Raw genomic sequence first — 132756 nt, 5'->3', positions numbered from 1 at the left:
CTATTGTCCTGAGACCCAGGGGTTTGGGTCTGTGATCACTTTGTAAACAATTGGTTAGGATATTATTCTCAAGCCTCCTCAGAAAGGGGGGTGTAAGGGCTTGGGGTGATATTTTGGGGGAATAGGAACTCCAAGTGGTCCTGATTCTTTGTTAAATCACTTGGTAGTGGCAGCGTACCATCCAAGGGCAAATAATTTGTGCCTTGGGGGAGTTTTAACCTAAGCTGATAGAAATAAGCTTAGGAGGTCTTTCATGGGGGGTCCCCACATCTGTACCCTAGAGTTCAGAGCAGAGCGGGAACCCTGACAAGGTCTTTGCAAGGGGACTCAGGAGAAGGCCAGATAGACATTTGCTGTTGGGGAAGGAAGGAAATAAGAGGAAGTGGGGAACTGTAATGTACCCCTGCCAGCAGCCAGCACCATGAAAAATCAGGAAACATCTTGATGATCAAGTTATCATCACAGGGTAATCAGCACAAAGCAGGTCATATTCTACGTAAGGTGGCACCACTTATTTCACTAATGTTTCAACCTGCCCTTGGGTATGGTGCCCCCTGGTGATCCAGTACTCCCCATGTCTGAAGGTTCTGGCCCTGGTCTAGAAAGGATATCCAGTATTTTGTTAAATGTATATGACTTTGTGTCAGACAAGGAAATCAGATCATATTCCACTTCTTGAATTATCTTCATCATCAGTCATGTGTATCTTTGTTTGAAGAGGGAAATATTACCCATTGTGTTCACTAAGTCACTATAATATGTTCATGTTAAAACAATTTTATTTTCCAAGTGGAATACCCTGCCAGAAATACATCACAAGATTTAATCTAATTAACCTTTTCCTCTTTTCATTTATTAATGTCAAAAATTGAGCATTTCAAAATTTAAAATCGTAGTAATCATGAAAATGGTGTTTGGCTGCTGTATTAATTACAACCAGCTGGTTTTCCAGTCTCATGTGATCTGCTCCTGTGTTGAGAGGGGAGGCTCTGATCCATGCAACAATGTCGAGTGGTTTTTTTGTTCAGTTGGTCACAAAAATCTCAGGGAACCTTAAGAGCCCTAGCCTGGGCTACACCTAGCAATGGTCAGTCACTGTCTGGATAGGTTTCAGTAGGGCCTCCATCACTGGTAGCTGAGCACCTGCCAAAATTATATAGCATACGTATACAGAGAGCAACTGGGCTTTGTTTACTTGGTGTTGGGGTTTTGGGGGGTTTTATGTGTGTGTTTGTTAGTTTTCTCATTTTCGGGGTTTTATTTTTAATGTGGTATTACTGCCAGAATAGTGGGTCAAAGCAATGGCATTTGTATTTACTTCTGAAAATTCTGGGGTTAGTAGTCATCCGAATCTCTTGTAGGAGTGAGTTCCAGATTTCAATCCTCAATCACCAGGAAAATAGCACTCATGTGCCAGAGTTTAATATTTGAGGATAGCTATTCCATGGGTCTGGTGGAATGTAGCTGTTGCAGGAAGCCAGGATTGTGCAGAACGCAACAGTCCCTCAGGTCACTTGGGACAATCCCATGGAGGGTTTTGAAGAGGAGGACTGAAATCTTGAATTTGACCTGGTAATCCAGTGCAAAATGTAGAGCTATGGGGCATCAGCTATGTTGCTGAACTTATGGGTTGCTGTTCTGAACCAACTATATCAGGTTGCCTAAGTACAAAGAAATACAATAATTAACCTGGGGGTGGGGGGCATTCATATGTGGATCATTATGGGGAAGTCTAGAACCAGGTAAGAAGGATGGCTTAGTGGATAAAGCATTGGATTTAGCACTTAGGAGATCTGGGTTCATTTCCTAGTTTAGGCACAGACTTTGTCTGACCTTGAGAAAATCATGTATGTTTTCCTCTACCTGAGTTCCCCATCTATAAAATGGAGATAGTACTTCCCTAACACACCAGTCTGCCGTAAAGGTAAAATCTATTAATGAATGTGACATGTTCAGATACTATGGCAGTGAGGACATATAAGTACCTGTATAAATAGAAATGCAAGAGTTTTCTTGCTAGCTGCAGATAGACAACAGAGTCCATTGACATAGTTGTATTTGCAGTGTAGGCGATGCCAAGTCCTATTCTTGTGCGCAAGTAAAGAAACTATTTGATTTAGATAATAAAGTAGCATAGTCATAGCTCATAATAGATTGCTGTCTTCCTAACATTTGGCTTGGGCCATCCCATTCCAAGCAATTAGAATCTTGGTGCAATAGAAGGACAGAAGATTTCCCAGTTGATACTGCATGAAAGCAGTTACACAGTTCTGTTTTGAGTACTTCAAGGGAGCGGCATGTTTACAGATCTTGCTCAAACTGGGTGCACAGATTACTACAGCCTACAGGCAGGTTTAAACTGCAAAACTGGCACTTGCCCAACAAAAAGTCAGTCTAGGTCCTTTTATTTAAATAGACGTTGTCTAATTAAAAATGTTGTGCAAACTTTTGTTACGAGTAATCCTTAAGATTACCAGAATTGAAAGATTAAGGGGGGCACGAACTCAAATTTTTCCTAGTTTGTTTTTTTTTAGTCCACAATGGTAGCCAATGTAAATGGCACAGTTAACATTCAGCTTAGGAAATTCTTTGCAACCCATTAGGTATTTTAATGCTACAGAACAGTGACCAGTTGATACTGGATAAATGTAGTTATACAGATCTCTCTTGAGTTCTTAAACTAAGGGAACAAAACATTTCTGAATTCTGCTGAAACTGAGTATGTACATTAATGTGACATATGAGCAGGCTGGAATTGCAAACTGGCATTTGCACAGCTAGTCAGCCTCCCTTTAACCATGTTGAGGGATCCCTATGGTTTAACGACATTCCCTGTAATGGCTGTATTTGTAGCATAGGTGGAGCTTTAGAACTAAACTCACAAATAGATTTGCAAAAAGACAATTTACAGCCATGTATATATTCCAGGGAAAAGGGTGGATATACAACACATCTAAAGGAATACCCCCTTGCCTTCTTGTTAATGAAATGCAACCAACTCTGGGATGTAATTTTGGCAATTGACCATGTGCAGTACACCATCACTACACAATTCTTTAGGACAGGAGTTGAAGAGCCAATATCTGTTTATAACCACAGGTGGAATCTTAGGCAGTGAGAATATAATTAAGCAAACTGGAATTCAGCCAGGCTGCATCCATTCCCCTTAGGGCTGAAGATCTTTAATAACTACAAGGGGTCAGGACCCCAGTTTTCTGTCTTATGTAAAGTGGATGTCTCCAACGTCACATTGCCCCTTGATACCTTGGGTAATGCTGAGTGATTGGTTTAGTAATGACTGATTGGGAAGAATGCCACCAGCTAAATCACCTCCACAATGTTCTGCAGCAGGTCTCATTCAAGCACAGATCAAGTCTGGTTCTGCTTAACTTGAAATCGATGCAACAAGTTGTACACACAAACAAAAAAGCTTTAGTTGAGATTTTTTTCTACCTGAATTTGTATTGCAAATAAATGTGCACAGGTGAGTCATCTGTCAACAACCAATTCTGTGTGTTTGTGTGTTATCTGCTCCTGCTAAACTATCTGTTCCATCTTATATTTAGCTGTGACATTCTAAGTTTCCCAGACTCGAAGAAGAGCTCTGTGTAAGCTCGAAAGCTTGTCTCTCTCACCAACAGAGGTTGGTTCAATAAAAGATATTACCTAACCTATCTTGTCTCTGCTCTTAAGGTCTTAAAAATTGTAGACGTTTCTACAAGCATCTCTTCCCGCCACTTTAATGCAATGTCTGTTCAGTGAACATCTGTATGGTGCAACTTGAAACGATAAGAACACCCAGGATCGCCCTTAGGGTAGTTTCCCCAGCAGATCTTAGAATGGGGAAGAGTTTTCCTGTGTTTTAGCTCTTATTTCAATCACTACTAGATCGCCCCTCGTAGTGGTTGACATATTTGTCTAATGCCCTGAGTGTACTGTATCTGAGAGCTGTCCTGAGAAGCTGCACCCATACATATAATGTAAAGATAATTTCATTTATACTTGTTGCCACTCTAGTATATTTGCAAAGAAGAAATCACCATAAGGCACAGAAAATATACAATAGGAAAGGGATTATACAGTTGCCACTTTACTGTTTCCTACCTAAAGGATGTTCGTGCTGTTGGCAAGTTTTGAAGTTTCATGAAGAACATAAAGTTGCATGTAAATTATAAAACCCCATTTCGAGAGGCCTGAGCCTGACCTCAATCCCAGGCATATTGGATTCTATGGAAACAACTTTCTACTTCAGACTTATCTTTCTTTCTCTCAGTTGGAGATCTGAAAGTATCTGTCTACCTAGGCATTTATATGGCTCCCTACCAGAATCCCATCTGAGCACCATATTCAGCAAAGATATCTGTGCTTTTAAATGGTCACCCCAATAGGTCCAGTTAAAATGATTGACACAATGAGATCGTACAAATAAGTGCATGTATCGTTACCACCCTTGCCACGTGCTTAGGCAACTTAAGTCAAGGGGAAATTTCCCACATTGGAGCCAAAAAGTCCAAGCTTGGGAAGCTCTGTTTCATAATGGTTGTTACCCTTTGATTGGCAGGCTACACACAAGGTGATGCACAACATTTTAATACCAGGATAAGTACATCCCTCTTAAAACCCAGCTTCCTGTGTTGAAACCATTGTGAAAAATGGCTGAAAGTCCTTGGGACTTGAGCCATGTGCCCCTGCAGAAGCCCATATCTTTGTCGACCTCATCCCCCAGTTAGCAGAATCCAAAATTTCTTTTATGATTACAGAGTGACTGAAAAGGGAATGACAAAAGGATGTTACCTGCTATTGGGGCTTTATTTTAAGTAGGATGTTTGCTCAGAAAATAGTGACTCTGCTACTAATATATCTTTTGCCTTCCTGACTCACTCCTTGCCAACTCTCCTCTCCAGCTGCCTGGAGCCTTCCCCCTCCTGATCTGTGAATCTCCAGGGCAGGAGAGAGGCGAGAGCAGCAGATTCATCACACTACTCTGCTGGCCAATTAATGTTCAGCTGATTTATCACAAACACATTCTTGACTTGTGCTGCAGCTCCACACAAACCCAAAGGCTGAACTGTCAAGTGCTCCCCCTGTTTCTGCTCAGCCGTCACTCTGGCAAACTTGCTTTAAGGTTGATTGGAGTTTTCCAGAGTAAGGCATGAGTAAAAGCCGGGGGGGGGGTCTGACTCCCCACTGCCTTTCACTTTGTGTAGTGACTTACACCTCTAAATGTTGACCTGGTGACCAGATAGCAAGTGTGAAAACAAAAGTCAGTGTGTGTAAACGCTTTTTTTCGGTACTTTCTCGGCACTTTTGCCAACAAAATACTTCCAGCCCTGCGAGCGGCATTAGCTTTGTCAGCAGGAGAGTGCTCCTGTCGACAAAGCTACATTCACACTGCCACTTGCGTTGGCAAAACTTTTGTCTTTCGCTGGGGGAGGGGGGCTTTTTTAAGTGCCTGTGAAAGACAAAAGTTTTGTCAACAACTTTGCAGTGTAGACCAGCCCTATGTGGAGACTGAGCCCTGGTCTGCACCACGGGGTTAGGTCGAGCTTAGCCGTGTTGGGTCGATTTTAAAATGAATGCGTCTACACAACCAACCCTGTTCCGTCTACCTAAAGGGCTCTTAAAATCAACTTCAATTCTCCTCCCCAGCAAGGGGAGTAGCGCTAAAATTGACCTTGCTGGGTCGAATTTGGGGTAGTGCAGACACAATTCAACGGTATTGGCTTCCAGGAGCTGTCCCAGAGTGCTCCAATGTGAGCGCTCTGGACAGCACTTTCAACTCCAATGCACTAGCCAGGTACACAGTAAAAGCCCTGGGAAATTTTGAATTTCATTTCCTCTTTGGTCAGCGTGGTGAACTCAGCAGCACAGGTGACCATGCAGTCCCCCCAGAATTGCAAACGAACTCCAGCATGGACTGAAAGGGAGACACTGGATCTGATTGCTGTAGGGGAGAAGAATCTGTGCGGGTCGAACTCTGATCAAAATGAAGAAATGCTAATATGTATGCCAAAATCACACAGGGCATGGTGGAGAGAGTCACACAGGGACACACAGCAGTGCCACATGAAAGTTAAGGAGCTCAGGCAAGCCTACCAAAAGACAAAGGAGGCAAACAATTGCTCTGGGTCAGAGCCCCATACATGCTGCTTCTGTGATCATCTGCATGCCATTCTAGGGGCGGACCCTATCACTACCCCACCACTGTCCGTGGACACCTGCAAGGGGGGAATCTCATGCAACAGGGAGGAGGATTTTGTGGATGAGGAAGAGGAGGAGGAGAATGCATAGCAGGCAAGGGGTGAATCCGCTCTCCCCAGCAGTCAGGACCTTTTCATCGCCCTGGAGCCAATACCCTCCCAAGGTGGGATCCCCGACCCTGAAGATGGAGAAGGCACCTCTGGTGAGTGCACATTTGTAACTACAGTACAGGGTTTAAAAGCCATAGTGTTTAATGTTTGATTTGCCCTGAAGACTTGGGATGCATTCACGGCCAGTACAGCTACTGGAAAAGTCTGTTAACGTGTCTGGGGATGGAGTGGGAATCCTCCAGAGACATCTCCATGAAGCTCTCCTGGAGGTACTCTGAAAGCCTTTGCAGAAGGTTTCTGGGGAGGGCTGCCTTATTTCGTCCTCCGCGGTAGGACACTTTACCACACCAAGCCAGTAGCAAGTAGTCTGGAATCACTGCAGCACAAAGCATGGCAGCGAATGGTCCTGGGTTTTGTTTGCATTCAAGCAACATTTGGTCTTCATCTTTCTGTGTTAGCCTCAGGAGAGTGATATCATTCATGGTCACCTGGTTGAAATAGGGGAATTTTTGTACAGGAATAGTAAAAGGACCCCGTTCATGCTGGGTTGTTTGTGCTTGGCTAAAAGGGATCATCCTGGAGAATAGCCACGCAGCGGGGGGAGGGGTGAAGGGATCATCCCAGAGAATAGCCATGCAGTGGGGTGGGGGGAGGTGTGTGCTGCACATCCACCCAAAAAACACAGCCCCTCCTTTTAAATGTGAAACCCAACTGGCATTGCGTGCTGTGGGAAAGGATGGCGCTGCAGTTTGAAACCATTCCCACATGTTATGAAAGAGGAAGAAGCCACCCCCACATACCAAAAGGCTTACCATGCCTGCCTGGAAACTGAATTCTGTTGCCCAGCCATGTGTGATGTGTCACCATACTGGCAGGCGCTCAATATAAAAGGCAAAATGCGACCTTGTACCTAAAGCACATGTGCTGTCTGCTGTGAATTGCTTGATTCACTTGATTGAAAGAGTCTCCTTTTTGTTCTCAGAAATGTATCCTCTTAAATTTTACTCTCCCTTTTTATCTCCCCCCAGGTGCAAATGTTTCTTTGCTCCCCCTATCATCTCCATCCCTGAGGTTATCGCAGATTAGAAGGCAAAAAAAACACGCTCACGATGACATGTTTTCCGACCTCATGCAGTCCTCCCACACTGATAGCTTAATGCAAGGAGACATTTAGTGGCAGAGGCCAGGAAAGCATTAAGTGAGCGCGAAGAGCAGAGGAAGGAGGCGATGCTGAGGCTAATGGGGGAGCAAACGGACATGATGAAGCATCTGTTGTAGCTGCAGGAAAGCCAACAAGACCACAGACCCCCCGCTGAATCCATTGTATAACCGCCTGCCCTCCTCCCCAAGTTCCATATCCTCCTCACCCAGACGCCCAAGAACGCGGGGTGGGAGGCTCCGGGCATCTAGCCACTCTACTCCAGAGGATGGCCCAAGCAACAGAAGGCTGTCATTCAAACAGTTCTAATTTGTAATGTGGCTACAATAAGCAATGTGGCCTTATCCTTCCCTCCTCTCGCACCCCACCCCACCCGGACTACCTTGTCAGTTATCTCACTTTTTTTTTTAATTAATAAAGAAAGAATGCATGGTTTCAAAACAATAGTTACTTTATTTCCTTTGCCAGCTGTGATCGAAGGGGGGAGGGTGGTTGGATTACAGGGAATTAAAATCAACAAAGGGGGCAGGTTTGCATCAAGGAGAAACACACACAGCTGTCACACCGTAGCCTGGCCAGTCATGAAACTGGTTTTCAAAGTCCCTCTGATGCACAGCATGCTTACCTGTGCTCTTCTAATTGCCCTGGTGTCTGGCTGCTCAAAATCGGCCTCCAGGGGATTTGCCTCAACCTCCCACCCTGCCATAAATGTCTTCCCCCTTACTCTCACAGATATTATGGAGCACACAGCAAGCAGTAATAACGATGGGAATGTTGGTTGCGCTGAGGCCTAACCTAGTCAGCAGACAGCGCCAGTGAGCTTTTAAATGTCCAAAGGCACATTCTGCCACCATTCTGCACTTGCTCAGCCTATAGTTGAACTGTTCCTTACTACTGTCCAGGCTGCCTGTGTATGGCTTCATGAGTCATGGGAACAAGGGGTAGGCTGGGTCCCCAAGGATAACTATTGGCATTTCAACATCCCAGACCAGAAAATTACCGTTGGGGAAGTAAGTCCCTTCTTGCAACTGCTCAAACAGCCCTGAGTTCCTAAAGATGCGAGCGTCATGCACCTTTCCCGGCCATCCCACGTTGATGTCGGTGAACGTCCCTTGTGATCCACCAATGCTTGCAGCACCATTGAGAAGTACCCCTTGCGGATTATATTCTGGTTGGCAAGATGGTCCGGTGCCAAGATAGGGATATGTGTTCTGTCTATTGCCCCACTACAGTTAGGGAACCCCATTGCAGCAAAGCCATCCAGTATGACCTGCACATTTCCCAGAGTCACTACCCTTGATAGCAGAACATCAGTGATTGTACTGGCTACTTGGATCGCAGCAGTCCTCACAGTAGACTTGCCCACTCCAAATTGATCCCCGACTGACTGGTAGCAGTCAGGCGGTGCAAGTTTTCACAGGGCTATTGCCACTTGCTTCTCAACTGCCAGGGCAGCTCTCATCTTGGTATTCCAGTGCTCCAGGGCAGGGGAAAGCAACAAAGTCCAAGGAAAGTGGCCTTATGTATGTGAAAGTTTCGCAGCCACTGTGTATCATCCCATACTTGCAGCACTATGTGGTCCCACCAATCTGTGCTTGTTTGCCGGACCCAGAATCGGCATTCCACTGTATCAATCAGCCCTGCTGCCACCATGATGTCCCAATTGCCACAGCCCGTGCTTTCAGGAATGTCTGTGTCCATGACCTCATCACAATCGTCCTCGTGCTGGCGTCTCTTAGCCAGGTTCTGCACATACTGCAGTATAATGCGCAAAGTGTTTACAATGCTCACAACAGCAGTGGTGAGCTGAATGGGCTCCATGCTTGCTGTGCTATGGCATCTGCACGGGTAACCAAGGGAAAAAGGTGAAAATGATTGCCTGCAGTTGCTTTCATGGAGGGAGGGAAGGGAGACTGATGACATGTACCCAAAACCACCTGCGACAATGTTTTTGCCCCATCAGGCACTGGGAGCTTAAACCAGAATTCCAATGGGCAGAAGAGACTGTGGGATAGTTACTCACAGTGCGCCGCTCCATAAGTCGATGCTAGCCACAGTATTGAGGGGACACACTGCCGACTTAATGCGCTTAGTGGGGACATATGCAATCAACTGTATAAAATCGATTTCTAAAAATTGACTTCTATAAAATCGACATAATTTCATAGTGTAGACATATCCTTAGGTTGGCTTAATAATGCTGCAGGGGTATGGATTTTTCACACCCCTGAGTGACACAATTAAATCGACCCAATTTTCTAGTGTGGACCAGACATAAGTGCCCATGAAAGGGAATTGCACTGATATAATTAGATCAGTTTCTGAGGTCTGGCCTACACAAGGAATTTACACCAGTATAGCTAGTCTGTCAGAGATGTAAAATATCCACACCCCTCAAAGGTGTGGCTATACTGACCTAACCCCCAGTGTAGAGAGCGCTAAGTCAAAGGAAGATTCTTCCATCAACCTAGCTCAGGGAGGTGGATTTACTATAGCGATGGGAGAAGCCCTCCTGTCGGCATAGGTCGTGTCTATACTGAAGCGCTATAGCGGCGCCGCTGCAGTGTTTAAAGTGTAGACATACCCTAAACCAATTTAGTTAAATTGGTACCATTTTCTCATGTAGCCAGGACTATACCAATGCAATGCACCCTTCTAATAAGGGTGTGGCTACACTTCCATTTTATAGCGCTCTAACTTGCTGGCTCAGGGGCGTGAAAAATCACCCCCCTGAGCGCAGCAAGTCAGAGCGCTATAAAGCGTTAGTGTAAACAGGTTCTGAGCGCTGGGAGCTGTGCGCTCACGTGCGACCACATTCACACTTCAAAGCGCTGCCGTGGGAGCGCCCCCGGGAGAGTGCTTTGAAGTTTCCAGTGTAGCCATGCCACAAGCAAGGCCTCAGTGTTGTGGTGGCTTTGTTTATCTTCCTATTCCTGTTGGCTTGCTTTAGCTGTTTGTTTACCTACGAATAATTTGTTTAATTGAATGTTTTTAACATTCACTGTCATTCTAAAGGGCTACTAATTACTGATTCATTCAGTGGGATACAATAGCAGGAGGTGTAAAGCACGGAACAATTGTGAATGTATTGGACAGTCCACGCAGGAGAATCAATATAATTGAAAGCTAGTGTAAGGATAAAACAACCTGCTATTTTACTTTTTGCAAAATTCAGCATTAAGAGAATTAAGAGATTCAGAAATTGTTGTAGTTTTCTCAGCTTGTAGAGTAGTCATTCTAAGACCCTAAATTGCTGCTATCATGTTGACAGTGTGATTAGCACTGTATGAGACTCAAGTCCCTGTTGCAACTTAGAGTCTGAATATATAGAGAAGGATCAGGCTCAGATGCATTGGAGAACCTGGAGCAGGTCTAGATGGCCCTGCAGGTGGTGCTAACTTGTGGCCCAATTCTCTAACCTTTACTCGCATTGAGTAGCACTTACTCATGTGAGCAGTTAATGGAATTCCTTGTGAGAGTAACGGTGCTCAGTGCAAGAGCTGGAGAATTAGATACCATATGATGCCTACACTGGTTTCAGAGTAGCAACCGTGTTAGTCTGTATTCGCAAAAAGAAAAGAAGTACTTGTGGCACCTTAGAGACTAACCAATTTATTTGAGCATAAGTTTTCGTGAGCTACAGCTCACTTCATTGGATGCATCCCGAAAGCTTATGCTCAAATAAATTGGTTAGTCTCTAAGATGCCTACACTGTCATTGCTGTGGAAATTTCCTACCATAGCATGATGCTGGAAGCACGAGTGTAGTCGGCTTAGACTTTTTTTGCCATCACGCTGTCTAGAGCTGCTCTGAGCAGGTGTATGGGACATGCTGGTAAAAATGCCTTGAACCCTGAGTACAACGGTGCTCTCTGCATCACTGCCACCCAGGGAAGTTGGCTTGATTACTGAGGAGGGCAGTGAAGTACATGCACCCTATTGTCTGGGAAGCTATTCTTGTGTTACCCGACTACACAAAGTGTACCCACAAAATATGGTGGATAAATACTCATTATAAGAAGTTACTGTTTCTAATAAAAAAAAATGTCTCTTTTTAAGGCTTTTTACATGGATGCCAACCTTTCAATGAACTTGAAACCAGTCCTAACATATCATGAAAAGCAAAGGAATGTAAATGTCCTGCAATACATGGGCATTCAAAGTGCTAACTGTTCTCTCTGACACAGTGTGTTGGAACTCTAGCCTATGAGGCATATAGTTAAATGAGCACCATTGTCTGAGTCTTTTAAGAAACCTGGGCTGTTTCTTAGAACTTGATCAATAGCTGAGATACAGTGGTGAAGTATTTCAGCCCTTCCCCTTTTAATCTTTTTTTTCTTTTCTTTTTTCCCCCTGTTTCCAAGACTAGCTCCTGTGGCTTTACAGTCCCGAAGAAATGGTTCCAGTCTTTTTCCAGATGCCTCTTTAGAAATTTGCACACTTGAACCATTGTGCAGAGCAGTTCCTATTTTAACCTGCTAAAAGTTTGACAGCACTTGAAATACTCTCTCTGAAGTCTCTTTATTTTTCCCCACTGTGATTTTGTTTTTTCTTGCAAAGATTTCTTCGTTACATCAGGTTAACTCCAGCCTCTGAGACCTTTTGTTAGACAAAAGAAGAGAAAGCATTTAGAGGGGCCCTTTATATACTTCTGAATTCCAATTATCTCCTCCGTGAGAAACAACATGCTATCTTGGGGTTGCTCAAATAAATCACTTGGGAAAACACCTTTCCTCCTTTGCTGCTGGTTTGGAGCTGTACAAGTTGAAAATATTTGGTCTGATTCTGCTCCTACTACAGTCTAAGTCTAAATTTTCATTGACTTCAGTGAGATCATTCCAATTCTCTCTGTGAATATTGATTCTAGGAAAAATGTCAGTTTTCTTTCTAAATTAGTTTGCCACACATCTAAGATGACTACATCAGAAGCTTCAGGAATCTCATAGTTCTAGAATTTGAGGTAAAGTGGCAAAATTCCCATGATTTAATTATCGTCTACTTTTCTGGGGAATAGGAAGCCATCAAATTGGCTTCAATGGAATTATTTGCCCGAGTAGGTGTTCACCATTGTGAGTAAGAGTTGTACAATCTACCACATAGCTTCTGTAAAAACAAATTTTACAAAGCCTAAAATCAATAGAAATGTCTCCATTGTCTTTTTATTTCACTGGAGACTGTTGTTTGTGAAACAAATAAACATTTGCCTACAGTCTTTCCTGGTCAAGCACAGCATCTTTCTAAATGAAACTGACTTCACTGAGTCTTATTGTCCAAGAAACTCAAAGAGCAAATAAAAAAGCCCAGTGTTGATTGTAATCTGGGTTTTAAATTATTCTGTTCTAAAAAGCCAAAGGTGCAATTAGTAACATAGACTAAGAAATGTGTTTACAACATATGAATTTAACATTGTCCCTTTTATTCACAAATCAAGTGCGGCATGGTGGGAGCCTATTTATGCTGTGCCATCATTGGGCCTCACCTCTGAACTGCAGAGAGACCATACCTAGAACAGTTCATTCCCTCTACCCATGGACTCCTTTTTGCTGCAGCTGCCAAGAAGGGTTCCAGCTAGTGCCATCCATGACGAAGGTTTTGTGATGTGACCCCAGCCTGTTGGGAACTGCTCTGACACCATCGATTTATTTCACATCCAGCAGTCCATTGAACAGCTTCTAGATGGTAAGAGTATGTGATAGCTGGTGATACGATCTGCATTACTGACTTAGATGTGATAGGGCTTGATCCCTCATCTAGCCATTTTTTACTACCCTTAAGCCACAGAGTCTAGAAAACTGCCTTAAATGGGTAGCTAGTGATTCCCCTTATGTAGGGAAATCTCAAGTTGATGTAGAGATATTTATTCTTTGTTTGTACAGCACCTGGTACAATGGAGTTCTGGTCCATGATTGTGACTCCTAGGTGCTACAGTAATAAATACTACTAATTAATAATAATAAATATGCTGGCTCTATGCCACTCCCGTTCAGCCCTCTGACGTACGAGTGTGCCAAGGATGATCAAGGGCTTGTGGAATGGTCCCTGAGGCAGTGTTACAGCAAGTTTAGGATAGAACAGCCTTGAAGTTTCTTTAATTAATGCTGGAAGCCAAACTAGTCCCCAGCTTCCCCAGGATCAGAGCTTCTCAAAGATGGCTTTAAGTCACTTTTTCCCTGTCCCCCCTGAAATTTTGTATCAAATATAGTTTGACCAAACCTGAAGATCTGGTCCAAAAACTCCAAGTCCTACTACTAACCAATCCTCTAAGCCAGCCAAGACCACCTTTCATAGCATTTAGTTTTCTGTTGTTTATAATGATTGGCTATATAGACGCATTGGGATTTCTGCTCTTGACAATTGGATACCCCAGACTTTTGCAAAGATGAATTTTGCAAATCTTCTGTGTAACTTGGATGACCATCTTATTTTGCTCTTCCATGGGTATGTTTTTCTTTGTCTATCTTGGAGAGTTTTAACAGACTTTTGCAAAGGGTGGAGGAGAGAAGGCATTGTCCAGAAAAGAGAAGGGAATGAAGCACAAAGAGGTGGGAATCTCCAAAACTAACAATTGAGACCAATTTCCCTGAAGATCCAGCTCCAGGTATCTAAATTACAGCAGCGTCTAGTTACATCCTCAAATGGTAATACAATCATATCGAGCACATCACTGGAAAATCCTAATCTTCACTGTAGCCGCAACGTGGCTATCTCTAGAGAGTTTTCTACAAGCTTGCATTCCAAAAGGAAGGCAATATTAGAGAGGTGTTCCAGGGGACAGGCTATGGAATGCCATCTTAGGAACTACAGATTTTTTATAAAAGTATTGAGCAACCTTTGGTTCAGAAGTCTGAATTTTGATTTTAGGAGTACTGCACAAGAAAAGTTCCTTCTTCTGTTTTATAGGTATGTCAATTAGAGTTTTCTGTTTATTTTACTATGTAATAATTCATCTGTGTAATAACTACCCAAGGATCTCTGTGATAGTTACACAGGAATTGTGTATGCATGGGGCATGACTTTATACAATCAAAGGTCTCTGTTCTAATCTTAGATGATATACATCACAAGATACCCCTTTCAGATAAACCACTGTTGTCCTGTTTGCACACATGCAGTAGAAGACTGTCCAAATTGCATAGTGGTCCCATATACCTGAAATGTAGAATCTGGTCCCTAATCTTTGTGCCTAACACTTTACCAGATGTTGGTTATTTGCCATAGGAGTGATGTGCATACCAATACCAGTGATGTGCATACCAGTACTGCATGAGTGCTTTGACTGCAGACACTATACTGGACAAACTATGGGTCAACCCACTCTATTGCTTACTCACATTTGTGTTATTTATGAAGGCATCCCTAGATACCCAGAGCTTGGAAGAGAAGGGCTGGGGCAGGCATGCTGATATATCCCAATTCCAAGGGCTGTAATTATGTATGTACATTTTTACTTTGTTAATATGTTCTTCATTAATAACAGTGGGCTCAATCTAATTCCCACTGAAATCAATAGAAAGACCCCCCCATAGGATTTCAATGAAATGGGCTCAATTTGTATATTTTCAAAAATTGTTTCATTTCAGCTTGGTCAGGATAATGATCACCTGACCAGGAAAGTAGCCAAGAGCAACACCCATTCCTATATAAGGAATAGTTTTATTTACAGGGCTGGCTCTAGGCACCAGCAAACCAAGCACGTGGTTGGGGCGGCACATTTCAAGGGGCGGCATTCTGGCCTCCCCTCCCCCCCCCCTTTGTTGTTGTTGTTTGTTGTTGCTTGGGCAGTTGTGCTCTCGGAGCTTGGGGCGGCAAATGTTTTGCTTGGGGCAGCAAAAAACCTAGAGCCGGCCCTGTTTGTTTGAGACAGAAGGGTTTGCAAAGGAATAAGAACAGCGTATGGCAATGAAGAAGTGTGTTTATGCTAATATAATAACATATCATACAGAATATTCTCTACTAAACTTCTTGAGGGAAATGGGAGAAAAGAGCAGCAGTTAAGTCTGGGCTGGTAAAATGCCCAGAGGCACCAAGGTACGGTAGGTCCTATTCCCTCCCTCATCTTCACTGTCTAATTATGCCATGCTTCTAAGCAGGTCGGGTGGTCAAATCAGAAGGATAGAATTCAATTTTTTTACAGCTAGTTCACATGTGGACCTTGTCCATGCATTGCAGAGGAACTAGGTGAGCTACACAAGCTTTTAAAAATGGCTGTTGCTAGTAGGTCTCTAGCACAGCTTTCCCACAGCAGTGTGGGCAAGGATCTTCTTTTCGTATGGGAACCATACTGTTGTGAAGCTAATCTAACGGCTTACTATGTGGTCTAGTCGATAGTGTGGTGTAGCTAGCATCATGGACACAAATACCCTCTCTGGGAAACTGTGCTCGAACTAGACCAGCTGCAACTGGATAGCTGTACCTGGCGTGGCTGTGCTGTGGACAAAGAGGGGACTAAGGGAAACTGGTGATTGTGGTGTTCATTTCAAGGTAGTTCTCCATTCACTTATTGTGCTTAGTTTTCTTCTTACATATGGGATTTGGTTTAAATTTTAATTTGCCATTTGTCTTTTTGGCTTTTTTGAGAAGGCCAGATGTATTTGGTTTGTTGGCTTGTCTTTTTTCTTTTGGGGGGGAAAAGGAAATATTATTGTCTGGAATGATTTGTCCCCACCACCACCATGCTGTTTTCTTCTGGGCTTTTGAGTTGGGGTTTTTGGAGGGTGCTCTTTTAAATCTTTGTTATGTTGGTGTCTATGCATACTGAGGTTGCTTTTTAGCACAAATTTCCACAAGAATGTTGCACCACACAGTGGCTGTTTTTATAATTCTGAGATTTCCCTATTGTCCCCAGAGCCCTTGGTACAACACACGGAAGTTCACATCACCTCCCTATTCCCACTTTTTTGCACGCATGCATGCTAGTCTCTGCCTTAAGAGAGGTGACAGTCTGGAAAAGTGGGAGTGAGGCACTTAAGGACAGACCTGCTGTGGCAGGACTGTGTGGTTAAGCTTGCAGAGTCCATGCTTGAACTAGTCTGATTCATGCAAATACATTTCTCTCTTTCTTACATTCAACAGCATTAAATTTAAACAAACAGACCCCAACTGGAAAAAAACAACTCAGAAATGGGTATTGTATATGCAGGTTTTAATCCTCTTGAATAGTAAATTGTCTGCTGCAATTTGTGTCTTCCTCAGAGCAAAAGAAAACTTGTGTGTGTGTGTGGTGTGGAAAAAATGTAGCTATTTTCTTATATGGTAAATTACAAAGAATTCTGCCTACATTTGTAGTAATGTGTCTGTAAAATGTAGATGATTTGCCAAAAAATTGCAACCTAAAATCTTCAATATGTGCACTGTGGACTACAGTACATAACAAACCTGGTAAAGTCAGCTGGCAGTTTCTCCCAGGTCTGTGAAAAGTCCCTCCTGCAGCAGTATCTGGCAGGGCTGTAATATGATGATGATCCTCTGAATGTTCCAGTTGGAAGTAGAAAATGATGATAGTCAGGGATTTCTTAGATGCAATTTTGTTTAGTTACAAAGAATGTACAAAATCTTGTGTCTCTGAACACAGAAGGAATCAATTTCTTTTGTTCATAACACCCAGAGCACTCTTTTCAGCCTACAGTCCTAACACAAAACCTCTTTTTTTTTTTTTTTGAGGTCAGCCACTGTACTTCCAGCTGCTCCTTTTGGCTCTTTCTCTCTCTCCCAGACTTCTTTCTTGTCCCTTCTGAGTTTCTTTGTGTTATGCCTTCCTGCACACCGCCCCCACCCATAACAGTACTCAGCAAAAGCTCTTGTATGGGTTCACACACATCTTTTTTCTTAGGTGGGGCGTGGGGCATATGCTTACCGTTATGATAGTCAAAGAGTGAGTTCACACCTATCCACCTCAATCCTTAACAAGGTTTCACGCATCTCGTAACACTAAATTAAATGAAGGAGACACTGTGCATTCTCTTGGCTGGAGGCAAGGTACCAGTCTGAAATTGCTTCAGCGAAGGGAGAATTGGAAATAAAAAGCAAAAATATTGAAGATATTAGCACTTTCACATGTTGCCAACTCTTATAATTTTATCATGAGTCTTGCAGTAGTTAGTGCTTTTCTTAAAGCCCTAGCTGCTAGAATCAAGAAGCTCAGGCTTTGTCTACACTACCAAGTTTTGTCGACTACACTTAGATTGACAGCCAAAAGTTGACTTAATAAAAATTGGAAAAGCTTATTCACACTAGCCCCCTCTGGTGACAGATCATGTCCACATTGGGGGCACCGTCATTGACAGTGTGAGCAATGCACTGTAGGTATGTATCTCACAGTGCAGGGCAACACCTTTTGTCCCTCGGAGTTGTGGGAAGGCGGGGCCGATCGCGGTGCATCTTGGGACTGTGCTAAATGTCCCATCACGCATTTCTTTGTGTCCCAGCCCTCCACTGGCTTCTGGCTTTCTTTTGCACCATTTTTTCAATGGCCATTCTTTGCTGTGCACCCCGGCATCTATAGTGAGAAGGGATGGATCCTGCACTTCTGTCCTATGCTCTGTTAAATGTCATGAGGACATCGTGCATGACAGTGCAGGTAATCGTGAAATTACTGACAGAGGAAGACTCGCAGGCACCCGACATTCTGCATGATATGGATAGCAGCAACTTTAAATTGCTTTTGGCATTCACAGAGCAGCTGCATAGGGTAAACCGTCACTTTTGGGCTAGGGAAACCAGCACTGAATGGTGGGATCGCATTGTCATGCAGGTGTGGGATGAAGAGCAGTGGCTACAGAACTTTCGGATGCGTAAAGCCACCTTCCTGGAATTGTATGCTGAGCTGGCCCCAGACTTGTGGCACAAGGACACCAGAATGAGAGCTGCCATCTCAGTAGAGAAACATGTGGCCTTGCAACCATCTCAATAGAGCATGAGCTGGCCCAGACTGTGGACCTTCAGGAAGCAGTTCAAATCTTTGCATGGAAGAGGGCATGGAAAGCACCACTTTGATTATTCAAACAGATAAAAATGCCAGTGTTTACTATGCAGACAAGAAAAGTTACATTTGCTGTTCAGGCGTTTGAAAGTTAAGTGTTACTTAAAATTTTTGAACAAGGCATTTTAAGTTGTTAGTTCTCCTTTATTGGGGTAGGTAGCAGAGCAGTACCATGAGAGGAGGAGAACAGGAAGAAGGCAGAATTGAAACCTTTCAAAGTTTTGGCCCAAGCGAGGGAGCATGGGGGCGTCATTTGAGCTCCCCGCCTGAGGTGTCAAAATGTTGTGGGCCGGCTCTGAAGAACATTTCTTCTTTGCTGCATCTTGGCCTCTTTTTCTTATCTGGCAGAGATGGTCGCCAGGGGTGCATGGGGTTTTCCTGATGGCCACATCTGGTGAAGCACAGGGGACAATGCACAGATGTGGGATTGTTAAATTCAAGCACATCACTGAAACATTTCACTTACATGCACCTTTTGCAACATACCAATCACTTTCTCACAGACCCTTGCTGTTTTGGGCAGGGGTGAGTGGGGTGGGATGCTGCACCTGGACTGAAGAACATACAGTTTTTGCAGGGGTTGCGATGCAGCTTTACAGGTAAATAATTCTAAAATTATCCCACACTATTCCACAGGCAGATATCATTCTACCAGACATCTCACTGCTGAGGGTAAGCAGGGAAACCAGGGTATATCTACTGCATGCTTATGGCTTCCGCCCTGCTCTATATGCAGCTTACCTATGTGCTGCTTTGGTTCCTGCCCAAGTGATTGCTGAATGGTGCGGGACAGTGTCCTACAATGGGGGAAGGAACAAAGCTGAAATACCACAGAACCATGCGGCAGAGAATTACTGAGTACCTCCAGGAAACTTTCTTGGAGATCTCTCTGGAGGATTCCCATGAGATCTCGGCATGCATCAACACCCTGTTCTGCCGTACTACACGGGGACATGTCCAGCCCACAGAAACACAGCCAGCCTCCCACATTTCTATGCCCTGAACCCACCTCTGCCCTACAAAAGCCACAGCCACTTACCAGCAGGGGCAGCAGGTTTGTGTAATTTTTGGTGGTGCCCAGAACAGGTCGAAGTCCTGCCCCCGCCCCCACACCTGCCTAAGGCTCTGGAAGGGAGTTTGGCTGCGGGAGGGGTAAAGGCTCTGGGAGGGAATTTGGGTGCTGGGTGCAGGCTCTGGGCTGGGGCAGGGAGTTGGGGTGCAGGAGGGGGTGTGGGCTCTGGGAGGGAGTTTGGATGCAGGAGGGGGTTTGGAGTGCAGGCTCTGGGAGGGAGTTTGAGTGCATGAGAGGTGCAAGCTCTGGGAGGGAGTTTGGGTGTGTGAGGAGTGAGGGCTCTGGGATGGAGTTTGGGTATGGGGTGCAGGCTCTGGGCTGGGGCAGGAGATTGGGATGCGGGAGGGGGTGAGGGGTGTGGCACTTACCTCAGGCGGCTCCTGAAAGCAGCCCCCGCACACCTCTCTGGCAGTGGCCCCTAGGCTGGGTGACAAAACTTGGTAGTGTGGACAAAGCCTGAATGAGAATTTCAGCTGAAAAAAGTTTATAGTCCTGATGGCTGCAGAGAAAAGCTTGAAAATTTCACTCAAATGCATCCTAACGGCTTAGAAATTAGAATGCAAATAAAAATAACATTTTTAAAAATCTCATGGTTTTTAAGCCAATTTCATAATTGTCAGGACCCTGACTCATAACTCTTGAATGCTTTATGTTGGCAGTACTGCATCCCAATTACTTTTGAACCAAGGTCAATATGGAGAAAAGTCTGAAATGGAGAAGTGATTAACAGAGAGCAGAGTTAGGAAGAATGCCTCTGTCCCTCCCTCCCCTCCAAAACACAGATTGGAGCGCAACAGGGACACTGTGATGCACTGTTGAATAGGTGGAGAACCAAGGCAGAACAAAAAGAAAAGGAGTACTTGTGGCACCTTAGAGACTAACCAATTTATTTGAGCATAAGCTTTTGTGAACTACAGCTCACTTCATCGGATGCATGCCGTCATGAAAGCTTACGCTCAAATAAATTTTTTAGTCTCTAAGGTGCCACAAGTACTCCTTTTGTTTTTGCAGATACAGACTAACATGGCTGCTACTCTGAAAAAAGGCAGAACAATAGATCGAGCAAAGCTGCCTGTGATAGTTTGCTTCTGCTCCACCCACACCAGCTGGTATGGAAAGAGACTTTATTTTTTTGAGTAGCATGTCCCCTGGAGACAGCCACCTTTCTAAATGAAGGCTGCATGCTTCCCTTTCTGTCCTCCTGTAACAAACCCAAGGTTTTTTATATACACAGACACCATGTTCAGCAGCAGGGTGGGAACCCAGGATCTTCAGCACCAAAAGCAGAAGCCTCTATTACTTCAGCTAAACAAATAACTTTGTTAGTAAGGCTATGATATAATCACAAGTATTTTTAGCAAAAGTCATGGACAGGTCACAGGCAAGAAACAAAAAATCATGGCCCAAGAACTGTCCATGACTTATACCATAAATAGCCCTGATTGAATCTTGGAGGGGGGGGGAGGAAGCCCTGGGGGGGCCGCTGCCACTCTGGCCGCCACTGGGCGGGGGGAACTGCTCCGGCCACCCTGGGACTGCTGCCAGGAGCCACTAAGCTGCAGCTGCTCCTGCCGCCCCTAGGACCATTGCTTAGGCGGTTTCTGGGGCCAGCCGCACTGGCTGCTGCTTGGGTGGTCCCTGGGGCCAGCTGCCCAGGGCCACCAAAGCAGCAGCCAGTGTGGCTAGCCCCAGGCCACTCCAGGTGTGGCTGGCTGGGAGGCCGCCTGAGTGGCTGGCTGCAGAATGCCTCCAGTACCAGCCGGTGTGGCTGTCCCCAGGGCCGCCTGAGCTTAGGTGGCTCTGGGGTCAGCCACAGCGGCTACTGCAGAAGTCATGAAGGTTGCAGGAAGTCACGGAATCCATGACTTCCGCGACCTCTGTGACAAACACAGAGTCCTAGTTATGAGTATGTAGGAGACTTGTATCCTTGGTGCTAGCCACTAAAGGGAAACGTTCCCTCAGGTCTTACTCTGGCCTGTGTATTGGTCTCTACTGTCACCACTCCCAGCTGTATCCGAGCAGTATCACTGTTTTAAAGAATTTTTTTAAAAGGCAAAAGTATATAAACAAACCACAAAATTCCCATGTAATATATCTATAAATGCATTTTATTTATTGGTTCTCCACTTGCATTTTTCTTAGGAAGGAAGTGAGGCTCCCACTGCATATGACTAAGCATAAAATTAAAATGTAACATCAAGCTGGAAGAAGAAATGATACAAGGCACTGGTGGGTGGGTGGCTGGTAGAAAGAGAATAAGGAGCAATGGCAGGATTCCAAATCCTATATTTGCTTAGGACAGCAATGCAACTATGATCCCTTTTTCTCTCCCTTGCCCACCATGGAGAGAAGAGATAGCCAAGGCATACAGTCCAGCCAGAGTCCTGTACATCTGAAATGGCACTTTGATGTACAGATCAGATAACTGCAGTTGACATCCAAATTGTGAAAAAATGAAGGCCAGTTGTAAATCTAAAAAGCAGTAAGCATAATTGTTAACGAGTAGGGCTCCATGTCTGTCGTGAATATTGTGGAAGTCATGGATTCTGTTACTTTCCGTGACTTCCAAGACTTATGTAAGGGGCCAGGGTGGCTGACCCCAGAGCCACCTGAGCAGCTGGCTCTGGGACAGCCACACCAGCAGCTGCTCTGGTAGCCCCCAGCAGTAGTCCTGGGGCAGCCGGAGCCGCCGCAGTCCATGGCCCCAGGCAGCAGTCATTGTGTGGCCATCCGCAGTCCGTGGCCCAGAGCACTGGTCCCTGGGCAACTGGCTGGAGTAGCTGTGGTCCGCAGCCCCCAGCAGCTGGTGCCACTGGCCCTGGGCATCCCCACTCAGTCTCTCCCTAGCAGCAGCCTCCAGGATGCTGCCCCCCAGCACCCTCTCCCAAGATTTAATCACAGGTATTTTTAGTATAAATCATGAACAGATCACGATCTGTGAATTTTTGTTTATTGCCCATGACCTGTCCATGACTTTTACTAAAAATACCTGTGACTAAATTGTAGCCTTTTTAATGAGGTATTTGGATGTAAGAAAAGTAGAGTACTTCATTGGTAATTTGCTGGTTACTAATATGCTGCTGTGCAGAGATCTTCATGCTCTAGGGGGGTGAGATTATTAAATCTTCATTCTCTCTGTATATATTCCCAGCCACATACTGCAAAACATATCAAAACTGAACTGGAGAATAAAATGAGTTTGACTGCCACCCTAGTATATTTCACTATTGTCAAATGAAGTGTTCTTTCAAATTATTCTTCTGATTTCTGAATGCTATGTATTTATTTCTGAGGAGCTATATTCTCAGGGAAGGAGCAGGGCAAAAGTTTCAGGAACTGTGGGGCTGTGTACAATAGTTCCCAGAGGATCCCTGGGTTCTGTGGGTCTTACACTCCCAACCCTTTTCCTCAACAGGGGAGCATGTGAAGGAAAAGCTCATGGAATTTACTGAGCTCTCTGTCTACCTCCTGTGGGTTTGACTGTGGGAATGTACCATGTGGCCATTCCATCACAGAATGAGTTTGACCCTTCCCTCCCACTCTAGTGTCTGATGTAGTTTTTGAATGTAGCGCAAAGGCAGTAATATGGCAGTATAGGAAATGCCAGACTATGGTTCTGATCAGTCTTGAAATTAGATCCATGTGTGCATCTGGGCCCACTGAAGTCAGTGGGCTCTGGATGGTTGTGTTGGTCTGCCTGCTTGAAGAATCAGGGTCTGCTTATATCTAATTGAAATGGAGGAATTAGATTTCAAATTCTAGAAATAAGAATGATTCCAGGTTTCCCCCCACTCCCGCATGGAATATTGTATTGAAATGTGAGAGAAGAAATCCAAGTGGTTAGTCTCCTAAAATGTCAAATGATAGAGCCCTGTGTTAATAATGTCGCTCATATCCACTGGTGTTAGCAGCATTGGTCCCTTGGAATACAGATAGGCTTCTGGAATCTTTTTGTCAATTAAACCCGCTTTAAATAGGGTTAGAAGACACAGGGCCTTGAACCAAAGTCCATGAAAATCAGTGGAAAGACTTTCATTGTCTTCATTGGGCTTTGAATCAAGCCCACAATGTTTAAAAACACTGATGACTTGTCCATAGGAGGGCTCCCAACATTTCCAATACCAGTGGAGCTGACCCATTGTTAGCAACCGTGGAAACTTTTTGCAAATTTTCTTCAGTTTTTAGACAATATTCTGAATGTACAGAAAGTAACAGAAAACATGGCATTCAAAACAGAGAGAGAATCTGGGTAGTGATACTATCAAACTACAAAAGAGAGAGATTTTTATAATACTCTCTCTGCTGTTGATGCTTGACTAGATGACCAATTGTTTTCTTATTCATGGACTACTCAAAATAACTTACAAAAACACCAATACAATAAAGGAGGCAATAGAACATGAATTCAAGAGCAGAATGAGCATTCTGAGGGGGATTCTGTGCTTAGCCAAAACGTTCACATTTTGGATGATAAAGCACAGTACTATTCTATTCTCGCTCCCTATTTGTCTCTCCATTTGTTTTTCTTTGCTTTGTTTTTCACTTCTGGGAATCCTGCAGGGAGTAAAAAAATGAGCTTTTGTTTTAAAAAAGGGTCAAACCAACAGCAGCCAATTGATCATAATTAAGGCTAAAATAATACACTTTTATTGGACTGTTTATCTTGAATCGAAAGACCTATGTGATATGCCTGCTGCACCTTCAATCTGCTTGCAGGTCCAGTTTCTTATCACTCTCTATCATTTTGTAAGTCCCAAGCTTATTGGGGCGATGCTTAGTGCCCAAAGCACCTCCGTTGTTACTGTTCTGTGTTCACTTTTTTTTGTCATGTATCAGGGGGTAGCCATGTTAGTCTGTATCTACAAAAACAACAAGGAGTCTGGTGGCACCTTAAAGACTAACAGATTTATTTGGGCATAAGCTTTTGTGGGTAAAAAAACACTTTCAGCCTGTAATTTTCACTCCATGCATCTGAAGAAGTGGTTTTTTACCCACAAAAGCTTATGCCCAAATAAATCTGTTAGTCTTTAAGGTGCCACTGGATTCCTTGTTGTTTTTTGTGTCATACATCCCTTTTATACCAGTGTTACTAATGAGACATATCACTGTCCCCAAGACAGTCTCTTCATCTGTCAGTAATTGCTTTATAATGTAAAATGACCCCAATGTATATAGCAGTAATTCTAGTCAGCACTTTGTGTTTTATATTTAAATTATGCTGGACTTTAATCTTTCTTTGAATGGGCCTCATTCAAAGCTCACCAAAGTCAATGGCAATCCTTTTACTGATTTCAGTGGCCTTTGGATCAGGCTCTATAGACATATTTTGTATGATGTTGATTGTTTCTGTGGGTTACTTCTATCCTTTTGGAATTTAATTTTCATATGCTGGATAGGGATCTCATGAATCTCAATAGCAAACAGCAGAGAACTATGTGCTCTTGTCAATGGAGACTAGACAGTTGAATGAAGAGGTGACAGAATAGAACTAGGTGGATATTACAAATTTATTTCTATAAATGTTTTGTAGAATTTGCTTTTACTGTTTGTGTCCATTTTGTGATAATTTTCCAGTGTATTCTAGCGCATAAGTTTTTCAGTAGAATGTTCAGAGACAGTGTCTTTTAAGATAACAATGGAGAATATCTGCAGAAAAGCTATTCTGTCTTGTACCAAGGTCACTTTATCTCAGGATTTGATGAGCCACAAAGGTGCCTTAGTCCCATTTCTGTTCCTTCCAGACTTGTGCAGAACACAGCTCAGCCAGTCCAGAGGCCAGTGTCTGGTGTTAAATGGAATATTTCAACCTATAGGATTAAGTGGTAAAGGAATGATTGTAACAAGCTGTTGTGTAGTCTGCTTCCACTTCATCAGGTGTCTGTGGAGTCCATTTTATGCCCTTCCATGTGGAAACTACAAACTTTATTTTAGTTGAATTAGTCCTCAAATACTTTATTCATAGGGAAATGATCTCTGCATCTTTTGATTGACAGGAGCTATACAACCTTTCTGGATTATGCAACCATAAAGCTACCGAAACCGAGCAGTTACTTCCTCCTCATAACTTTTTACTTGATGTCTTTTTTGATATTACATAGGCACCTCCGATTGCCCAGTCAGGCTCATTGGAAAAGGGGTTCTGTCCTTTACATACATAAAAAGAAAAGGAGTACTTGTGGCACCTTAGAGACTAACCAATTTATTTGAGCATAAGCTTTCGTGAGCTAAGTTTATGCTCAAATAAATTGGTTAGTCTCTAAGGTGCCACAAGTACTCCTTTTCTTTTTGCGAATACAGACTAACACGGCTGTTACTCTGAAATTTTACATACATAAGTAATAGTACACAAACATTTTGCTTACATAGGGCTGTATGTGCAGAGGGGTGTGTGCACAGACTACATGCTGAATACTTGGCTCTTGAAATTGTTGCTGTAACCAAGCCTAATGGATCTTTGGCTGAGAACTCTGTGATTAGAGCCAAGGTGAAGGCTCCATTTGGAAGAAAATTTTCATCCCCTCTGGCCACACCTCTGCAGGGGTGAAATAGGAGGTTAGATTTTTAGAACAGGATTGCTCTACAAGAAAAGCTAGAGTGTGTGACCCTCTCAATCTACCTTTTCCAAAGATCAAGGTCAGGAGTATTCTCAATTGCCTCCTTGCAGAGATGGAGGGTAGAAAACATACTTACAGCTGCTCTAAAACTTAGGTTTTGGTTTAGGACAAAAAAAGGGGCCTGGTCCTGGGTTAGTCTCATGTTCCTCTCTCCTGTAATAGGCTATAGTAACTTGCCTTGGGTTCATAGACAAGTGGGTGCTGAAAAACATTGGGTTCAGTATATGATATGGAGATATTAGATAAATAAGCACTCCGCTGTGCAAACAGTTCTGCACTTCTTCAACAGGGGACTGACTTTCTCCCCGTTTGAGGGAGTGAGCAAGAGAATCAGCATATATTGATTTAAGTCAGTAAGTAGGAATTTTATTTAAATCAGTTTTAATCTTGTTTTACATTTGTACTGGTTAGTCATTTTCTTTAAAATGGTTGATTGCTGGTTAGCAACTAAAGCTAGCCTGTACACTAAATGTGGTACTTCTTTTGGCTAACAAAGAGGATACACTGTATATTTATTTAAGGAATTATATAACTTAACAAATGTAAGGATCTGAGTTAATGTAAGTGACCTTAGAAAATGGTGACTGATGCACTTCTTGTTTATTAAGTGATTATTTACTTGTGATTAATGTCAAGCTTTATGTGGATGGAAGTTAAAAGGCACAACTGTATTTTTTTTTTATTAAATAGAGCTACCTTCCATGGGCTGGATACCTTAAAAAACAAAAAGTTAACCACGCCATTGTTTTGCATTTAAAAGTGATTTAATAAACAAAGGCCTGCTCTTAGGCTATGTGCCAGACTCAAACATGGCCGCCACCAGACGCCAAAACGGCCGCCGACTAGTCAGCCAGTGACCTACATGGCCCTAAAGAACGATGCCCGAAGCAGACATGGCGGCGCCCACTGCTCTTCCCCTCCGCGTTGCCTTTCATTTCTATGCCCTCTCGATGGTCTTTACGCCCACGGGTCGTCACGTGATGTCCCTAACGTGACCAATCGAGGACCGACGTCTCTGTGGGGTCGCTCCAGTGCCCCGCCCAGCCTCGTTGTTGTCGAAGGCGCCATTGAGAGAAGCTGGGGTCGCCGCTGTCGTGGTCCCAAGGAGGCCTCCACCGATCCCGACACAGGGCACCGCCGCCGTTGCCATGGATTACGGGGAAGGTGAGGGCGCCCCCCCCCCCCCGGAGCGAGGGGAGAGTCCGGCCGCCGCCTCCTCCTCAGGACCCGCCTCTATCTCAAAATGGCAGCGTCCGCTTTGTGTCGTGCAGCGGCGACGGGCGCCCCCGGCTCCGCCTCTGTGCCCGGGAAGCCGGGAGCGGGCCCTGAGGACCTGCAGCCTCTGTGCAGGGGGCGGCACGCGGCCGGAGGGGAGTGAGGGGCCCTGGGGGCGAGCTTGTGACAGGAGCAGTAGCTGCCTCAGGGCAGCCCAGCCTCAGGGCATTCCCACTGGCCCGCCCGCCCCAGCTCCCAGCTGCGGCTCGCCAGGCATTCCCTTGCAGTTATGGTGTGAATTGACACAGCGGGCCAGTTTCAGGTGTGAGCAGCAAAGCCAGTCCAAAGCGATCTGGCTGAGAAGTCACTGGTGATAATAACAAGGTTATTCGCTTTAATGAGTATAAGGCGGTCTAGCTGTACACATGATCGGGATCCAGATTAATTGTAATCAGCCAGGAAAAGGTGTTGAGTGTCTGCGTGGACATATCAATGCAAACCTCTGCTCGTTCAAAAAAAAAAAAAAGGGGGGGGGGTGGGGATAAAATGTTGAGATACTCAAAGAATAGGATGGGAATTAATGAAAGAAAAAAATAGAATGACATTACTTGGCATACTGTGCTCAATTCTTGTTACTCTGCATCACAAAGGATATAGTAGAAATAGAGCAGGGTTTGTTGTCATCCCATTTTTACGGGCATGGAAAAAACTTCCATATGAGTAAAGATTGGGATTGTTTAGTTTAGAGATGACTTGAGTAAGAGGGGACTTGAAAGGGATCTGAAATAATAAATGGTTCAGAGAAGGCACCTTGTTCTTGTATTATGAAAAAGGGTTTTAAAAATGGGGCCACAGATTTAAGTGATAAAAGTAATAAGTGTTAACAGGATGCACAATTAAGGCTACGTTTTAGTCACAAGTATTTTTAGTACAAGTCATGGACAGGTCATGGGCAGTAAACAAAAATTCACAGCCTGTGACCTGTTCATGACCTGTTCATGACTTGTACTATAAACACTCCCGACTAACTCTTAGGTGCTTCTAGTGCGCTCCAGGGTGCTGTGGCTGCTCCAGGAATGGTGGGGGTGGCCTGGGGGCTGCCTTGCCTGCTCTGGGGAAAGGGTGGGGGGCGCGCTTGCTCCGCAGAAAGGGGGCGTCGGCCTGGGGGGGCGCTGTGCCTGCTCTGGGGAAAGGTGGGGCAGCCTGAGGCCTCATGGCTGCTAGGGGGCGGGGCGGCCTGGGGACACTGTTGTTGCTCTGGGCCGCTGTGGCATCCCCTGGGGAAAGCTGCTTGGGGTTGCAGGAGCAGCAGCCCATGTGTCTGGTCCCTGGGCTGCCCCAGCTGCTCGAGCAGCTCTGGGATCAGCTGCACGGCAGTTGCAGAAGTCATGGAGGTCCCGGGAAGTCATGGAATCCCTGACCTCTGTGACAGACTCGCAGCTTTATGCATAATTAATGTGTGGAATTCATTTCTACAAGAAGTACAAGGACAAGAGATAAGGATTCAAAAAAGGATTAGACATCAATAGTCTCATTAACTATATCCACCCTTACATTAGAATGGCTTTTTAAAAAAAAAAATATAGGTTTCCTAAATCCTTATGCTTCAGTACATAAACAATCCACTAAAAGATTGGGATTCAGTGTGGCAGTTCCTATGGTATGGTCTTTCAGCCTTTGGCTGTACGTACGTATGTATTCCCAATAAATCCAGAGTTTGATTATCTTTTATAGAAGCCAGAATAACCAGTTTAAAATCTTTCATCTTGATATTAAGTTAAAATGCCCATCTTTAGTAATTTTCATTTTTTTAGTAGAAAGTGCATTGTCAGTGGAAGAAAAATGCAATTTTTAAATGGGCATTTAAAATATTTATTAAAACATTCAGTAAAATCATTAACCAAGTGGGATGGCTCTAAAACCTCTCTGATGAAAAGTGCTATAAAAGATCTGGATGGTATTTATTTATTTATTTTTTAATTATTTTTATAGTGAATCCAAAATCAGTTTTCTCTCTGAATGAGGGATAGTGGCAAGTTGTATATATCATATCATTAGAATTAACTTTAACATGCTTCTAAAATGGTTTTGCTTTGTATTAGTTAAAATAAAACAGAACACTTTAAAAAAGTACTAGAAGAAATCAGTTGTGATGCTACAGACTTGTGTATAGGATCAGATTTTAATCCTTGCTAGGTATGCTGTAGAAGGGGATGCGTGACCCATGGTTGCATCCAGATTGGGTCAATTCTACCCTACAGAGCAGTGTGGATTGAAAGTTAAATTGCAAATGTCCAGTAGATGGCAATAGAGGACACAAACGGCATATAGTACAGTATATGGACTTTTTCCTTTTTCTCAACAATTAAAACTGGTTTGAGCTTTTGGCAAGTTTCTTTCTGATGGAATATTTTTAGCCAGTTCTAAGCACTTTTTAAAGGGTGACTGACTGCTGTAACTCTTCAAGGATCTATAGCCTGGTCTGAAATTATGAAGAGACAGTAAAAAAAAACTTGTAGCGGTTTGTGGAATAAATTAAAACGATAGTAAATTAATGTAAATACATAGACTGCTGTAATCTGCAATTTAATTTTAGTCTGGAAAGAAAATGGAACTAGATGCATACATGTTCTAGAACATACCTGAATGTTACCTGTTACACATATTAAATATGCTCATGTCTGCATTCAGTTCCTGAATGTTTTATGTGCACATAAACCCTGATTCCACAAATTCATCCATATGGATGGATGAGGCATTGACTTGAGTGGGGCTCTGTAGTCACAGAGGTGTGACTTTCTGGATTTAATTGAGGGACAGTGGTCTTAAAAGGGACAAAGTCAACTTTAACACACAATTTTTGCCAGAAAACATTGGACTGACTGTTGCACAACCAAGACTTAAGATTACTATAGGCAATTCTGGTTGTAAAATGGCATCAAATTTTTTGCCATCTGAAATGGACAGAAGTTGGTCCAGTAAAGATATTGCCTCATCCACCTTACCTCTCTAATATTCTGGGACCAGTACAGCTACAACAACACTGCATACAGGAATTGTCAGTCAAGTGGAGTCCCTTAGCTCAGATTTTTAAACTTTAAAAAAAAAAAGGATAGTTTCTTTAAGGATGGCATTGAAATTGTTCACAAAAAGATTCTTCTTTTCCATTAGTTGTTTCAAATTAGTAGCAAGAACTTTCTTTTTCTGTCCCTGCTTCTTTTGGCTTTATTCTTCACAGTTATCTGTGCATGAAAATGATGCTCGTCCTTTTGGTTCTAAATATATTTATAGTACTCCCTAATTTTATGTTGAATGCCTTGAAAGGGCAGGCCTCCATTAGGGATGACGTCAGTTAGGCATTCGCGAACTCTTGAGCTTTTTATTAGCTCAGCAGATTTGTAGGTGTTTTTGTGTATGTGTTTAAAAAAAAAACCAAACCAGAAAATAATGCAATAGCAATTTCAAGCTAAAACTTATTTTTAGGTATTTTTTTTCAGGTGTTATGTCTAAAAGGCTAACTTTTCTAAGGAGCTTTAAAATAAATTAATAATCTGAATGAGCTGATGTTATTCTGTTTTCAGTGGTATTCTGGAATATTGCTTTATTGTAGGGTGTTCATTTACTTTTAAAAAAAGTTTACATATAACTTGTGCTGTCCTAGGAGCAGCTGAGGTGATAATTGATTTTTGCCTCAGCTTGACCCTCTCTCCTTTGTCCCCTAACACACACATGCATCAGTGTTCCCTCTAATTATTCCCACGCATTTGCAGAATGGATTTTATGTGCACCAATATGGAGGTGATGTGTGACACATCACTTCCATATTGGTGCACATAACAAAATTCATGTGGTGGGGTGGGGTTGAGTAGTTCAGAGTGTGAGAGGGGGCTCAGGGCTGGGGCAGAGGGCGGGGGGGTAGGGGCTCTGGGGTGGGGACAGGGATGAGGGGCTCAGGCCTGGGGCAGAGGGTTGAGGTGCAGGGTTGGGTGAGGACTCCAGCTGGGGGTGTGGGCTCTGGGGTGGGCTGGGGATGAGGGGTTTGGGGTGCAGTGGGGTTCTCCAGGGGGACTGTGGAGAGAGGACCCCCCTCCAGTTCTCTCTTCCCACAGCAGCACCTGGGCTGGCGGGGAGAGGCACCTCTCCCCCAGCCGCGGCAGATGGGCCGTGGGAGGGGCGGCTGGGTTGGGGCTGGGGGAGGGGCGCCTGGCCGCAGGAGGTTTGTGGCTGGGTCGGGGCCCGGGGAGAGGAACTGCGGCAGGTTTGGGGAGGGGCATCTCTCTCCGCCACAGCCCTGAGCGCCTGCACGGTGCTTAGAGGGAACTTAGCTATGCATTTGCCCCTGTTGTGGTAGGGCTGGGAACAGCCAAAGTGGTACTTACCTGGTCTTGACTCTCCCGAAATCCCCCTCCCACCCAAACTAGGAATGAAAAAGTGTAAACATGAAAAGGTTCAATAAAATTTCATTTTAATAGCTAAATTACTTCTTGATTTTAAATAAAGTAGGCAAAATGATTTGTGTGTAAATAAAGAACAGCAAAGGTAGCAAGAATTAATTTTGGTGTGCAAACGATATGATATGGAGGTCACTGTAACAATCAACATAGAACTAGATGTCGTTTAAAAATCACTCGTATGACAACAGGTTCTTAGTCCCAGAGCTGGATAAATTTGTGGTCCACAGAGTTAACATCTTTTTGATTTTTGTAAAATGTTTTCCTTTGAAAAATTCTAAGTGGAGGGTGGACCAACCTTTAATGGGGTTGTCATTGCCATATTCCAGGTATTTTCTACAGCCAGCAATAATTCCATTTTACCCAGAGTGAACCTAGCTGACTGTCATGCAAGCACTAGCCTTTGACAGGCAAGGACACTACACAATACAGTGTTGATCAAAAAGCTGAAGAGCTGCGTGTCATCTGCATGCTCTACCAAATCTTCTATGGATATCATCGCACAGATTTACTTTACCTGTTTCTCAAAATAAACGAGAACTTCTATTAAATGTTTTTCTTGTTCTTTTAAGAAATGGACCGTGACTATGGACATGGAGCTTATGGTGGCCCAAGATCCATGGACTCTTATCTAAATCAATCTTATGGGATGGAGAGTCATGGAGGAGGAGGTGGTGGAGGAGGAGGAGGAGGTGGTAACAGGTAAAATAATCATTCAGTTGTCTCAAGAACTTTAAAAAATCCAGTTAAAATTTTAAAGTATATCTTTTTCCAACTTAAGTGTTCCTTAGGCATGTTGTGTGATATATATATATATATAGCGTTCCATTCTCTATAAGTCTTCATGTTCAATAAAGACTGGAAAACGTATGCTATGACATCTTGACAGTCCAAATCAATACTTCTGTGGATAATTCTTGCAATCATAATGACATACTTATTTTTTTAACTAAAACTTACAATGCTCTTTTTTTATTTAGTGACTTTCAGCAGTCTGTACCTGATTAGTAAATTTAGACTGGTTTAATGTCTCTTAATTTAGCAGTCTATAGCTAAAATGTTTTAATTGGTTCAGTGCTTTAGATTGAGTCTAAGAATGGAATCAGCATTCCATTTCCAAGGAACATTTAGGATCTATGTTTACCCCTTCAATTCTAATGTAAACTGTGAGAATGTTCACTGGTATTATGACTTAAAGTCATGTCCAGATTATTTTATTGGCAGGTACTAATTACACCAAAATTGCGTATTCTGGGCTATTTTGTAAAATGGATTGATCTAAAAGTAAAATTTCTGGTGCAGTGTTGCATATTTAATACTCAAGTGTTCCTGATACTCTTTCAGACTAAATTTACACATACAGTATATACCAACTGGTTTATTTCAGGTTTTAAAATCCTGGGCAGAGTAGTTTGCTTCTAAGAGCAGTGTTTCAACTGGAACAAAATAAAACTACAAGAAAATGTAAATAACTTGTTGGTGTCCTCATTTGCACAGTTGAATCCTCGACTGGAGGTAGCAGGACTACTGTATGGTAACTGTATGTAGGCATGGCAGTGCCATTGGGAAAGGACAGGTGGGAGGATAGAGAAAATGCCATTAGGCAAGTAGGGAGAATAGAGAAAATATACTTTGCAGTTTTGTTAGACTACTAGTTGATGAATATTAGGATTTGCAAATGATAAATCTTATGATCAATTAAAATCTGTGCACAGATCCAGGAATAAGATGTACCTACCATTTAGTAATCTGTATATGATTGAGGTTGACAGGAGACTTGAACACATTAAAATGTCTATTGCCATAAAACCTTGCAATTGTGCATGGACTGTTTCTGTAAATAGTGTCATTTTTGTGTGTAGTTTTGGATCTTCTGAGACTAATGTATTTAAAATGAAGGCATTCATGTTACCATAGACATGGGAAGCAATTGAGTTCATTTTATTAGTTTGTATTTCTGTTAGTAAAGGGCTTCCCTTTCCCAGTTTCTGTGGAATTGCCCTATTTTAATTCTCTGGGGAGACTAATGAGCTCCCTTTCCCAATGTGGTTAGAGATGATAATGATTCCTTGCCCCGCCTCCTCCCTAACCCCAAAAAACTAAAAACAAAACAAACCCCAGTGAATAACTAAAGAGTTCTGCTACTTATCACTCTACCTTGAGATTCCCATGGACCATCTCCATGTGTAATGTGTACATATTTGTACAGATTTTCCAAATGCTGAAGTTGCTAGACTTAATGGTCTACAAGTAAAAGATGAAGGGGTATTGGTGATCATGATCTCTGTGACTGGAAAATTTTAAATTTTACAAGAAGAATGTCCAAAAATACAAGTGAACTATAGATCACTAATTTTCTATTTTTTAAAGTAAAACTATGGGGGTGTAAAAATCACCTCTGTTGTATTATAAATACTAAATATATTTTAGCTTAATTTTCAATTGGGAAAATAGGCCATTTTAAATGCTGTTTAATTGTTAAAATGTTAGGCATGACTTTGAAAAAGAAACAGTTTGACTACCCTGTGAGCTTCTGCAGGTGATTATTTTCCTGAGACTAGGGCTGGGCTCAAATAATGTTTAGTAAATACTGCTGAGAAATTAAATTGAACAAAGTTCAGACATACTGAACTTTAGAATTGTTTGTACAGAAAATGGCTCAGATAGTGTTCTATCTGGTCACAGCTTGAATTGCCCAGCCCTAATCAAGATAAAAACAGTAACACAACCGTACAAACCAGTATAGTATAAATTGATTTTAGTTGATAAATGTCAACTGATAACTTGTCTTTTGAAATGTATAACACTAGTAAGCTTACTTTTTTTTTTTTCCCTCACTGTGCAACTTTTCCAGGTTTGGACCTTATGAGTCTTATGACTCCGGGTCTTCTCTGGGTGGGCGAGATCTGTACAGATCTGGCTATGGTTATAATGAACCCGAACAAAGCCGCTTCGGAGGTAGTTATGGTGGTCGATTTGACAGCTCCTACCGGAATAGCCTTGACTCTTTCGGAGGTAGAAACCAGGGCGGGTCTAGCTGGGAAGCACCTTACTCACGTTCAAAATTGAGGCCTGGGTTTATGGAGGACAGAGGAAGAGAGAGTTACTCTTCCTACAGCAGTTTTTCTTCACCCCATATGAAGCCTGCACCTGTAGGCTCTCGGGGGAGAGGAACGCCTGCTTATCCTGAAAGTGGATTTGGAAGCAGAAGCTATGATGCTTTTGGAGGACCATCAACAGGCAGAGGCCGAGGCCGAGGAGTAAGTACAGAATCTTTTCAGATTCTTTTCACTAGTCACTCTTTTAAACCCTTTCAAGACCACAGCTTTAAAACTAATACACTGTTCATCGCAGTGTACTTCTGACCAAGCAAACTGTCATAGTTGATCAGCCTGGTAATCCCTTTGAAGTTGATTTATGAAGAAGTACGGAGACCCTCTGTTTTGGAAGTAAAGAGCAATATAAGATTAGTTGATAAGGTTTTGTTAAATCTCTCCTTTTGTTTGAAAGGTGAAGATAAAAGTACTAGGTTTGGTCTAAAAGGGGTTAAAAGGAGTTGCCTTTTTCCTTGTAAACACTAGCATATTTGCTGGTGGGAAAGTTCTTGGATAATTATAAAAGGTTAACTTGAACCTTTTTGAAGTTTTGAGTAGGTTAAAGGTGCAATGTATATGTAAAAATAAAATGTTAGGCTGTGTATGCCATAAAACTGTTTTTTTTTTTTTGTCTTCATATGGGCAGGTGAAATTTTAGCTAATTCTTTATTAAACACATGCTTGACCAAACAGGAGGTCTCATTTTTAACTTAGTTCTTACTCTAACTTGTATCTGGGGAAAGGGGCGGAAATGTCAAAGGTAGGTGGCAAGCAGTTATAGTGGTTTTCCTTAAATTTAAAGTATTGTTTAAAAGGATGTCATCAACTTGAAATCTAGTCATCTTAAAAGGAATTAAAATGAGTTTCATATACGACATCTACTTATCCACTACCTCTGCCAATTTTGTTGTACTTACACATTTCCCATGTTATGTAAAAGAGCCAGGCAAATAGGAAATAGGGAAACTGACTGCACAAAGTACAAAAGCTGAAAGATTGGAGAAACAACTCTAGATTTTTCAGTTTGTTAAATCTGAGATGTTATAACAGTAGGGAAAAATATCCAGACAGAATTGATATTTAAGTTGATGGTGTCTCTTTAATTTAATTTTATAATTCCATCTTTGATTTTTTTTCGTGCAAATAGTTCACTTACTGAACATTTTTTGCCTATACCTTAGAGGTATCTTACTATCTTATAAAATTTGTAAACATACCATGTTTCTTTATGAAGCAGTTTTGTTATAGTAAACTATATAGCTTGTTTGTAGCTTAAAATGTAGATGAGAATAATTTGTATTGGGTCTTCTAAATGCCTGTGTGTTTTTTGTTTTTTGTTTTTGTTAAAAAGGATTACTTACCCAATATTCTTAAGTAATATAGCTGCCACAATCAATTTAGCACAGAAAACTTACACATAGCTGCTAACTAACAGGTAGCTTAATTGAAAGAGAGTCTAATTTTTATATCCCTCTGTTTGTCAAACTGAAAGTGGTGGGGTTTTAAATTCAGATGCCCTCCTTTTAGAATTGTTTCCGAGCTAAAAGTTCTGTCTAAAAATATAGTAGAGTACTTTTATCTAAAATTTTTCTTAAAAATTAATGTTATCAGTTTTACCCTTCATAAAGGAATTATTTGAGGACAATATAAAAGCTAAACAACTTTCCATATGTAAAATGCATTGCACCTTTAATAGACGATGGAAATATTTGCTTTTAAAAATGTGGATCACCTGGAAAGACTGTTTATTCAAGTGTGTACTTCACATCAAATTTAAATACATGCAGTATGAACACATGTGCTAGATACCTTTGTAGTAGTACCTTGATAATTAAATAGATAAATTGGAATTACTTGAGAATTTGTGCATGGACTTTTATGTTTTTAAAACTGTAAATATACCTATTTAAAATACGTACTATACTCCAGCCGTGTGTGTTTAAAATATATTCACTGTTTATGAGTATATTTTTTTTCATATAGTACGTTATACTAAATGATTGTAAGGTACTCTTAATTTGAGTAGTAAAACATTAGTTTTGTTTTCGTGACATTACAGGTATTTCTGCTTATCTGATTCATCCGTCCAGTCAGGTGGGCTTTCCTGTCTACCCTCTGTTAATCAAGTAAATGAGCAAATAGGAGATCAGTTTTGTGCTGTTACGCCTTGGTTCCTCCTCTTCAGATTACTCCATTGCCTCCAAAGAATTGACTGTCACAGATACAACTCCCCAGATGTCTGTACATTATACAGTCTCTTTCAAAGACAAGACAGAAAGGAATTAACGGACTTGTCATCTAGCCCAATTCCTTGTCCCTGTTGCTGACTTGTTCTGCTTTGCATGGATGTTTTTGCCCCTAAAAGCAATTTTTTAAAGAAGTCCTAAATTCACTGGGTTCACTGTCTTAAATCCTCTTGACAGGATAAAGTTACTAGAGTATGTTGGGTGTTCTCCAGTAGTCAGTGGTCCACACCGGACAACTTCTATGCTTTAAGGTTGCCATCAAAATAGAAAAATCTTGATGGTCATCTCTATTTCCTTGTCCTAAACCCACAAAGAAAACTTATTTTCTGACTGTCAGATGAGTTCTAAAGAACTTGGATGGCTTTCTCGCCAGAAAAAAGAACAGACATATCAACTAGAGAATCTAAAGAGAAGGAGCTGAAGTGTACTGAGCTATGAATTCTGATAGGCATACTCATAGCCTGGACTAATGGTTCTGAATAAGCAGAAACCCAGTTCATAGGTGCACATTTAATCTATTAGTGAAGCATCAACAAAGTCATTAAGCACCCAATTTTGATGTGTTTTATTTTAGCAGTGTTTTGTTCCAGAATGCAGATTTTTATCTGCTTAAATGTATTTATAAATATTTACATGTAGCAATTGTGTTGTTTCTGTTGATTTCATATACTAATACTTTTTCTTGATTTCACAAATTTCCAGCATATGGGAGACTTTGGAGGGATGCATAGACCTGGAATTGTTGTTGACTATCATAACAAACCCAGTTCTGCAGCAGTTGCTGCAAGAGGAATAAAGAGAAAAATTATACAGCAGCCATATAACAAACCTGGTGGGACATTTATCAAGAAACCCAAACTGACAAAACCTATTATGATGAACCAGAATAAACTACCTAGTAAGTAATTAAATGAAAAATAATACAAATGGCATTGTTTAATTTCCTTTTTTTAGACACAGGCGTTTGTGATGTTTTGCAATTCTTCATTCTTCAGCACTGAAGTACTCTACTAGGGCTTGGTGTTGGCACAAGTCAAAACTTTATTAACTAGGGGCTTTAAAAACTATAGATCAGATAGTCACCTTGGTGTGTAGATATTATGGGCATGTTAGAAATGCATAAGGGTAGAAGGTAAGTCCCTTCAGGTGTATCTTTTTTTTCTCCAACAAATTGTTTATTTAAATAAACTTTCTTGCTCTTTTATTGTGAAGATAGCTTATCAAATGAGAACAAGTGTCGTGATGGTGTGTTAAATAAGTATGGCAGAAGACTGTCTCTAAGCAAACAGTATCACAGCAAATTTGTGATTAAATAATTCCCCTTCATTATTTAAAGTAATTTCAGATCTTAGGGTGCAAATGCAAATATTAAACCTGGAAGTCTGACATTCAGCTTGAACGTGGGCACTCTTTTTAAGTATTGAACCTTACTTCAGGTTTCTTTTCCATGCTTGGCTCTGAGGCTGTAAGAATGGGATTGTGCATACCTTTATCCTTGCTGTGTTAAAATGTATTCCCAGTATACCAATCCTCTGTGGAAAAACTGCAGTGTGACGCATGAGTGCCTGCGCAGATGCTGAGTTCAGTAAAGATGCATGATAAGTGCTTGCTGTTCCATAGTATTTTGTATTGTAGCTGTTGAGACTTGCCAAGTCCTAAAAAGTGCATTGTTGTATAAGCCAGAGGAATGGAAACTTGACTCCTGTCATGAATTTTTCTACTGTGTTTTAGTTCTTGTCAGTTGCCATAACTGGGTGTCCTCTTTTTTTTGTTTTTTTTAATGTACTTGACAAGGATGAAAGCAGTTTCCTTCTGCTTTTCTGTAAACCAAGTCCCACTGGTTCTTTACTACAGTGCTCCATCAGAGTGGTTCTCAAACTTTTGTACTGGGGACTCCTTTCATACAGCAAGCCTCTGAGTGCAACTCTCCTTATAAATTAAAAACACTTCTAAATATATTTAATACCATTATAAATGCTGGAGGTAAAGCAGGGTTTGGGGTGGAGGCTGACAGCTCATGACCCCCCACGTAATAACCTTGCAACCCCCTGATGGGTCACGACCCCCAGTTTGAGAACCCCTGCTCTATCCCTACCTCGTTAGCAACTCCTGAGTATCCCTTTTGTTCACACCACAAGAAACTTATCTATAGTACAACTGAAAGAGTGGCAGAGGTGATGGGTGGGGAGGAAGAGGGAAGGGGAAACCGAGGGAGTGAGGAAGTAATGAAAGTCATTAAAAGGTAAATGGGAAGGGAAGATGTTTGTGGCTTATAAAAGAAGAAATTCATTAATGAAGGAAAAGGAGACGAGTGAAGGAAAAAAAAGAGTGGCAAAAAGCAGAAATTGGAAAGAAGAAAGGAGAGACCCAAGCAAGAAAAGACAACATGTATAGCAGCTGGTTTAGTGAAACTTATTTTTATACTTGTTCATTTTTAGCAGTTCATTTCTCCAGAAATTTTGAAGTTACTGGAACAAGGTAATGACAGAAAGTTGTTAATGGAACTTGACTTAATTGTTTGTTTTTGCAGTACATGAATTTAAGGATCAAAAATCTTAAGTTGTATGTCTAGCAGTCACTTTTCTTACACCAGAACTTTAAGTCCTAATTGCATACCTGTTGTTGTATCCTTGCTAATTTCGTGTTGTTGATGGATCTGCAATGTTTTCTGTAAATCCTGTTTTCAAACTACACCTGCAAAATAAGTTTAAAAATTGTCTTATAAACTTGTGAAGTAAAGTTAATATGCAGATTTTGGAGAAACTTCCACATGCAAGCCATTGTCTAATATATCGACCTTGTAATAATACTGTGAATTGCACAGCTCTGGATGGACAACTGGGAATTACAGATATTTGTCCCCTTGCCTTTCGCTTCAGGAGTGCTGTTAAACTTTTCATGGACTAATTGCAGTGGGTGCTGAGGAAATATTCCTATACACATTACATAGGAAACAGTGTTGCTTGACTTGTCCAGAGTTGGTGTGACAGAACAGGTCTGTAAAATACACATCCAGATACTTCCAAGCTGTGCAGTACATCTTAAAGATCTCCTAATTTGTCTTTGGAGCTGCGTAGCCCAGTTGTGCTAAGCTGGTGTTTGTGGAGGTGACTCGATTCTAGAAATTTCTATTCATCTCATTCCTGGGTAAGTGGCACTGTAAGAATGATAAAGCGTTCTTTTTTTTAAAACATACAAAAATAAGTAAGTCTAGTGTTTTGAGAGATACTATATTGACTGAACTAGAAAAGTGAAGTGCACTATTTCAAGAACAGGTACAACAGCAGCATTGAAAGCTTATACGTGCATGCACAAACACTGGCCCTGCCATGGTATTTTGACCTTGAAGGACTTTTATCTCGAGGTTGGATAGTCATTCGTTCTCTCTGATCATTCAGTTTGTGATCTCCTTTTGGGATCACTAAAAAGTAACAATTGTAATGTGAAGACTTAATCATCTGGAACTAGAGATCCCCAAACTTACTTTACATAGGCCACATCCATCAAGTAACTGGATAGGTTAGTAGTGACAGTCAAGCCATTGACCCTAAGTTATGACCTGTTCATTAACACTATTCTAAGATATCCATTTCCCTTAATTACTGTTCTTTTATGCCATATTCAGATACTTAGGTATACTTGCCATATTCAAAATGTTGCTATTCCTTTTGTAGGGAAAAGTGTTTTCTTGTCACAAATCCCTGTGGGTCTTTCTCCAGCTGACTGTTTCCAGGGCACATTTTAAGAGAGATCTTTACTTTCCCTGTATTAGTCATAGCCTCAAAATTCAATCTTTCATATTTAATTTAAGTGTCTTTAGTGTAATTTATCCAGTTGGGGGTGCGGGTAGGGGAACCTTTCTCATGAGTACAATGGAAAAGTCTTAGTTGCTGCAAATTGAAACTTATTGCATCAAGCACCAGATACTGTATTTGGTTAATCTCATTTATAAATGTCAGAACATATTTTAAATTTTAAAATTGCCCCCATTGTAGCTTGCTACCTCTTTACTTCCAGGTGTTCAAATAGGTTACTGAGCCCACATTTCCTTGTGTCTGCTTTTATGTTTTCCATTTATTCAGGTTAAAGATGTGATCCCTGTGATCATATCTGCATAATAAATCTTCTGTCAGTGGTGCTGGCAACAGGATTGCAAAGATAAAGTTGAGCAGCCCTAACCATTTTTACTCTGCTGCTGGCATCATTACAGAAATTCGAGAGAGCAGAGATTCTATTAATTTGAAAGAGATTGAAATGAGAGGCAGTCAGGAGATGGAGTTAAGAAACAACACTGTCATACAAAAATAGGTCTGGAGTATATCTGCCTCAGTCTTTTCCTCCACAGCCCTGGACAGTTACTCTTCTTCCCACACCCCTTATAAAGAGGCAGATTTTTTTTATTAAAGCTAATGTTAAAATTATCTAATACACAAGTTAAGGAAAGAGTTTCTATACATCTGGGTATAATGCTTAAATTATCCGAAAGTACAAAGTTTGGTTTAAAAGCCATAAAATACATATAGTACATAATCTGAAGTATCCCAAATTAAGGTTAATATATTTAATGGTACAGTTAAAATACTGGTATCCAAATATTTGGGTACATCACTCATAAAAAGTTATACTAAGAGTAGCTTGTGGGAAGCAAATGTAGCAATGAGTGTAGATTGTCCCTCAATGATTTAGGATAGGTTGTCCCTCAGTAAGTACAGTCCATCAGAGAAGTATTTCAGTTATCTTTCCTGACTTCACTTCTCAGCAGCACTCCAGCTCATCTCTCTTATTTAGAACATCTCACCAGATATAGGCAACATCAGATGTCCCTTGACCACCCGATGGTGTCTGACACCATAAGTTGCCACATCATCCAAGCATAGCGCTGATCGATTCCATGTTGTCGCAACACTTGCTCATTACTGGGGTCCCATGCGTCCAGACTTCCAGTGATCAGAGTGTGTGTTTGAACTTCATACCCCTAGCTCTCAAGGCATCAGCCTGAGGGGCCTATTTTTCCACTTTTGAGCTCATGCGTCGCAGAAGGCCGGGGTCCTGTTCTTAAAGGGAACTGTGATGTCCACCATGACAGTCGTCTTAGGTTCCTCTTTAGTGTTGATGATGATGTTCGGTCGCAGTTGACTGTTCATTCCAGGGATAGTGGAGTTCACGCCAACTTTCCCCATGGGTGGCAGGATGACTTTGACTAGGCGATCTTGGATGACATTGTGGCACAGCTGATAGGCTCTGGAATGGGGCTAGCAGCTACAGAAGTCGTGGGATAGTCTCTCATTGGCATAGCTGCACTTTTTGCATTGCTTGTTTTGATTCCTGTGGCGGACAGCTCTGTTCAGCGGGACACAGTCGAGCCAGGCCCTGTGAATGAATCTCCAGTCAGCAAGTGGGGTGAAACTGCCCCTAGGGAGGGAGTGGTTGCTGGTGTCCCACTTGCACGTCACCTCAAAGGCCTTCCGTCTCAGGTTTTTCCACATACTGGCAATGGTTGGCATCCTTCAGGGTCGTCTCCAGCATAGTTCTCGCTCTCCCAACTCCTGATGTTCCTCACACCATGTTCAGTGGTAGCTGACTCTCTTCTCCAGCTTTTGCATAACATTGTGGGCACAAGTCCAAAGTGAAGCAAAGTTTCCCCCATCTCATCCAAATTTGCCTTCCAGGGAGCTGGGTGGCGACATATTGGTTGGAGGGGGTCCTGGCGATTCGTTTACTGATGGCATCATGCATAGCACTCTCCACAATGTTCCTTGTACGTCTGTGCATGTTAGAAGGTGGAATGCATGAGTGATCATTGCAACATGACACAGATCACCCATTCAAGGGATGTTGGCGCCGCCCTGCTTGTGCAGGATGTGCATCAGTTCATTACTGGTCGTCTCAGGAAGAAACATCCACTTCTTCATTCACTGCCTTATGGTGTTGTTCACCTTGTTGAGAGGTACCTTCGCCTTGGCAGATCCCCTCAGGACAAAGCCATGTCCAGAACATGTTGTTTTCCCCCTGATCTTTGTAGACTAATAGTATATTGAAATGGCTTAATGCACTTCCTAAAGTACTGGAGGACAGTGCTTCTCAGAATGGAGTTTGAGGGCTTGTCTACATTGTGTGGCAATGTGTGCTCTGGGAGTATGAATTCTGAAGCGCACTAGTGTGCTGCACACTAACTGCCCAACGTGGAGCCTATTGGTGCTCATTGGTGCTTTGTGCACAGACTTTCAATATGCACCAGTGTTAGCCGACGGCCAAGGATGTTTGGTGAGGTGCCAGCTATGCCCGTTTATACCATCCGTGACTTTAACCGCTAGGACGCACTGTCCCTTCGCGGCGGGCAGCCCGGGCTAGGCTGACGGATGCCCCAAGGTCCTAACCACCCGTGACTTTAACTGCTAGAGCTCAGAGCTCCTTCGCAGCGGGCAGTCAATACTGACTGACAGGTGCCCCAATGGCAGCACTAAGAGCCTCTCCACACCCGTGACTTTAACTGCTAGAGCTCAGAGCTCCTTCGCAGCGGGCAGCCAGGATTGACTGACAGGTGCCCCAAGAGTTTGCCCCGTGGAGGCGGCACAACTCAACGCTAGGCTCTTAGTACTCTCACCTAATGGCCAGGCTTTAGAGCCAAAACGGCTGAGGTTCTTTAATTGTGTTGGCTGCTTTACAGTAAACCAGAGAAAACAAGTCAGGCTTATGCATAAATGGTTACCAAAATTTATTAAGCTAGATTCTAATCATGTGGTTACAAAATTGCTAGTGCCTACTTATTTAAATGTAGAGATGTTACACACACAAACAAGTTACAAAACTGAAGCCACAATCCCAAAGAAAGAAAACAAAGTATAGAGCTCTATTTCAAAATATGTGTACACTAAAGATAGGAGATCAGGTGTGGGTGCTTCTTACCCTCCTTGCATCTCTCGATTCCAGCGGTGCCAAGCCAGGATCGGTCACTCAATTCCGCGGAAAGACGAATAAGGGACAAGGCGTAGGGACCCTCTTAGCTGCAGAAGCCTTGGGAGGCTGTCACTTATCTGACCAGCAGATAGATAGTGAAAAGCACTCAAAAATCATGGTGCTGTAGGTCCCCTACTTATACCTCTGTACTCCTTTATTCTCTTTCTCCTTTCTTATGCCAAATTGAGGCTGGTCTGTCGGGGTGACGCCAGCTTTCGCAAGAGTAGTTTACACTTGCAAAGGAGAGAAACAATAAGTGTCGACTACTGGACATTTCTTTTATCAGGGTAAATATTTTCCCAACTAGGATGTTGGTGTGTGTGCATCACGCTATTTAGTTGGGGCTAAGAGCCATGTCTGTCACAGGGCCTCTGCCTGCTGTGAGCTTAATCCTTGTATCTGTTCCCAGAGGCACATTGTAGCAGCACACCTGTGCTTTCACAGCTTCAAAGGCTGTGCTGGAATATATGTTAAGTGCCCTGTTCCTGCTTCCTCCTGTGTTTCCAGCAATGCTGGTCTGAGGGGGGGGGGGGGGGGGGCTGGCTGTCTGGCTACAACCAGCAGGGTCTATATGGGCCAGTTAGTGCGTATCATATTGGTGTGCTTTAGAATTCACACTCCCATAGCACACACTGCTGCATGCTGTAGACAGGCCCTTAGTCTGCCTGCCCTAAGGTTATGGGGAGGGTGGGAAGTACCACTTAATTTTCTGTGTGGCAAAATACAAATCATTGGGACATAATCTGGAGGGTGCTCTAAGCAGGAATTGTGAAGTTTTGAAATTAAAAGGTGTGTAACAATGTAATTGAAAATAAATTACACAGTATGGACGTTTACTTCAAAATGGTACTTTGCAATTTTCATGACTTTCTTTCCAGTATTGTGGAAACTGTCTGTTTGGGGTAAAGATAGAAAAATATTGATGCCTATAAGATGCTGTGTAATGGACTTTCCATTAAACTATAACACTTTTTGTTTGTGTGGTTACTCTGCTTACAGGACCAACTGAAATCTGCAGAACAGTTTCTGAGACTTTCACTCAGTAATTGCAAAATACTGCAAGTCATTAACTTTAAATAGTAAATTGTGAAGAATGGACTGCTAGTTAACCTATTTTGCAGGTGTGCTTTTCTAATGCGGTCTGTATGAAACATTGCAAATCTATGGATCCATCAATAATGCCACTTTAGCAAATGCATATGAAAATTTATGCAGCTTTTAAAATGAATGCAATGTCATGCAGGAAAGTGGGAGACACAAGTCCATATCTGGACTGAGGCTTTCATTCCCCTGGTCTGGTAGAGGCTGGGCATTTTCAAGGTATCTACTGATCTTGAGGGTAAGCTGCTCAGGCCATTTCACTCCACAAAACTCCATACCAGATGATTTATGCAGCAGTTAAACAAGGAATCCTTTGCCCATTTTCTGGGTTGAAGGTAAGGCGCCGCATTGAAAATTTTAACTCTGGAAGGCTTTATTGGGAAATGTAAAAAAAGAACGATATGGGGGGAGGATACTCTCTTTCCCGCAGGAGCAGAGTAGTATTCAGGCCCTACATGAAGGGTGAAGAGCCTATTCCACAAAATAAAATACAAAAAGTCTTTGGAGGCCAATAGGGAAGCACAGCTCTTCTAAAGTAATTATGAATGTTTTGAACACTTAATAATACTTCTGGGCCCAGCAACCTTTTTGAAATTCTCTTCACTGGGATGAGTTTGTCATGGGAGTGTGTACACATTTTCTGCTATTGTTTGGCTGGACACACATTTCAGGGGAAATGACCTTTCTTTAAAGTTGACCTGCAAAAAGAAAAAACAAATTATACCACCTTACTTCTTGTGAACGGTGGCCTGAATGACTTTTTTTTTACATGTTCATAGAATTCTAGAGCAGAAATATAGAACTATTGTGATTGATAAGACTGAAAACTGAGCAGTTTAGAAAGGAAGGGATTTTTAGTCAGACATTTTAAAACTTAGTTTCTTGTCAACATATTCTTATTCAAATGCCTGAGAAACACTTGACAGAATTTCTTTAAGATTCTACTATCCCTGCTAAGAAAATTGGTCCTCCACTACTCTAGCCCTCTAGCAAAAACCAGGAAGATCTATTATTTATCTTTAAGCTATAAGCCAAAAGTGTGTGGGAGGATTTCAAATTTGACATTCAGTGCCTATACATCATAAATAATCAAAAAGAAGCATTAACAATTGTCTTTTTTCCTTGTAGATTATCTTTGTATTCGTTTCCATTGTATAAGCTATCTTCACAACAAAAAGGGTGGCTAGAGACTGATTTCTTTTTAATAAATTATGTTTTATGCAACAGCAAATATTGCAGTGAAACACTAAAATTGTGGGGTGTTTGAATAATTGCGATTTTTCCAGTGTCCCTCCTGGTCACTTACTTGGAAATGCCTTAGTAATGTGGTTGGGTTGGCTTTAACTCTGAATTTCCTCACTTTTGAGATTTTTAGTCAGGGCCTTAACCACTAAACTTGCATTGAAATATTAATGTTTACTGATTTTTTTAAATTAAAAATACCCAAAACTTTTAGATGCCATTGAAACACTATGACTTGAATTTATTTTACATTTTGGGACTAGAAAAGATGGTTGTGAAAGAGGTAGGGGAAGTCAAGCATTACACTTTCTACACTCTGGATTTTGGAGATATAAAGTGTTTAACCCAATTCACTATGTGTTAAGGTACCAAACCAGAGGTCAAAAGTGAAGAGGAGGAAAAACGTCGAATTGAGGCAAGAAGAGAGAAACAGAGGCGTAGAAGGGAGAAAAACAGTGAAAAATATGGTGATGGATACAGGTTTGTGCTGTTGTTTTTTTCTACTTAACATCTGTCATCATTCCCTAGCACCTTTTGCTGGTCCCAGTACTCTCTATAGAGGAATACATGAAAGGGTGCTAGGTATACAACAGTGTTTTTTTTTAAAAAAAAACAAACGGTTTTGTCTTGGAGGAGAGGAGATTGCTCAACCAGAGAACTTGAAACATTTTGAGATATAGTAGCATTAATATTTCTGAAAATATATTTGTGCACACCACTACGCTCATGAGATGTTCAAATAATTATCTTTTATAGTGGTACCATCTTCCAGTACTACGCCATGTGTTTATAGTACAATTAGATGAATCTACATGCTGAAAGGGTATTCCTGCTATCCTTCCTAAGCTCCTGAGGATAGGAATTGATCTTATTCTGTGTTTCATGTGTCTCCATTTTAAGTATTACAAAAGTGCCAAATTATGTGGGAGACCTGATTTTCACACAAAAAGGCAATACTTTTGTAAATAAGAGGAGTATTCAGTTTCAAGTATATTCCACTAAACTGTGCCCCAGGAAAATGGATTCATTAAGATTATACCGTGATCTCAGACTCTCCAGAGTGCAAGGGGAATTTTGATGTAAGACTTCAACTTTGTAGTAAAAATAAATTGAGATCTCCCTGATGTGATCTCGTCCTGAAGTGGGGTTTTTTTTGGTAGTTTTGTGATTATATAGGATTACGTATTATATGGGTGGAGGGAAAGAAGCACTCTTGAGCTACATCTGTTCCTCAAACAGTCTCCATTTTTTTTTGGCCCTCTTTCCTGTTCCTGCTGTTAGTACCTTTCCCCACCAATATGAGATTGACACACTTGACAGTTTCACTATTGCTAAACACTGACAGTGTTTTTGAATATCAGCAATAAAATTAACCAAGCTGTTTCATTCTACAGTTTACAAAATGTTAAGTGACAGTTCAGTACATGCCTATTTGAAAATTCAGTAGCTGGGTTTGTATTCGGCTCACTTTTGGCCCTTACCTTCAGAACCATAGCACTGCAAATTTAGCTTTCTTTTATGTAAATGTCATTAATAAAAATTATAGAAAAAGTTGGCTTAATGTTCTACACTTACTAGGGAAAGCTTTCCTACTTGCCACAGATGACTGGATTTAACATGTCCCCACATAAGCCATGTAGGTAATTTTTGAAAAACAGTGACTTAAAAAAACAAACAGAAACTTATTGAACAGTAACACCTTTAACATACGTGTTTCTCCTGCTAGAATGGCATTCACTTGCTCATTTTGTAAATTTCGAACCTTTGAAGAGAAAGACATTGAAGCTCATTTGGAAAGTGCTGCTCACCAGGAAACATTGGATCATATTCAGAAGCAAACCAAATTTGACAAAGTAGTGATGGAATTTCTGCACGTAAGTCATAATGTTCATAGAATCATAGAAATGTAGGGCTGGAAGGAACCCCAAGAGATCATCTAGTACAGCCTCAAGTGCTGAGGCATGACCAGGTAAACCCAGACCATCACTGACAGATGTTAGTCCAACCTGTTCTTGAAAGCCTCCAGTGAGTCTTCTACAACCTAAGGCTATTCCAGAATTTAACTACCCTTACAGTTAGAACATTTTTGTTAACATCTGACCTAAATTTCTCTGCTTGCTCTAGAGTAAGCCCATTATTTCTTGTCCTCTCTTCAGTGGACATGGAGAACAATTAAGTATGGTCCTCTTTATAGGTGCACTGATGGTGGTGTGTAGAGTTCAGTCATGGCATGCAAAGCTAGCACCAGTATAAATACAGTGTATACAGTGAGTCATGGCTTAAGTAGAATAGATTGTGCCCTGTACCCTGAACCCCTAGGGTATATACCCTACATGGCTCTCTACATGCTGAAACTGTGCCTCCCATGTCTACGCTGCAATTTTTAGTAGTGTAGTGCCCAGCTGTCTCCCCACTGCCAAAGCCTTTTCCCATGGTGGAGGAGAGGAGGCAGTGGGGAAAGGCTTGGGCAGGGGAAGGAGCAGAGAAAGGCTCTGATGGTGTGGGGGAAGGGAGCAGGGGAGGAAGTGGGGAAAGTCTCTGGTGGTGGAGGGGGAGGGAGCAGGAGAGATAGTTGGGAAAAGGCTCTGGCGGCTGGAGGGGAGGGAGGGAAAGGCTGGTGGTGGGAGGGGAAGGGAGCGGGGTGGTAGTGGGGAAAGGCTCTGGCGGTGGCAGGTGTCGGGAAAAAGGGAGGTAGTGAGGAAAGGAGGAGGCAGCGGGGAAAGGCTTTGGTGGTGGGTCGGGGAGGGCTGCTGGAGCCTTTCATTGCTGTGTATATCTGTAAACCTGCCTTTCACTGCGGCATGTAGCTACATGTGTAGTGCCTGTACTTTACATGTTGTTGTAAGTGTTGACATAAGCTGTAACAGCCCTTAACATATTTGAAGTCTGTTTTCAGATCCCCCATATTTTTCTTTTTTCAAGACTAAATATGCCCAGTTTTTTTAACCTTTCTCCATAGGTCAGGCTTTCTAAACCTTTTACTGCATTTCCCTAATTTGCTTATGAGAATGTCAAGTGGGACTGTTTCAAAAGCCTTACTAAAATCAGATATATCTCATCTAGTGCTCCCCTCTACCCACTAGGACAGTAACCCTGACAAAGAAGGAAATTGTTGGCTTGGCTGGATTTGTCCTTGACAAATCCATATTGGTTATTCTATATAACCCTATTGTTCTCTAGGTTTTACATATTAATTGTTCAATAACTTGTTCCAGTATCTTTCCAGGTATCAAAGTTAGGCTGACTGGTCTATAATTCGTTGGGTCATCTGTTCCCCATTTTGAAGATAGGTACTATATTTGTCCTTCTCCAGTGCTGTGGGACCTCACCTGTCTTCCATGATTTCTTGCAGATAATTGTTAATGGTTCTGAGATTGCTTCAGCTAGTTCCTTAAAGACCTGTGGATGAATTTTGTCAGGCCTTGCTAACTTGAATACATCTAAATTATCTTGATTTGTAGAAAGAAAAGGAGTACTTGTGGCACCTGAGAGACTAACCAATTTATTTGAGCATAAGCTTTCGTGAGCTACAGCACTCCTTACAATGTTTGTGTGTGTGTGTGTGTGTTTGCGGGGTGGGCGGGGGGAAGAAAACTTGGATCTGTGCTGGAAATGGCCCAACTTGATCATCATACACATTGTAAGGAGAGTGATCACTTTAGATAAGCTATTACCAGCAGGAGAGTGGGGTGGGAGGAGGTATTTTTTCATGCTTCGTGTGTATAAAAAGATCTTCTACACTTTCCACAGTATGCATCCGATGAAGTGAGCTGTAGCTCATGAAAGCTTATGCTCAAATAAATTGGTTAGTCTCTCAGGTGCCACAAGTACTCCTTTTCTTTTTGCGAATACAGACTAATACGGCTGTTACTCTGAAACCTTGATTTGTAGGTCACTTGCATATTGGAGTTTAAATTGTACCATTTATCGTCTTCAAAACATGTACTTAATTTTTCATTAGATCATTTCACTTAGGAAAAGGGTTGTTCACAGTAAACACTACTGAACAGAAAGGCAAGTTCAGAATTTTTGAAAAGTAGCATTGCTTCATAGCTAGGTAACAAAATACGCCATTATTGAAGTTAATAGCTTTGAATGTCTTTGTTAGTCATTATGCCAGAAAATTCCCTTGGAACTAATAATAGTTGATACAAACAAATCTAATAATCAAGAATAGAAAGAGCTGGGTAACTTTCAAAATTTAGTATGTTTCTGATTTGGGGTGCTGTATGGGTGGAGAAATACGTCAGTCATTTAAAATTGATATTCTGTTTCCTGCATTCAAGGAGTGTATGGTGAATAAATTCAAGAAGACAGCTATGCGCAAGCAGCAGACCAACAACCAAACTGAAAATGTCCAAGTTGTTGAAAAAGATGTAATGGAAGGCAAGTAACAGACTCCATGTGAAAGTGCATGTTTTGGGAATATCCATGTCTTTTTTTTTTTTTTTTTTCTTTTCTTTTCATTTCATTTGAACATGCTGATCTGATGTTTGGATTAAAATCAGTTCCAGTGCACTTTATAATATCTGTTGGACTCTTAAGACTCTCTTTAAAAGCTATTTACTCCAAAGGCAAGTCTCCTCCTTTTAGTTCTACAGTTCTGGTCTCCAGTGCATCTGTAGTGTTAGTGGTCTCAAAACTTTCCAAGAATAGGTATTACTACTAAGATTTTGAGTCAGATTACATATCACTTTTTCCACACCCTTCCTATTTTGGGATGAGATTCTGTTCTGGGCCTTTAAGAAGTGCAGCACTAAACTCGCAACTTGGGGAGGTGGTGGGGCTAAAATGACTTTTAAGCCACTGTTGTAGCCATTCTGGGGCTGTCCTGGGGCTGGAGAAGCCCTTGGTGTAACTTAGCCCTAGAGACTTTTCTGAATGGCAGTGTCCTCCCTGCCTTATGAGCTGCAGTACTGTGTAAGCAGCCCTGCCCCAACACCCCTCTCTGTCCAGGTGGAGCTTCTATGCTGGGTCTTACAAGGGGTTTTCAGGAGGCAGCATTGTGGCTGTTTTCCAGAGTGTGTGCACTAAGAAGAATCCTCCCTCCTGCTACTCTGACCCTTTTATAGAGCATATAGTGGCCAGGAACTTATCCTTGATCTTTGTACGGTGTTAATTAGCATAGCACTTATTAGATAAGAGATCCACACGCTTCATGTGTAAGTAAGCCCTTAGACCTTTGGTCCAGTGGATGTCATATCTGCTAAATGCGGTGTAAAATACAGTGTACTATAAAACATGTTAAATAGTTTAAATTAAACTATTTACAGCAGTTCTAAAAAGTCATCCCCTTAAATTCTTGTGTGTGTGTGTGTGTGTATAGGAAAATCTTTTCATGTTAGCTTGTTAACAAAAAACCTTGAATGCAAATATTGTAAGTTTTTAAGTAGAATTTGAGTCCTGCAACTTTTCCTGTCTGGGGGAAAAAAAATTCATATGTCCTTAAGTAGGGCAGAGTGGCAATTCATACAGCTACTACAATAGGATCAGTCCTATAGAAAATACTTGGGTTTTTTGGGGGGGGTTTATTTATTCATTTATTTATTTATTTTACTTTAAAAATATCTAAGTACCCTAAATAAAATTAGGTTCTTCTGTGAGTGCTGGTCCGTATGTGTATTCCACACATGGGTACCAATGCATGCCGTGTGCCCGAGTCTGGAAATTCTTAGTAAGCAGTGTCTGGTGGCCTTCACTTGTGCAGTCGCTGTCCTTGTGCTGCAGACCGAGGGCATAAGAGGCAGTGCAGGCTGACACCTCTCCCATTCTTTCTTACTACTACATGGCCTTACTCAGAATCCTCTGGGTCCACAGTTTTCCCCAGCTTCTTTCTCATCAACCTGTAAATATATATTGTAAATAGTTTTAATATTTAGCATAGTTAAAGTTTTGCGATAATATAGCTAGTTCGGCTTAGTTTTTCCCATTGTAGGGAGTCCCTCCCTGTGGATTGGGACTAGGCCTGGTGTCCTAGGGTTCAAGAACTGCATATCTTGGCCTCTCTCTTTCTCCATGAGCAGTTAGCATCTGTGCTGCCACTGCTGTCTGGGTAAGATGCATATCTCAGCAAAGTGCAGTATTTACAGTTTGTTTCCCCCATGAATATGTGAAGTTCATGATGTTCAGCTTGGGAAGCACCTTATGGAGAAAGCCATGAGATCTCGCTTGGATTCAGGCAAGGGAGACTCCCCTGTACAGTGACCTTAACTGACGAGCAGTTACCCTCTAAGGATGAGCTTGAGAGTGGAGCCTAGAGCTGCTAAGCCCAAGGAATTGTCACCATGGGCTTTGCACGGGAGGGGTGCACTCATTGATACAAGGACAGATCCCCATCCAGGTCTACTCCTAAAAGAAGAGACCCCTCCCTGACTCTGCCAAGGTCAGGTGAGCCTTCGCTCGCAATTCTGAAGGGCTCAGGACCACATAAGACCCCCGGGCAGGTGGTTAAAATGCATAAGAAAAAGGATCTGTCAGGACTGTCTTCGGTTCCGATTTCTAAACATAAAGACTGTCATCCACCAGCTCCATTTAAGAGTTCTAGACCTGAGTCTTTGGTGTTTTTTGTTTTTTTTAAATGAATCATATCTTTGATATTAAAGTGGGTTTGATTTATTTCCCAGGAGCATCTTTGACTTCTTTCAGTTAAGCAACTGTGTCTGTCTTTGACCAATTTAATTAGCGTGAACTGAGCTTTGTAAATGTTTGCTTGTGTATGATTGGTATAGACCAGTGGTCTCCTCTTTTTTTGATCGTGCACCCCATCAGTAAAAAAATTTTGAGCACGGACCCCCAATATATGTATAAATTATAAATTATATACATGTATTACTGTACTAATATATTATGTAAATTATAAAACACACAAAAAATAGAAATTAAAAAACAATGAGATAAAGATGAAATAAACAATATTTTAAATTTTTTTTATTTTATTAACGGTACAAAAAACCTTTTTGCTCTCCCTAAAAATAATTATTATTAATATTTTTAGTGAGAGCAATGTGATTGAATATGCTTTATTATTTTTGAAAATCTTGGTTTAACACTTTGTGATACAGCGGGTGTTCAGAGTGGGGTGCGGGGTCTGGGAGGGAGTTAGGGTGTGGGAGGGCGCTCAGGGTGGGACTGTGGGAGGAGGCTCAGGACAGGGGCAGGCAGGAGGTGCAGCGCACTTACCTGGGGCAGATCCTATTTGGTGCAGGGGTGTGCAGGTGGCTCTGTGCAGCACAGCACCACCCCCATGGCCACGATTCTGGGAGCTGCCCCCCCCCAGCAGGCAGGGCCACCCGGAACGCGGGGGCTTCAGGGCCCTGGGCTAAGGGGGCCCTGGCCTGCAGCTCTAAAGCCCCTTTCGGAATGCGGCCCTGCGAACACGGGCCGGAGGACTCAGGAGGAGCAGGGGCAGCTGCGCAGCCAGCGGCTGGAGAGAAGTGGCGCTTTCCCGTTCAAAGCACCGCTTCTCTCAGGCCGACTTTGAAGGGGAAAGTGCTGCTTTTTTCTGGCCGCTGGCTGCATGGCTGCCCCTGCTCCTCCACGGGCCGGAGGACTCAGGGCCACCCCTGCCCCCCTTTTTTTTCCCTCCGGCGGCTCTCCTCCTGTTGCACCCCCCAATCGATTGTCTTGTGCACCCCACTTTGGAGACCACTGATATAGACAATAGAGCCTCATAATTGTGGTAATGTCTTGTTTTCTTTGCTAGGCGTTACTGCTGATGACCACATGATGAAAGTTGAGACTGTTCACTGCAGTGCTTGCAGTGTGTATGTTCCTGCACTACACAGTTCTGTTCAACAGCACTTAAAATCTCCTGATCACACAAAGGGAAAGCAAGTAAGATTTAGTATTTTATAAATGTTCGTAATTACTTGTTCTGTGAACTGCTGAAGGTACAGTCTAATCTGAACAGAAAATAGAATGCAGGTTTCCTTTTTAACTTTAGAATCTTCTGTTTTGATACTGGGCATCTAATGAGGAGCAATAAATTCAGCCGTCTTATCAAATAGACAGCTTACATTGTGATCTGTTGCTATGGGGTTTTATAGTTTTCTTGTGATTCAGTGTAAGATTTAGGTTTATGTTACTAAATGGAACAATCATTTTAAGTTGCGATTTGATGAGAGATTTATATTCTGACTAATGAGTATACACTCTGATATGCTAGTTTTCTAGTGAAAGTAATGGTTTCTGAAGGTTCAACTTTCCAGTAACAGTGTATACATTAATAATGTGCTTTATGGCTGCCAATAAGGATCAAAAGAAAATCAGTGGTGACATACTTCTCTGTTAAATTCCTCGCTCTATTAGAAATTGAAACTAGTAAGAAAACTTACTGCATTAAATATTAAGTAGTACTAAATACTGTTCTTGGTTGAATGCATGAGATAAATGAAAGGAATTGTTGGAACAATAGTTATTTAAGTCTATAAATAGGAGTTTAGAGCATTGATTTAGGTACTTATTTATAGTGATATTGCAATAGTTCATTGTCCTTTCCTGTCTGTATCAGACTTTAATGTATACCTAGTGCAAGGCCTAAATTCATATATTTTGGGTGGTGCTGCTGCCATCATTTCCTCTGCTGGTTTCATGTACACATACGCATGCCACCTCACTGATGTTTAAAGCCAAGGTGTGTGTTCTGATTGTTAAGCACTTTTTTAATCAGAAGGAAAAGTCTTATATAGAAAGAATTAGAACAGTTGAGAAGTAGTAGTGATATACAGAAACAAAATTTCCATTGCAATTTAAAATGCTGCATTTTTAATTTAGCTAATCTACTAAAGTGATTGGTTGAAAGAGGAACATGACTTGAAAAACGGTGGTAGCTGGTGAGTGTGGCTTGGAGAATAATATAAATCTGCAGTAGTTTGGACATTCCTTGTCCATTATACAGTTACTGAGATTTTGTATATTTTCAATAATTATAGAAAATGATATGCAGGGCAATCTGCTCTGATAAGATGGTAAGTCAGAGAACTTTTTTGCATTAGCGGCCAGTGTAAGTTTAAATGTACATTAAATACATTCAGAGAAACCAGTTACATGGTTGCAGTTTGTAATGTAGATGAGGGCTTAACTGTATCCCTAGACAAGGCTAAAGCCAGGGGCCAGTCCACTCGCCCAAATACAGATACAGCTGTGTTGTACCCAGTTCCTCTTATTTCATTTATTATGTAGGTTGGACCTTTTATGCCAAGAGTTAGTATTTCCTGCTTTGACAAGTAAATGTGTAACAGCTCTAATGTAGCAGCCTTAACCAATAGAGCATGAATTAAATTTGTATCACACAACTATTTAAATAGATCAGGTTTGTAATAGTTACAATTAAATCCATTTCATAGGCCTACAGAGAACAAATAAAAAGGGAGAGTGTACTGACTGCTACCAGCATCCTGAATAACCCAATAGTGAAGGCACGATATGAGCTGTATGTCAAGGTAAGATATGAAAGGAAAAAATGATACTGTCATCTCTGATCTTGTTTATGGTGTCACCCTGTTCCTTCTACATTCCCCATTGATGCTAATCTCAGTGCATGTTTGTCTCCTCTGCCTTCTTACAGACCACCCCAATGCATGGAATACCCTTCCATCTTTATTCACTGAGCCACCTCTCTACCCTCTTTTAAGTACCTTACAAAAATTTTGTGATGCTAATAAGTCAGCTATTAACATGTTGGTTTTTTTTTTTTTTAAATCCTTTTGTATTCCCATTTTGGGGTGTCCTAGTTTGTCCAGTCTTGTGTGTCCTTTTTACTTTTTAAGCAGAGACTCATGTTGAGTTTGTAAATTAGGTGCATTGTTGATGCTTTATTAGTAAATAACAGTATGTATGACACTGACTCTTGCAGAGGTTGCAAATCCTGTGACTTTGTATTAAAGCTGCGGTAATCTTTTTGCTGAAATATCCTCCTTCATCAGTAACATAAATGCAAAGATTCCATTACACATCTCATAACTGTCATACTAAATTGCTAGTATGTCCACAGACCACTTGATTATTCCACTTCTGTTTGCTGCAGAAGAAAATGACTAGTCTGATATCGTTTATTTCAGTGTCCAAATAAATCAGCATTGCCAATAGCAGTCTATGCTACCATAAACTTAGAATTAAAGAACCTTTGCAACCCTTGAGCAGGACATCTGTTGGGATGCCTGTGAATGCAGTTTCATGTATAATGCACAATTTTCTGGATCAACTAAATAACCATGCTTTGATATTTAAACTGTAGTGAGAGTAACTATAAGTAGGTGTCAAAATAGCCATAATTTTGTCCATACATAGGGTGTCAAAATAATACAGATTTTTCAATCTATACTGACAAGAGTAAAGTCTTCAGGAAAAATTACAAGATTGCAATCAATGTGCCAAATAACCAGGATTTAAAATCTCAAATTGTTCTCATCCTGTAAGATTTAGCATAGATGCATCAGTTGAAGCCATGAGCTCTAGCCTCTTGAGTCTTTAATTAAATTCTACAAATATACAGAATTTGGACTTATAGTTCAATATCCTTAGCAAAACATTTCTAGCTTGCAAGCTAAGGTAGTTGGGGGTGAGGAGGAGAGAAGAGAATAGAGGTAAATTTGTTTAGGTGACTTTAAAAGTGCATTTCTATACTTGGAATTTCCTGGTTTTCTTGCATTTAGTTCTTAAAGCTGATAGTTTAAAATGTCTTTCCCTGAAGTTGCAGATGTAAGATTGAACATATACAACAATTTAAAGAAGGTTTGGAATTTTGAGTTATATACACTTCACACTTATTGATTTGTTAAATATTCATTTCGCTACTACCAAAGGCAAGTTGTGATTGTACCTGGACATAATAGCAACCTACAATTGACCTGCAAAGTGTCAAAAATAAACAAACTATAGTTTGAGAATTCATATACACGGATCCCACCATAGGTGTGTGCACATAAACCTGAAATCTTTTAGCCATAAGTGTCCCTTTGGGCTGCACAGGCAACTGGTGTACGTTTGCACCTCTCACAGCAAGGGTATAAAAGGCAGAGAAGCACCATCTGCCACTCAGTTCCTTCTTACTGCCTGTGGTTGTGAGTTGGGTGGCCAACTTGAGTCCTTCTCAGGCTCATGTTGGCCATCCCTGAGCTACATGCCATTGTAGGCAATTTCATCATACCATCCCTTTCATAAACTTATCAAGCTCAGTCTTGAAGCAAGTTAGGTTTTTTGCCCCTACTGCTCCTGTGGAAGGCTGTTCCAGAACTTCACTTCACTTTGATGGTTAGAAACTTCCATCTAATTTCAAGCCTAAACTTGTTCACGGCCAGTTTATATCCATTTGTTCTTGTTTCAGAGTAACAGCCGTGTTAGTCTGTATTCGCAAAAAGAAAAGGAGTACTTGTACTTGTACTCTAAGGCTTGGGCCATTTCCTGCACAAATCCAGGTTCTCTCACCCCCTCGCTATCTTAAAACAAAAAAACTTCAAATCCAGATTCCAGCGAGAAACTGCTGAATTGGAATTCATTTGCAAATTGGATACTATTAATTTAGGCTTAAATAGAGACTGGGAGTGGCTAAGTCATTATGCAAGGTAGCCTATTTCCTCTTGTTTTTTCCTACCCCCCCCCCCAGATGTTCTGGTTTAACTTGGATTTAAACTTGGAGAGTGGTCAGTTTGAGCTATTACCAGCAGAGGAGTGAGTTTGTGTGTGTATGGGGGTGGGGGGGATGTGAGAGAACCTGGATTTGTGCTGGAAATGGCCCACCTTGATTATCATACACATTGTAGGGAGAATGGTCACTTTGGATGAGCTATTACCAGCAGGATAGTGAGTTTGTGTGTGTGGTCTTTGGGAGGGGGGTGAGGGGGTGAGAGAACCTGGATTTGTGCAGGAAATGGCCCACCTTGATTATCATGCACATTGTGTAGAGAGTTGTCACTTTGGATGGGCTATCACCAGCAGGAGAGTGAATTTGTGTGGGGGGGTGGAGGGTGAGAAAACCTGGATTTGTGCTGGAAATGGCCCAACCTGATGATCACTTTAGATAAGCTATTACCAGCAGGACAGTGGGGTGGGAGGAGGTATTGTTTCATATTCTCTGTGTGTATATAAAGTCTGCTGCAGTTTCCACAGTATGCATCCGATGAAGTGAGCTGTAGCTCACGAAAGCTCATGCTCAAATAAATTGGTTAGTCTCTAAGGTGCCACAAGTACTCCTTTTCTATTTGTTCTTGTGACCTTCAACTTAAATAATGCTTCTCCTTCCTGGTATTTATCCCTCTGATTTATTCATAGAGAGCAATCATATCTCCCCCACAGTCTTATTTTTGGTTAAACCTAACCTAATTTCTGTGGTAGGATTCTGCAAAGATTCAGCTACTAGTTGGTACTGTATTAGTACTGTATTGGTACCAGTTGGTACTGTATTAGTACTGTATTGGTACCAGTTGGTACTGTATTAGTACTGTATTGGTACCAGTTGGTACTGTATTAGTAGGCTGTGTGTGTGTGTGTATCTTTGTCTCCTCATTGATGCCTAAACATGATCAAGACCAAAATAAATAAAATTTTATAATACGTTACTTTGGGTTTGTAATTAATTATGTTATGGAATACTTACTGTCTTTTAAATACTCAGGGCTTTTAGTTAGCTCTGTTAGGGTCCATCTGGCCGCAGATCAGCATATAATCCATATGTTGATGGTCATTAGATTTTCCTATCACCCTATGTTATGTAGGTTTTTAAAAGGCTTAATTCACATATTTCCACCAATATTAAGGAACCATTTGCTACCTGGGACTTGCGCGTGGTCCTTAAGTCTGACGGACCCTCCATTTGAACTTGTCATGTTTTTTGTATCACCTCTCTGTTTAAAGTGATGTTTTTGGTAGCCATCACCTCAGCACACAAGATGAGCGAAATTCAAATTTTGATGTCTGGCCCTCCATATGCTGTTTCATAAGGACAAAGTTACACTCGGGCTTCATCCAGGATTTTTACCAAAAGTAGTTTTGGACTTCATGTAAATCAGTTTCTTCCCTTACTGGTATTTTTTCTTAAGTCTCATGGCTCTCTTCTGTGGAGACTAAACTCCACACACGTAGATGTTCTTAGGGATATGCCCTTTTATCTTTTCACAACGAAGCCTTTTTGTAAATCATCTAGACTTTTTTTTGTAGCTTTGGTAGTAAAGCTGAGGGGTAGGCTGTATCCTCTCAGACTCTGTAAATAGGTTACAGACTGTATTAAAATTTCCTGTTCTTTTGAATAAACTACCTGTTCCCCCTCAAGTTAGGATACACTCTTCTAGGATCCAGTTGATATCTGTGGCTTCTTTCAGAGGGCTTCCTATTTCTGAAATTTGTAGAGCAGCTACTTGGAGTTCTGTTCATATGTTTACCAATCACTGCTTCATTGTGATAGGTTCTAGATCAGATGCCAAGTTAGGTAATGCTGTTCTACAGTCGCCATTTAGATAGGACTCTATCACCCACCTCTTTGAAGGATAATTGCTAGTTCTATAGTTGGATCCATGTGGATAAAGAGAGGTTACTTATGTTACAGTAACTGGAGTTCTTCAAGATGTTTTTGTCCACATGGATCCCAGGATGCACCCGCCTTCCCCACTGATACAGAGTTCTTGGATTTCTGAATTTTTGGATTTCTGAATTATTGAAAGAACTGACTGGAAGTTTGAGCTGCTCTATACCTTTCCTGTAAGAAACATCCGTAAAGGTACACAGGGTGAATTCATAACCCCAGTGGACACTTGCATGCCTTAGGTGCATGTGTCTGCATTGGGATCCATGTGGACAAAAGCATCTTGAACTCCAGTTACCGTAAGGTCAGTAACCTCTGGTTTCAGGCTGTGTGTGTGTATCTCAAAAGAGGGCATAAATCCAGATTTAAGTGTTGCTTTTTTAACCTAAGAAATATTGAGGTTATCAAGTTCCAGTCATGTCTGGTGTTGTAGTCCTCCTAAGTCGACCTTGAATAACACCGTGGTGCTTGAAAAAATCTTAAAAAATAAACTCCAAAACTTACATGACTTTCTTTGCACATCATAAGCAAAAAAGGCAGAAGCCCAATATTTTTTCCTTTTCAGATCACCTTTAAGTAATACTCTTGGAAAACTAGCTGTGCTTTAATTAGCAGCCTGTGCAAAACAGCTGTCTACATTTCATGTAATTCCATTGTTTTTACTTACTATTAATACACAGTTCTTAAAGGTGTACAGCAAAACAAAAATGTTCTGTATTGAATGTCCCTACTAAACAGGGAGAGCATTCATGAGAAAATTAAGTTTTGACTAATCTATTTAAAATAAACTTCTGTCTGAAATCTGCTTGCTACTTCCTGGTTCAGTAAGGATAACCAAGAATATGAATTTCAGATCAGACAATTTCAGTGACCATTAAAAGATTTATAATTCTGGGTCTAACTTGTTTTAATTTTGCCTTACAGTTCACCTTTAAAATAGAATTGTCTTCTTGAGGATGAATAGACTGACTTAGGGCATGGCTACACTTGCAAATGTAGAGTCCTTTGAGTTAAACCAGCCTTCGTAGAGCGCAGTAGGGAAAGCGCTGCAGTCTGTCCACACTGACTGCTGCAAGTGCACTGGCATGTCCACATTTGCAGCACTTGCAGCAGCATTTGGAGCAGTGCATTGTGGGCAGCTATCCCACAGAACACCTCTTCCCATTCTGGTGCTGTGGCTTGTGGGAAGGGGGCAGGGAGTGCGGGGCATTCTGGGTCCTGTCTCCACGCCCCATGATGCATCGGTTCGCATCCCAGCAGTCCCTCTGCTTCCATCCACAATTGGCGCTATCTTTCGACATTTTTTGTACTGCGCACTCTCTCTCCCCTTTCGGTCTGTGGGAGTGGAGCCCGAACTGCTGAGGAATATGCTGATGAGTCTAGCCAGCACATCACATTTGGCAGTCGAGTTACTCCTTAAGATCCAAAGCGACAGTGAGGACTCCAATAATATCGACACGAGTAACACATAAGATATGAGATTGCTTGTGGCATTCACGGACATGCTCACCACCATGGAACGCTGCTTCTGGGCTCGGGAAACAAGCACTGAGTGCTGGGATCACATCGTCATACAAGTCTGGGATGACTAGCAGTGGCTGCAGAACTTTTGGATGCGAAAAGCCACTTTCATGGGACTGTGTGAGGAGCTCACCCTCACCCTGCGGCGCAAGAACACGAGATTGAGAGTTGCCCTCATGGTGGAGAAGATGGTGGCTATTGCAATCTGGAAGCTGGCAACTCCAGACAGCTACCGATCGGTCGCTAACCAGTTTGGAGTGGGGAAATTGACTGTTGGAATCGTGTTGATGCAAGTTTGTAGGGCCATTAATCGCATCCTGCTCAGAAGAACTGTGACTCCGGGTAATGTGCATGATGTTATGGCTGGCTTTGCACAAATAGGTTTTCCTAACTGCAGAGGGGCGATAGATGGCACGCATATTCCAATTCTGACATCAGTCCACCTAGCCTCTGAGTACGTTAATTGCAAGGGGTATTTCTCTATGGTTCTCCAGGTGCTTGTGGATCACCGTGGGCGTTTCATTGACATTAACGCAGGCTGGCCCGGAAAGGTGCATGATGCACACATCTTTCGGAACACTGGCCTGTTCAGGAAGCTGCAAGCTGGGACTTTTTTCCCAGACCAGAAGATCACCGTAGGGGAAGTGGAAATGCCCATTCTGATCCTTGGAGACCCCACTTACCCTTTAATGCCATGGCTCATGAAACCATATACGGGGAGCCTTGACAGCAGCAAGGAGTGATTCAACAACAGGCTGAGCTGGTGCAGAATGATTGTGGAGTGTGCTTTTAGCTGTTTAAAGGGCCGCTGGCGCTCTCTGTATGGGAAGCTGGACCTGGTCGATGACTGCATCCCCACAGTTATATCCGTTTGCTGTACCCGCCATAACTTTTGTGAAGGGAAGGGTGAAAGCTTCACTCAGGCATGGAACTCGGAGGTTCAACACCTGGAGGCTGAATTTGAAGAGCCAGAGAGCAGGGCTATTAGAGGGGCCCAGCGTGGGGTTGCAAGGATTAGGGATGCGTTGAGGGAGCAATTTGAGGCTGAAAGCCACCAGTAGTGTCTGGTGCCCTGCACGGGAGTGAAGTGCAGTGGTTCCAATGTTAGTAGGAATTTGTGTTCGCTACGTATGATACACTGACTTGCAGTACCTGTTGCTTTCCTGGACTAAGGTATCTTTTACTTTATGCAATAATAAATAATGTTTTCAAAGCAAAAAAAATCTATTTAATGAAAAGAAAATGCATTTATTGAAAAGAAATACAACTGCTTGGGAAACACAAGGGCAAGGAGGTGGGGTGGGGAACGGTACAATCACAGGTTTTAGTATGTTCTGTTATCATACTCAAGCCTTCCTGTTCGGAGTGCTGTGCAATGAGTGCTGCACTTCAGGATGGCTACACTGCATGGTGATGGGGGTTGAGTGCAGTGGGTAAGGGTCATAGTTTTCAGGGCTGGGTGGTGAAGCTACAGGTGTTGGAGGCAGCTGGTTGCAGTAAGAACCCGGATGTTGGAGAAAGTGGGTTGGAGGTGACATGGGGCACAAGGGAAAGAGTTTTGGGATGAGGGCTGCCGGGGGGGTGGGGGAAAGAGGGTGGTAGTACTCTGCCTGCATGGCTACGAGCACCTGGATCGAGTCTGCTTGGCGCCCCATGATGCTTATCAGCTGCTCTGTGCTTTGGTGCTGGCGATATGCATTCTGGTGGCGGACCCTCCTTTCACTCTCCCACCACTCCTGCACTTTTTGATTTTTATTAAGGGAGTTCTGCATGACTTCATGCAGCATGTCCTCTTTGCTTCTATGTGGCCTCTTCCTGATTCTTTGCAGCCTCTCGGTCGGTGATAACACGGACGGCTGAGATCTCAAGGTTGCATCTGTAAAGGCAAAATGCAACACTTAACAGGGGCAGCATTGTTCACACCAGACAGAGCAGTGATTCCCCCGTACTTAAGGAGGGTGAGCACAGTCTCATAATTTGCCTGTCCCAAAGCGAGCGCGCACAACCCCCAGGAGCCCCAGAATGGTGAGTAAGCACAGGGTCAGGGGGGACTGATTCTTTCATGGCTGTACTGTCCTCTGGGTTTCTGTGCCTTGGGGAGAGTCAATAGCTGCAGGGGGCCCCTATACTGAACACTGTTCCCACATTTTCAATAGGAGTTCGTCCTGGGAGATATCTTGCTGCTGAGGGTGACCTGAGAAGCAAGGGAGGGTCTTCTACTACAATGCAGCTTCCGCCCTGGCCCATATGCAGCTTGCCTGTATGCAGCAATGGTCTCCCCGCACCTCATGGCACAGTGGTGTGGACATGTTAGACTGACTGGGTTAAGGACCACAGTGGCTCTCCCACAAAACCTATGCAACCACATTGCCCAAGTTCTGGATGAGAGCTTTGAAGAGATCACTGAGGCTGATTACCACGATGTGAGAGAGCACATCAGCGCCCTATCTTGCATCTAGGCATGCATGCAGCCATAACCCTCCTCGTCCCAAGAGCCCACACTGAATAACTTCCTTCCCAAAATAAAAGCCACTTACCGGGAACCTCCTCTGGTGGTTGTCCTTCCCCAAGCACCGGCCACCTTCCTCCTGGCTTGAGAACAGCTCCTGGATGCGTGCATCTAGGGATGCCGGGGTGTCATCCTCCTCCTCAGCACCCTCGCTCCCGCTTTGCTCCTCCTCCTCCTGCCTTGTTGGACTGTGCTCTGAAGTGTTCACGGTGGTACTTGGAGTGGAAGTGGGGTCGCCCCCAAGTATCGTGTCCCACTCTTTGTAAAAATGGCAGGTCATGGGTGCAGCACTGGAGCGGCTGTTTGCTTCGTAGGCTTCGTGGTAGGCATTCTGCAGCTCTTTCACTTTAACCCTGCAGAGCATCCCGGTCATGGCCCCTTTCCATCATGTCCCTTGATATCTGCCCGAAGATATTGTAATTTCTACAGCTGGAGCGCAACTGGGACTGGACAGCTTCCTCCCCCCAAACACTGATGAGGTCCAGCACCTCACCATTGCTCCATACTTGGGATCGCCTGGCACGTGGAGGCCTGGTAATCTGGAAAGATTCGCTGAGAGCACTCCACACCTGGCTGAGCAAACAGGAAGGGGATTTTCAAAATTCCCAGAGAATTTAAAGGGCTGGTCTGATGGTTGGTCACTTGAGGGCAGGGCAGTAGAGTTCAAAGTGATGACCAGAGTGGCTAGAACAGGCATTGTGGGACACTTCTGGAGGCTGATCAGAGCGCATTAGCAGACCATGGCATCCACACTGGCACTGCGGCGCTCCAGTGGGGGCGCATCAAACATTATTCCACTCGCCGAGGTGGAGTACCAGCAGCGCTCTATGCGCCTTGCCAGTGTGGACGCGTTGTGAGTTAGAGCGCACTGGGCTGCATTAATGCGCTCTATCTAGCAAGTGTAGCCATGCCCTTAGTGTGAATAAGAGAAGGTAGAAGGAAACCAGTTTTTTCAAATTCACCTTTCAATCCAGGAAGCAAAGCTCTTGGAGCTACATGAAGAATTGCTTTTTTGCGAAGTTTAAGCATGCTGTTTTATCTATTGAGTTGTTAATGCTGAAGTGATACTGAGGTTTTATCTGCATATCTAACACATGGGTGCTTTCAGTCTGCATCAACTCAAACTGTTAAGTGCCAGTTCTGATTTCATTAGAGTCAAATATTGAGATCATGATTTCTAACATATAGAGATTTGTACTTCTGTTTCTCACTTTATACTCATGAGGTGGCTGTTTAAAATATAAAAATTAGATGTAGCTCATCATGAACCTTGAAAATCCATTTTTTGATCTCCATGTGTTGCCCCAGAAATGTTGTAACAAATTCCAGCATTATTTCAACAGTTTTTTCTCTTACATGACTTGACAGTGCATGTTTCTGCTAAATAAAATTAAGGTTTCATTTTTAATGTCTTAGATTTCAAAATATTTGAACAGTTTAATTTCTCTATTTTAGGGTGAAAATCCTTTTGAAATTACTGATCAATCTCAGGATCAGCAGGCAGGGGAGGAAGAAGAAGAAGAAGAAGAAGAAGACAAGGCTGATGAGCCTGCTGAAGAGGAAGAAGAAGAGGAAGAGGAGGAAGAAGAAACAGAAGAACAAACTGACTTCACCCTTGACCAAACTGAAGATAACTAAATGCATGAAAATGAAAAAATTGAAGTTGAAAAACACCTTTTTACTTCTGTTCTAAAGTGGCTCAATGCAAGATTTTGTAATAGTTTCACAGATGAGACTTGTGTAACATCCCCACCCTATGCATGCATGCCATTATGCAGATAACTTGTTTATATAATTTCTGTGTTTCCCATTTGTTTAAAATGACATTAAGACCATTTTAGTTGAGCTTTTATAGCAACCAAACTGTTAGAGCTGATTAAAACATTTTGTGTTGTATATTTTTTTAAGCTTCCTTTTTCTTTTTTTGGTGTTGAAAATTGGCTATATTATTAGTGTTTGTTCTAATCATTTGAAAAAGGTAGTTTGAGGGTAAATATTCCAAGTGCTGTGTGACATAATACATTATGCAGCTCATAATATTTACCCCTTAGGGCTACGATGCATAAATTTAAAAATTGTGCTGTGAGTGTGGCTATTTTTTTGGAGTGTATCGCACACTGTATAGTAGTGTACATGTTCTAAACAGGCCTTGTAGCTTTTTGTGATAAAATGTACCAGTTTGTAGTAATAAAATGTTTTAGAAACATCGGTGTTCTTATTTTTTGTAGTTAAATACTAGCAAAAATTAATTTTTTTCAGTTGTGAAGAAATGTCTGTAAGTAAAAATTCAAATATAAATCCCACTAACCCAATTTGCAAACCTATTATTCCATTTGCAGTTCAGTGATTGACACAGCACCCTTTATTGTTTGATGCTTCAAAGTTTCAGTCCCCACCTATCAATATGCATTCCATGCTTCCACCTGCTTTGTAGGTGCACATGGGGAGTGTGTGTGCGTTTGTGCACACTCTGCATACAGTTCTATCCAGTTGGGGTGTGAAAGCCCTGTGCTAGCCTGCTGTGGAATATCTGTCCTTGTGGACCCTTGGTGACGTGCATTAACATTTAATATGCTTTGATCTAGTCCTCTTTTGAACTAGATTAATCAAAACACATTAACAAACTGTTAATTTGTAGCTATTTCACTGCCATTTTTATATTACAGAGAGGGTTGAGATAAAGGAGCAAGGGCTAGGGGGAGGAGGGAGGAAAGTAGTTGTGGTGGAAACTAAACCCTGGTCTACGCTAGGGGGGGGTCGACCTAAGATACGCAACTTCAGTCAACACGAATAGATCGACTTACCTGGCCGTGAGGACGGTGGCGAGTAGACTGCTGCCGCTCCCCCGTCAACACCGCTTCAGCCTCTTGTGAGCTAGAGTTCTGGAGTCAACAGGGAGTGCGTTCGGGGATCGATTATCGCATTTTAGACGAGATGCGATAAATCGATCCCCGATAGATCAATCTCTACCCGCTGATCCGGAGTGAAAGGGTGAGCAGGGGTTGGCTGAAAGAGAATTTTACTTCTTGCGAAATATAAGGTAGGTGGTCTGTGAGACTAAAACATATTCAAGATGTGATCATTGACACTGACACTGTGCTCCATAGTCTTTATGAAAATATGCTTAAAATATGAATATGACAGATATACTTTATGCAAGATGGGTCTTGTAAGGTATCATTGGAAAGGTTATGATTTACTGAATGTGATTATCCAATTCATATGTATGTATCATTTCTGTACCTAAGGTTAGGAATATGGACTATGTAACCATTACAACTGGGTGTGTAATGGGAAGACACCCACCCGACGACAGGCCATCAAATTTGATGGGCCATCAGGAAGGAACAACAAAACCATGAAGATACTGATCTCTCTCCCTCTTGGGAGGTGTCTGGGGACGTAACTGTGACACTACTAGGTCAGGTGGTCTTGTCACCTGATTATCTCAGAGTGGTAGCCATGTTAGTCTATATCAGCAAAAACAACGAGGAGTGCTTGTGGCACCTTAGAGGGAAGGGAGGTCAAGTTTAGGAAACAAAGGATTCCCGCCTTATGTAAATCTTATTTAAGGGTGGGGAGGAAGGCAAATGCCCAAGAAGAAAGACTGCTAAAGACACCTGAAGGGAAGGCAAGGGGGGAGTCCAGACTGAAAAGAAATATAACAAGCTCTAAACCACAGAAATTTTGCAACCTGCCTAAAATAACATTTAGGGTAAGCAATTATATTTTGTAACCTGCTTCTTAAGTATATTTAGCTTAACTTGCATATTTTGTTTTATTTGCTCAGTAATCTGCTTTGTTCTGTTATCTCATATTTACTTAAAATTCACTTTTTGTAGTTAAGCTTATTTCTTGTTTATAATATAATCCTGTTAGTACAATTCACAGTGCGGGGTGGGGGGGGGGCAAAGGGCGGAGGCTGTGTATACCTTCCTCCACATTGAGGGAGGAGGCAGATTTCATAATTTATCTTTGGGTCTGCACCCCAAGGGAGGTGGATACCTGAGTGCTGGGGCAAGTCCCTTAAGCTGAGCTTTCCCAGAACTGTTCTGTGTCTGTTTCGTTCTGCAGTTGGGAGTGGCCCTGCCTGTGTGTGTGTGCTGGAGGAGGCTTAATAGCTTGGCTCATCAAGACAGGTAAAAAGGGTGCCCAGGCTGGCATAATAGGCGGGCTCAGCAGTATCTCAGCACATCAGGTGACATCCTAAGGGGGACAACCTGTCACAGATATGGTCCCTGAATGCATGTATTACTGAGATATGTCTAAGCTGCTATTGGCCCAAGTATCTCATCAGGTACAAGGGGCAGTTTGAACTGAGGGAAAATAAAGGCAGGCATGGCTATAATTGTTGCACCAATCTGAATTGCAAACCTCCTTTTCCAAAGCTGGATTTGGTCGAGTGTGTCCATTTTGTGAAAGTCCTGTAATGGAGTTAAGATGGAATGTGGTATTGGGAGATTGTTCATCCCATTGCACTTCATAGCCTCATGTGAGCTGGCAGAGTTCCTTTCTGGGATGATTGTTGCAGAGCCTGATTGTTCTGGCCAACTTTAATGTCTGAATGAACAGCCCTTCAGGGTTAGCGTGGGATCGCTTGGCTTTCATGGCAATCATAAGACAGGTGTTTAATAGGGAAGGGTGATTTCTGGCTATCTAGGTACACGTGGTCCCCATTACTGTAGTTTGAGTATTTCAAACATTAATTACTTTATCCTCTCTGTACCTCTGTGAGCTAGGGAAGTATTCCCATTTAAACAGATGAGGAAATTGAGACACAGAGAGATTTGTGAGGAATTCTGTGGTTTAGCCAAGAATTAAATCCAGGTCACCTGTATCCTAGTCCAGTGCCTTGGTTATAGGACCATGCTTTTTATCCCATTCTCAATAAATATAGGTGACCACATTCTGGATTTGGGTTGGTGCTGGAATTGCACTGGTGTGGAAGTAAAATTATTTTGTAACAGAATGACCATTCATGTACCTTTTCTATTTTGATGCCAAGATATATCTTTTACTTTGGCTTGCAAGTTTTCATTCCCACACCCCCACACCAGTCGCCGGAAGGATTTTCCCCTAATGGTACCTGTCGAGTCAGCTGCGAAGCTCCCTGGAGTCGCGCCTTCGTGGCTGTGTATCTAGGTCCCTGCCAACCTGCCACCTCTTCAGTTCCTTTTTACTGCCAGTGACGCTTGTTGGAGCAGCTTCTCTCTTGCAAAGAGCAAGCAATCCCTTAGTTGACTTGTTCAGTGTGTCCTGTAAATAGTTAAAATCTTACAGTTAGTGTAAATAGTATAGTGAGTTTAGATGGGTTTTTCCCCCATCCCCATCATGTTTCCCCTCCCGGGAACCGGGGCATACCTCTGTCTCAGGGTTTCAAACAGTGCGGGTCCTGTCTGATGCCCATGCCAAAGGGAGAGCCACATGACTCCTTTCTGAAGTGCCTGTGAGAGGCACACCAAACAGATAAGTGCAAGATCTGCAGAGGCTTCCGATCGAGGACCAAAAAAGAGAGGGACTTTAGGCTGAAACTGCTGCTCATGGAGTCAGCCCTTTGTCCCCAGCCAGCCCAGGCGGCGTCCAACCCCAAGCCCAGCACTTTGATGTGAGGTGGCTGCGACGCTGAGAAAGGACTCACGCTCCAGGGACCCTCAGTACTGACATTCTCCGGTGCCAAAGACCTCTTCCGGTGCCGCACCAGCAGAAGAGAACGGACAAAGGTCGCTCTCCCACTAAAAAGAAAAGGAGTACTTGTGGCACTTTAGAGACTAACTAATTTATTTGAGCATAAGCTTTCGTGAGCTACAGCTCACTTCATCGGATGCATGCTGTGGAAAGTGTAGATGATCTTTTTATATACACACAAAGCATGAAAAAATACCTCCTCCCACCCCACGCTCCTGCTGCTAATAGCTTATCTAAGGTGATCACTCTCCATACAATGTGTATGATAATCAAGTTGGGCCATTTCCAGCACAAATCCAGGTTTTCTCACACACACACTCCCCCCCCCCAAACCCACTCTCCTGCTGGTAATAGCTTATCTAAAGTGACCACAAATCCGCACAGACACACCTCTGGAACCCCGATCTGGGATATTCTATCTACTACCCAAGATCCATAAACCTGGAAATCCTGGGCGCTCCATCATCTCAGGCATTGGCACCCTGACAGCAGGATTGTCTGGCTATGTAGACTCCCTCCTCAGGCCCTATGCTACCAGCACTCCCAGCTACCTTTGAGACACCACTGATTTCCTGAGAAAACTACAATGCATCAGTGATCTTCCTGATAACACCATCCTGGCCACTGTGGATGTAGAAGCCCTCTACACCAACATTTCACACAAAGATGGACTACAAGCCGTCAAGAACACTATCCTCGATAATGTCACGGCTAACCTGGTGGCTGAACTTTGTGACTTTGTCCTTACCCATAACTATTTTACATTTGGGGACAATGTATACCTTCAGATCAGTGGCACTGCTATGGGTACCTGCATGGCCCCACAGTATGCCAACATTTTTATGGCTGACTTAGAACAATGCTTCCTCAGCTCTCATCCCCAAACGCCCCCACTCTACTTGCGCTATATTGATGACATCTTCATCATCTGGACCCATGGAAAAGAAGCCCTTGAGGAATTCCACCATGATTTCAACAATTTCCATCCCACCATCAACCTCAGCCTGGTCCAGTCCACACAAGAGATCCACTTCCTGGACACTACAGTGCTAATAAACGATGGTCACATAAACACCACCCTGTACCGGAAACCTACTGACTGCTATTCCTACCTACATGCCTCCAGCTTTCACCCTGACCACACCACACGATCCGTCGTCTGCAGCCAAGCTCTGCGATACAACTACATTTGCTCCAACCCCTCAGACAGAGACAAACACCTACAAGAGCTCTATCAAGCATTCTTACAACTACAATACCCACCTGCGGAAGTGAAGAAACAGATTGATAGAGCCAGAAGAGTTCCCAGAAGTCTCCTACTACAGGACAGGCCTAACAAAGAAAATAACAGAATACCGCTAGCCGTCACCTTCAGCCCCCAACTAAAACCCCTCCAACGCATTATTAAGGATCTACAACCTATCCTGAAGGATGACCCAACACTCTCACAAACCTTGGGAGACAGGCCAGTCCTTGCCTACAGACAGCCCCCCAACCTGAAGCAAATACTCACCAGCAACCACATACCACACAACAGAACCACTAACCCAAGAACCTATCCTTGCAACAAAGCCCGTTGCCAACTGTGCCCACATATCTATTCAGGGGACACCAGGGCCTAATAACATCAGCCACACTATCAGAGGCTCGTTCACCTGCATATCCACCAATGTGATATATGCCATCATGTGCCAGCAATGCCCCTCTGCCATGTACATTGGTCAAACTGGACAGTCTCTACGTAAAGAATAAATGGACACAAATCAGATGTCAAGAATTATAACATTCATAAACCAGTCGGAGAACACTTCAATCTCTCTGGTCATGCGATTACAGACATGAAAGTTGTGATATTACAACAAAAAAACTTCAAAACCAGACTCCAGCGAGAAACTGTTGAATTGGAATTCATTTGCAAATTTGATACAATTAACTTAGGCTTGAATAGAGACTGGGAGTGGCTAAGTCATTATGCAAGGTAACCTATTTCCCCTTGTTTTTTCCTACCCCCCCGCCCTCCTCAGACGTTCTTGTTAAACCTTGGATTTGTGCTGGAAATGGCCCACCTTGATTATCATACACATTGTAAGGAGAGTGGTCACTTTAGATAAGCTATTGCCAGCAGGAGAGTGGGTTTGTGTGTGTGTGTGGGGGGGGGGGGTTGGGGTGTGTGAAAACCTGGATTTGTGCTGGAAATGGCCCAACTTGATTATCATACACATTGTATGGAGAGTGATCACTTTAGATAAGCTATTAGCAGCGGGAGAGTGGGGTGGGAGGAGGTATTTTTTCATGCTTTGTGTGTATATAAAAAGATCTACATTTTCCACAGTATGCATCCGATGAAGTGAGCTGTAGCTCACGAAAGCTTATGCTCAAATAAATTGGTTAGTCTCTAAGGTGCCACAAGTACTCCTTTTCTTTTTCGAATACAGACTAACACGGCTGTTGCTCTGAAATCTCCCACTAAAGTAGTGGAGTGAGCTGGTGCCAGAGGGGTGTGTCCCACGTCAGGACACCGTACTCTGGCTGTGACTCTGCTGGCATCATTGACTCCCGCCTTGCAGGAAGGTCCGTCGAGTGTAGTTCTTGTGGACTCCCTGGTGTGGGAGATTCAGGAGGAGGACATAGACCTCCCTTCCACACCGGACACCTTTTGAGGTGGCTTGGGGCCTTATTGCGATGATGGTGCAGTCCCCTGCACGGCACCGGTGCCGCAGAGAGGCTCCATGCCCTCGAGAGGCAAGCTGACTGATGCAGCACCTCTTGCCCTTGCTGCAGCACTGCTGCCCGGCACCGTCTGGGTCCACACCATCCTGGTCGCCAAGGTCAGACTATTCATCAGACTCTGAGGTGGAGTCGTATGCCTCTAGGAGCAGCCGGCACTGCTCCCAGCACCACTCGAGGCAGGAAAAAGGGCAGCCGCTTCCCGTGATATCTTGGCCTCCGCAGTGGCAGGCGCCGGCTCAATGGCCCTTCTGGACACCGTGGACCTACCACCAAGCCCAAGAACTGGGATCCAGATCCCTGTCGGTGGCTTTGGAGGCTTGGGTCCCTCCATCAGCTACTTCAGTAGCCCGGGAACCTCTGTGAGGGCAGGAGATGGGCACGCAGGTTGGCACTGATACCAGTGCGGGTTCTGGGACCGAGGCAGACGCAGGCCCAGGCCCGGGAACCAGCACCGGCACCGCACAAGGTGTCTTGACGGGGGGGATGAAGTGGTGATGGGCAGTTCCACCACCACTGCCTGCCATGGACACTAGGGCACACCAGGAGCTGCTCAGGAGGGTGGCTCAAAATCTCAACATGCAGATGGAGACGGACCCTATGGTGGACATTCTGGTCCCTAAGGGGACCTTGAAGGGTGGCTTTGCCACTAGTTAGCACCATTAAGGTGCTATGGGAAACACTCACCTCTCTTCCCCCCCGCGGTAAAAGGGGTAGAGCTGAAATATTTCATGCCATCCAGAGGGTATGAGCACCTGTTTACCCACTCTCAACCGGGTACTCTGGTGGTGGAGTTGGCCAACCAGAAAGAGATGGAGAGCTGGGGCTGACCTTTAAGTCTAAAGAGACAAAGAGGCTGGATCTCTTCGGTAGAAAGGTGTATTCTACCGGAGGGCTCCAGCTTCACATTGCCAACCAGCAGGTGGTCCTAGCTACAATTCCTGGAACACATTGTCCAAGTTCCAGGAACTGCTACTGTCAGAATCCCACTCCAAATTTGTGGTGGTTCTGGAGGAGGGCAAGGTAGTCACAAGGACCTCCTTACAGGCCTTCCTGCACTCAGTGACTCGGACTATGGTAACCGCGATAGCCATGAGGTGCAGCTCATGGCTTCAAGTCTTGGGACTCCTGCATGAAGTCCAGAACACCATTCAGGACTTGCCTTTTGACTATTCAGGACTCTTTGCAGAGCAAACAGACACTAGGCTCCATAGCCTGAAGGACTTGCAGGCAACCCTTAAGTCCCTGGGTCTGCATATGCCAGCCCTCCAGAGAAAGCCATTCAAACCATAACCTGCCCCTCGCTTCTACTCAGCTCCTCCCAGGCAGGACTGTAACAGTAAGCGGGTCAGGAATAACAGGAGGAGGTCCCCTCAGTCCTCCTCTGGTCAAGGCCAGGGCACAGCAAAGCAGCCCTCTGCTGCTAAGCCAAACTTTTAAAGTTGCGCCCGGGGGCAACACACCAATTCAAATCCCGGATCCTTTCCCTCCCTTTGTGAATCCTCTATCCCATTTCTACTGTGCCTGGGCTCAAATAACCTCCGATTGATGGGTCTTGAGCATGGTAGAATTAGGATATTCTCTCTCCAATTCTGTTCCCTCCTGCCTTCCCACCCGCCCTCCCCATCCCTCTTCAGGGACCCCTCTCACAAGTAACCTCCACAATTCAGGACAGTAGAGGAGGTTCCTCTGGAGTTCAGGGGCAGGAGGTTCTACTCCCTGAGGCCAAGGCTGGGCTCAGGCCTATTTTAAACCTGCGAAACCTAAACAGATTCATGAAGAAGTTAAAGTTCCACATGGTCTCCCTGGCTTTCATCATTCCCTTCCTGGATCCAGGGGACTGGTACACCGCCTTCGACTTTAAGGACATGTACTTTCACGTGTCCATAATTCCGTGCCACAGACGGATCCTCAATTTGTGGTCAGCAACACCCACTGTCAGTTCACAGCTCTCCCCTTTGGCCTTGAGGTGGCCCCTCGGGTGTTCATCGAGTGCATGGCCGTCGTGGCAGCCTTCCTGCAGAAGCGGCAGGTGCAAGTATTCCTGTACCTAGACAACTGGCTAATCAAGGGCCGCTGCTGGGCACAAGTGGAGGACCACATGAGCCTGGAGCGGACAATGTTCCACAGGCTCAGCCTCATTCTGAATGTGGCAGTCAACCATAACCCCACTCAAAGGATAGAGTTCATCGGAGCCCTCCTGGGTTCCAGTCAGGCGAGAGCATTCCTCCCGGAATCTCGCTTCCTTGCCATGAGCGCCATCATAGAGGATCTCAGAAGAATTCCTACCACTACAACGCAGAATTGCCTGAGACTACTTGGGCATATTGCTGCTTGCATGTATGTGGTACAGCATGCCAGGCTGTGAATCCGGCCCCTTCAGGCTTGGCTAGCCTGGATGTACAGGCCGAACTGGGACCACCTACACTGGTCACACTCACTCCTCAGGTCCTCGAGTCCCTCGGGCTTGACCTGCAAACAGTATGTGTGGGAATACCCTTTTCCAGACTTCAGCCATTGCTGTCCCTAGTCACTGATGCATTGTTGATGGGATCAGGGGGCACATCTGGGAAAACTCAGGACTCAAGGTCTTTGGTCTCAGGCAGAACTTTCGCTCTGCACATCAATGTCAGGGAGCTGTGTGTGGTGCGTCTTGCTTGCCAGACGCTCCAAACCCATCTACAGGGCAGATGTGTATTGGTATTTACAGACAATACCACAGCAATGTTCTGTATAAACAGACAGGGTGGTGCTCGCTCCTCTCCCCTGGGTCAGGAAGCCCTCAAGCTGTGGGACTTCTGCATTGCCCACTGGATATATTTGAAGGCATTGTACCTTCCAGGCTCGCAGAACGAACTGGCCAATCACCCCAGCAGGTCTTTTCATGACCCCGAGTAGTCTCTCTGCCCTGATGACTCAATCAACATTTTTCAAAGGTGGGGATTTCCCCAGATAGACCTGTTTGTGATACAGTGCAACAGGAAGTGTCAGCAATTCTGCTCTTTCTTGATTCATAGCCCACGCTCGCTTGCGGATGCCTTTCCTTGGAAGGGGCGCCTGCTGTATGCATTTCCACCTTTCCCGCTCATCCACAAGGTCCTCCTCAAGGTCTGATGAGAGGAAGCATCAATAATCTTGATAGCATCAGCGTGGCCACGTCAGCTGCTAGACCTGTCAGTCTGCTAGATGTCTATAACTCTGCTCATGGTCCCAGGCTTGATAACACAGAACCATGGTCACCTCCAGCATCCCAATCTAGAGTCTCTTCACCTCACAGTGTGGCACTCCATGGCTAAACCTGTTAGAGCTTGCATGCTCAGACTTGGTTAAGGAGGTTCTCCTTAGCCTCAGAAAGCCATCCATTTGGGCCACTTATCTGGCTAAGTGGAAGAGGTTTTCAATTTGGTCTCTGCTGAAGGGCACTCCTCTGTTGCAGTCATCGATTCCCTTCACCCTGGACTATTTACTTCACCTAAAGCAGCAGGTCCTGGTGGTATCGTTGATAAAGGTGCACCTGGCCGCTATTTTGGCTTTCCATCCCGGCTCAACTGGATGGTCAGTATTCGCTAACCCCATGGTTGGCTGCTTCCTCAAAGGGCTAGATAGACTGTAGCCACAAGTAAGGCAACAGATTCCCCCATGGAATCTCAACCTGATGCTCTTGAGGCTGAAGGCCTTTGAGCCCCTAGCAACATGCTCTCTCTTTTACCTTTCTCGGAAGGTGACATTCCTAGTGGCTATAACTCAAGTCCTTGACGTCCAAGCCCCCTTACACTGAGTCTTATAAAGACAAGGTGCAGTTGCGGCCGCACCCAGCTTCCCTCCCGAAGTTGGTCTCACAGTTTCACACGAACCAGAACATTTTTCTTCTAGTATTCTTCCCTAAGCCACATGCTAATAACTGGGAATGGATGCTCCATTCTCTAGATGTCAGACGAGTATTAGCTTTGTACATTGAGCGGATAAAGCCATTTCGGAAATCGACACAGCTCTTTATTGCAATTACTGAGCAGATGAAGGGGCTCCCAGTGTCATCCCAAAGGATCTCTACATGGATCATGGCATGTATCAGGGTGTGCTGCAACCTAGCAAAGGTACTGGCCCCAGTATTAATGTGCACTCCACAAGAGTGAAAGCTTCGTCTGCAACGTGTCTGGCACAGGTTCCTATTCAAGACGTCTGCAGGGCGGCGATGTGGTCATCTATTCACGCCTTTATGTCACACTATGCCATTACACAGCAGGCTAGAGATGATATCGCATTTGTCAGAGCAGTGCTACAGTCTGTGACTCGGTAAATTCCAACCCTTTCTCCTAGGGACTGTTTGGGAGTCACCTACTTGGAATCGACATGAGCAATCACGCGAAGAAAAAATTGTTACCTTTTGTAACTGTTGTTTTTCGAGATGTGTTGCTCATGTCCATTCCAAGACCCACCCACCTTCCCTCTGTTGGTGTATCTGGCAAGAAGGAATTGAAGAGGTGGCGGGTTGTCAGGGAGTTATATATACCTCCATTAAGGCGCAGCTCCAGGGGGTTCCATAATTGACCCGGCGGGTACTGCAAGGGGAAAAACCTTCCGGCGACTGTGCACACAGTGTGCACACGCCTACTTGAAATGAACGTGAGCAATGCATCTCGAAGAACAGTTACGAAAGGTAGGTAACTCTTTTTTTTTGCTTGCAAGCCAGTGGCCCTGCTTAAGTGGGATCAACAGGCAAATCAAAGAAGAATTTGGCTCCTGGTAAAAGGCTCCAACAATAATCTTTAGCAGGAATGGTGGAAACTAACAGGAACTGTGGCAGCATGTCAAAACCCATTCCTCAGATAGTTGATGAGAAAACTGAGGCATTGTGCTGCTGATAGATTTCTGTAAGCATCTTCTGCCATGTGCTTTGCACATGTATTCTTAGCCTGGTTCAGAAAGGTCAAGAAGCTGCTCCTGTTATAGGGTTAGCATTCATAAGCCCTTCTAAACAAACTCTCAATATCTTTCTCCTTAGTTGCCACTGCCACTACAAACTCTAAGGATCTCTTTGCATCTTTGAACTTCGTGGCAATTGAAGTACCTGGGAGACAACTGGGGGACAGCATATGGAAAACAATTACGAGGCACACTAAGTGGCAGCCTCAACCCAACTTCAGAAAGCTCAACAATGTCATGGCAGATGTAATGCAAAGAAAGAAAAGTGGGCTCTGCCACCTGCTCTTCCATAAAAACCAGGAATCCTTTTTGTATCGGTTTCATCTGATTCAATCAAAAGGATCTTCCACCATCCAGAAGAAAAGTATGGCAGTAGGAACATCAGAGACAGAATGTGACTTCAGGCTCCCCTTCTCCAGAAGATGCAAATTGCTGGTATGATTACACACCTACCCAAGAGTGCCAATCTGAAATCTGCTTACTTCTAGAATCTCAACAAAAATAAACCTAATGACCCTAGGGAGTTTGGGATGGAGATGCTGACACAACCCTAGAATACATCACAAGTACTTACACACTTACCAGGAAGGCTTGTATGCATTTCCCTATCAAAAAGCCACAGGAAGCTCTTTGGGTTTACTTCCATATTCTGTGTCAAAGCTCAGCCATTCACAAATGTCCTGCTCACTGTGAGACCAATGAGTGTACCAGCCCCTTGGAGTCATTTCTAAATGACATATGAGATGTCAACTATTAGGAGATGCTAGCCAAAGAACTGTGAGCACTTCTGAAACATGGCTTTACCATCAGTTTCCAAAAGGGCAATTGTACTGCTTCAAGCAGTTCACATGGTGGGAGTTAGATCAGTTAAGAAAGAGAAATAACTCAACTGAATGGTCACTGAACTTTAGGGAACCAAAGGGAGGAACTATCCACATCACATTACAGGTTATCTGGCTTTTACAACTGGTTGGTAACTGCAGGGTACACCACAACTTGGAGGTCATCAAGTGAGGCTAGGTTGGCAGTTTTGGAATGAGATAATCTTTATTAATATGTTTAGAAAGTAAGTGTCATAATTCTAACCTATAGGAGAAGGGTACCCATAGATTTCTTAGGGTACGGAAATAAGATTTGGGTATAGTAGGTTGGGCCTGAATTACATAGGTCAGGATCCTATAAAATACTTTGTAAGAGAGTTCGGTTAGTTTTTTAGTTAGTTCAGTGCAGTTTGGTTCTGCTAAGTTCAGCTCTTCTAAGTTCTGACCTCTATCTATAGCTTAGCTTGTGAGTATAGTATAACTACTCAACATTCCTAACCATTGGGGAAGCCAGCACCATCATGTAATCGGGCATGCCAGGAGTGAGGCTGGTGCTTCACCTCCTATTACTGGGTTCTCAAGGAAGGATGTGAGTATGTTAGGTTAAGGTATAATAGAAATGGTACCACCAAGAGTTTTGGAATTCTTTTACTGTTTGGCAGTTTGTTATTTTTATGTTAATTTCAATAAGGCTTTATCAATTTAGTATTGTCCTCCGTGTACTTGTTCTTGCCAAGCACCCCGAGAATCCTCTCCCAATATAGAACTCTGAGTTCTTAAACTCTGTTGTCTGAATTGGATAAGAACATATAAATCTTCTGGTTGGGTGCGATCAGTGGCGAGCCACCACAACTAACCCATCAAATTCAGGTCAACAAGACAGCCACTACTGTGTGATGCACCATAACAACCTACCTCCCACGAGGCAAGGAGGCACAAAGGGAACCAAGCTGCACCAGAACTTACGACATAGTTCCCTTTGTGCCTCAGCTGAAAGACAAAACACCCAGAAAAGCCACTTGGGTCTTCCAATCGATAGTATCCGAGATTGGAAAACTACAGGTCGATCAGTTTGCATTAGAAACAACGGCAAGACAGATTTGCAGCTTTAGAGGGACAAGAGAAGCAGGCATGGTGGACAAGATGTTGCAATGTGAATTAAGATGCTTTCTTTATTTTCTCCAATACTTTTCTGGTTTAGGGCAATTTAGAAGATTTGTGCTGGGAGTGGGCAAGAATTATTAGTTTAAATATGATGCCATCCACATCCCCATGCACACACCTAGTCCAAGCAATTCGACTTCCTATTAGACACAAGCCTGATCTCTCACAGTATAGCAACTGAATAGCAAGAGATGACTGCCCAGGGTACGTGGAGATACTTGAAGGATAGATGGTGCTCACTGAATGTGTGGCTATTCAATATTTCTTTTTATCTTCATTGATTGTGTGGCCCCATGCTTTATTTACTGTTCTCCATCAACACAGTGTGCTAAATGCAGCACTGTTAAATTCCTAATAGGCTTTTCTATGTCACTCATCACTAATGTATCTGAGTCCTTCCCAAACATTCATGAATTTATTTTCACAACAGCACTGTCCCATGAGGTGTTGGCATTATCACCATTTATAGATGAAGAGACTGAGACAGAGAATAAAGCCAAAAGTGTCAAGTGTCCACTAATTTTGGGTTCCCAACTTGAGATACCTGGAACCTGATTTTTCAAAGTACTTGCCATTTTGATAGCATATGTTCAAAACAGTTCCCACTTACTCCAGTTGCAGCTGAGTGCTCAGCACTTCTGTGAGTCAGACCCTAGGGTCTCAAGTTGGGCACCGAAAAAATGAGGAACACACAGTGACCACCCATGAAAAGTTTTGTTTAAGTCACTTGTGAAGCATCACACATGGACTCTGACAAAGATGGGGTGGAAACCAGTTTTCCAAGGTTGCATTCATCTGTCTGAATCATGAGACCACCCTGTCTTTTCCTGCAATCCCTTGTCTCATTCACTACACACCTCACTTCTGCAACAAATGAAGCAAGAGGATCCTTGTGATGGGGGTATCCACCCCAGATAAAGCCTGAAGGGGTTAAGGTGGCTAGGTGGGCCAACTAACTGCCAAGACTGCACCTGGAGAAAGAACCAGGGAGCAGAGATTAATTAGATGAGGCTTAGCTGGACAGGAACATGAGGGGCTCTATAAAGCCCAGGAGGAGCTGAGAGCAGCTGAGGCTTCATGGTTCAGTAGTTTGCAGTCACTCCATGGGAGAAGGGAGGTGTGTTGGGGGCTACAAAGGGAAGTAGCCTACAGTTACTCCCTGTGAGGAGGGAGTGTGAGGTTGGGAAACCCAGGGAAGTAGGGAGAGCCAGAAGGTAAGGAAAGGCTCAGCAAAATTCAATTCTGCTTCAAATATCAGTCTATTCTTCCAGTATTTTCTAGAAGCCAATATGTGAAAATTTGATGAGCAAGCCTTAGACATTGTCCTGTTACTGCATATTCTTTGTAAGTGACCCTAGGATATGAGTAACACAGCCTCTCTTCAGATAGGTTTGCTCCACCTAAATGTAGTCTTTGCACACTGCAGTTGTTAGAACTCTAGGGAAAACCTTTATCAGAAAAGATTCCATACCAGCCAGAAGCAGAGTCTCTTTTCCGGTCTTAGAGCAAGGGAAGGCAGAAACCAGGCCATAGGTAAGTCCCTGTGTTCTCTGTAGTGAGCCTTTGAATTTTTGTGGCTCGCTGGTGTAGCAGACTTGAAATTCTGCAGCAGATTAATTTAAATAAAAATGGAGATTTGTCATGAATTAAATATGAAAATGAATGAATAATTTATATTCTACATAGTGGTATAGTAGCTCCTGTTTATTCTGATATTAAATTCATTTTTAATTTTTTTGTCATTTTCAGTTTTCAGTGTTGCACATACAGGCTTTTGTTCTGACCATGCATAATTGCATTGTAAAAGATGCGGGGGAAACTGGAGATTTTGGGAGCTGACTTGGGGACAATCTGGGTTTTTTTATGTTGGCGTTGTAGGATAACCACATTAGGTGAATGTTTCTCTTGAAACAGGAATGAAATGGTTAATATTAACATTTTAATTGTCATTAGGCTTGAGACAACAACTCATGGACATTAATGGTCTCATGATGGTCATACCTCTGAGCATTTGTTTCAGACTGTCTGCAGACTTAGGAAGACAACACAGTGTTGGTTTGCACTACTGTTTTCAAGGTTACCTTCACGACCCTGTAGACTGTAAACTTTTTAAAATAAAAGCTTAGCTTGGGTACTGGAGCACAATTCTTTGGCAACAGGTAGATTCTATGACAGAAAGGGATTGTTTTTTGCTTGGTCATTGTGGGTCAGGGGAGTTAGGTGAAGCAGATGGAGTCTTAAGTCATAAGAATTGTAATACATTTCAGCCGTGAGTGCCTAAAATTCTAGGCATCTCAAGTCATACGCAGTAAGATAAATAAAAGTAATTCTATTTTTAGAGGAGCTGAGCATCTACAGCTCAAGATGGTCCAATTTAAATAAGATTCTGAATGTTTTAAAATACAGTCAAGTGCACATAGAGCATGGGGTAAATTTCTTCATATATAAATAATAATAAAAATATAACAAATTGGCCTAATGCCTAAAATCAAAAAGTGTCTTATTTCCCTCCACAAAAGCACTCTCCGATCTCGCTCTCTTGTCCATTCAACTTACCCCCGCAAAATGCCTGAGCAAACTTCCGAAGTGGGACTTGTGGGTCAGGTCACCAAATCGGCTTCGTAGAAAAAGGAAAAAAATCATCCCACTGTCGAAGTCCTCCTCCCCTAGAACAGCCTGCCCCCAGTTCTTTCTGGTTTAAGCCAGAGGACTGTTTGCTTGGGCGCCTCAGAGGACCACAGTAACCATTCAATGGGCTTTTACAGTGTACAAGTACACTAACAATTTGGGGATAGTTCCCCACTTCCGTTCACAGCCCCCTAGTATTAAGATTTTCATTACACTGCAACTTGATTTTTCATGCTAAGCATGTGTCTCTCATTCTGGGGACTCTTCTTTCCAATGCCAGGAAAGAAAGATTTCTCCTCCTTGGGTGGAGAAGGCTCTTGGTCATGTAACTTCATAGCCTTTGATTTCTTTTTTTATTCATTGGCTTCTCTGTGGTGTTAATCAAGATTGGAGAAGACTCTGAGGAACTTCAGAGGCACCTGACAAAGCTAGGGGGATGGAGAATACAATGGCAGATAAAATTCAGGGTGGTTAAATGAAAGGTAATGTGCATTAGAATGAATAATTTGAGCTATTCGTACAGCTTCCTGGGTTCTAAATGAACTAAAACAACTTAGGAAAAGATCTGGGCAGTGCTGTGGGCAGAGGAATGAAAACATCTGCTCAATGTGTAGTGATGGCCAATAAAGTAAACAAGGTTATGATGCAGTAAGCAATGGGATGAAAAATTGCACTGAAAATATGGTACCATTATGTATATAATGGTAAGCCCTCACATGGATTTGTAGGCCTGAGACCAGATCAGTTCCCCCTCCCCAAACCAGCCTTGTGTGAAACTCAGGGAATTCATCACCAAAACTAAAAAAAGAATGTTCTGCTGTTGATAAAGCACCCCGCTCCCCCCGATACGCACACCTCAGGAATATCCCGAACAAGAGTTATAACCACCAAGGTTGTAAAGTAGAGACACCCAGGTGCTGGGAAATTAGGGAGGATACGGAGAGAGACTCAATAAATGGTAAGATAAGCTCTACCTAGTGTTTTTATGCTGACTATTGGCATAAAAAGAGAAGGTCATGACTATTTACAATTTGGGCATGAAATATAAAATGTAAGAAACTTGGGTAGGAAGGAAGACGCATAGGTGCCGGTGTGTAATTGGTTAAAATTTTTGTTGTTTAGGAGTGTGGGATAGTGTGATAAGTTCAGTAAATTTGGAGGAGGGAAGATTGTTTTTCATTTACATTATATAGATAAAACTATGCTCTTTGGGAACCATTTCAAGACTGCAGTTCAACTTCAAGCTGCTGGAACTCTGACCCTCTGCATGACCGTGATGTGCAGAGGCATCGCTGGGAACCCCCAGGTGAGTGGATCCTCACTGGCCGTTGGGTGAAATTTGTCTGTATATTGGGAGTGGTGAGCATAAGATATTTGCTTGGTATACATATTCTGCGTGTGTTGCTAATAAATAGATGTTCAGAGCACAACTGTGTAAGGCTCTTTCACTGGGAAAAGGTTCCACAGACCTGTAGAGCCCTAAGCTCTGAGGGAAAGGGCAGGTACTTAAATTGACCAGGTTTCTTCCTGAGCCCTCAACCGGGAATATCAGTTGGTGGCTCCTCCACGGAGCCGTTAGCCTGGGTGTGTACTTGGCGCGGTTCACTCTGTCCCCGACACCTACTTCTTTTGCGGCATGAGGGAGACCCTGGCGCACGTATACCTTGAATGCGCCAGGTTGCAGCCCCTATTCTGGCTCCTCCTGTATATCCTTTGACATTTTTGGCTGCACTTTTCACCCCACTTTCTTCTATACTCATACCCTATCCGTGGCCCCACAAAGTCGCGGGACCTCCTTGTCAACCTTCTCCTAGCGATGGCTAAAGTGGTCATCTATAAGACCAGGGAGAGGAGGTTGGCTTACAGGGTTTCCTGTGACTGTGGGGCCTACTTCCGATCCTCCCTCTGTTCACGCATCAGGGCAGAGTTTCTTTGGGCAGCGTCCATTGGCTCCCTTGCCACCTTTGAGGAGCAGCGGGCACTGTCCAGGGTTCTCTGCTTGGTATCCCCTAAAGGTTTCCTACTTTTGACCCTTTGACTCTCACAACTTGTCCCTGTTGTTTTTTCTATTGTCCCACGTCATTATTTGAGTCCCAGGTCTAGTGGATCGTCCCCATAGGCTGGGAGAGGGTCCTTTAGCGGTGGGTGGGCACAGGCTGGGCACTTCCTGGAACCCAACATGAGACCCTGAGCCGTTGGAAGGGAAAGGGTGGGGGTGCCTAAATTGATTGGGTCACGCCTTGAGCCCTGGGTAGGGTATAGGCAGGGTGCCCTAGATTTTAGCATGTGACAGATTACTCTAAATTCATAGATTCATAAGTCCAGAAGGAACCACTATGATTATCTAGTCTGACCTCCTGCATAACACAAACTGTAGACTTTCATTTAGTGATTCTTGTGTTCCAGTCCTGACTCAACCATAGGCTCGTAGGGGTGTTGTGAAGTTAACTCAATGTTTATGAAGTGCATTAAAATCTCTAGAAGGAAAGCACTATACAATTGCACATTATTAAGTTTTACAACAGAATTCACTATGGGAAAAATGTAGTCCCCTCTTTGGCTGTGGACGCCCCTTTGGTTGTAGAAGTGGCATGATTCTGCTGCCTAAAGAGGGGAAAGGGGTTGGATTTGAGGATGCATACCTTCCATGGTGCTCCAGTCTATGCTAGCTCCCTGTGTGATAGTGCATAGAGAGTGGGCCTGGGGAGGGCAGGGCAAGGCAGGGCAAGAGGTTCCATCACTGCCCAAATCCTCTTGCCCTTCCCTGCAAAGGCTTACTGAGGCTACTTGAGTCATTGGGTTAGGGTAGCCTTCATGGCATGTGAAAGGGTTCCTTCCTGGCACATCCATCAAGTGTGTGGTACTTCTGAGCAGGCTTCCATGCCTGTGCAGAGCCCCATTGATTTCAGTGGGACTTGGCATGAGTGTAAGGGTTAGTTTGCGCCAATCAGACTGCAGCACTGGATCTTAGCCTTTACTGATGAAAAACCTGTGCAGCTGTCCGTCAGGATCTATAGAGCATCCCCATACTGCATCTGATTGGCTGAATTCCAGATTGGTCTAACAAATAGTTGCCTTTTATTTTTGAACAGCTAACATTAATGTAGGAGTTCAGTCCCTTCATGTGCATGTCCAGGTTTTATTAGTAGCACATTTATAAAAATGTTTGAATGAGGAACCTAATGCTGCCCATCAAATCCTAATGCCCCTTTATCGGGCTGTCCATTTTGTATAAGTGAAGTTAAATTAATATATGAATAATTAAATTATATTCTAACACTTTATTATTATTTTATTATTATTCTGAGGCTAAAAGCTGAGGTACCATGCAGCAGCCTTAATGCTAGAGGTCTCAACCCACCCTTTACCAAAGGATTAATGTGTTTCCATCACTGGGGATTTGAATTGCTTGGCAGTGCCGAGGTCACTGTCACTGTTAAATGACAGATGTCTTCCTGAAAATCCCTTGCATCTTTCCTTGTGATGTAAAGTTCAGTGACTGCAATAACAGGGTGTTGTTCTTTAATAACTGTTAAATTTATTCTTTAGAGATTTTACAAAAATGTCCTATTGCTTCTGGAGAGCTCCCTTGACACCAAACTCTGTGTTTTCTTTTTGCATAATGCCTACAGATTTAGAGTCACTGTACTCCCTGTTGTATAACTTCTGTATCCCTGGTTCAGTGCTGCTGAAATACTCGTAAATCTCCTTTCTTCTAGTGTCTTTGTGCAGCAGCTGGGGTATGGCAATAAGGTCCCTGATCTATAATGCCAGACAGCCCCTGAGGGTGAACAGATTGACCAATCCTGAGCCTCTACGTCAGTTAGTGATGAAGCCTGGAGAACCCTGTATCCCCCAGAGGTAGTCATCTAATGCTTCCTATTTGTATTCTACATGAAACTCTTCTTCATGCTGGACTGTTTTTCACTCAGAGAATTGTCCAGTGTGCAAGGTATAAACTCCCACTAGAGATTGAGTACATCTTAATAAAAGTGTGCCTAAAATCTGACAGAATGTACCTCCTAAGTGAAAAGGAATGCACTAAATCTAAACACCATTTAAGGCTGCATACACTGTTCCAGCTCTGTAGAATGATTACTAAAATCAGTATCTGCATTTAAATATGGCATTCGTAAATTCAAAGAGAGTATCTCTCTGAAATGTCTAATTATAGGAATTTCTTTTTATTTAATTTGATTCAAAATTACAAAATTGTCTGTTCAAACTAACTGGGCTGTTTTCAAAGTACTAATGTGAAATATCACCATGTCGTTCCTTATGGAATGTTGTGAAGAGCACAGTTTGAAAAACTAGCTTTTATTTTATTATTTTGGATTTATCTTGTGGAAATGTGATTCTAGAGGTGTTTATTTCACAACACCCAAAAGCATGCCAAACGCTTCAGAGTGCAGATAGAAAAGCAAGGTTCCTGCCCCAAAGACCGTGCAATCATTTTAACCTCTAACTGTATTCATGCTCGTTGGGGGGAATGGGTGGATTGGTGGTGTGACTTTCATATCTGTATAATGTTTTTAAGTGTCTTGTGTATTTTAATTGTAGCACATTTTAAAAGGTTTGTGGAGACAAATGGACATATCTAGAGACTAACATTCAGCTTTTCATAAATGTTACATATCTACTGTAAATTTTAGGATGAAACAACATGTAAAGAGTGCTATATATTTTAAAATGTTAAAAAATATAGCCTTTATATATTTGCCTTTTTTAAAAAAAAATCTTATCAAGGGGGTATCTTATGTTATTAACTGTAACTGCACTTGGCTCAACTATGCAGAGTTAGTACTGATTCAATTCTTGGAGTTTGGGGAGTCATGTTAGATGTTAGCATAATTTTATTGCAGATGGCAATTTTAAAACAATTAACAATGTTCAGTTCTAGGGATTTAATATTTGCCAGAAAAAATATTGTAAAATATTTTTGGTTAAATGAAGAGCAAAACATTTGTACAAGAAGAATGGCATGGGTGAAATCCTGGCTGCACTGAAGTCAATGGCAAAATGCCGATGGATTTCTGTGGGGCTGGGATTTCACCCTGTGTGTTTAAAATACTGATAAAGTGCCTAGCTACTTTCACCACAAAAAGTCTACAAAAAGCAAGAATAGAATGACTGATACTTTAGGAATTTCTTTACACACATACTGTAAGAAGGCTAATCCACAATTATAAAAGCATTATCAGATTCCTTCCTTCCTTACTACTTCATGTCATTTCATTCTAGTGGCCTACATATTTTTAAAAATTAGTTATTAACTTTTACATTTTATACACTACTATGTATGAGATAGATCCAACTCTTCCTTAAAGTCACTGCGCGGCCTGGCTGTCAGAACAAACAGGCACAGTTAAATCCAGGCTCCAGAGAACAAACAAAAAGGGAAATCCAAATAGGCATCTTTGGCTTGTATTTCACTCTCCCACATTAAAGATGGGTATGTTCATAACCATCAATCTGTCCTCTTTCACAAAGAGAGTTGAGGTGGGGTAGAAGAGGAAATCCTGTATAAAAGTTAGAAAAGGAATCTATGTCCCCTGCAGCCTGTGTTATTTTAAACGAAGCATTACCTTGCTCACATTTAATTTGGAAAGTGCATAAATCCATCCCCAGTAAAATCAATACTGTACTGCAGCAAACTGAAGCAATGTATAATATTTATTAAGAAAAAAGATATAGTGAGTCATAGAATTCAACATGTTCTGAAAGGAAAGCAAGAGCTGCATAGTTACTATCCTACAGTAACTGATATCATAGTTACTATCATAGTACCACAAGCTACCTATTTTTAAGCTTTTTAGTTTTGTTCACTGTGGGATCTTGTGCAGAGCAGAAAACAACTGTTCTACTCTTTCTACTAGAAAAATAGTAACCTTCATGCACCTGTGTAAGGAAAGAAGAAAGCAAGGTGGATAAAAATCAATTTTAAAAAATCAGATTTTTAAACTTACTTTGGATTTTTTAAATACAGGTTTATTTTAAAAAATGTATTTACAAATAAATTTGAAATTGATAATGTATGTTAAAGCCTAAACATATTATCTATTAAATCATTTAAACTAAACACAAAAAATATTAAATGGTACACATTTGCTAGCAAGCTTTAAAGGAAGTCAAACCACTGAACTAGTTGAAGTCTCTGGCTAAGCACCTAGAACCGGAGTGTATTGATGCTGAATCTGCTTTAGACAGCAGTAGCCTCTTCTGCAGGTACAAAGAGAATATTTTTTCACTTCAGTTTATTCAACTGTTTCAGTTCAATGACTAGTTCATTCAAAGTTAAGAAACCATTTGGGAGATGGAAAAACTGGAAAGCTTGATTTTTGCTCTACCAAACTATGAATTATAACTAGGTGTGAAAGGATGAGCTCCACTAGTTCTAAAATCTTGAAGGACATGGTGACCAGAGATAATCAATTTAATTAATTAGGTGCAGATTATACTTCCTTTGTTAATTAATCAGTTTTAAATGCAAAACATATTTTGATAAACTATGTTAAAATTTTTGTTTCCAGCATATTTAAAGTAGTTTTATTTATAAAATAAATACATACATAAAATGCTGTTTTTGTGCATTTTTAATTGAATTTGAATTTCCATCCAAATAGAGCTTGACACAAATCACAAGTAAATTAATCATCACCTAGTAAATAAGAAAACATGATTCACTATTTCTGAACTTAATACAAAATGTAAAAATTGAGACTCTCAATAAATGTAAGTTAAGCTATATAATTATTTAAATATATGTGTATAAGTACAGTGTATCCTCTGGTTACCAAAAATAAGCATCACATTTTGTGTAAAGGCTATATTTAGTTGTAAATCAACATGTTTTAATAGTTATCAACCACTGAAAATCAATGCTTCTTTAGGAAAATGACTAAAAAGTACAAATGCAAGATGCAATTAAAATCAATTATTTAAATTAAGGTTTCCTGCTTGAAGGTTTAAATCATGATTAAAATCCATGTTTTAAATCACTTTGTTTTAAATCAATCCACCCTGGAAGAAAGAAACAGAAAATAAGAGATTACAGAAGGAAAGTAACCAGATATAAAGGAGTATTTATGGAGTATTAAACTACCATAATCTTTTTGGGGTGGAGGAAGAGAGTAACATGTAAAGGAGTATTTGTGGCACCTTAGAGACTAACCAATTTATTTGAGCATAAGCTTTCATGAGCTACAGCTCACTTCATCGGATGCATAAAGTGGAAAGTACAGTGAGGAGATTTTATATATGCACACAGACCATGAAAAAAATATACATTGTAAGGAGAGTGATCACTTAAGATGAGCTATTACCAGCAGGAGAATGGGGTGGGGGGAGAGAAAACCTTTTGAAGTGATAATCAAGGTGGGCCATTTCCAGCACATTTCCAGGAGTTAACAAGAACATCTGAGGAACTGGGGGATTGTGGGGGGGGGAAGGAGGAATAAACAAGGGAAAATAGTTTCACTTAGTATAATGACTCAACCACTTCCAGTCTCTCTTCAAGCCTAAGTTAATTGTATCCAATTTGCAAATTAATTCCAATTCAGCAGTCTCTCATTGGAGTCTGTTTTCGAAGTTTTTTTGTTGAAGGATAGTCACTCTGAGGTCAGAAATCGAGTGACCAGAGAGATTGAAGTGTTCTCCGACTGGTTTATGAATGTTATAATTCTTGACATCTGATTTGTGTCCATTTATTCTTTTACGTAGAGACTGTCCAGTTTGACCAATGTACATGGCAGAGGGGCATTGCTGGCACATGTTGGCATATATCACATTGGTGGATGTGCAGGTGAACGAGCCTCTGATAGTGTGGCTGATGTTATTAGGCCCTGTGATGGTGTCCCCTGAATAGATATGTGGGCACAGTTGGCAACGGGCTTTGTTGCAAGGATAGGTTCCTGGGTTAGTGGTTCTGTTGTGTGGTATGTGGTTGCTGGTGAGTATTTGCTTCAGGTTGGGGGGCTGTCTGTAGGCAAGGACTGGCCTGTCTCCCAAGGTTTGTGAGAGTGTTGGGTCATCCTTCAGGATAGGTTGTAGATCCTTGATTTCAACAATTTCCATCCCACCATCAACCTCAGCCTGGACCAGTCCACACAAGAGATCCACTTCCTGGACACTATAGTGCTAATAAGCGATGGTCACATAAATACCACCCTATACCGGAAACCTACTGACCGCTATTCCTACCTACAGGTTTCAGAGTAACAGCCGTGTTAGTCTGTATTCACAAAAAGAAAAGGAGTACTTGTGGCACCTTAGAGACTAACCAATTTATTTGAGCATAAGCTTTCGTGAGTTACAGCTCACTTCATCGGATGCATACTGTGGAAAGTGTAGAAGATCTTTTTATACACACAAAGCATGAAAAAATACCTCCGCCCACCCTACTCACCTGCTGGTAATAGCTTATCTAAAGTGATCACTCTCCTTACAATGTGTATGATAATCATGATAATTATTCCTACCTACATGCCTCCAGCTTTCACCCAGACCACACCACACGATCCATTGTCTACAGCCAAGCTCTACGTTACAACCGCATTTGCTCCAACCCCTCAGACAGAGACAAACACCTACAAGATCTCTATCAAGCATTCTTACAACTACAGTACCCACCTGCTGAAGTGAAGAAACAGATTGACAGAGCCAGAAGAGTACCCAGAAGTCACCTACTACAGGACAGGCCCAACAAAGAAAATAACAGAATGCCACTAGCCGTCACCTTCAGCCCCCAACTAAAACCTCTCCAACGCATTGTCAAGGATCTACAACCTAAAGATTTTGCCAGTAATATTAAATTGTTACTATTTTTCAGTGTTTGAAATGCACCAATTTTCAGCTGTTTTGTAAACATTGCTGTAATATTTTTACCAGAGTTTGTAAACCAAACTTGAAGTAATTTTAAAATGTTTGAAATTTTTTCATTTACCATTTTTAATAAGAAAATGTGGTTTATGGTAAACAAATTTCAACAATGATTTTGAAAACCAATTCAATATAAAACATTGATTAAAGATATTGCAGAAAATGTCAAGGGGTGTGTGTGTATTTTCCAGATTTAAAATTGTGCCTAGTGTTTATCTGGGTTTTGGGTTTCATACACTTAGTTCCACTACCTGTGCCATGAAATAGTCAATTTCTCTAAGATCCTTTTCTTCTTGCCCCAAGTAGCACAAGTAGAATTGGTGAAGGCCAGATTCCTTCCCTTCCATAGGATTTATTTTCCTCCTTTTTCTGCTGCATCCAGGGCTCTTTACATGTCTCAAGTGCATGAAAAGTGCTCTAATGGTACCAAGTTATTGCTTTCATTCTGCTTCTTCACAGGTATTCAGTTGCTTTTTTCCACTTGTGTTCAAGTTAAGCAATTTGGGCAGCAGCTTTTCCATAAATGCTTCAGGGTCCAGATTTTCCTTCTCTGCTGGAGTGCCCAGAATGCATACATTCTGGGAACACACCTGGCTTTCTAATCATTCTTCCTGTCCCAAGTAAAGCATTACTTTTAACCAGAGGTTAATACTTAGAGTTTGATTGTTAATATTATCTTCAGTTAAGATTGGTTTGCTTTCTGTTTTTTCCACTATGTTTTTTTCTAGTTTTTTCCACTGTGGTCAATCTACCATTCATATTCTCTGATTTCCCCTCTAATGAAGTCATAGGGTATGTATCCACCAGTGGTGCAAGTAGATTTTAACTCTTACTGGTGCAATACCACCCTCCCCCACCCCCCTTCACAATATATGCTCCATGACTAGAGCCCTGTGTGGATACAAATTTATACCTACAGATGTGGATTTCCGCAGATAGAAGTCGGTGTCCCCTGAACTGCAGGGCTCTCCCGGGAACCGCAGTGGTGAAAGGAGCAGAACATGGGGCCACCGCCACCAGGAGCCAGCGCTGTGCACTGGCAGCTCCTCCGGTGTATCTGTACTGCCCCCAGACCTTCCATGCAGCTGTCTCTCCTGCCTGGAGTTTTTACAGCCCTGCCGGATGACAGGGCTGGGGGCGGTACAGCTGCACCAGAGGAGCTGCTGGCGCAGGGCTCTGGCCCCTGGGAGCGGCAGCCCCAAGTTCTGTTCCTTTGGCTGCTGTGGTTCCCAGAAGAGCCCTGCGGTTCAGTGGGCACCGATTTATATCCGTGGATATCCACATCCATGGATATAAATTTGTATCCACGCAGGGCTCTACAATTCATTCTTGAAAATGTCTTTCCAATATGGCATACCGGCTATAAATGTCTTAATGGTACAGCATACCTGTCTGTACCGGCTTACTTGCACCACTAGTATTCACTGCAATGTAAGCCTGGGCTCAGACTCAGGCTCACCCCCTTCTTCCATCTACACACAATTCTGTCTGACTTGGGTCCAGGCCCTGCAGGGGGGAGAGGGTTTGAGCTGGGTCCTGTGGGAGCTTGGGCTCAAACGCCATCATTTTGCAGTGGGGGCCAGAGAGTCCACCAACACTATCCCACAATCCCATGGGCCAGTGTTCTTTAGTAACTCTTGGGATAAAGGGAACAATCAACTCCAAGGAAGCAGAAGCAGCCCTGACTGCTGAGCTACAAACAGAGTGAACTATGTCTTGCATTAGCTATGGCCACCAACAAAAAGTAGTCCTTTGCCAAGTATGCCACCTCCTTGTTAGGGGAGCACAGCCAGATTTTGGTGAATCTGTGGGGCGAGGCGAGCAAGAAATTTGATTTTAGCAGAAGTCTAGGAATGACCATGCATACCAGGAAATAGCGAAGAAGCTGGTAGCACTGGGGATTCACCAGGCCAGTGCCTGGTGCAGAGAGAGGAGTAAGTGGCTCAAGCCTGACGATTGGAAAGCCAGGGATGAGAACCACACCTCTGGGAACTTGCTGTCACACTGCACCTTTTATGAGGAGTTAGACCAAGTACTGGGTACTGTGCCGAGCACCGAGCCACCCGCACTTCACGACAGCCTGGCCAGCCGGGGCACTAACCTTCTCATCCATGAATCTAGTAGAGGAGTGGAGGGAGCCAGCAGGCGCTTGATGAGGCTAGTACTGAAACCAGTCCCCGAGGAAGCAGCTGCAGCACATCATGGGTCCCTACTAGGTGGAGCTTTTTGATGCAGTCAGAAACAGAAGAGGCAGAAGTTGCCATAGAGCCTGGCAAGTTTCTGGCTCCATGTTTGTGGTTAATGGGGAGGGATTTCCAGTCTATGAACCAATGGAAAAATTATTACAGCTGTGTGTAACTGCACGTATCTGCTAATGGTGAATTACGTGCCAGTAGTTGAGTGTCCCCCTGCCCACCCACCAGCAGCATTACGTGGAATTTTAATAGAAACCTCACACATTCTTTCTACCATGTGCTGGGGTGTTCAAAATCTGAACCTTACGTGAACTTCTCTGTTACTGCTCTGCTTCGTACCAGCCTGGGGTAGGGCTCAGGCTGGAATGTAGTCTTTTTACAAATGTAGTTCACTGAAGCTAACTGGAGTCGATGGGTGACGAAACCACTTGCTTGAAATACACCTAAGAGTTTGAATGCAATCCAGAAATGTGCCTGGGTGGGAGAAGTGACTGTGGAGTTATTTGCAAAAGTCTACATTGGTGGGTGTATTTGGATGCGTAACAGGTTGTATTAGAAGCCGGGGCAGCCAGTAATCCATGCAGATGATAACACCGCATTCTACTGATTGCCCCATGAATTTTGACCCAGTCCTGGGTGCTGATGGCTGCAAACTTTTCCCATAACAGGACTTCCAGATAGGTAGATGCATTTTGGGGAAGGGTGTGTTTTTGGGGGCCACTTCAGAATGCGATGAGCCCACCCCACTCATAGATGTGCTGTTCAGTCACCATACATTTGAAAACTTCTGTGGCATACCTGGCTGGCTTGCCACTGGCAGCTTGGGATAAAATATCCATTTTCTATTCTGAAACCCCAAGAATTATGTCCTCCAAAATGTGGAATGCCTGAAATGCTAGAAAGGGTTTATGTAGTAAGCCATGGTTCACACCCTCCCACAAAGCCCTGTGTGGTCTGCAATTTCTAAACTAAACCAATTGTGGTTTTTAACTTGCCATTTCTGTGCACTTTTCCCACTGCAGTTTAACCCCGTCGTATCCTTGGAGCTTTTGTGATCTGAAACACTCCTCTCACAATATGTGGAAATTCAGTTTTACAAAGTATTAATTTCTGGCCATGAGATTCCACAAGGATTTTTCCAGTGCTCATGTACTGAACCCTCTGTGAATTATTGAGACAATAACACACTGTTTGCAGGTTCCTCAACTGGCCACTGCACCTCAGCAGCTTGGGCACACTCCAGAAGAAACATGGGTCTCCATACTGTCATGGATTGGTCGAAAAGGAAATGTTTCTAGGTGAACTTATGGTTGACATTCTGAACAGGACCAACAAGCAAGTTCCTCTTATCTGATGGCCATGGGCAACTGAAAGGTAACTTGCAAAGGAGAGGAAAATGAGTTGGACATTTTTGCTTGTTTAGTGGGTTTCCTTAACAAAAGATTTGTTTTTTCTTGTTTTTAACCTTTGTAGTATTACTAACATTGTTTGGGCTTCTCTGGTTTTGCTGGACTCATTGGGGATTTAGGAGGTGTGTATTAGAATCTTTCAGAGCTTTTGTTTGAAGGGATGGGGCGCTGCTGAAGATTCAAAGACATCTTTTCTCCTGTGCTTTTTAATTAAATATGCATTAACAAAAAACAGCCAACAAACCATAGTTTTTACAAGGCAGAGTAAAACTCAGTTCCCATCTAACTAAAAAGGGTTGTCTTGTTCAGATTACTTGTCGTAACATAATGACCATACCAGTTCTTCAGGCACCACAGTCTCCTGGCATAGACTAGACTTGAATTTCTAATGGAAAAATAAAGAAAACCAACATGTCTTATTGGTAGGTGGAAGTTAGAGACTTTCAGGCCTTTATCATATCAAAAAGAAACAAGAAGGGGCTTGAGCCTAATTCTTTTTTAAAAATTATCTGCAGTTCATCTTTTAACAAACAAACAAAAAACCTATGATCTACAATAAAAAGGGCAACACGCCCAAATAATTCTGTCCCGTCCTCCCAGCATACAGCAAGCACAAAGCTCAATAGACATTGGGCAGGAAATCACTTTGCCCTGAAGGAGTCATATTGTTGGCTTAACCCACTGAAGTTACTGTCCAGGGCAGTGACTGCCACCTGAACACAAGTAGACGTGATGTTTCCTCTGACTAGATGTGGACAGTCACACTGCACATTATAGTTTGTAGAAGTCAGTCTCCGTATGCTGGACAAGGAGACTCCGTGAGAGATTGTTTGTTTTTACACCTTAACTATGTATTTAAACTCTCCGAATAGCTTTATAATGTGTCCTCTTTTTTATTTAAAAAAGACACAAACAAGCTTAAGTGGGAACAGAATGAATATAATTTTATTGGAGCTCCCCATGAAGACAAACCATGTAATCTGCAGCTAAATCCTGTCTCCTTCAGCATTCTTTTTAATGTTTGATGGAAGTCCATCAATGTTTGATGACTCAGTGAGCATTTTCAATTCTTTATCCTCTGTCCAAGTTGTCTGAAAATTGACAGGTAGAGGGCAGCAAAGCCACGTTTTTAAATAAAGTTTAAACTCTTTATCCATAAAAGGGGATTTTGTTTCTTATTAAATTAATGAAGCCTCTGTCAATTTGATGAATGGCTGGCTCGCTTCTTTACTGATTAAAAATTAACAGAATAAAAACGTCAATCAGGAAAACATCATCTTCATAAAAACACAAGAAACTTAAAACACCGATCTCACGGTGTGATTAAACTGGTTGTCAAGTAGCAGTGACACACACACACATCCATTCACAAAGCCAATTAGAGGGCAGCTTTTCAACCTCATTTGTGAGAAACTTGTACAGTTCTACACCAGTCTCTGTAATTGCTACATATTGAATGGTATATAATGCAAATAAAGTTATGAAATCATCATTGCTGCATAAATATCTCCCACTTTGTTTAAAAAAGAAAGAAGGAAAGAAAGCATTGCCTGTGGGTATGGATTGATTTTGGGATAAATGCCCTATTTTCGCTTTATTTATCTAGCAGTGTGAAATTATTCAGTGATGGCATTCTATTCCCCAGTCATCTCTTAAGTGCAGTTATGAAATAATGGCACCAAGTTTAAAAACAGTTACTCCTCCAGCATCTGTGCCTAAATTGTAAACATTCTGCAAGAGGAACTGAAAAAGTGCTAAAGCAAAGCACAAGTGTAAGTGGAAGCTTATGATTTTATCCAAAAGGGAATACTCCTTGCAGTATTATAGCCATTAATAATGAATGCTAATCATTTATGCAGAGAGTAGAATTTGCTTCATTAAATACATTGGAACATTTATTTTTCTAACAGAGTGATTGTAATGCTTTATTATTTAACTGGTTGTGTTTGCTTGCACTAGTACCAAAGTATTGTATACAACTAATCGTTAGAAAACTTGAGTGCATATCCCAATATAGCTAGTGAAGAACAGCATTCTAATTTGGAGACATCAGTGTGTTAATGTGAGTTTGAATTCTTGCACAAATATGGTTAAAGATTATTACTCTGCTTAAACATTATGGCCCAAATCTTGTGCTGACTTTTGCATCATGCAGATCCACTGAAAATAATAAGATTGCCTTGGGTGTAAGTACATATAACTGTAAAACTTCATATTTTATATTGTGAGATCTGAGCTCAGGAGTGAATGTTCAGTTACATCATCTGCATGCTGTATGTGCTCAAAAAGCAAACCTCAGTACTGTATGAACATTTCCCCCAAGTATTCTTTATGTAGTTACTTGCTTTTTTTTTTGTTCATGATGATTTAATTAAAGGCAGAAAAAAGCTTAAATAATGTAAAAGTTCAGTGTCAAACTGACAAAGCCCAGAAATTCAAACTTAAGGATGACAGTTTGTTTTCAAGAGGTGATGAAACAAAATGTAGCAGTTAGAATTAGGGAGATACTTTAAGCCCCACTTTCATTTCTTTGTTTTTTGTTGGCCTGTGTCACAAGATTAATAGTATTTTAAACGTATTGAGCCACATTTGGCCTCATATACTTGCTGGTGGCTTCCCCTACAACCGACAGCAGTCCCCTGTGAGTGCAATTGAGAGCAGGCTTCAGCCCCACGTTTTTTGTTAATCTTCTTGGTGTTTTTTTAATAATCCATTTACTCATGAGACATGAATGGCTCTTGGGTAAATACATTCTGTATTTAGACTTGCTTCAATACCCCAGAGCTTCCCTGTCCCCCCCTTATTGATCTGAAAAACCTCACATATTCTGGGTAAGGCTGTAACCCCAACATGCATCAAATACATTGAAAAATCTCCAATTTGTCCAAAACCATGTTTATCCGTATTACTTTAATATCCATCTCATTTGGATAAATGAGGTTTAAACTGTATTTGACCAGTTTTTTAAAGCTCATCATACATGGGAACAGTTTGGAATGAGTGCTCCTACTTTTATCAAATAAACACACGTTTATAAAAGGTATATCATACCTAAGGATCTCAGCTGCCTGTGAGCTAAGTATTAACATATTTATTTTAAAAGGCATATTAATTTTATATTTAGAGGAGAAGATATTTGGAAAACACACATTAGTTGCAGAAAAATTCGTAGTTACTTTGTACACATTGAAGCCATTTAAAAAAATTGAAAGTCTTGAGTATCTGAAAAATATCCTTTGAAACTGGATTATAGTGCAGTAAGAAATCATGAGTTTCCCAAACAGAAATCTTAAAACCCATAATAGCATGAAACAGCACCCAGGTCAGGTAGTCTATTTTAATTTATGGTTGGTTGTGATTTGGGGAAAATGGCCGATTTGTAAATAAAAATAAAATTAAACTAAACTAAATTTTATATATATATATATAAATAAAGTGGGGAGGGAAAACAGGCTTTTGAGCTTCAATTCTTTAAATGAAGGGTTGTCCTGAGATAAAATTCTTATGATCAGTTTACACTGCCTAAAATATGTTAATCTGAAACACCAATACATCCTTAACTTTTGTGTCACAAAGGCATGGCGACCATAATGGGTAAACTATTGCATTTTTCATTGGTAGGCTAAGTCTATAGTACTGCTGGTGGAAAAACAGATTGACATTTGGTCATTATTTCTTATCAAGGGTGTTTTACTTGTAATGCTATTTGACAGCTATATTCTAGGTCTGACAGCATTGAACCAGCTTAATTCCCACTGAACTACTCTAAATACGTGGTATTGCAATCAGTTTAACAACCCCTGGGGGCAATAAAATCTCTCCTTTGAACACACTCAAGGGGAAGAAATCTAAGATTTATAAAGGGCAGCAAGTGTTCAAGAAAGGGGCAAAGTTTATGTGTGAGCCTATAATTGATGTTTTCTTTGTTGGAAAAGAAAGCTTGAGGATGCTTTAAGAATTAATCTTTAACAAGTTCTAATCTGCGCTAACAAGATCTGTTTGAGGTGAGTGAGAGAGAGATGTGATACTGAGAATTTTGTCAGTGCCAGCCTACTAAGAAACTTCAAAAGTACTATAGTTCAGGAACACACAATTGAGATAAGGAAACTTCACAATTAGAAATGAAATCTGCAGCATCTCCCTGCTGCCGGTAGGTGAATACAAAAACTGCAGTCAAAGTTGTCTGCTCTCTGTTATTTATCCAAGTGACCATTCCCATTGCTCCAGGGGCTTCCCGCTATAAGTATGTAAGCAGACAGATAGGAACAGTTTTGTAGGCTGGTCTTCCTCTGCTATTGCAACATGTAATTTGGTACATAAGACAATAGCAGAACTAGGAAGCATGGTGATAAATTTGCATTCCAAGGGAGTCCAAATTCTTTAAAACATAATATATTAGATTTCATGAAATAAGATTAAAGATGGTAGCTTTTTAACAGCAAACATTAATATGCATGGGTTAGAGGTGGCAAAGAAAAATGTCTTGTGTAATTGAAACTGGGAAGGATTCTTAACATCCTTTTACTCAGTTTTATGTTCAAAAAACACCTTCAGCAGCACAGTGAATCCCTTAAAACTAGGGCTGTTGATTAATCACAGTTAACTCACGTGATTAACACATGCACAAAATCGTGATTAAAAATTAATTATGATTAATCATACCATTAAACAATAGAATACCAATTGAAATTTATTAAATATTTTTGAATGTTTTTCTATGTTTTCAAATATATGGATTTCAGTTATAACACAGAATACAAAGTGTACAGTGCTTGCTTTATATGATTGTTACAAATATTTGCACTGTAAAAAACAAAAGAAATAATATTTACCTCATACGAAGACTGTAGTGCAATCTCTTTATCATGAAAGTGCAACTTACAAATGTAGAGGGTTTTTTTGTTACAGTGTTTTGCTTTTGAGTGCAGTTATGTAAAACTTTAGAGCCTACAAGTCCACTCAGTCCTATGTCTTGTTCAGCCAATTGCTAAGTGAAACAGGTTTGTTTACATTTACGGGAGATAATGCTTCCCTCTTCTTAATTACGTCGCCTGAAAGTAAGAACAGCTGTTTGCATGGCATTATTATAGTTGGCATTGCAAGATATTTACATGCCAGATATGCTAAAGATTCATATGCCTCTTCATGCTTCGGCCATCATTCCAGAGGACATGCTTCCATGCTGATGATGCTCGTTAAAAATAATGTTAATTAAATTTGTGACTGAACTGCTTGGGGGATAATTGTATGTCTCCTGCTCTGTTTTCCCCACATTCTGCCATATATTTCACGTTATAGCAGTCTCAGATGATGACCCAGCACATGTTGTTCATTTCAAGAACTTTCACCGCAAATTTGACAAGATGCAAAGAAGATACCAGTGTGAAATTTCTAAAGAGAGCTACAGCACTGGACCCAAGATTTAAGAATCTGAAGTGCCTTCTAAAATCTGAGAGGGATGAGGTGTGGAGAATGCTTTCAGAAATCTTAAAAGAGCAATGCTCTGTGGAAACTACTTCATTAATGCACATGGGCCCATAGTTTTCATGCAAAAGGGAAAAAAATGCAATCTTCCCACATGCCAATAAAGATTTAATACCAGAGGGCAGTAGTGAGGTCTTGTGTTCTAACACTTAATTATTTATATAAAATTTACTACATAAAATTTATTCATATACTGTGAAATATTTGCAGTAATTCTAAATAAGCAACTCTTGTGTAATTCAAATACATTTTGTGCTACCTTGCATTTTATTGTTTATTTGCTTACTAATTGGAAAAAATCAGTAATTTCAAATGGGTTTTCCAACTGTTAGTGTGAATTTGCAAGGTTCAATGCTAAGTAAATTTTTTATTATTTTTTGTCAAGTGAAGGCAATAAACATGAGTCTCATAAATGAAGTACTAAGTAGGTGAGAAAACACACTTCCTGGCCATAAAATGTGCCAGTGAATCTAGTAGATCATCAGTGGATCTAGTAGATCATAAACTACTAATCTCGGACAGCCAGGTAAACTAGAATGACTTTAAGTTGGGTTAATTGCTCTAGCTCAAATTTTAGCTCAAGAGCCCTTAATTTCAACTTTCAAAGGCTACACAAACCAATTTTGTACTCTTAGATTATAATGAGCAGTCTTTATTCTTTAATCAGTTCATCCAGTATCTAGCTGTCTTATGTAGCATTCCTTTGAAGTCTAGAAAGATCTCACATAATTGAAGAAATGTCGAACTACTTGACTCTCTCTTTTTTTTTAATATAAAGGAATTAAACATTAATCAGACTTGTGCATCTCAATTAAGCCAATTAAAACTATCACAGAATGTAGTGCGCACAGGAATAGGTAGCTTTAATGTTTGAATACATGATAAACTTTTAGCTAATGCTCCTTACTTAGGATGTTTGTTACTCAGAAAGGGAAATACATGCAGCTCATTATGGAAAGTCATTATTGGTTTAAAAAAGTTTGACTAACTTCATGACCTGGTAGAAGTTACTATTGTATATGCACAAGATATATTAAAAATTTGTTGCATTTAGTTAAAGGTTATACCATGGATTACTATAAATCTTTCTATTGCAAAGTAATTTCTCTATTTTTTGTGATGATTGGTTTCTTTAGTAATACAAATTGTATAATATGTGTTTGAATTTGCTTCTATTACAAGGAAGTACAGTTTGGTCTTGCAGGCTGAAGTATATACACAAAGTCCATATAATTACTAATAATTTGTAACAAGTGTTAATTGATAAGCAGCTCCCTCTGGTAGCTTAATTAAAGCTGTAGGATAGCTAGGCGATTTACAACTGGGATTGATCTCAATTAGTCAACAAAATCTGTGTAGTCTGTTCAAAGAAGAATAAGGAAATTTAGCCTAGTGAGGCTTTGGGGATTTTGTCTTGTAGTCTTTACTGTTCCTTGTTTTTTTTTTTTTAAAACAACAGAAGTAAAATCACAAGTTTTACTAATACTAATGTTGTCTGCAGTGATCTATCCACTGTATACTATACTTATCTTTAACACTACCCAACACTTGTTCTTTCATTTGTTTGTTCATTGTCAGGTTACAGAACAATATTCAAACATTTCTTTTCATTATACACAATGTGATAAAAAAAGCCATTTCATACAGAGATGTACATTTTAGAATAACACCCCCAGGAGACCACAAATGAGAGAATGAAAAACATTTAAAATATGTCAGGTTTTGATCTATCTTAGAGATTTGTTTATAAACTGGCATTATGCAGCTTTAATTAAAAGATAACACAGGAAAGATGGCATTAGGGAATAACTGGGTATGTGGAAGCAGAGTGATCTTATAAAGTCAGCTATGCTGTTTCAGGATTCACTACTCTTTTATCATTTGAACTGATAGTAAAAATATAGTCTAAGAGTACTTGAAATTGCCCCGGTGGAATAAAAGGAAAAAAAGTGTCATCTGTGTTAAAACTAGATCACAGACTGGCTGCAAACAGCTGCGGAAACATTAATTAATTTGTTTGCAAATAAATCATGGATATGTACTAACTGAATAAACTGGTATAAACCAGCATGAATGCTGTGCTTCTTAGGGTACATATGAATCCTTGGTTCATCTACATTTTTGAGGTACTTTCGTATACCCCACAAAACCAACACAGAAGCCAAATATTATAGATTTATTTCTGGAAGCTCTGAGCCCTTACCATTAATACTGTCGTATGGACATTTTGATGTGCTAAAATGCAAGTCCATATCAGTGCTTTCAAAAATACGTATCTATTTTAAATTTGTGTAAATTTGAATCTCATTTAAGAAAGATTTGTTAATCAAAGAGAATGAAATATTTTAGTGGAGGCAAATGAATGTTGGTTTAACAATTAAAATATGATTTCATGGTTTTGGTTGCTTAATATGTATATCTGTATATAATATAGAAAATAAATGTATAATTCTCTATTCTATACTCTCTAGGTTATATTTATATGTAACATACAATGTTACTTTGTATGACAACTACCTTTGTATGAAGTCTTAATATTATTTAAGGTATACAGTATGTCAAAAGTAATGGACCAAATCCTGGACTGTAGCTCCAATGGCCTGGGGCTCAGCCAGATGTACACAACCTGTACCCAGGAAGGCTTACACAGATCCTGAGGGGGAGCCCATTTCTGCAGAGGTGCTGTTCATTCACGGAGCAGGATCCCTGACTCACTTCAGTGATGCCTCAGACTCTGCCTATGGCAAATGGAGGCAAGGAGATGACATTGGAGGCATTGCTTCTCCCCGATGACAAGTAAAGCTTTATTCTAGAAAATGTCTTTGTATTTAACATGATTAAGAGCAAGATCCTGCCTCAAAATAAGAGGCACACAGTTAGTACAGAGGAAAACTAATAGCAATGTGTATCTCATGTGACGTACTATGCTAAAAAGAGAGATCCACATTTGTTTTGTTTCATTTTTTAATTTGGTAGGTGTCATTTCTAGCACTTGGAAAACTTCTTTTTCTTTTCTCCTTCTTGACTTGAGAACATCACCGAGATCATGGCATTAGGTTCTTTTCTCCTTCTTTTCTCTTCTTTTCCTTACCAAATACAGTCAAACACATTTTAACACAAAAAATAAGAAAACCCTGAAAAGAATTTTAAAAATCTTTCTTTAAGAAAGAACCTAATTCCATGATCTTGTTGATGTTCTAAAGTCAATTTTTTCTCCCTGCACTGAGCAGCCTTGCCAAACTGTCATTAAAAATGTACCAGCCCCTAGACTAATTCAACTTGCTCACCCTTTCCCAGTATGATGATTGAAACAAAACCCCTAACTTTGCCTGCCTGCAGATGAATGGATTTTCATAAGGGTGTTTTAGCAGAATTCCACCTCTGGTAATTGCATCGCACTACATTTTAGGACCCCACCCCATAGGCAGTATCAGTTGGAGTGCTAAATGCCATGAACAGTCCCATTAGCGTCCACAGAAGTACTCCTCCTGCAAAGATCCTCACGTGTGATTTTTAGCATCAGGATATTAATGCATAGCTACTTTTGCATTAATGTGTAGAGCCTTTTATCATGTAAGTGAAATACTTGAGCAATTGCCCATTACCCTGTCCCCTGCCACTCATTCACCTTTGGCCGGGGTGGATTCTCTTTTCAGCCCCCAAGCACAGTCAGAATGGGGGAGGGGCAGGCTTTCCCAACCATGGAACTGATTCCCGGAGGACTTGTCAGAATTTCGTACTGGGTACCTTTGGGGTATGAGGCAAATTTCATTTATTTAGGCAGGCTAGGGTGACCAGATAGCAAGTGTGAAAAATTGGGATAGGGTGGGGGGTAACAGGCGCCTATATAAAACAAAGCCCCGAATATCGGGACTGTCCCTATAAAATTGGAACATCTGGTCACCCTAAGGCAGGCTCATCCATGACTGTTCCTTGGGCCCACTTCTGTCTCTTTCTTTTTCAGATCCCTTTCTTTATCTGAATGCTGTCCAGATTATTCCCACTGAGTGGCAAGTTTCAAGTACCCAGCAATTTAATCTTTATTTAATCTGTATCTCGCTCATTCTTCATCTATAATATGTCATGCAAAATCACAGCCAATAGGCACCTCCATAAAGTAGTGTTAGGGTTTCCACTTGTTAGTGAAAGTGACCAAAGATCTAAATGTTTTAAGTTGACTTTGTGCTATGTAAGTGGCACAAAGTGAACTCGATGAACTGGCGGATCCAGCCCCCTTGCTTTTCCATTTTTATAGTGAGGGAACTATGCCCTCATCTGTTTTTATTTTCTTTTTCATTTGTTACCTAGTTTTTCATCTTTATTCTTTGTATTACCCTTTTGTCTGGCAGTGTGGCTCATCAGTGGGCTATCAGATTTGTCTGTGATAGATATTTTAGTTTTATTTATTTGTTTGTAACAAAATTATTTACAGTAATTAAATCATTTTGGGATATGGTTTGCATTATTATTTAAGACATTCTCAAAGCCTCTACCAGTAGGCATCTATGCACAATACAACAAAAGTCAGAAATGAAACAGTAAGTGAAGGACTAGCTAGCCAAAAGTACAGAGTAAAATAACGAATAGCAGCAAAGGGGGAGACGAAATAACTATAAGCAAGGGGAAAATGTTTATAGCTGAGAACTGAAATGAGATGAATAGTCAAAGATGTGATAGCTAAGGGCTATTTCGGACACAAGACCAGGAGACGGCTCATGCACCATATGTGGGGAATGTGTGTGCAGAGAGAGAAAAGAGGCCACTGCTAGACGTGAGGAGGGGATAGGGAAGGAAATAGTAAGATGAGGGTTTGTAGGAGAGGCTTTGAGCAAATCTACAGTAGGTTTTTAGAAACCAAGGCTACATTCTACATTGAGCTACATTCTGGTATGAACGGGGAGGCAGTGGAGATATTTCAGGAAGATGTGCCTATGAGAAGGTGGACAGCTGCATTCTGTACATGCAGGGACTGGGGAGCACATGGAGGATGATACGGTTGAAGAAGTCAACAGAATGGATTTGAGAGTATTGGACATGGGCAATGTTGTGGGGATGGGAACAGGCAGCTTTCAAAATGGGAGCTGTGGGAAGAGGAGAGTTCAGAGTCAAAGGAGACATACAGGTTACGGACAGTGGAAGCAAATGGAAGGCCTCAGATGGGAGGTCATAAGGAAATGAGGGATCTGTGTTTTGAGAATGTTCCTTTTGCATAGGAATAGCACTGAAGATTTTTGAGACATTTGTCTGAATAGAGTTGAATCAAAGCCACAAATTAATTTAGGCAAAGCAGACAGAAAGGATTCACTGAAGGTGTTGAGTGCAGTCATGTTCCCTGAATGTATGTTATAGCTAGTGGTAAAGATGACCAAGATGATGGAAGTATATAGAAAAGACCAGAGGGCCAAGATTTGAACCCTGAAATGTGCCATATAGGAAGACCATGACATTGCAACCTCTAAGTTCCTGCTCATCAGAACTGCTCAGGGGCAATTATTACTTGTCAAAGACTGGACTTACTCAGAAAGGTTCATTGAATCGCTTTTAATGGGAGAAAATGTTTGGTGCATGAGCATCCCCATTTCTTCTTTTCTGCTTCAGTGTGCCTCCTTTTACTGCTCACGACTGCACCCAGAGATGAGGGGTTTGCAGATGGCATGCTACAAGCATGTGGTTATTCGAGCATATAATATTTTTAGACTCTTATTCTTATCTCACCCTCTAGTAATTTATACATGTAACTTTCTTTGCTTCAAGATGAGAATAAACCTCAGTACATTGAATTTGGCACATTTAAAAAAAATTGAATTGAATTGAATAACCAATGGAAACCCATGCCAGAATTATTCTCATGGTGAGAGTTCCCTGAACAAACTTTGCAAGCAAGTACTTATTCTGGTATGAATACAACATATATTTCAGCCTTCTAAGTAGAGTAGAAAGCAATGTTTGATTTGTGGTAGTCATTAAAAATGAAAAACTGAACATTGTAGTAGGTTTGAATAAATGCTGCTCCTATTGGAAGTGTCCATTACCATAATGTACTTTACTTTGTTTCAATGTTATTCAAGAAATTCCTTAAATTGCTAAGGGATAAAATATATATTGGATCCTGTAAATTTCAGGATTGTTTTGTGTTTTAGGTTTGGGTTTTTTTACACATTTTCTAAGTAAAAATCTTGGGCCAAACTTTTCAGCCTTGAGTGCTTAATGTTAGGAACAAAAATAAAATTTCCATTATTTACTTTATTTTTGTATAACAATGTACCCAATCCAAAATACTAAAGTATTAAGATGTTTTTTCTCATGCAATGGAGGTTACATATGTAAATTCTTACATGCTGTGATGAGGCAACAAAATAAAGCTTGAAAAGTTTGGCCCAAAATTTTTAGTAGAGGAGGAAACTAAAAAGGAAGAGTCTTGAAGTTTATGGGATGGGATCCAAATGGGAAGGTTGCCTTCAGTGGAAATTATTGGTGCTTACTCCCTATGAAAATCAGGACACTTTTTTTAGGTCCTGAATTATGGACATGAAATGCTAACTTTTTAAAAATATTAGCCTTGGTATTTATTTGATTAGTGATACAAAAGATCAAGTTCAAGAGGTTGAACCCAAGAGATGTGGGGTGGTTTTTGTTGGTTGGTAGGCTGGTGTTTTTCATTCTAGATTTTCCCTCAGAGTTATGCTTTCTCTTTCCTGGTCTTCCTTTAGGCTTACAACGGACTCTGAACACCATTTTTCAGCACAGTTTAAGCCTGATTGTGGTCATACCAATTCTAACATGGTTGGATAACCAGTGCCAACCTAGGTCCTACGCTCTGTTAGTGCATGGATTTTTACTTGTTTGTTATACAATTTGGTCACACATAGCACTTGGTTTGGCCATAAGTGAGAACCTGTTGGTGCTGTAATTGTAAGCCGTGTGTGTGTGGGGCTTGATTACAATACAGTTGTCTCCTGACCTGATAATTACACTTTGAAAATTGTGGTGTAGGTGGGACTTACCTGTGTCCCTGTAACTGGATTTAAAAATCCCTGGAATGTCCAAGGCTTTAACCCAGTTACAGAGACGTAGTTCAGTCACTTCTGTTCTACAGCTTAAAACCACGTTGTATTTCCACAGAGCTGAGTCATGCTTGAAGGTGTGGTCTGCGGGTGACAGGCTCCATTGTATGGGCCCCCAGGTCTTAGCATTTAATAAATGCAGGCAATAAAAGCTAGCTATGAAGTCTGGGAAAGGGGTGATAGTAAAATATAACCCCACAAAAATCCTGCTCGCTGGCATGACTGTGTCTTACTTGAGTAGTCTGACTGCTGAATTCTCTCCATGCCAATGACACTAATCAGCCATAGCCCTTCCCAGTGGTAGATTCCTGCTGCATTTACCTATAGGGCTCCTTTACCATCTGCCTGCTCTTTGCAGGATCCTCCTTTAAGGCAGAGGTTGGCACATCTTGGGCTGAGATAATCTTATCTTATCTCAGAGTTGTGCCCCCACCCCAGGCTTCTTTTCTGAGTTCAAAACTAAATAAAACATTTTTTAAAGAAAAATTCAGCAGAACTGGTAGGAAAAAAGAGAAGCAAAAACACTGTAGGGGTTCAGCGTAATCACATTTAATATAGTTCTACACCACTCATTTCTTTTGGGGGTGGTTCAGCTCTGTGATGCCTCCTATTTGTTTCTTTAATTTGTCTCAACAAAGATCCCCATTCAACTACCTCATCCTAGTCAAAAAGGGTTCCCTCAGTCAGCACTACCTATGAGTTGTCTGCAGGCTGCGCCGTTTCCCCGCAAGCTCTATGCTGCCCTGATATTGCTGCCAAAGCATGAGGGACAGAGCTTAAGGCCTAAACCCAGACCTCCCTCTGGGCTTGGCTGCTCATTACAACTCATTGTAATTGTAAATTTGTCCTTAAAAATCTAATTCTGTTTAAAGAGCAACTTTTGCTCTGGAGCAGCCTTGTAAGGGGAAAATACTTATCCAGAAAGCAGTTTACTTTGCTTGTGATTTTCCATAATCCCTTTGTTGTTGTTTAAGATATTTGTATAGGAGGAAGCACTGCTGTCCACCGTCCTGCCTCTCCCTTGATGTATAAGCTTGATTCTATGGTGAAGTCAGAATCTTTTGTATCATGACATCCCAGTCTGTTCCCCGAGAAATTATTTGTATAGTTGCAACATTCATTTATATAGGGTCTGATTTTCAGAGGTACTGAGAGCCCACAACTCCCATTGACTTCCACATTGGTGTTGTGACACTCAACAGTTCCGAAAATCAAGCCCATTGTTCTTTCCCCAAGGTGAAAAGCACTTTATAGAATTGAATGCTTTAGAGGTTATACACAGTAGCACCACTTTTATGTTAGCCACTGGTGAAATTCAGCTTCCTCTAGGGTAAAACATGGCAATTATTTATTGGAGCACTACACAGGAGTGTTGGAACCGGAACTGAAGAAAAGCTCCATGTTTAAAACAATGTCCCTGTCACTTGACTTTTCCATCATTCAGTCCACTGTGTGTAAAATAGGGACATTGATACTTGACCAGCTTTATAAAACATGTGAAACTCTGGAGGTGAAAATCTCTATCTAAATCTTGCTTATTATTATTTAATTTGTCCAAGATGCCTGATTGTGTAACACTGTGCTTATAAAAAGTGCTGTGGAATGAATGTACACAACTGGAAAGGACATCTAGTCTGAAAACCAGCATTGTCAACTGCACAGGTTCTCCCTAGGGGATAAGCAGTGTGGCTATTGTGTCTCATTGTGGGGGAAATAGAAGGGAATAGACAAGCTTAGATAACTCACCCCACCCTTCATTATCTTGTCCCTTTCTGAATCCTAAAGCATAAGCCTATAAAGTGTTTTGCTTCAGTTTACATCACTGGTCCTCGATTAATAGGTTAAAGATTTACTAATGCTTTCAGGGCCTGTCAGGAGCAAGAGGGTGCTTGGGCTGCTCTGCCTACAGTTTTTCACCAATTTAATGAAAATTGGTTTAAAAACGGTGCAAGCTAAACTGATATAAACACTTTGAAATTGATAGCAGTATGTCCACACAAGGGAGTTAAGAGTAAAAACTATGTGTAGACAAGCTTGTAGATATGTGAAGCGAAACAGCAAATAATTATCATCCTTGTCAGGGGCACAGAAATACACATGAGGCTGTCTAAGGGCAGAAACTAAACAAGGCATGTGAATTTTGACATAGAATCATAGAATCATAGAATATCAGGGTTGGAAGGGACCCCAGAAGGTCATCTAGTCCAACCCCCTGCTCGAAGCAGGACCAATTCCCAGTTACATCATCCCAGCCAGGGCTTTGTCAAGCCTGACCTTAAAAACCTCTAAGGAAGGAGATTCTACCACCTCCCTAGGTAACGCATTCCAGTGTTTCACCACCCTCTTAGTGAAAAAGTTTTTCCTAATATCCAATCTAAACCTCCCCCACTGCAACTTGAGACCATTACTCCTCGTTCTGTCATCTGCTACCATTGAGAACAGTCTAGAGCCATCCTCTTTGGAACCCCCTTTCAGGTAGTTGAAAGCAGCTATCAAATCCCCCCTCATTCTTCTCTTCTGCAGGCTAAACAATCCCAGCTCCCTCAGCCTCTCCTCATAACTCATGTGTTCCAGTCCCCTAATCATTTTTGTTGCCCTTCGCTGGACTCTCTCCAATTTATCCACATCCTTCTTGAAGTGTGAGGCCCAAAACTGGACACAGTACTCCAGATGAGGCCTCACCAATGTCGAATAGAGGGGAACGATCACGTCCCTCGATCTGCTTGCTATGCCCCTACTTATATATCCCAAAATGCCATTGGCCTTCTTGGCAACAAGGGCACACTGCTGACTCATATCCAGCTTCTCGTCCACTGTCACTCCTAGGTCCTTTTCCGCAGAACTGCTGCCTAGCCATTCGGTCCCTAGTCTGTAGCTGTGCATTGGGTTCTTCCGTCCTAAGTGCAGGACCCTGCACTTATCCTTATTGAACCTCATCAGATTTCTTTTGGCCCAATCCTCCAATTTGTCTAGGTCCTTCTGTATCCTATCCCTCCCCTCCAGCGTATCTACCACTCCTCCCAGTTTAGTATCATCCGCAAATTTGCTGAGAGTGCAATCCACACCATCCTCCAGATCATTTATGAAGATAAAGATGTTTATCTCATCATTTATGAAGATGAGATAAACATATGCTCAGAATAATGCTGGGAAACAAGAAGGGATATTATTAAAGCAAAACTAACTTCTGTTCTTTTATAACATTCTGACTAGAACAGTGAGACGGTGAAGGACACCACAAATCCATTCATTTATTTCAAAATTTGCAAACAAATCTCTTTTTACACATTGTATTTGTACAATATGAAATTATTATTAAATAAATTGACATTTTAAACCTATTACTGCCTAAACCCATCTATTACTGAGCTATTCAGAGCACTAAGTTAACATTTACCAGAACATTCATCCTCACATCATGGGGAGATCAAGCTCAAATCCTTTATTTCATATTCAGATCTTGTTGGGTCAGGATTGAAAACTGCTACCTTTCTGATACTTTACTGAAAAGCCACTCTGAAATCCACAAAAGAATTATGATCAAGTTACTGCAGTTATTCAGCTAGATGTTGACTTTGATATGTCAACTCTCTGATCTTTAATAGAAAATTGATGGTCTTGCCCTGAGGGTCAGTCATATGCATGACCAGGATAGGCCAAGGTTTGCATTATATTACACCCAGCCTTGCATTGTCATTTTCTGACAGGCAAAGTCAAACAAAGCCAAATGGATCCCTTGTTAGTTTTGTTTTCTTCATTGTTTTGTGTTGGCATACAGATTTAATTCTGTAATGGGTGACTGCTGGGCAAAATCTGCTTTATTGATTTTTCTGGGGAGAGGTTTTCTTAGAGCACCCAGAAGTATAATAAAACAAAAGCAACTGGTGCAATTTTTCTTCTTTCTATAGTATGTCTTTTATTGCACCGACAGCCCATTGATTCTGTCACAAGAATTCATAAGAAGGTATTACATTTATATTTCCAATCAGTTTGTTTCTAAAAACTTTCTTTGTCCATTACTGGGCATAGGTAGCCAATCCAGCAGCTGCCTTTTGTGTTAGCGGTGTGACAAATTTCCTCCTCTACCTTGGTGGGTCTTGCGCTTATTGGCAGATTTGCTCTCCTTGGAGCTTCACGGAAGCCCTCAGTTTGGCCGTTTTCGTGAACCCACAGTCCAGGTCAACTCCTTCTGTGTATGACCAGGAGTTGGGAGGTTTAGGGGGGAATCCGGGCCTGCCCTATACTCTGGGTTCCAGCCCAGGGCCCTGTGGAATGCAGCTGTCTAGAGTGCCTCCTGGAACAGCTGTGCGACAGCTACAACTCCCTGGGCTACTTCCCCATGGCCTCCTCCCAACACCTTCTTTATCTTCATCATAGGACCTTCCTCCTTGTGTCTGATAATGCTTGTACTCCTCAGTCCTCCAACAGTCCGCGTTCTCACTCTCAGCTCCTAGCGACTCTTGCTCCCAGCTCCTTACACGCACACCACAAACTGAAGTGAGCTCCTTTTTAAAACCCAGGTGCCTTGATTAGCCTGCCTTAATTGATTCTAGCAGCTTCTTGATTGGCTGCAGGTGTTCTAATCAGCCTGTCTGTCTTAATTGTCTCCAGAAGATTCCTGATTGTTCTGGAACCTTCCCTGTTACCTTACCCGGGGAAAAGGGACCTACTTAACCTGGGGCTAATATAGATGCCTTCTATTACTCTCCCGTAGCCATCTGGCCCGACCCTGTCACAGTGGTGACACACTTAGTTTTGCACATGCGCTGACTGAAAGGAATTCTGCCAGCACTGGCCTTTTTCAGCACTGTTGCGTGTCACTTCATACAAAGTTGCTTTTGAAACTTATCTGAGGTAGGAATGCTGAGTGGAAAACTAGGACACCCAAGTTCTGGGACTACAGTTAGGATCCTAACTTCTGAAGTGTCAGCAGAGGCCCCAAGGGGTTGGGTGAGGGGCGCCACTCAATGCATAATTTCTTTGATGGCTACAGATGAATGTGTGGAGTGGCAGCAACTGAAGGAAGGGAATATGCTTTCCATAAAAGAAAAACTATTCTTAAACTTCTGTTTCCTGCAACTGCTATTACGTAAACACCACATCAAATCTGCCTGTAGAGACTTGAATGGCACAGAGACTTCTCTGCTCTTATTTATAACTTCCGACCAGGTACTTAGGTTTACTGTTTAATTCACACTGTTCAAAGCAAAGACACAAGGGGGAGAATTGTGGGGGTTTTTTCTTTCAGGATTTATTGAGGCTTTCATACCAAATCATCATAGGAAATCATGGACAAGTTTGGACGTATGCCGCTGTGGATAGTATTATTAAAGTAAGCCCAATCAAGTAAACCCAGTCCTGATCTGACTGAAGTGAGTTACTTCAGTGGGAGCAGGACTGGGTCCTATGTGTACTGTACACACGGGGAATGAGTGCTGTGCAATAACGAGAACATACTTTTCTGCATGTTAATTAGAATGTTTATTCCAGGGGTAGTGTGCACTGCACATCATCACTCTTTTGGATACCTCCTTATTTTCAAAGTGACTCATGCACAATATCAGTTGATTTATAGAACTCATTGCTTTTATTTTGTTAGTTTATTGTCCATTGCTATTTTGGGGGTAGATTTTCAAAGGCACAAAGAGCAGACAGGTGGCAAACTCCCTTTGAAAGTCAAAAGCATTTGAGAGTGGAATTTTTCAAGAAATGCTTACATGACTTAGGAGCACACGCCCCATTGACTTTCAATAGGAGATGGGCTCCTAAATCACAGATGCTCCTAAATCACATAGATTCTACCCTGGGCTCCTGACTCCAATAGGCACCTTTAAAAATCCCAGCCTTGAGTGCTAATTGTGCTTTCCATATAAGCTAAACAGTTTCACATAAAGTGGGTTGTGCATAGAGCTCAACAATGGCTCATACAACAATTCTTAGTCCCGGGGAAGCTGACTACAGACTTTACATTTAATGTGGTAATTAATGATTCCATTGACAATTTGTCAAGAACACCAATGACAATACTGGAATAAATCTTTGCAAAACTCACATTCTGGGTTTGATTCAGCTCTTGCCCATCAAAATCAGGTGTCAGTGACTGTGGAATCATGCAGCCCTGTGCGTAGATAGAGACATGCAAATTACAAAAACATCACAGACATACCAAGCCCAACATATCCCTGCTGTAACCGTTGATGTCAATGGAGTTGCACCAGGGATGAATCTGGCCCACTGAGATTGGTGTAAAAAAGTAGATTTCTGTAGCTTAGTTGGAAAGCGGCATCTAAATCTCAATAACCCAAACTTTGATCAGCTTAACACTCAGATTTCTTTGTGAATCCTTTACTTTCTTTATTTCTTCAGAGTAGCTAATGCCAGCAAATGACTGTTGGACCTAAAATGTTGCAGTACTACCCTCTGTTGGTGCTATGAAACTCCCAGAGCGTGGAAGTGATGCCCACATCAAACTAGCTTTCCTTTCCTTCATATATAGAAAAGAAACAGGGCAGCCCAACTTCTTAAATATGCAGAACTGTTCTCTTCCTGCTTTAGCTACTGATCCTGTGAGATGCTGAGTACTTTCACCTCCATTAAATATAATAGGTGTTGAAGGTGCTCCTCATCTTCTAGAATTGGGCCCTTTAATTATTCATTGAAAATGGGCATTTTATCAAGGGAGCCGAAATGGAGGTTTTCAGTATTACTTGATTATAACAACACTTCATGCTAGTTATCGGGCTTTACATCCTCAGATGCAAAGCGCTTTACAAAGGTGAATAACATTTCCCTTCCCCCCATGCAGTTGCTCTCTACGTTATACAGCAGTGTATATACCTAGTGTATGTTGACAGTTTGACTCTTGGGAGAGGACAATATTGTATCCATTCTCTAAAATAGCTCATCATCGAATACTTTTCAGTATAATTAGGAAATAACATTCATCTGACAAAGTAAATGCATTAAATAATTTCAAAATAAGCCACGGACATTGTTTCAACCGAGTGTCAACATAAACTGTAAAAATGTGCAGAATGGTGAAATGTGAGCCAATAAGTGTGTGTTAATGGAACAAGAACACTAAATGGTTTTCCTGCGTTTTATAGCATCAAACTATATTTTAGTGCAAGTTCTGCCTCACAGCCAGATCTGGCCCCTTCTTCACCCTAGCCCTTTCATCTCCCTTTGTTCCCTGTCTATGCTGAGACTGAGATTTTCCCACCTCTCGCAGTCTGACTGTGGCTCTGAAAGATGATTACCTTCTGGTGAAGCCCTTTCCCCTTCTTCTGTACCCAAGCTCCATGTTCAATGAACATCAAAAAGCCTTATCATACCCTGATGGTTTAAATCTTTAAACACAGAGTAACAGCCTGAGTACATCCAGACCCCTCACATCCTATAGTCTTGTCACTATGTGTTCCTGCAACAATTACCGGGAGAGGGAGGCTGCAGAGTGAATCAAGTAGCGTGTGTTGTCTCCCTGGACTCCATGCTGATGCTCTGATCAGGACTTCAGCAAAATTCTGTTTGAAATGAGAATAGACTAATTTTCATCAGACTCTTCTCGGAGGAGTCCCATGTGGGCCAGCATGCCAAGGGTCATCATTAGAAAACTGCCTTCAAAGAGCTGAGGTTTCTCGTGGCAAAGCTCTCTCCCTTTGCTAAATTTATAAACATTTATGTAAAAATGTATACATTAATTGTTCAGGTTCTTGTATGCCTGCAAAATAATGCCCAGAAACATACTAGGGGAAATATACCAATAAAAATAGCCCAAGTCAGGACAAAAATGTCCTCATTTTGACTGAAAATTCAGAAGAATTCTGTGATCAAAGGATGCTCTAACTCCCAGCTGTTCAAAGGGACTTATATTACCAAAAAAAAAAAAAAAATGTCAGATGTGACCAAGAATAGAAAAGAACTCATTAAGAGCTTAACTAGATGATGACAGGTGAAGCCATCAGTTGCTTAAACACTGTAATGTTTTTCTAAGCAGTTACTCTTCCCCTCTCCCCCAGCCCCCCCGGAATCAATTTATACTTTCTAGAAATCATTATGGGATCAAGTAAAGTTTGTCTGCTATGGAAAATAAACACACATGTGAGCCACTGGGCTACAGAGTAATTAAGATATCACTTTCTTCCCAGTTGAATATTTGTAAACATACAAGAGGAATTATTGAAGTTATTTTACACTTTCCATGTATCAATTGCCTTCTGAAGTAGTTTCAGTTCTTAAAAGGCAAAGGAAGGATATTGGAAAGTCTATAAGAAAAGGAGTGATCTCAGGAAGTTTAACTATAAGGCTTCAGACATAAGGAAAAGGTTAGTTTTCTCTGTCTTTTGAGACTTTCAAGCAATGAGCACTAGATGGATATGACTCTACTCATTTTTATAGCTATTGTTTAGCTGCTAGTGTTTGTAAAATACAAAAAAAAAAAATCTTTATAATTCTCTTAAGCAGCTTAAATCCCTTTTCACTTTCCCCAGGCAAAACCTGATTCTCTTGCATGTTTTTGGGCTCTGACCTTCACAGTGCTTATCTCCCAACAGTAGTAGCCAGTTTCTTATTCTTTAAGTGCTAGAGGAGTCATGAAAAATTCAGACACTGGGTTTCCCTGAGACCAATCTGGTGGCTTTGTCTTTGTGATAACTGCTGCTTTCTATGCATCATTCAAAAGGTACATACTGTTGTCAGCCCCTGAACTGCTACTTGGTGTTAAACATGAATATTTGTAGCTTAGCAAGGGACTAAATTTAAAAAAATTAATATTTGAGAACCTTTGAGAAGGCATTACTGGCATGAAGCTACATATATGAAAGATTTTATTTGTGAAAAATGAAAACTTTTTACTTCACTGGGGCAATATAAAACACCACAAGGTTTTTCTTTGAAATAGCTCTGATTATTGGACTATATTCTGGATATACAGATCATAACTGTACCACAGAAGATACTACAATAGAGTTGTTTATCCTGTATACTGCAGGGAAAATTCATTCTGTGTATGTGCTACTAATCCTAGCTGACCAGAAAGCAGAGAGAGATGATATGTGGCTTATTCCAGTTACATATCAGAGATGCATCCAATGGCAAAATTGCCTTTTTCCACATTTTTTAATTAGAATTGGAATCAGCTTCAACTAATAGAATCTCTTATTAGTAACAAAAAGAATTGCTAGCTCTCTAGTTCAAGTGGCATATCTGCATAACTTATAGCCTTAAGAGCTTATGGAGTCACTCACACTCCTGGCAGAATGCCTTTTACTCTCCCATATTAATGAGTTGTTCTAAATTTAGTCTACTGTGACAAACTAATATTAATACAGTATTTTATGGCCCAGAGCATTGTTAATGCATAGGAATGAAACACTGAATCAAAGAAAGGGGGAGAGAAGGCAAGATTACTTTGTATGATTGTCAAGATATAAGATAATCCAAGTATGTAGATATTAAGACTAAAATATAATACACTGCTTATGGATTTATATTATGTGAAACATTTTCTATTATTTTAAATCCTTGCAGTATTAGTTTCCTATTTTCAGGGGTTTATAACTCGGCCATAAAAATGTGCTCTGGGTTGAAACTTGGCATACAGGGTCTTAACCTGGGAGCACTTTTTTTTTTTTAAAGTAAAATTTCAAAAAAAAATCTGTATTGTGTCATTTTAAAAACTGTAAAAGTGTCAACAAAAGGCTATTGCCTTTGAAAGCTTTTATTTCCCTGGCGATGACTCCAAAAAAAGCTTTGAATAATAAAGTGTGCAATGTGATTAATCCGTAACAGGGTCTAGTTATTGCTAGTATTTTGCACAAAAATAAACAAGATAGCCCACATAGAAAAACTCCTGACTTCTATGGGCCAGATTCTTCTCCCACTGAAATCAATGGAGGCTTGTCCCTGTCTTCGGTGGGATCAGGATTGGGTCTTGTGGTTGGTAATTATTTTGCCCTGAGGATTTTATATTGCTTAGTATTCTCCTAAACATATAATTGTTTAGCTAGGCATTTAAATGTTTACTGGATAAAGAAATACTTAACTATTTGGATACATTTAACCTGTAAAACCCAAAGCACATAGGATATATAATGTGCATGTAAATTAACATGTAGAATGACATATGCCTCTAATGGATGGGAGCAGATCTACCACAAGGATGTCCAATACCTGCCAGAATGCTCCTCAGCGCTGCTGATATAAGAAGTATATCATGGCTTTCCATTGTAAATAACAGACAGCAGCTGCACTAGGGAGCTCCATATGGGCTCCTGGTGAGCCCAGGGAGTTTGGAGGCAAGGTACAGAGTGAGCCAGGGAAGGAGTGTGTCAGGTCTGCAACAAGGACAAAGATTTGCAGGGGGCACTCCCTACACTGATCCTGCAAGTGCTGAATTAGGCCAGGTGGCCCAATCAGCCAATTAGGCTGCAAATGGGAAAGATTTAGGCCAGAGGAGGCTATTTAGAAGGAAGCTCACCTGTGCGGATCAGTCAGGGCTTCTACAAAGCCAGAAGGCTGGAAACAGCCCCCTTAGTAGAGCTGTAGGGAATTAGTCTACGGTCAGTCCCTGAGAGAAGGGAGGTGGGTGAGGGCTGGGGCTACAGAACCAAGGTGGGTTACAGTCACTCCCTGGGAGTTTGGGTTGGCAGACCCTGAAGAAGGTAGGAGAGAGCTCAAGGAAGGCAGCGGGGTCCAGGAGGAACAGACCTGTGCTGCTGATTAGAGGGTCCCTGAGCTGGAATCCGGAGTAGAGGGTGGGCCTGGGTTCTTCTACCAGCCATTGAGGGAGTGGCACCATGGGGCAGTGAATGGGGAGACTGCCTGAGACTGCAGGTGAGAAGAGACTTAAATTCACTCCCTCCCACAGGAGGAGAAATCATGTAGTGACCTGGCGAGTCACAAAGAGGAGGCTGTAGAGAGAGAAAAAGACACAGTGCAACTGCCAGAACAGATGCTCTAACAGACTATTTACTAAAAAGATCGAGGAGTACTTGTGGCACCTTAGAGATTAACAAATTTATTTGAGCATAAGCTTTCATGGGCTAAAACCCACTTCATTGGATGCATGCAGTGGAAAATACAGTAGGAAGATATAGATATATATACACACAGAGAACATGAAAAAATGGGTGTTGCCATACCCACTATAATGAGAGTGATCCATTAAGGTGCGCTATTATCAGCAGGAGAAAAAAAAAACCCATTTCTAACAGTTGACAAGAAGAACACCTATATAGTGAGGAGTCCTCACTGTAACTCTCCACATGGCACGAGAGAAAGGAATGGGGAACTGGGCAGGTGTCGGAGTTGGTAGATGGTGTTGGCACAGTCTGAATCCACAAGTACCCCACACTAGATTGGAAGGCATCTGTGGCCTACAACTGCTATTCAGTATTGCCAATCCCACATGTTCAAAAATAATGAGCCAGGCCCCATAAAATCATGATAATGTCTTTAAATTCCTGAGACTAAAATAATAATTAATAATAATGCATTTTAGGTTCTTTTTATTTCCCTTCCAGTTTTTAATCCTTTAAAGCGTACTTGGGTCACATTTTCAATTTTTCTCTGGGACCAGATGGCTAGATTCTTCTTTATTCTATCTACTTTATTTATTTTAAATGAAAGTTGAGGGTTTTTTTGTAATCACATGTCTCCAGGAGCTTGGACTTCAGGGTAGGGTTGCCAACTGTCTAATCTCACAAACCCAAACACCTTTGCCTCTTCCCTGAGGCCCTGCCCCTACCATGCCGCTTCTCCAAGGCCCCACTCCACTCACTCCATCCCCCCTCCCTCTGTTGCTCGCTCCCCCCCAACCTCACTTTCACTGGACAGGGGCAGGGGGAGGGTTTGTGGGCTCTGGGCTGGCGCCAAGGGGTTCAGAGAGTGTGCTGCCCCTGCCTGCAGGCACCAACCCCACAACTCCTATTGCCCGCAGTTCCCGGCCAATGGGAGCTGTGGAATCGGCGCTCAGAGCACAGGCAGCACATGGAGACCCCTCCCACGGCCAGGGCCGCAGGGACGTGCCAGCCACTTCCGGGAGCGGTGCGGGGCCAGGCAGGCAGGGAACCTGCCTTCGCCCTGCTGTGCAGCCAGACTTTTAGCGGCCTAAAATCTCCCAGTTTTCCTTCAGTAGCTTCTGGGAGACAGAGTCCAATTCTAGGAGACTCTCAGCGAAACCGGGAGGGTTGGCAACCCTATTTCAGGGAAAACACCAAAGATCACAAGACTTGTGAGAAAAGCTCATTGGCAACACTGACTAGTGCCCTTCCACGCTCTGCAGTATCTGGCTTGACACAGCTGACCATAGAGGTAAGAAGGCAATGTAGCATATGTAAGGGCTGAGGATTCCTTCCCCTCATCCTTCCTGTGTTTTCAGTGTGTTTCTCTCGGAGCAAAGCACTTTGCATATGGATTTGCTCTGGTTTGGGGGATTTGGTTCTGCAGTATGTGAATGCTTTCTGTAGCGCTGTATGACACCAAACAGCCTGCATGGTTCATTAATCTTCATAAGCCATAATAAAGACAATTTAAATATACAGCATTGTATATAGATTCCTTTAAGCTGGTGTTTCTGGTGTAGTATGTTGTGAAAAGCAATCTTGCAGCATAGGAGGTGAGATAATATGAAGATGAATTTATCCTTTGTCATAACTGAAAATGATACCTGCATTTTATGTAGCTCCCTTGTAGGAACAGAACACATTCCCCTTAATTTTCAGCAATAGGAGGATATTTAGCCATATGTCTCCCATTGACTTTAATACAAGTCATGCAGCTAAATCTCTGCACACCCCAATGAAAATTTACCTGATGGTGTCATGTCACACATCTACATAATTGAGCTGCCCACATAGGCCTATGAATGAATAGTAATTGAAGTGTCCAATCTGATGCAGTACAGCATTTCTGTATTAACCCCTTCAAAGTCATGAGCTGGTCATACCACATAAAGCAAAACCCTTTGATTCCAACATATCAGCAAGAGAATTTGTCATGGCAGGGCTTAAAGCTTAGCAGTAAATACTAATAATGGGCTGAAACTTTCACATTTTCTTGACATTTTTGGAAACTTTTCCTGTTTCTGTCTTTTTGGCACTCTTGTGGAAATTCCCAAAGGACATGAACCCAAAAGAGGCTCACAATTTTGAGTGTCTACATTTTGTGGGAGCCTGACTTTTGAGGATGGCTGCTCAGCATGTTCCGGAAGGCTGAAAGGTGTCTTAGGTTGGGCACCCAAAAATTGGGGCACTCAGAATTGCAAGCCTCTTTTGAAAGTTTTAGCCAACTTTGTTTTAAAATAAAAATGTTCAGGCCCTTTCATGTAGGATGGAATGAAAAAATTCAAATTTGCTATCAACTTAGAAAGTGGCTGCTTCACAGGCATAGAACAAGGATCTAGATGTTACTAAATATGGCATTACTGCAAAGACTCTAAATTAGTTCATGTGAATGCCCACCGTCTGCAATAGTCTGATGCATATTTGGCACTTTCAATTATTGTATGTTTTTTTTTTTTTTTAAAGAACTGTGTTATTTTGGCTCATACATTTTTAATCAATGACAACAGTCGGCTTTATTAAAGTAAAATAATGCTGGGGCATGGCTTTAAATACATGCTTTTTTCCCCCTTGGGTCCCTGTTCCACAAGTGTGTTTGGTCTGAGATGATAAATGATGGATCGTTCTTTTAATGTTGAAAGTGCTGGAATATATACAGTACATTTAGAATTAGATAAGCAGCAAGACTGTCCTTTAGTGCTTAATACAAAAGTGTGCTTATAGGAAAATTATCTATGGAAAGAAATGCATAAGCGTTACTCAGAAACTATAAAGCAACTAATTCCAACGTAATGGGGGAAATTGCTATGTGATCGAGAAATAAAAGTAATACTATGAGAACACTGAGCACCTGTAAATGTTCAATAGTTGGAATGTATTAAAAGCATGCCAATGTGGTAGTTGGAGAGGATTAGTCTGTACTGGCCTTTTCACTGATGCATCTGAATGAGAATTAATCTCCAAAAACGTTCATGTTTGGTCTGGGATGTATTTGTCTCCTCTTTCTTCTGCCACTCCATCTAAGTGTAAGCTGCGATGTCTGAAATCTGGTATAAACAAAATATATCATGCTATCTCCCCTTCATAAGGAAAAACATGAAATTTTTTTTCTCCTAATACTAATCAAATGAATTGGCTGAGATTATTAAAGCCAGTGCTGCTGCTCGCTGCCCCCCACGAAGCCCAGGTAGCTATGGAATGCTATTCTTGTTTTATCTTTTGAGTTAATTTAGTGTTGGATATTATCATTAGCTGAAGCACAATTTAATAGATGTTGGCAAAGAGTCCGAAGAACAGAAACGTGGCAAGTTGCTAGAAGATGTATTAGCTTTGAATCATATTCTAGTCAGTCACCTGTATGTAATCCATCCTGTTAAAATGTACTTGAAGAAAAATATTAGCAACCAAGGATGAAACAAAATGTGGGAATTTATCATTATTGATGTGCTTTTTATCATCCAGACTTCTGTTTTCCTCATTTGATGCATATTTTTATTATTTTGGTTAAGTTTTCATTTATCCTGTATGTATGCAATGTTCATTTAAAAGGAGTTTGTTCGCTAGAGGGCAGCATTTGATAAAATGTATGAAAAGAGATTTTTTTTCCCCACAGAAATGAGGAGAATAAATGCAGATCACTTTAATAACACTTTTAGCAGCCTTCCCTGACATGGGTTTCTAATTCTATTTGTTGGGGTGGGACACAATTTAGTTTGATAAGCCATTTTGAAGGAATTTTAAGGATTTACTCCACTAATAAATATGAATTTGTTTTTAGATGGATATTATTTCAGATGTGTGGAAATCAAGCTTACCCTACAGCCTCCATCTCCTAGCCATAGCCTTTTAAATGCACATAAATTAATATTTTAAATTCTTTTATTATTGTAACAGAATAAAACATGAATAGGTTCACTGGTCTATTAGCCCTTGTTTTATTACATCTGCTTTTCAGACAGTCCTGTCAGTAATACTACCTTATTCAGCAAAAATCTTGATTGCTGCATAGGCTCTGTGGGCTTCTTCTACCTGTGGAGTCCAATGCTGATTCTGGGGAAAAAGCCTTCGCCTCTTGCCGGCATTAGTTGCTAGATGGTAACTGGTTTGGAATGTGAAGACTTATTTTCCCCATGTCCACGGACAGAATGGTCTCATGTGAACGATGTGCTAAAATCTAAACTGTGCCTTCTCTGCAAGAACCATGTGAACACAGTGCAGAAGGCTCATGAAGGCTAACTGATGGAGGTAGGCTGACTGTAGACAGGAATCCTCAAAGTCAAGCACAATTTGACTTTGTGGGTTAGCTAAGCAGGTATTTTCTGATTCTCCACCAGCTGAGAAGAGCCCTTCTGTGCCCTGGTATGGGTTTGGGCACAAATGAAAGATGTATTTGACAGGAGCATGGTATTTGCCAGTCAGGGTGCAGACACCTACAGCTATGTCACTTTTTGCTATGATCCCATTATATCTCCCAAGATAAGAAAGCATGAGCTACTGTCAGTATTTCGATTGGAACCTCTAGGCCTGATAGGAAATGGGCTGCTGTTTTAATAGTTTGCCATTTCCCCCTATGACTCTGTACTGAATACCAGCGCATGGGGTTAGGGAAGGCTGAGCTGCTGGAGGTGGGCTATAAAACTAAGGTTCTGATAGCTTGTGGTCATTAAAGATACATGGCACTTTTTGTAAGAGAAGGGTATCAGTCACAATGCCAGAAGTCAAATTTTGTGAATTACATTCTGCCTCCCTAAATTCCACTGCATTTTAAATGGGGATAAGATATTTTTCACTTACTTTTGCGCGCTGTTGCCTTTTTTCACTCAAGGAGTGGCTGAATTACAGTGGTAGCTGAATTTATCTCTGTATAGTTTGCAAAACACTAGGATTAATTTGGATGAAAGGAGCCATATAAATGGAAGATCATTTATCATTATCTTTAGAATTGGATCTTTTCATGCACGGGTCAATATGCACGGGTCAATATAGTAGGCATGTAAACATATTTTCCCCTTGCTGACATTATTTCAAATGGTGCTTCATGCTTGAAGATTATTCAGTCAAAATAAACTCAGCTGCTGGGTTTTTGAATGACATTAACATTTCTTCCTATGTATTTTATTTGAATAAACTAAAATTCAGTCAAACAGCCAAAAGCCAATGATAAATGGGTATTTCTTTTGGTATAGCCTTCTTACTTTAATGTAAGCCCATGTGCATTAAATCTTTTTGCATGTGCTGACACTGGTCTGTGGACAATTGGGGGACCTATCCTTGTGTACTCACAATACTGGACGCCTGTTTCTTCTGCTCTGCTTACATCCATCTCCATCTTGTGAAGTTGTGCCTCACTCAAACATGTGCTGTTAGAAAGGTGGTGAAGGAAGGCATCAGTGACAGCCCCAGTAAGTACTACTCTCCTGGATTGTTGTTGGCACTTAGGATATCTTGAGTCACTTGCCACATATTTCTGACTGGGTTAAACACTGTCAGAATCTGGCACTATTTTGCTTACGTGTGTCATTCAGAGAAAGAATTGATCATTATCTGGTCAGAATTTAGGATAATGGGATACTCTGCTCTATTTAAAACTTTCTCTTCCTGAAAGCGTTGATATGTTGTTGGATTTTATTTGACTGAAGGTCTGATCAGCCTAGTCTACGTATTCAGCAAACAGTAGGAAGCAAAGCACAAACTTTATTCACATTTATATGTTCATGGCTGTAATGGACCTATCAAGAACATCTGTTGCACATTGTCAGGAACAACCAAGCTCCCAGAAAGCAAAGGTACCAACAGAAATTCTCGCTCTTCATTTCACTTTAAATGTTTCATCTAGCTCAGTTTGAAGCCTGCAGTTTAACATCCCCTTCCCTCCCTCCTCTCCATACACACACATACACAGACTGTCGTTTACTGACAAGGTGAGGTAGAACACAGGAAGGTTCAAGTTTTATTCTTTTGTGACCTTTACTTCATTGTCTCCTGAAGAGATTCCGTGCCATGGCTGCAGTTGTTGCCTGTGTGAATTGTGCTAAAAGACAAACCACACCACACCACGACCTATCTAGCACTTTTGATTAGTGGAGATGAGAGAGAAGCATGGGCAGGGTAAGGACAAGGGAATGTTAATATATCTCCAGTAAAAAGAGTTGTAAATCTTGATGCCCTCATCCCGTAATGCCAGGGATGTTGCAAGGTGGGAGAATAGCAATCCTTACTCAGAAATCCAATAGAATAGCAGCGATGATTTGCTGTGTTCAGCAAAGGCCGAACATCTCAACTGGTGGGAATCCATATTATGCCTAAGGATGTCATCCCATGCTCAGATGCCTGGTTCCTAAAGAGGGTGAAAACATAGGCTCTTCTACTGTAGACAGGACACACAAGAAACCCTACAGGCCTGAGACTCTTGGTACTCAATCACCAGATCAAGAGGACTCCACCAGTCCTTTGGTTATCTAACTGAAATGAAGACTAATTTCCAATAAACAAGCCTGATAGCTCTCATCCCATCCTAAATTGTCAGTAGACATAGGGTGTTCCATTTCACTGCATCACTGGAGTCAGCCATGTAGCTTCATCTCACCAGGATACTGAAGACAACATAGCCTCTGAGTCTTCTCCAGAAGATGAGGAGGGCTGGAAGGGATTAGTGAAAATGTTTTGATCAGCCCCTTCCCAGAAGCCCCTTATGAACCTTAAAAAGGAGGGGACAGCATTTGCCTGCCCTGGGGGCAAATGAACAATCCTTCAATCACCATGTGCACAGTAAAAAGCTCCTCACCTATGGAGGTTAAAAAGGTTGCAGAATTAAATTCTGATGATGTCTATCTCTGGGGGTGTATTAGGGAAGTGAATTTGTCAGTTTATTGGTCAAGAATTGTGCCCAAGGTAACTGAGAGAAGACCTTTCCTCCTTGAATGGGAGGAAATAATAATTTATGCAATGAATCCAAACCTCATTTGCATAACTAAGATCTGTGTGGACTATTCAGTGACTTCAATTTTACACTACTCTGTCAAAGTATTTGGGTCAGCATGAGCCTAGGGAAGATCCTTTTTCAAGGTGCAGAGTTCCTCATATAGGTAGGTTCCTAGGATAAAAATAATTTAGAAACTCTAATAGCATCCAGACATCCAGCTGATTCCCTAAATTCCTGGCCAAGTTGACTGACCTATTGGAACTGGAAGTCATCTGACTACTTCTTCTGCACAGTTTGGTAATGACAAAGATACTTGACCACTGGCTTGGGCTTGCATGGCCTCCAGGACAACCAGAGCAAGATTCCAGATAGCTGCGGGTTCTACTCATGTATGTTGACACACTTGAATTTGATCATCCATGTCTGAATAGATGTAGGGAGTGTAGTGATAACAGTTGTCAGGTTCACATTATTGTCTCCTTTAGACTAAGATCAGGTCCTATCTGCTCACGTCAGAGTGGGAGTCCTGCTTCAATACTCCATCTTTTAAGATTAATGGAAACAATTGGATTCTAGAGAGATTATACTTTCCAATCATTGGATTGGATTGAGTTGAGTTGCTGCTCTGATGGCCGGGAGATCGCTGAGTGATGTTGGGTTGCTGAGTTGATGGCATTAGTTGTGAATTCTCACAGAAGGTTCATGGGTTTGACCTTCCACGGTCATCTTGGGCAACTCTGAACCGAATCCGAACCAACCATAGTAGATGTGTACATCTAATGCACAAATGGAAAATCAAGCACTCCCTGGCATGCAAGTGTGGTTCCCCATGACAGACCATCGAACATATCGCTACCTGCTGCCCAATTTATAAATCTGAAGGAGGCATGACTGTAATAAATTCTGCTATTCTTGAGGTAGCCATTTGGCTCAATCAACTTCAGGTGAAACTGTAGTTGCCGCTCTACGCCAGCCATACGAAAAAAAGAAGATTGGATTGTGTTGCTGGCCTAATGGACTTCTGTCCAAAACCATGTACCCCCTCAGTATCAAAGTTCAGATCAGCACACTTCACATATCAACTATGACATACAAAGCACTGGGAAAGAAGCTGGAGTTCAGTGCTTATTCTAGGACTATCAGACTTTGCCTTAGCCTGTATATGCTCATTAATTAAAGGTAGGCAAATATTACAATGAAGTAAGAACCTAGAGAGATAAGTAACATCCTCAATGCTGTGTTGTGACTGACCGGCTGTTCACTGAAGTCTCTTAGCTGCTGCTTTGCATTTCCCTGATAGAATGTGCACATGTGCGGTGTCCAGCCTATGCCAAGAGAGCGGCCACTGCTGTATGGGCTATTCATCTAGAAGAGCCATTTTGTTAAATGAACAGCTATGAATGGTGAACGGTGTTGGAATGAAAGTACATGTATGTTACTCTGGAAGTACTGTCTTATTTTTCAGAGTGGGGGCGGTGCCCTCCTCCCCACCCCTGTTATCTCAATGAGAGAAGCTCCTCCACTAGTAGTAAAGTATTTAAATATGCCTTTGGTTGTTATAAATGAGTTCTGTATCCTTAGTCCGAGGTGTAACACTTCTGAATGCTATTACTGTTCAGCAGCAAATAGTATGTGCAGCACACTCATTACTTTTTAATACTAGAAAATTCAGACCTTAAAAATGGAAAACAAAATGTTCATTACTAACAAACATACAATAGCTGGCGGGATTTGACTCTAGCTGCCACTGAAGTCAATGGAAAGACAGCCGGTGATTGCAGTGGAGGATGGCTCAAGGCAAGGGAGCACTAGGGATAGGGGATACGAGATTTGTAGGGCTCTGGGGGAATTGGTGGACCCATTCTGTTAGCACTGAGTGGAAGCCGGTGGAATGACTGTGGGGATCGACGGGGTTGAGCAGATCCAGAATCCACTCTTTCTGTGCCTTTAAAAGGATCACTGCACATGCTCACCAGCCACTGAGCATGGGAAGAGAGAGGGAGCTGTGGTGCCCTAGCCATGCTCAAAGCTCATATAAGTCACTCTTCCTTTGTGGCATACACTGCCACCAGCCACACCAGTCAGCCTTCAGTTTAGATTGCAGGAACACTGACTGCAGCTTTCTGGACGAGAAAAGATGTCCCTACCTCTCACCATATGTGCCTGTGTTTGAAGAAACATAATTTGGCTCTCAATCTAGATCACCACTTCCAGTTAAATGAATGGGCATATGTAGATTTAACAGGACAGGTGAAGGCCTGCAAAGGGGAATACCCATGTTCTCATGGGAAGCTTATGCTAATGAACTAAGGAAAAATTTACCATTTTCCCGTAAGCTAGGGTGTGTCATTTTGAATTCACTTGTTTTCCCCCTCTGTGGAAAGGACTTTTCTCTTATGAAACCCATGTGATCACGGGGGGAAGCACTAAAGGCAAAACGATAATTTCCACTTATGGTTTTTGAGGACTGATGCTGAGTTTTGCTTTGGGTGGCACTTCTTTTTGATTCCCAGTGTTCTCTGCTTCAGTGATGAACACCCAGGAGTAAGATCATAGTTGCAGCTATTCTTTGGCGCTCAAAAGAAAAACAAACAAACAAAACCCCCAAACCAAAAACCAGCAAAAACCCCACCCCTATAAAATAAACAGTCAAACAAAAATCTCGGTAATTTAATTTTTGTCATGAGTTTTGGAGCTCATGATTAAGCAAAATTTGCACCATTGAATCAAGGTCTGTGCAGATGAAGCAAGCATTTTGTTATACCCATGCAAAGTGGATACATTATTTAAAAATATTACAAAATTCACAAAATTTGTCAAAAATGATCAGTTTTGCTTTGGGCTTTTCCACAAAGTATAGCTAGTAATTTCCCCTAGATTGGATTACTTCTTCCAACCAAATTATAGTTTAGCCATGGGCATAACCATTTTGCTTTAAATCAGTTTCTAGCTCTTCCTGAACTAAGTAAAAGTAGCTATATTTCCTTTCTGGGTTAACGATGCTCAGATCCCTCTGTCTCTCTGTTTTCTGGGCCTGATCTCTACGTAGCTGAGCTTCATTTTCAGCCCTGCTTTTTAACTTACATGGTTGAGCGCTTCTATCCGCTCTTGTAGATCAGGTGTGCAAAGTGAGAATATCTGCAAAGTTAAAGTAGCGCAGTCGCCCTTCAGCTGTCGTAAAGGTAAACTGCAAACAAAATACCCAAACTCTATTGAGTTCAACGTATGTTCAATTCCCCTAGAGTCAGGTTCAGGCTAAGGGGCTATTCAGCATGTTTTTACCTAAAGCAGTAAGTCTGGTTCATGCTAGTACAAGTACTATTTCTGCTGTGACAAGAGCATGCTCCATGGTACAACATCTGCCCATGAAGTTCCCTTGGAGAATACATGTATATGCTCACCCATAAACATCATGTTTGGGGAAAAAATCTTAGGCATTTTCTTTAATCCCATCTTTTTATCGTGGGTTTGACTATCTAGCCTGTTGATGATTTTCCCAGCTGTGGCTTGCCAGTGCCGCCTCCTTATGTCCTTCCCATATACCCAGTATCCACATGGCTGCTCTCTGTCAGGGTACAGTGGATTTTGCCTTGACTACATTATTAGCCTTCTGAACCAGCTTCTCAATAGACATTTTCTGCATGGCCACACAGATGCCAAACTGTGCTCAAGGAACTGATACGCACATTTTATAGTTCCTGGAGGCCTGCCTTGTCTTAAATGGGGCTGTTACATGCATTTTCTTAGCAGAAATGGTCACCATATAGGCGAATTCCCATTCTGCACTTTGTAGTGATGACTTTGCATTCCCCCCTCATGCCTCTCAGCTTCCATCTGAATTTAGAAGCCTTTTACTGTACACTGCAGCAACATCCCCAATGGATGGGTTGGAGGCACAGATGGCTCTTACACCGAGTGTGCACCCTTTGGTGTTAGTTAGGCTCTGGGATGCCCGCCACTGGTGATGTATTTTATCTCCAGAGGACACATAGATTAATCAGCACTAAACACAAAATCTGACCAAATTTCTGCAAAAATTACAGCACAAAAAACATCTGATTTGAAATTATTAACAGGCCCCTTTGCTTTTCATTGTTAAGAAATATCAAAAGGCACTACTCCAGAATAAGGACTAAATGACTCTAAAATTTTAATTGCTATAAGTTGATTTTATTAATAACAAAAGCCTCATTTATAGCAACAACTGGCTAAATCAATGGGCATAACATTTCGCAAACATCTTGTTTCCTGGCCAGAAATCTTGTACTATAACCACATGGCTAAGCCACAAACCTGGGGGTGGGAAACAGGATTAATAAAGGAAATCTTTAGTTTACTATAGTTTATATAGTAACATTTTATACAAGTCAGGTTCTATAAATTGCAAGCCAGCATGTTCTGAGAATTACTATACAGGGAATTACTGATATAAATATATGTCACAGTTACAAAGGTCTTGTCTGCCCTTGATGTTTGGGCATAACTCCTATTAATATTAATGGGAGTTAGGCATGCACATAGAGGAGAGAGAAACCTCTAATTAGTGTGGTAACACATTCAGTGTTCCTACCAGAGAAACCATTTTGTACACCCTAATTGCACAAAATTGGCAACAAGTTACTGTGTGTGTGTGTGTGTATATATATATATATATATACTAAATGGTTACTGCAGCACACATTCTCTTGTAGTAGGGAAATGTGCCCAGACTTCAGAGTTTGGGTGACAAAAGCTATTTGCACTTGTGTATTATCCCTATGACCCCAGCTACTTAGCCTTCAGGGATTTCACTGACTATTACAGCTTGGGCCCTGATCACATTGAGGAGATGAGGCTTTAGGTACCCTGCTATACAACTATGCCTTCTAACTAGGTGGAAATAACCTTTGAGTCCCTTATTTAAATGGATAGCCATCCTGTTTGATAAATTTTTGAGTATAACTTTGATACTCTGGAAGACACTATAGAAAACCTTGATAATTACAAATATATTAGGAGTACAGTAATTGCATTCCAGATTAGGTGATTTATTTTTCATTTCAAGCAAGTTTGTTTATACAAAGTGTTGCTACGGATTACAAGAAAGTCACTTTGCAGTAGAAAGACACATTGGGTTAAATTTATTCCTGATTCCATTCTACTGAAGATCTAAGAGAATTAAAATTTCTGCAAAATATTTCACACTTCTTCTCTTTTTTCCCAAAGGGAACACAATTTTTTTCTCCCTAAACTAATAAACCAAATTTATCTTGATGTATTATTTCTACAGTCAAATGGAGTCACTTGAGGAATTATTTTGGTTCAATGATTTTGGTTCATTCTTATATACATGACCACTTTTTCAGACCTTTAAACTCTCATAAGTACATAAGGAATGTAGTTGTTTTTCTCCTTAAAAACAGTGAACCAAACTTATTCCTACAGTAGCACCACTGAATTTTGATTGGTATTACACCAAGGAGAAATTTGGTCCAGTGTTTTAGGAAGACAAAAATTATATTAAACCATGGCTTTAAAAAAGAGAAGCTTTTTGAAATACTTTTGTCTACTTTTTAATTCTCTTTGGTCTTTAGTCAATAGATACTTGTGGGTTTCCAGGAGATTCCATCCATCCATTCAACACTGGGTCACTAAATATCATCCTCACTGAGACCCATTGGTGCTGCTGCAAAGAAAGTGAAGGTTTCAGCAAACTACTTCTTTCCTTTGAGTGTCAAACTTATTTTGAGAATTCAAAAGCTAATCCATCTAAGCAACTCAGGTAGTGAGAGCATATCCACTTTATTAGTTCCTATGATGAATCCTTGTCACATATGTGTTCGAGAGTGTTGGCCCTTAATACTCAAACTGCTAGGTCTAATCTCATGACCATCTGTTAGAGTGGCATAGTGCCCATTCACAAGGTGGAATGCCAGTTTCCAGGAGCGATGGTTACACACCAAACATAGGTTCAGAAGGAAAACCTACTGAATGCAGCAAATGACACCTTAATTGCAAGAAAATCTTCTTGATGTCAAGCAGTGCCAAATTAAGAACACATGCTTCATTACAAGGGGTCACATCTGTTGACAAACACTGGCACTTCGTCACCAGTGTCTGCCCTTCCGCTGGGTCTCTTATTAATCTGCCTCAGTACTGAAAAGCCTGCCTGAGAAGAGGCCGTCTGTGTACTTCGTTCATAGGGCCAATCAGAGATTTATTTATTCTTTTCCCGAGGATTTCCCAATGACAGGCCAAAGTCTTAATGCTTTCACTGTATGCATCCCACTATCCAATGAGACTGATGACCTGAGAATGCAGTAAATGGTTTCATAATTTGAAATAAGCATATGACAATAGACAATATGCTATTGGTCTTGGACTTATAAAAAGACACAGATGGCTATTTACTTTGGGAGGTTTGCCCTGCCCGTTGTGGTCCTGTCAGCCAGAACAGCCAGTATGGGCCTGTGCCCAGGGCCCTAGCTCCTGGAGTCTCATATTTGCACCAGTATCTCAGGTTTCATTTTTTTAAAGTAAGTTTCCAACCCTCATCATGGTGAAGAAAAGCTTTAAACTGTGACTCAGCTATAGCCAATGCAGTAACAGTAACATCTGCCTGAGTCTGCAGACCCTGAAGCCTCAGTTCTAAGAGGTGGGAACTGTGCCAGGAGGCACAAAGGGGTGTTAACTCCAAGTCCTCTGTTACAGGGAGCTCCTGCAAACACAGCCCCAGCAGAGGACTCTGTGGCAGGAAAAGTGCAATGGGCCAGCTGCCCACCCAACCAGATACAGCAGGGGCAAGTTATAGGGGGCTCCCTGTTGCCTCTCTAGGAATAGAGGGGGATAGGAATCACTGCTGCTACTCCAGCGGGAGGACTAGACCAGCCACACTTTAACGGAAGGTTAGGATCACTGCCCACCATTACCCTGATGTCTAAATTTGTATTCTGATTACTGTAGATCTCTCTTGAAATCTGATAAATTAGAGATCACAGCATAACTGTGTGCAAAGGGCAGAGATTATTGTCTTTTGTATAAGACTATCTATATGTATTAGTTTCCTGATTGAGAAGATCAAGGGCTGAAGTATTCAGATGAGTATACTATCTTTTTGATGATCTCAACAAAGGCATTTCAAACCAGATGTCTCCTTCCCAGAGATTTTGGCACGGTGAACAAATATAGGTAAAATAACTTTAATAGGACGCTTCATTGATGATAGGATCTCCTGCAATTGAAGAAGTATCTGAACAGTTGTCCTCGATCCTTAAAGAAGGGGTTAAAATGATTAACCCTAAGATATTATCTGAAATTTCTCCATGCTTCATTACTTCTCAAGGCTGTGGAGACTGAAAAAGCAAAGAACATCTGCATTTAATGACTGTTTCTATACCTTACCCTCTAAAAGAGACCTAAAAATGCACTAGGAGGTAGCAGGACCCAAGACCATTTGGCTTTTCTCTTAATTTCTCTTCAGTTACCTTGTTTCAGACTGGTGCAAAAGGCTCATCAATGCAGTAAGTATCTCTGATCAATGAACTTGGAAATAATCTGTCTAAAAAAGCTTCATGTGAGAGAGCGTGTGCACTGCAGGTACCTGCAAAGGCGGAAGGAAGGCAAGTGGGTGGTTTTTCAGAAAGACCATCAGAAGCAGGAACAGATGGGAGGTGCTGCAGCTTTTCATACTGAGGTCCTTGATGGGGATCAGAGATTTGGAAACTCTTCACTGGATTATAGTTCACGAATGGCATTTATTATCATTGCTATCTTGTAAATGATGCTCTCAAATAGGTCAATGGTGGGTCTGGTCTCTTTGGTACAGACAAAGAAAT

General features: G+C 41.8%; 1 protein-coding gene across 1 annotated transcript; it reads left to right on the top strand.

Annotated features, from left to right (window-relative positions):
• Positions 1-27156: 27156 nt before the first annotated feature.
• ZNF326 (zinc finger protein 326) lies at positions 27157-66189 on the top strand. The gene is made up of 10 exons (XM_073357111.2): positions 27157-27297; positions 32372-32501; positions 34654-35059; positions 37843-38038; positions 46806-46920; positions 48167-48314; positions 50727-50826; positions 54143-54273; positions 55785-55880; positions 65439-66189. Exons 1-10 carry the CDS (start codon positions 27282-27284, stop codon positions 65619-65621), a joined length of 1521 nt encoding a protein of 506 aa, XP_073213212.1. The 5' UTR covers positions 27157-27281; the 3' UTR covers positions 65622-66189.
• The last annotated feature ends 66567 nt before the right edge of the window (positions 66190-132756 follow it).

The sequence above is a fragment of the Lepidochelys kempii genome, chromosome 8 (genome assembly GCF_965140285.1).
Source record: "Lepidochelys kempii isolate rLepKem1 chromosome 8, rLepKem1.hap1, whole genome shotgun sequence".
In the NCBI taxonomy this organism is placed as follows: domain Eukaryota; kingdom Metazoa; phylum Chordata; order Testudines; family Cheloniidae; genus Lepidochelys; species Lepidochelys kempii.
This window is presented reverse-complemented; position numbering and strand designations above follow the sequence as displayed.

Coding starts and splice junctions, on each gene's coding strand:
- ZNF326 (XM_073357111.2), top strand. Junction 32,502..34,653: donor GGAGGAGGAGGTGGTAACAG/GTAAAATAATCA, acceptor CAACTTTTCCAG/GTTTGGACCTTATGAGTCTT. Junction 38,039..46,805: donor GAACCAGAATAAACTACCTA/GTAAGTAATTAA, acceptor CTATGTGTTAAG/GTACCAAACCAGAGGTCAAA.